The 144,179-nt window shown below is 38.7% G+C and overlaps 9 protein-coding genes and 1 long non-coding RNA gene across 15 annotated transcripts; 5 read left to right on the top strand and 5 right to left on the bottom strand.

Moving 5' to 3' along the window:
• The first annotated feature begins 4,308 nt into the window (after positions 1–4,308).
• Positions 4,309–20,918, top strand: LOC134789886 (serrate RNA effector molecule homolog). Its single transcript, XM_063760560.1, has 17 exons — positions 4,309–4,548; positions 6,227–6,481; positions 6,973–7,158; positions 8,042–8,108; positions 8,301–8,499; positions 8,921–9,009; positions 9,322–9,481; positions 11,528–11,874; positions 12,237–12,377; positions 12,794–12,997; positions 14,781–14,924; positions 15,437–15,580; positions 16,246–16,359; positions 16,463–16,606; positions 16,877–17,004; positions 17,586–17,687; positions 20,633–20,918. Exons 1-17 carry the CDS (start codon positions 4,409–4,411, stop codon positions 20,709–20,711), a joined length of 2,643 nt encoding a protein of 880 aa, XP_063616630.1. The 5' UTR covers positions 4,309–4,408; the 3' UTR covers positions 20,712–20,918.
• Positions 20,919–30,907: 9,989 nt separating this feature from the next.
• On the top strand, positions 30,908–108,520 carry LOC134789917 (uncharacterized transmembrane protein DDB_G0289901-like). 2 transcript variants are annotated; one of them, XM_063760610.1, is made up of 4 exons: positions 30,908–31,060; positions 31,324–34,713; positions 35,223–35,242; positions 108,511–108,520. In XM_063760610.1, the coding sequence occupies exons 1-3, from the start codon at positions 30,964–30,966 to the stop codon at positions 35,237–35,239; spliced, it is 3,504 nt and encodes a 1,167-aa protein (XP_063616680.1). In that variant the 5' UTR covers positions 30,908–30,963; the 3' UTR covers positions 35,240–35,242; positions 108,511–108,520. The 2 variants fall into 2 exon arrangements, with proteins under 2 accessions (XP_063616680.1, XP_063616679.1); XM_063760609.1 differs by lacking the exon at positions 108,511–108,520 and having other exon boundaries at positions 35,223–35,301.
• Positions 52,155–55,279, top strand: LOC134789504 (uncharacterized). Its single transcript, XM_063760083.1, has 2 exons — positions 52,155–52,471; positions 54,615–55,279. The coding sequence occupies exons 1-2, from the start codon at positions 52,432–52,434 to the stop codon at positions 55,199–55,201; spliced, it is 627 nt and encodes a 208-aa protein (XP_063616153.1). The 5' UTR covers positions 52,155–52,431; the 3' UTR covers positions 55,202–55,279.
• On the bottom strand, positions 59,351–75,031 carry LOC134789503 (uncharacterized). 2 transcript variants are annotated; one of them, XM_063760081.1, is made up of 4 exons: positions 74,882–75,031; positions 71,937–72,092; positions 64,877–64,982; positions 59,351–59,495 (listed from the first exon to the last, which is right to left on the bottom strand). In XM_063760081.1, the coding sequence occupies exons 1-4, from the start codon at positions 74,934–74,936 to the stop codon at positions 59,366–59,368; spliced, it is 447 nt and encodes a 148-aa protein (XP_063616151.1). In that variant the 5' UTR covers positions 74,937–75,031; the 3' UTR covers positions 59,351–59,365. The 2 variants fall into 2 exon arrangements, with proteins under 2 accessions (XP_063616151.1, XP_063616152.1); XM_063760082.1 differs by lacking the exon at positions 59,351–59,495 and adding an exon at positions 62,260–62,434.
• LOC134789885 (translocating chain-associated membrane protein 1) lies at positions 78,967–84,385 on the bottom strand. Its single transcript, XM_063760559.1, has 8 exons — positions 84,024–84,385; positions 83,730–83,918; positions 83,497–83,650; positions 82,689–82,866; positions 81,972–82,087; positions 81,377–81,522; positions 80,508–80,622; positions 78,967–79,161 (listed from the first exon to the last, which is right to left on the bottom strand). The coding sequence occupies exons 1-8, from the start codon at positions 84,156–84,158 to the stop codon at positions 79,061–79,063; spliced, it is 1,134 nt and encodes a 377-aa protein (XP_063616629.1). The 5' UTR covers positions 84,159–84,385; the 3' UTR covers positions 78,967–79,060.
• LOC134789922 (ATP-dependent 6-phosphofructokinase) lies at positions 85,361–103,799 on the bottom strand. 2 transcript variants are annotated; one of them, XM_063760617.1, is made up of 15 exons: positions 103,695–103,799; positions 103,250–103,561; positions 102,597–102,801; positions 102,161–102,315; positions 101,043–101,151; positions 98,753–98,941; positions 93,906–94,049; positions 93,128–93,262; positions 92,391–92,554; positions 91,411–91,552; positions 89,869–90,051; positions 89,540–89,609; positions 89,108–89,332; positions 87,306–87,507; positions 85,361–86,413 (listed from the first exon to the last, which is right to left on the bottom strand). In XM_063760617.1, the coding sequence occupies exons 2-15, from the start codon at positions 103,531–103,533 to the stop codon at positions 86,272–86,274; spliced, it is 2,349 nt and encodes a 782-aa protein (XP_063616687.1). In that variant the 5' UTR covers positions 103,534–103,561; positions 103,695–103,799; the 3' UTR covers positions 85,361–86,271. The 2 variants fall into 2 exon arrangements, with proteins under 2 accessions (XP_063616687.1, XP_063616688.1); XM_063760618.1 differs by lacking the exon at positions 101,043–101,151 and adding an exon at positions 100,151–100,259.
• On the bottom strand, positions 106,484–107,478 carry LOC134789960 (uncharacterized). Its single transcript, XR_010144138.1, has 2 exons — positions 107,288–107,478; positions 106,484–107,210 (listed from the first exon to the last, which is right to left on the bottom strand). It is a non-coding gene; the product is annotated as an uncharacterized LOC134789960 (long non-coding RNA).
• A 4,643-nt stretch (positions 108,521–113,163) lies between the features above and the next one.
• On the top strand, positions 113,164–123,016 carry LOC134789883 (potential E3 ubiquitin-protein ligase ariadne-2). 2 transcript variants are annotated; one of them, XM_063760558.1, is made up of 9 exons: positions 113,164–113,184; positions 113,277–113,584; positions 113,697–113,943; positions 116,556–116,731; positions 117,075–117,260; positions 118,852–119,037; positions 119,595–119,711; positions 121,772–121,924; positions 122,681–123,016. In XM_063760558.1, exons 2-9 carry the CDS (start codon positions 113,363–113,365, stop codon positions 122,849–122,851), a joined length of 1,458 nt encoding a protein of 485 aa, XP_063616628.1. In that variant the 5' UTR covers positions 113,164–113,184; positions 113,277–113,362; the 3' UTR covers positions 122,852–123,016. The 2 variants fall into 2 exon arrangements, with proteins under 2 accessions (XP_063616628.1, XP_063616627.1); XM_063760557.1 differs by having other exon boundaries at positions 113,170–113,584.
• A 3,000-nt stretch (positions 123,017–126,016) lies between these two features.
• On the top strand, positions 126,017–134,143 carry LOC134789882 (DNA-directed RNA polymerase II subunit RPB1). Its single transcript, XM_063760556.1, has 7 exons — positions 126,017–126,124; positions 126,399–126,668; positions 126,825–127,131; positions 127,504–127,795; positions 128,100–131,527; positions 131,805–131,996; positions 132,766–134,143. Exons 1-7 carry the CDS (start codon positions 126,044–126,046, stop codon positions 133,902–133,904), a joined length of 5,709 nt encoding a protein of 1,902 aa, XP_063616626.1. The 5' UTR covers positions 126,017–126,043; the 3' UTR covers positions 133,905–134,143.
• A 2,089-nt stretch (positions 134,144–136,232) lies between these two features.
• LOC134789933 (acetylcholine receptor subunit beta-like 1) lies at positions 136,233–140,615 on the bottom strand. 2 transcript variants are annotated; one of them, XM_063760659.1, is made up of 9 exons: positions 140,460–140,615; positions 139,754–139,890; positions 139,310–139,464; positions 138,735–138,825; positions 138,185–138,532; positions 137,429–137,622; positions 137,000–137,158; positions 136,664–136,928; positions 136,233–136,427 (listed from the first exon to the last, which is right to left on the bottom strand). In XM_063760659.1, the coding sequence occupies exons 1-9, from the start codon at positions 140,518–140,520 to the stop codon at positions 136,263–136,265; spliced, it is 1,575 nt and encodes a 524-aa protein (XP_063616729.1). In that variant the 5' UTR covers positions 140,521–140,615; the 3' UTR covers positions 136,233–136,262. The 2 variants fall into 2 exon arrangements, with proteins under 2 accessions (XP_063616729.1, XP_063616730.1); XM_063760660.1 differs by having other exon boundaries at positions 136,664–136,907.
• Positions 140,616–144,179: the final 3,564 nt, after the last annotated feature.

The following is a 144,179-nucleotide window of genomic DNA, read 5'->3' as shown; positions in this document are numbered from 1 at the left end:
GAAGCCTGTGATTTGGAAGGGCATTAACGATACGGGAATCTTTAGATTGATTCATTGACGAAGACGCATGGTTTGGTTCATATTGTCAAATTATATTAGTTAACTGTAGAGTTAAAAGTTTAGTTTTGGCAAATCTGCGCGTCACCGTGAATGACACTCTCTAAAAGTGCCTGTTAAAGCCTGCTTAAAGCCTTTCACCTTGTCGAGCAAGGAACCCGCAACTAAGGGAATATTACCCACAGGGTATTTGATTTGAATGATATTCTTAAACCTACGTCTGTTATGGTTCCACCTGCGTGAGGTGTGCCTAAGAGAATCTTTTATTCGTTCACAAACTAACGTCATGTTATTTGTGATAAAACCAATATATTATGTACCCATCTAAGCCTGCGCAAGGCTGCCATGTTTCCACCTGCGTAAGGTGTGCCAAAGAATCTTTGATTCGTTCACAAACTGACGTCAAGTTATTGATGATGATATTATAACCTATGTAAGCCTGCGCAAGGCATGTCAGACATATTCACAGAAATATAAATGATATGGTTATAACACAAGCGAGCGAGTAGGCCACAATCAGAAAAATATTACAAAGATGAATTTGTAAATATCTCCTCTTAGAGAAAGTAAAAAGGGTTTAAAATAATGTTTTGGGTAAAAATCTGTCGAAATAGGCAAGGCTTCGTTATTAGAGTTTTCATTTCTGTTTACCAATCTATTCTAAGGGTCCCGAACACCCTGTTGGCTAAACCCAAAATTGGGCTAATTAACTGTGGTAAAAGTGAAAACTACTTACTATTTACAATAACATTTCTAAAATCATAAAAGGTAAAAAAAAAATAACCTAAGATTCCAGGCCTATCTCGACTCATTTTTATTTTAAAGATGATAAAATCTTTGCAACCTAATATATAAATAAAATTGTGGTCTGGAGACGCTAAGCCTCATAACTTGGGCGGCATAGATAATACTAAAAAATGTAGTCGCTGAATTTCGACTATAAGCCCAGGCAGAATATTGATAATTAGAATAAGGAGTGCTCAATCCTCCAAGGTCCAGATAATCTGTGGAATCTAATTAAATCAGGCTCGGTAAGCTCACGACACGACAGAGCTTACGATTCCATTCTGAAATAAGCTATGTTTACAATATATATTACTCATAGTGTGAAACAAACAGCCTGCTCAAGGTGTACAAAAGGTCCGTTTAACGGCCCTATGAATATCTAAAAACCTTTGAAGTCTAGGCCTGCTAAGGCAGACTAGAAATAAATACATATGATCCCAACGTAAGAGCAGCTCACAGTTGCATAAATTATGTTTGCCTCGAGAGCACTAGTCTTTCAGTTAACATGTTTACGAGTACCTACCTATGTACACGATATGACCAAGGTTACCTACCTATTAAATTATTATATCCCTGACTGCCATGGTATGGGAAATTATTATGTGCTGGCGGTACTGCACAAGCATGTTTGAAATAAAATATACAAAACTGGCCTAACGGGCGTTTATGAATTATGTATTTTACACCCTTATGTCTGTATTGTGACCCTGGAAGTTTTAAACCACCTGTATCGTAAGTACTCCCATGCACGGATTAAGTTTATTATAAACTACCCATGCCCCAACCTCAAGGGCAAGTGCTTCTATGCACGGACCAGATACTGTTACCACTTAATTCACTTATCATGACTTGTCATAGTTTGATACTACACGTTTAACAAATTTAAGAACGTGGAATGTACCCACTACAAAAGGTTTTTAAAAACAGTGACTGAATGGTTTGCACGAAAGGTTCTAGCACAACTTCTGGGCGGTCACGCCTAGGGCATGACCCTCTAGTTCTCAATTTATACAAAATTATAGCATTGTGATACTGTTCGCTTGCACAATAAAATAGAGAAACAGGAGCACGCCTTGCGAAAAGGCGAAGCTATTTTGAAACGCCAAACTTTCAAAAATGGATATAAATATGTCTTTGGTGTGGAACATGTACACCCAAACAAATGCAGTCATTTATTATATGTTGGCAAAACTCTGCCAAAGTGTTAGTCTGTCTGTACAGCGTAACCTGAAGGCATCAATGCACATGAATCTCTTGAAACATGGTGGATTAATTAATTTACACCCCGCCTGTGTCTTGCTCTTACCAAATCCACAAGTTAAGGACCTCAACCTATCTAGGTACCCTTCTTGCCCGAGACTTGAAAAAATGTTCACTATAATCTCATGCAGTCAAGTGTCGGAAAACTAGGTCCACACACTTAGCGCTACTGTGAATATATATCTAAAAAGTCTGTAGACTGCCTTCCAGGAGGCGGGATGCTAATAGACTAGCCTATATAGTAGGCCAGAGATATAGTATTCAAAAGCACACTGGTCCAAATCCAGTAATATTATATGTATTTCAAAATATAAAATAATTGACAATTCGGCGTATATTTGATATCAAAAAGTTACAATTATCCTTAGTTCATAAGGAGGATAAGTATACATAAATATCAAATAGATTCGACAAAGTGTTGACTCTAGCATTGGATGAAATAGGTCCCTCTTAAAGGGCCTCTGCGCTGTTGGCTTTGGGCCCACGGGTGCCCGGCAAAAGGTCGGGGACCCCATGGTCCGCACAGTTATTGCAAATAATGTATGATCACTAAATAAACACACAAATTAGCATTTTGGTTAAAAACACATATGCGATGAGCTAAGGTTTCGAATTAAGTACCTTATTCTTAATAATTTACACACTGGAAAGAGGAAACTGAATATTCAGAATTAAGCAATGCTATGAATGGTTTACATAAATTAAACCACTTTAGCGTTCAGAACCAATCAAGCTTATGCCTCCTAGTAGGCACCAGATAAGGTAAACTACTCTTACTGCATATATAGAAATTAATGAGTACAATTAAGGTCACTTGATGATAGCTAAACATGAATATAAGCAGAATGAGCCTGCACCTTTACAAATATAATTGATAAGATTCTGTGGCATTTCTATATTAACCATTTGAACACCAAGAGCACCAAAAAGCGTTATAACTAGGCGTGCCCACATGAGTGTTATGTTATGGCTTAAGCTCTCAAAGTAACCTTCACAATTTTAAGTAAGGTTTGTTTAAGTACATTAGCTCGCGTTCGCGTTAGTAAAGCGTACAAAGGATTAAATGCATTTTATAGCTATAACCAAGTATATAGCTCACACTGACTCACAGTCATTAAAGGAATTCAGTAATTCCCTATGACATTTTAGTAAGTAGGTACCCAATATTAACTTTGTGGGTAGTGATAGTGAATTATAACGAATATTTAAAATATTCGTCTACTTAAGCCCGAGGGATTCTGGAAATAAGAAAGGTCTTGTCCTTGTTATATTCCTGCAACTGCTTACTTTACTAGATAATTATTATCAAATTTGTTAATAATTGGGAGTTATAAATAAAAACTACTCGAGTACTTTATGATTTTATTCTTTTCATACTTGAATTACATCACTCCTTATCACAGATGTTGTACGCTCCTTGTAGAGTAGACTGACTTATCTCATCTTCTTTTACCTAGTTTTCACATACATATTATATAATTAAGTATAGCACCATTGTGATGACTCATTTTTTCTCTTTGAACATTTATAAGTACATTAAGTACGTATATGAAATGTAAAGTTAGTAACATAATATAATGGTATGTCAAATTGTATGCTTTACATAATACCTCTCTCCTCACAGGTGTTAAAATAAAGGGTGTACTACATAATTAATTAAACACTCGTAATATTATAATATTACATATACATAATAAGTACATGTATAATCACATTGGCTTGGCGTCTTCCCACCACCAGGCGATAACAAACACGTCTCAATATTATTCTTAGGTTTCGAATATCGGTACAGTTGTTTAATGACAGCGTTTTACACAAAAATAAAACGCTAATTAAATAACTTACCATATTCGAAACCTAAAGTTTTAATCCTGCCTGGTGTAAATATGTATAATTTTGAGACAATGACTTGGAAATTTGTTTTGGCGGTAACTGTCAAACACCTGTCAAAACCAACTGCTCTGTGGTGGGAATGTGTGAGAGAGAGAGGGACGTATATGCTAGAAAAGGACAATACGACCGACAACACAATGTTGCCATTCTCAATATTATTCTTAGGTTTCGAATATGGTAAGTTATTTAATTAGCGTTTTATTTTTGTGTAAAACGCTGTCAATAAAATGCCAGGTTGAGTTAATTCGTTATCTGTGGTTTCTTGCGTGAGATGAGATGCTATTCTATAATCTATGAATGAAGTTTCTCTCTTTACGTTACGTGCCTGCCAATCATTATAATTTTATTAGTTGTTGATTCAGCAAAACTCGTAATTAGTGTATAAAATTAATAGTTGCCATTACGTTGCACTATGGCTGATAGTGATGATGAATACGATCGTAAGCGACGAGACAAATTTCGTGGTGAAAGAGGTACTGCTGAGGGCAGCAGCTACCGGAGCAGCGATCGGCGGGAAGAAAGAGGTCGTGGACGCGAAGAGTGGTCTGAGAGGTACTTACATTATTCTCTACGTAGCGTATGTGGCAGTTATTTTATGTTTACATCACAAACACTGAGCTTTCTTTTCCAGATCCTATCCTCAAAATACCGAGCCTCCTAAGAATCCTATACCTGCCCCTAAATATCCTAAGCGTTGTTTTACCCTAGTAATAAGGTACAAATTAAGATATTGACTGCTACTATGTACACCATCAGCACCATCTGTCTTAGCTTAGTTAGAGATATGACTGTTATGTCTATACTACTATAAATGTAATGTTGATAAACTTCTAACCTATGAAATAAGTATTTGCATTGAATATCTACTGAAAAACTACTAAGGTATATTATATTAGGTTAAATACAATACTTGAGATCGTCGGGTAGCTCCAAAAGTGAACTATGGACTGTAAACTGATGAAATTCTGGGTGATTTTCAAACCAGCCGACATTCTGTAGCATTCAACTTTATTCAAATACACCTTATGTCATTTCCCACTACAAATAAGCAGTAAGTGTGTAGTAGTAGTAATGACCGACTGATTTTTCCTCAATAGAAAGCCTGCTTAAAGTGAACAAACATGTAGTAGCATGTAGTAATTGTAGTAGCATGTGTATAACAGGTAGTATTAAGTGAATGAAACAGAAAATGCACTGACTATTTGTTATTAAAATCAGTTGTAAAAAATCAGCCAATACACCGTGTTTTTATTGAATTCCGTTAACTTCGGGGTATGGTTAAGCACGTTTAAGAAATCTAAATGGCATAGTTGATTTTGAAGAAAAAAAAAATTTTTTTTGCTTTTTTTTTCAGAAAAAATAATATTAAAAAGTAATTAAATGTAGCATATAGCGTTGTTGTAACACGGGCATTACATTTAACTAAACCAAACAATTGAAATCTGTGACATATCAATGTCAATTTGAACATCGATCGACCGAGATTTTACTTAAGTTTAGTAGCAAATGTATGAACTCATTCTAAACACTAATCAATATGTAAACCGGCCTTAAGGCAAGTGTACAAGCTTGTAGAGGCCTTATAGGAAAAAAATAAAATATTGATTATCTTCGAAATGGAGTTAATTAGAATATCGGTGTCTTTGGGAAAGTTACTTGATTTAAGCTCAGGTATGCACCCTTGAAATTAACGGAAATCAAAAAAAAAACGGTGTATACAATATGATAATGGTTCAAAATGGTTGTTTGGGAATCTTAAAAAAATAATTTACTACAAATGCTTCCAGCCAGCTCTATACCTACATACTAGAGTTTGTGCAGAAAGAGAAGAGTTATAGAATGTATTGGATCCTATACATTTCATGATTCATCTCTTTCCACAGACTAATGCATTTCATCCCGATTCCTTAAATTTAAGCATGTCCCAAGCAAATTGAGAGGAAATAGAGCCTATAAAGCTCAATGCAAATGTCAATGGCAACTAGGTATTATATTTGATTATATTCCTGGTAACTGGTTGAAACTAATATAATGATAAATGAAATGTGAATTTATTTAAATGCAATATGTACTAATTCTATTTTGGTCAATAAAGGCTATTCTTATCTTATCTTATATTCCTAGTAAATTTTATTAACCTCCATGCCTTGTTCTGATAACGATATATTGAAATAAAAAAAAAAATTTTGAAGCATTTCCTGGAAACTAATCAATATAATTTTACTTCAAGATCCCGCGGTGGAGGTCGCTCGGGACCTGATTACAGAGACTACCGTGGAGGAGCCAGTGCAAGCCGTGGCTACTCCCCCATCCGGGGTGAGGGGCCACCCAACAAGAGAATCCGGCCTGACTGGCCCATGGAAGACAGGAGATATGGGGGGATGCCTCATGATTCATATGGGTCCTATGGTTGGGCACATGATCATTTTGGGCCTCATCCTGCTCATCAAGGATATGGTCAGCCCATGCCCCCAGTTCCTGCTAGGTAATCAAAGTTCAATTTCAAATTACAAACAATATCTAGGTAGTTAAAACTTGTCATAATGGTATTCAAATACAAATTTAACAAGAAATAGTTTTCATACCTTGTTAATCGCTTTTTTTTGTCTCATCAATTCTGTGTTCTCCGAGTTTCTATTTCATTAGCAAAAATTTTGCTTTTATGGCCATTATTGGGGAACCTTCATATCAGACTTCCATACTGAAAGCTGGATTTCAAGGGCTTAAAGCCATAATAATAAAAAAAAGGGCTTTATGGGCCTGGTAGTTCAGATAACCCTACTTTAAATAAGTGCATTTGGAGTTAAAACATTTCAGATAATATAAAACCATTCATTTGGTGAAATAAAGTGTACTCGTGGTTATGGAAATGGTTTTTTTGTTGCAAATTGTAATGGTAACTATATTCTTTGTTTTCACCCAATGTGCACATATGTGTCTATAGTGTAATATACTAAATTAGGATAATTATTTTAGGGATGCAGTCCTCCCCATTGGTCCATCAGACGGCTCGTCCACCATGATGTCCTTCAAGGCGTTCCTCGCGGCGCAGGACGACTCCATCACCGTCGACGACGCCATTGTCAAGTACAACGAGTACAAACTCGAGTACAAGCGACAACAGCTCAATGAGTTCTTCGTGGCTCATAAAGACGAGGAATGGTATGTAGCATTTTTATATTCATTCTTTTCAAATGTTGGAAAGTCTTATGCTAAAAAACTTAATAATTACATGCATTTCAATTTACTGAAAATTCTTGCTATTTGTTGCAAGCAGACTCATAAAAAAACCATAGAGTCTTATGAAGATTGATTGTAGAATTTTTGAGTAGTAACTTGAAGTTTCAATCACGAGGAAATTTTCTATACTCAGCTGTATATTAATGTTTTTGCTGGTAATTAAAAGATTCTAAGCATTAACAAACGTTGCATGAGATAAAATTATAAACTGTGTTTTTTTAAGATCAGTTAAGGCTTAAAATCTTTTAAAGACCTTATGCAAATTATAATGTAACCTTTTTTCCCTACAGTCAACCGCGTAAACGCGTGGAATTGCTGGACACCGTTGAGAAAAATTTATTGAAACTTTGTACAAATAAAATCGTGTGTGTAGCTAGTTGATCTCGCGTTGACCAGTAGCGCGCAATGCTACCGGTTTCGATACTGTAGGGCTGTTAGGGCTAAATTCCACAAGTGTGGTACAGGTGAGAATGAAGTAATTTTACAAATTATTACTAAACTCTTTAGTTTTCTGAACACCAACAGTGGTTGAGCAAGACTGGTGTGCAACAGAGGTATAATCTGCTGTGACATTCTTTCTAATAAAAGCGAAAGTTCTGTAGTTTTTATGAGCCTTTATTAGTGAGAAAGTCATGTCTATGTTGTTGTATAAGTCTGTTAGAAGTGATTTTTATGATATATTCTCTGGAACAATCGCTTGCGCTTCTAAAAGACTTAGGATTTGAGTGTATGACAAGACTAGACAACTTGTAGTCGTGTTGTGTACTCTACTCTGAAGGCATGATAACAATTGATTTTGATTTAGGTTCAAGATCAAATACCATCCTGAAGAATCGGTTAAAAGGAAAGAGGAGCAACTGAATGCGCTAAAGGTAAATCCTTTTTGATTATTCATATTAATTACGTATTTGCTCTCTCAATTAGCATTGATTGATAGCTTAGTTTGAAGAGGAACTGGTGTTATGATATCTATAGGCAAATATTTTATTTAAATTTTATGTTCAATTTATAAGCATGGGTGTTTTTACCATTGAATAAGAGACTGATGGTAAGTTGTTTTCTAGAACCGCGTCAACATCTTCCTGGAGCTTTTAGAAGGTGGGGAGCTCAACAAAGTATCCGTGGACGTGGACAAGTCCGACCAATTGGTCCGATTGCTGGATACCGTGGTCATAAAACTAGAAGGCGGAACTGAGGAAGATCTGAAAGCGCTCGATCTGCCGCCTGCCCCCGAGAATACTAATTCGATAAGTGAAAAATCAGGTACCTCCTATATACTTATTTATCTAACATGTGTTTGAAACTAGGATCCTATATGAAATCACAAGTTTACAGGTGTAAAACGGCGTTTAGGGCCACCTCACACTAGCGTATAGTCAACTCCACGACTGCTGCTTGAAGCAACGTTAGCGCAACTGCGCAGGGACGCCATTTTCCATAGCGCTGACTAGACGCCGACGCCCAAAAGACGCTTGTGTGGGGTGGTCCTTACACGCTCTTGACCAGTGGCGAAACCGAGGGGCGTTTTAATTATTGATACCGTTTTAAACTTTGTAAAATTGTTACTTATATCTTTATAAAACACTACTTACAGCTTACTCTTCGTAATAAACCCAATGTTGAAACGCTGTTATTAAAGTCTGGTTTTTGTTGATGTAGTTCGTTTATAAGTGGCTTGTTGCAGATAAACGTGACGACCAACCGGTCGTCATTGACGTAGACGCTGTCAAAGTAAAAGAAGAAAAGGACGATTCTGAGAAAACAGAAGAGAAGGTATTTGTTTTAAACATTTAAACGGCTCACTCACTTATTGTTAGTCGAAAATCGTTCGACATGTTTCACTCCGTACCGAGTAGCATCATTGGGATCTCGCATTGCCGGACCGGCGCAGACTGTGGGCTGCAGGTCTCCGCGACCGATGGCAGGAAAATACGTGAGTGACCCGTTTTAATATACTTAATATGTCTGTCTCACGGAAGTTTTGTTATAAGATAGGTATTTGTTTATTGTGAAATGATAGGATACCATTTAGCGCCCAAGTTATTCAATTTGCCGCATTGCTAAATTTAAATTATATTTTAATAGGAAAAGAAACCGGAGTCACCAAAGCCTACGACGCCATTGACTATGGAGATAGACCCTCATCTCAAGCAGTTGCAGGAGCAAGCTAAAATGTTCTCGCGGTTCAACTCCGCGCCGGGAACGGAGCCGGGCGACGATATCGATGTACCGGAGAAAGAACCGCGTAAGTACCTAACTGGTCCTATTTGGGGTAAATAGACAATATGGCGTATATCCTGGATATCCCTTGCTGTATCCCAGGATATCCCTTGCTGTATCCCACACTCTTCGTGCTGGGAATGACAGGGTATAACAGGCTAGAGGTGAGGCGGGGACTTGCCCTTGCTTCATAATTAGTGATGATGCTAAGAGGCGAGTTGTGTAACCCCGGGGTCCTGCACGCCCTGGCGCTGTACGTGCCTGACCAGCACCTGTGGCGCCGCCGCCGGCCGCCGCTGCTGGCCGTACCCGTTGCTCACACAAAACTGCTAAAGGAAACTCCCCTAACGCGGGCTATTCGCACTGTCAATAAAGTTGCGTTGGGGTTAGACATATTTACGTGCTCCCTGAATGATTTCACAAAGGCCACTATGTTAATATTAAGTTGAGTTTTATTTATATTGTCAATAACTCTGATTATTGGCTTGTCGCTTATCTATCGCATTAGGTAAAACCTGTAATGATTTAAGTTTTAATTACTAAATAAAAAAAATAAACAAAAATAAGAGTAATAAATCAAATCAAATAATATATTATCTATTTTCAGGCAACTTAGGCCCTTAGATACCTTACAGACTAATATACCTATGTACCTTAAACTAATAACGCATAGACGGATAGTCTCCATACGGCTAACCTGCCAAAAGTGAAGCCGAAACACGATCGATGTGTGCGTGGAACGCTCGTGTTTTACGCTCAGCAAACACACACATATATACAAAATATGTTGCCAGTATTCATTTACTTCTCTCAAAGTAGGGGAATTTTAACAACATCACACTTGGTTATTAATAATTTGGAAGTGTGTAGATTCGATTTTGTAGCAAAAGCTTTTTGTTTATTTTGGGATTTGTTGCATTTCTGTACTTTGTGAAATAAGGATTAAATAAATAGCTGATAAGTTTTTACTATTTTTATTTATTTAACAAATGTGCATAAAATAATAAGAATAAATTTAAATAGGACAGAGCATATTCGACTGTGTTTAGTCCGTTTCCAATGTTTCCATATTGCGTCATTCCGATTTAGTCTATTTTTTTCCTTCCATCTCGCAGACAGAAGTAGATCAGTCAGAAAACTGAAACGAACATGACACAAAATAAAAATAAGAAAAAAGTAAATACTTACCTAAATAATTAACTTAATTATAATTTTCTATAATTATACCATGAAATTTAATGGAGCGTATTTATTTTAGAATGTAGACGTCATGTCCCATTTGGAGGAAAAAATATTCACTACACTGGCAACATTTAGAAGAAATGGCGGCTGACGAAAATTTGGATTTTTGTATTTACGATTATGTAAAAATATCACATTAAACTCGATACTTACGCGTGAAATGTAATATTAAGCGGTTTGTATTTATTATATGATGTGTTGTGACACCCATTCACTGTACAAACAACCATCTTTCCTGTAGTTTTTGATTTTTAAACGGGAGGTGTACACACACCGATTTGACTTTGAGTACTGCGAGGGCCGTTCGAATACGATGATGCGAGTGTGACGTGACGTCGCACTTGAAATGGCTTCACTGGGGGTGTACGAACTAGGAATCTATGCCTTATAAATCTATGCTACGGACAATAATAATCTTAAAAACAAAGTAAAGCCATATACTGCTATAGACCCACATCTCGGGCAACTGCAGAAGCAACCCTAATTGTTCTCCTGTTGTTGGACTTACATTGTTAGGAAATATGTATATGGATCATGATACAATAAAAGTCTAATAATTTTCTAGTATGGTGACTGCTATACTTCAAACTTCAACATTTATTCAGCAAATAGGCCACAAGGACACTTTTACACGTCAACATTGAATTTACATGCAAGCAAAAATAATAATAATACACAGTTATAATATAGTTATTGGCCACCCTTGGTAATAAGACTTCTATTGCCTTGTTTCTTTCTGTCTTACTATAGAGTGGCCTATTATTATGGAGGGGTTAATAACAATAGCAGTCACCCTATACATTATTTTTTATAATCATTTTTATTTCAGCACCGCCTGGATCTTCATCAAGTTCTTCCTCGTCCAGCTCGTCTTCCTCCAGCTCCGAAGACGAGGGCGAGACGGCGCCGAGACGCAAGTCCAAGTCCAAATCCAAAACGCCGGACAAGTCTCCTAAACGCAAGGAAAAATCCAAATCACCAAGCGCCGAAAAAGACGAGAAGCCCGTCGATATTGTTAAAGAGAACGAAAAGAATGGAGACAAGAGCGGCGACGAAAAGGCGGAGTCAGTTTCTGATGTCGTCGTCGAGAAGAAAGAAACTAGGGCCCTTCATAAAACTACCTCCATATTCTTGAGGAACCTCGCGCCCAGTATTACTAAAGCTGAAGTTGAAGCTGTAAGTCTTATTTAACTGTCTACTTTGTGTAGCTTTTAAACCCCGGCACAGCTTTTTAGCACAGTTTTTAACTCTTCATTGTTATGTTGAACTTGAATTGAATTCGTGAATTAAACGAAACATACACGGTTTAGTAACCCACATATAAGCGACACAGCGCCCCATTTGGTGTCTAAAACAGTCCTTTGTTTCCATGAAGAAACACTTGATTACAGGGATCGTGAACTGACTTAAGGGGCCATATTACCGAGAATTGTCATTGTATCAAAATATTAAGTTATATTTAGACTACAAGGTAACACACCCATCAGACCAATGGTAAAGACTATTGCTTAACATATAGTACTGTTTGCATAATACAGATGTGCAAGCGCTACGGCGGTTTCTTGCGCGTGGCGCTGGCCGACCCGCTGCCCGAGCGGCGCTGGTTCCGCCGCGGCTGGGTCACATTCCGCAGAGAAGTCAACATCAAGGACATCTGCTGGAACCTCAACAACATTCGGGTATGTCATATTTTTCGTTTTTGTTATTAGTTACCTAATTCTAAATGTAAATCTTTCGTTTTCTCCTAGTAGTATGAAACGGGCTACATTGGTAACTTAATCTTTTGAGGCTTGAAATTTGCCAGCCAAAAAACAACCTTGTTTAAAGTTAGATTCGAATTTTGAATCTCTTTGCCGACTCTATATCGCGTCTGTGGAACTCAAGGGGTTATGGCGATGACGTGATGTTCATGGTGAATGGTGAACTCGCTTAAAATTGAATATATTGACTCGTCTGTTGCAATAATTAGTAGGTACAGTTGAATAACGCGAATACGGCAATCGATGAACAGATCGGTGATGTAAATCTACGAGCACTGCTTAGCCTAATCCGGCTCGGTTTAATTTGTTCCTGTTGAATATTTGTATTTGTGTAGTTGCGCGAGTGCGAGCTGGGCGCGATCGTGAACCGCGACCTGGCGCGGCGCGTGCGGCCGGTGACGGGCGTGACGCTGGAGCGGCCCGTGCTGCGCGCCGACGCCCGCCTCGCGGCGCGGCTCGCGCACCTGCTCGACACGCGCACCAAGCTGTGGCACCGCCCCAAGGACGGCGCTGACGAACCCCAGGAACCCAAGCCGGAGGTAGGTTGTAAAGGTTGTCGCAGATCGGTGAAGTTAGATGCATGTCGATGCGCGGCTGTCTTGACGGTCACCTCATTTATCGATGTCGAATAGTCTTAAGCGGAAGACGTGTCTCACGTTTCATACAAACTGCATATGTGATTGTTGCCGATGTCGGAGCGACGGTCGGAGAAGCAAAGCATATTTTTCCGCCTGGCTTAAACAGATTTGGAGACGTAAAATGTGGGTATCTTTATATTACTGCAGACAGATCATTTATATCGATATCATATACATACTCACACCCGCACTTTTTCTCATTTAAACCCTTCTTCCTTACAACTGCCTGCTTTAATAAACAAAACACCTATAGTAAGAGAGCGTCCTACTGCCCCCTGTTTATTAAACACCGAAAAATAGTTCAACCTTTTTGATTTTTTATTATTAGCAAGAAAAAAATATTTTACGCTAGCTACGTAGCTAGTCGGGCCATAATATACTACTACTACTCAATAATAATGAAATCATGTATATTTTATACCAAGTTTCTTTACATAATGTACCACAGAACATATTAAAGAGGTTAGAACGGCTATCGCGCGCAGTTAGTATCGGAACCGGTGTCGCCGCTCGTTCCTCTCCACATTTCCACATTTCTCGCGCAACGGTAGTAAAAACTTGTGTGCCTGGTGAACGGATACGCCTCCTTTAGACAGATTTGATGTCTGGCTTCTTAATCTGAACGTTATTGTGGCGCAAAAGGCATGTTTACGTTTTTCGGTCAGCGCGGGCGAGTACTAGCATGCGAGCGTTTGCTCATAACCGGCGGCGACACGTACCCTGCTCGCATCGCCATTCTACTTGTTCTGTGTAATGTACTCATCCTCATTGCTTTTGTGTGTAGCTAACACCTATTTACTTTTAGGACGCCCATGGTCAAATAGTCAAGAACAGTCGCGATCCCCGTCTCAATAGAACAGTCCCTCACGAGGACTCGGTTAGTAAAACCTTCCTTCATTCCCAAGCACGACAAGCTAGTCTACGGTGCATGTTTATTGAATATTAAGTCGGACGTTTACGTGTAACTCATGTGCAGAGCTTGTGCTGAGCTAAAACGTATCCGCATCCGTCTATCAAGGAAAACCAACTAAGTAACATGGGTTGCACGCAACACTTTTTTACCACAAATACGGGGCTTTATTGCCTCTATGGTCAGCTGCATGATGCATGGGAGCCCAGACGTCTCTGCAGCTGACTGGAAATTTGTTCGGCATGTTTGCTCGTTATGCATAAGTAGGTAGCCCTCATGCATGTTACATAGGTATGTAGTATTACTTAACTATGCATTTATGTCAAACGATTCTGATGATGCAAGAATTAGAGCTTAGGTGATTTTGAAGATTGGGTGTGGTCATCACGTAGCACTTCGAACAATTTTACATTAAGTACCTATCACTTGTAGTTTTCTGTAGCGCATGTTGTGTAATGTACTGTTAGTAATTGCTTTAACAATAGAAGCCTCATATTGTCTTGATCTGTTTATGCCTACTTCTACAAAAGAAACTAATTTATTTCAGAGCGGAACAATCGTAAATACCATTTTTTTTGGAATTTTGATGTTTTTGTGGTTATAAAGATAGGCCTAAAATCCAAAACATAAATCGTAACTTAGGGACCTAGATTAATTCTATTACGTCCTTGCCTTTATCAAGTGCCGGTCAGCATGTAAAAACACAGCGCCTATCATTGGACAAGTAATTGTCTTTCTAGTAAATTCCATCATAGTCGTTTATGTTCGTTTTAGAGCTTCAGCCTGAATGAGTCCCCAAACCCCGTGCTCCACAAGATCACCGAGCATCTGATCGAGGAGGCTTCCACTGAAGAGGAGGAGCTCCTAGGAGTAGAGCCCGACACCGAGGCGCAGACCGAGCAGGCGGATCCCGAACTGGTACTTCAGAATTTATTAATTTCAGAAATGAAATGCGTTCGAAGTTAGTGTGCTTATTCCAGAACTATGACCGTAATATTTATCACTAGAAAAATGTTATTTCTATATATCTGTCCAATAAAAAAAAACAGTTTTTATAAAATCATTCGTCACTAACCGTAATTTTCGTTCAAGATTTCAGACCTTGAAACCTGAAATATATATTTCTTATGTTGTAGTAGAGTTTCAGAAAAATTGAACCCCTGAAGGGGTGAAAATGTGCTTGAAAGCATTGAATTACTTTTACCCGGGGAAGTTTAAAACAACACGATTCTCACAAAATATACCTCCTTCACAAGTTGTCCAAGCTTCCACTCCTCATGGCTACCTGAAAAAACTGGGGGCTGACTTACTTTATGTCGTTGGGTATTCGACCAGGATGCCGCCAAATGACTCGGTCGCCCTAGTCAAGCCATTATGTATGGATTTATAGCAAAGATAATGTTGTATTAAGTACATATTTGTCGTGACAGATGCGCGTACTGGACCGGCTGGTGCTGTACCTGCGCATCGTGCACTCGGTGGACTACTACAACCACTGCGAGTACCCCTACGAGGACGAGATGCCCAACCGCTGCGGCATCATGCACGCGCGCGCCGGCCCTCCTGCCACTAAGGTAACGAAATATGACAGAAAAATATCGCCATTTTTAGGGTTCCGTACCCAAAGGGAAAAACGGAACCCTATTACTAAGACTCCGCTGTCCGTCCGTCCGTCACCAGGCTGTATCTCGTGATCTGTGATAGACAGACTAGACAGCTGAAATTTTCACAGATGATGTATTTCTGTTGCCGCTATAACAACAAATACTAAAAACAGAATAAAATAAAGATTTAAGTGCGGTTCCCATACAACAAACGTGATTTTTGACCGAAGTTAAGCAATGTCGGGCGGGGTCAGTACTTGGATGGGTGACCGTTTTTATAGATAATGGTACGGAACCCTTCGTGTGCGAGTCCGACTCGCACTTGGCCGGTTTTTACCTGTTTCATTTGTCCCCATCTGTTATCCTCAGTGGTGTAAGTTAAAACTACCATTGTAAATATTGCCATGCCAAATGTTAAATTGAAATAACATAAAACATTAAAAATACGCATTAAATATCGAAAAAGAAACTATTCTTTCTTAGATGTCTGTAGTACTAACAGGCAGGACGGCTTATTTATTTCCACCAAGGACTATAACAAGGGGAGACAAATGGGAATAGACTGTAATTTATTATATTTTTTACTGTTGGGTACATGATTCGAGTCCATTATTAATATGCAATTTATTTTGTAGCCCACCCAACAAGAAGTGCAAGATTACATCAAAACATTTGAAGGGAAAATGTCTGCTTTCCTCCAAGACGTCAAACCCCTTACAGAAGAAGAGTTACAAAAGCTTGGAATCAAGGTAATTTTGTAGAATCAAAAATTTTTGGTTGGGACTTAATTCGTATTTAATGTTATTTAGTGTATATACTTACCTCATTGATATTTCTATTTAATTGTACCAGGATCCCGATGCAGAAGTAGAGAAGTTCATCCAAGCTAACACTCAGGAGCTGGCCAAAGACAAATGGTTGTGCCCACTCAGTGGCAAGAAGTTTAAGGGGCCCGACTTTATTAGGAAGCATATCTTCAACAAGCATGGGGAGAAGGTGCGTTTAAAATTATTAATATTGTGCCATAAATAGTAGTAAAATTTTGATGGAGCTAAATGTGTTTTTACATTGTGTCGCCCTATTAGTACGACCTGAATTCGTATCCAATATGCGACCGGTTTAATTTTACCGCTACAGACGTTTGAGATATTTGTATTAACTAACTATTTGTACGGCGTGTACACTGTGTGCATTACATGGCTGAGTTATGTCACCTATACGAGCTCGTCGAGCATGTGTTCCTAAGTTCCGTCGTATGTTGGGTAGGTGGATGAAGTCCGCCGCGAGGTGGCGTACTTCAACGCGTACGTGCGCGACGTGCGGCGGCCGCAGCAGCCCGAGCCGCCGCAGCGCGCGCCGCCGCAGCCGCAAGCGCCGCCGCCGCAGCCCGCGCCGTGAGTATTCTGCGCTGCATTAGGATTAGTGGACAAGCAGTCGCTTTCCATATTTTAACACCGAAAACGAATTTCTAAGAGCGTCCGCTAGCTGGCGCGGTTGCCCGGAACGGGTGAACGGGTTAACGAGAAATAATGTGAACCACGCTAACTGGTGCGGACGTGTGCGTTGGATTTTACCTCCAATGGAACCAGCGTGCGTGCGCCCGCTCCGTGCACTCGCTCTAGCTTGCGGACCCCGTAAATGTTTAGAGATATCGGAAGATAATAATCAGTTTCATAATTTATGATGCCGTGTTATAGACCCAGTATTTATTCAATAAACTTTATATTAAATAAATGAAACTATTTCGAAATACTAAATAGTTAAGCGTTACCAAAGCCTTATTGAGTAGTAGTCGCAAAGGCTCAGATAGACTGTGCGAGACCTAGGGGGAGATTTTCGTTCCATTACCGACTGATTATGATTACTATGGAACAACCTATTCAACCGATCGATATAAATGAAACTAGATATAGTTCTCACACCTAAATGAGTATATGAAGTTAGTTGTGATGATTGAGCCTCGATGTCCGGGCAGGTACGGCGGCGGGCCGCCGGCGGGCGGGCGCGGCTGGGGCTGGGCGGGCTGGGCGCCGCCGCAGCCCTACGCGCCCCGCCACCCGAGGTTCTCCAGGCCGAGGTAAGCTGAACTCTTTATCCTCACAGTTCCAAGTGAAAACAGGACGTATAATATGAATGTAAACCGTTCGTCGTTCAGTCGCAAATTTACATTTCGTTTTCAGGAAAAATAAAATGTTTATCATTATTTTTTATTTACTTCTAAATACTCATTGAATATATTGCACATGTGAGATTTAAATAAAGTTTAACAAAGTGAAGCTAGTTGAGTTAAACTGATGTTTAATATTTTTATTTGGCAAATTTGTTACTGAATGATCGTCCCGAAACGAATGCTTTCCGGGGTTTCGTGCTTTTTAACCAATATTTAAAATAACCTATGATTTTATTTGATTGACAACGATATTGCTTGAATACCATTTATTTTTATTTAACTAACGCTTACTTGTCTTCTTTTGCATTAATCATAGTGCTTTATTTCATTAATCAAGTACGGGCATCGTACATATTTACAATCGATAATGAAACGACTTGCAATTCTGATCTTACCGATAGGTTAATATGGGCCGTGCGGTTTCTAGTTAACACAGTCATTAGCCTGGTATGGCCCTCATGCCGTGCCTTAATTAAACATCATAAAATATTATAAAGTCTATTAAAATTATGATGTTTTAGTTTATTTATAAACTTAACATGCACTTTAATTATTGAGATAAATCGCGTGTCATTTTGAATAATACATAGGTATATGCTGCTGTTTTAATCATTTTGGTAATTTACACGCCGGTATCTAATTTCAATAAAACCTACTATTACTCTAATCTAAAGTCATCATACTGTGCTTAAAATAACCATAAAAAGTATAATATCATTAATAAAAGCCGAATTTAAATTTACATAAACACAAGTGATAAACGATAGAACATTGCGCAACATCGAACCATTATTGTTAACATTTTTTGACATGTTATTTGAAAATATTTCCTATAATAAACATGATTTACATCTAATCATATATTTAAAAGGATGTAATATTGTACTCGTTAAATCGTAGTTAGCATTAATCTGTGTCATCAATGCGGAACCGTCCGATACCTACTCATTTTCTAAACATAAGTGGCGATCATTACTTCATGCTAGTTCAATGACAATGTATGCATGTTTTCCTTTAAAAAACTAGGGATAAATATCTGTGTTTTGGGTTTTGCATGGCATTTGTTTTTTCTTTGGATAAAATATTAATGTTGAATTATATATTTTTATACTCATCAAAAACAATTAGTTAAGTTTAAGGAAATAATTTGCAGGGAAAATGTCGACCGCTCCCGGCCTATTATTGCCTACAACGATCTTGACTTCCCGGATAGTGGCGATATATTTTAACTTTTAAGCATTGACTAAAAATCATGACAGATTATATTTTATATTTGATATTTTTGTATTAATCATTCCGACTTATAAATAATGTTAGCTTATTTCAAACATATTTCCATGTTCCACCAATATATGATGACTCTAGCTTTTTCTAAAGTTGTAAAACGAACTTGGTTTACTGTTAATTATACAATAACCACTTTCTCAATAAATCAAATGCACAGAAATATATTCATCATTATAAGACAAAACTATCCATTAACTGACTATTTGCCAGTCTTATAAACCTGTATGTTGTAGTCTCAATGCTATTTCAATTCCTTATACAATTTTTGGTTGTGTAATGTTACCTTAGACTTTTACATTATACCTAAATGTGTACAGTTGTGCATTCAGTATGAATATAATTATAATTTAAATAGTACATACGAGTATATGCGAGTATTAATTACATTGCAGTAAATATACCTTAACATTATGTTATTACTTAACGCCAGCAAGACACTGTAGTACAATATACATAATAATACAATCACTTGTAAGACTTTTATGAAATAAATTATCTTATAATAATATGAGGTGTTACATCTGTTTTTCCTATACTTCCTATACTTTACAACCACTGTAGCGTATATTATATAATCTCCGGGAAGCCGAGATTATTTTCTTTCCGTTTCTAGAGTGGGAAGTAATATTTATAAATAGCATATTGTATTGATACCATTCTTTGTGGCGTACCTATGATATAGAACAAGCCTTCCACTAAATATGTACGTACATAAACACTTTACATTTAAAATGACATGCCTACACTTTGCATTAAATGTGTGTTTTGCCGTGTGTACGAGTTTTAGTAGAAATCACTTCATTCCGAAAAACATTTTTCCGAAAGCTTTCGTTTTTTTTTTCCGTATACCATTCCACAGTATGGTAGAATATAATTTGAACCTATTATACCGGGTGTGGCCTGTAAAACGAGCAAAAAATTATACTGTATGCTGTACTCCTCATACTGACCAACATTTGTTCAGCAACTTTTAAAAATAACTTGTGTTTTGATTTTTAATACACTTTAAAGTTTATTCTAAGACGCAATGTATTGCGAATTTTGTTATGTTTAACGCGTGACAATCAACGTCAATCACAATGATAATGGCGTACATTGAAGATAATATTTATTTTGTATAAAAAATAGGAAGTCTAAAGACTTCATGATCTTTAAAAGTTATTGAACAAAAGTGTCACCGTTTGAGAAGTACAATCTATGTTTTAATTATTTGCTCGTGTTACAGGCCACACCCGGTATATTAAATCAGTAATGGTAAGGGCCACCCCACACTAGTGTCTTTTGAATATCGGCGTCTAGTCAGCGCTATGGAAAATAGCGTCGATGCGCAGATGCGCCAACGTTGCGTCGAGCAGCAGCCATTTAGTTGACTAGACGGCGACGTTCGAGAGACGCTAGTGTGGGGTGGCCCTAACGTCGACAACTCCTTCAGTTGTAAATGATTTTCAGAATTATTTAATTTTCAAAGTATGATGGTTTCGGACCAATGATTTCGGAATTTGGAGTGATCCCGATTTAGTAAGTTTGAGTAGAGTGGTTCCTAACCGTGTGGTTGCTTGTTAAAGGGGCGGCGGCGGGGACTACCGCCCTGTCATACACTACCGAGACTTGGACGCGCCGCGCGAACCAGACGAGTTCATATAACTTGGACATGCATCACCCAAAGGACGCCCATTACAAACACTCGTAGTATTTGACAATGTTCCGTACACAAATTAACTTATTTAGGATTTTAGTAGGTTTACTAATTTGTTTCCTTCGAAATTGTTCGTAGTTTTAAGGTAAAATTGTCGTAATGGTTCGGCGAAATATGCTATTTTTAAATAAAATACATATTTTATTCTGGTGAAATCGGCTTTAATTCAAGTCAACCGTATTTATAGTACATATTTATTAAATTTGTGTTATGTATCATTCCTTTAAGATATTTTAAAGCAATAATCGGGCGCATTTGCTTTAGTTATTACCACTTCAACTACGTAGAGTCAAATAAGAGCTTGAGAATTGATTTTAATGAGTTCATCGTGCAGACCTTTTAAACAGGAAATTAATTCTAATGCTCTCGAGCAATGCAACCTTGCTTTGTTTCGCGAAATCAAATTTCTAAGTAAAAATCAAAATGCGTATGACCGATACAATTTATTCACTCAAGCTGTAAAATTCACGGCACGTAAAAGCAATGAGTAATTCTTTATTTATACAAAGTAATATAATGTTTGTACTGGCTGTGAAGCCTTGAACTCTGAATCTCTCGTTCCGTCATAGGCACAAACTATTACTTATCAATCTTTTTATAAGGATTATATTTGAATACTACTTTAGCGTATTCACACTATTTTATTAAGTGATTAGGTAAACGAAGATCTAAGAATATACGACTTATTTTCCGAGACAAGTTGGCTCTATTGAGCCATAAATGTGCACATTGTTAGCTACGATATGGATATACCATTTACCATCTAAGTCCATGCCAAGTTCATGGCATGATTTATAGGAGTATGGATGAAACATATATAGTTTGGAATGTATGGAGAATTAGTGGTAAGTATGTGGGCTGTACGTCACCCGGATGTGTGGATGCAACGCACGGCTGCGGTCGCACGACTTAGGTCGTTATTCGTATCGCGTACCGACCGCAAGCGAGCGATCTTGTCAGGCGAACCAAGTTTGACCTCAGATAAACTTTTCAGATTTTTTTTTTTATATTAACTTGAGAAATTTTATTTTTGATTGAGACGCTAAAAGTTTACCGTTTAACTAGGGCGGTTAGCAAGAAGCTATTATGGTCAACTTCGGACTGGTTGAAGGCTAACATATAGAGCTGATTTGTAGTAGGTTCAGTAAAAGTCGAAGTGTAGTACATAAACTATAGTTTTAGTCACATAATTGTGACGTTCCACGGTAAAAGGTACCTTATGGCGGCTGGCCCTTACGTCGCATAGCGCCGCAATAATATTGGAGCGACGTTAATAATAGCGTAAGCGCCATCCGCCATAAGGTACCTTTACCCGTGGGACGTCACAATGAATCTACTTTCTACCTACTAGAAGATTCTCGCACTACTTCTTTACCAACTGCCTGAGATAAGTGGACGACCTGTTCTCCCAGGTCGAGCTTTTTCTTGAATTGAACTTGGTAAGCTATGGTAATAATACTAATAATATAGGGCTAGACGACGCGCGCTCGCTTTGTCACGCTATAAGGCCACGGCCACACGGCGCCTGCGGCTGACACTTGCAACGAAAACCAGGATACATCGGCTTCGTGAACACCACCACAACACCAGGATACACCACAGAGATGAACTGATTTTTCAAATCAAAGGTAACACACACAACATGGTAAGGAATGCAAACTTGACAAGCTTGGATTAGTATCAGGTCATATGCGGCTCTACGTAAAGTAATCTTACGAGTAGCTCCTTTGTAAATTACTATGAATGAAAATTTGCAATTGTATGCCTAAAGTATTGACGACATCGAATTGCCGCTCATGACATGTTGCATTTCTAATACGCCTGGGTGCCTAGCCAAGCTGCTAATCACTCGCTCTGTAGCAAAGGATACGCTAATGTCTCTCTGTCGCACTTAGTAAATAAGAGAGATATCATTTTCCTTATAAGTGCTATCGCACTCTCTATCGAGAGAGACGCGTATCGTTTGCTATATCGTCATCTTGGCCCCCGATATGATCTGACATGAATATGGATTAATATACATATGCAGTAGGTATATATGGTCCGATTACTATTAGAATTACAAAATGTAATGAAAACCATAGGCAATTGCTGTAAGGACCTTTTATTGTATTGATTTAACTCGTCGGTCGTGGCTATAGATAGATACATATCTTTGCCCGTGGCTAAGACTACAATATTCAAGGAATCGAGAATGTAAAGATATTGCATAACTGCCATACATATCTTTGCCCGTGGCTAAGACTACAATATTCAAGGAATCGAGAATGTAAAGATATTGCATAACTGCCATTCATATCTTTGCCCGTGGCTAAGACTACAATATTCAAGGAATCGAGGATGTAAAGATATTGCATAACTGCCATACATATCTTTGCCCGTAGCTAAGACTACAATATTCAAGGAATCGAGAATGTAAAGATATTGCATAACTGCCATACATATCTTTGCCCGTGGCTAAGACTACAATAGGTATTCAAGGAATCGAGAATGTAAAGATATTGCATAACTGCCATACATATCTTTGCCCGTAGCTAAGACTACAATATTCAAGGAATCGAGAATGTAAAGATATTGCATAACTGCCATACATATCTTTGCCCGTGGCTAAGACTACAATAGGTATTCAAGGAATCGAGAATGTAAAGATATTGCATAACTGCCATACATATCTTTGCCCGTAGCTAAGACTACAATATTCAAGGAATCGAGAATGTAAAGATATTGCATAACTGCCATACATATCTTTGCCCGTGGCTAAGACTACAATAGGTATTCAAGGAATCGAGAATGTAAAGATATTGCATAACTGCCATACATATCTTTGCCCGTAGCTAAGACTACAATATTCAAGGAATCGAGAATGTAAAGATATTGCATAACTGCCATACATATCTTTGCCCGTGGCTAAGACTACAATATTCAAGGAATCGAGAATGTAAAGATATTGCATAACTGCAGGACAGGAATAAGGATAACGAAATTTTAACCCCTCATATGTGGCATGTCAAATTTGATCATTGAAAAACTAACTTTGACATTTAAAAAAAATATTTAACCTTTTCACGCGGACGCGACGTCACCGAAGTGTCAAAACTGAAATTGAACTTTATGTATATGCACGTAGATCTATCTTGCTCTGTGGTCTGTGACCGATTAATCAGTCTTTGGCGTTGAACCTGCGGTGCGGATATATCGGTCATTGGCGTCCAAAAGGTTAAATTCCCACACACGGATCCGTGTCTAACCACGAGGGGTAAGAGAATCTAAGGATATACAATGTCTTATATAATGCATACCCTGGCAACTCTGGCAAGCCAACTTTGTTAGAAAAAGGCGCGAAATTTGTATGATGGTCGATCGATCTTTCGCGCCTACATTATTCAAATATGCCGCCTTTTTTTACTGACATAGCAAGCTTAACAGAGTATATAACATGGTGTCGTAGCATTAGGTACCTATAGCTGGGTTTCAGTGCTGGCTTAAAATATTATTATTACCTACTTGGCCAAAAGTTCAAGTTGAACTATGTGTGACTAACCCATGCTGATTCAACTGATCCAGTTTAAGCTCTACTGGTAACAGTAACACTATCACTTGTCCTTGCTCGTATCTGCATAGGAGCAGTATTCGTCTTTGTTTTAGAGCAAATTCGTCATATGTCCTGGGTGCGTAGCCAACGTGCCAATCGTTTACGCTCCGTAGTGAACGAAACGCAACTGTCGCTGTCACACTAATATGAAAGAGTGATAGAGAGACGTGACTACCCTACGGAGCGTAAACGATTGGCACGTTGGCTAGGTTGACCACCTCAACTCAAAAATGTCAATTTTTTTTGAGTTGTTCAAATTAGAAATTCTAGATTCCATACGATAAGAGGGAGAGAGATAAGATTGAGGGTTCCTAACTATGCCTTCCCAAATGCATTAATCCATAACCAAAACCACCACTTCATTTTACAATTTCTGACCAATGGATAGATATTTAATAGCTAAATTAAGTTTACAATACTTACCTACCTATTGAAAACTAATAGTTTGCTAATAGGTACTTATTAGGTACCTATATACCTATTATAGCTAAGACGTTATGTCACCAGCGGTCGTTAAAAAAGCCGAAAACCACCTCCGGTTTCGCAACATAGGCAGGCAGTTATGCAGTCATTTAGTTTTCCCCATTGTCATTGACACCGAGATCACATTTTATAAAGCTCCAGATGACTTGGCGTTGATGTCATATCTTGTTTAATTTTACATTCATTCACATATGGATGTAGTAGGAAGGACCGATTGTTAGTCTGTAATTTATGCCAATGACGTGGCTGTAATACAGTAAAAATTTTAATATATACAGTAGGTACCTACTCGTATCTCGTTTTTTTTAGGTACTAGAAGCTTTTATGTAGGAAACCCTCCCCAATTTAAATTGCCTAACTTGTTGAAAAAATAACTTTAAGATAAACTAACAGTAATACATTTTTTGACATAATTAAAATTCACCATATTTTTTTTAATACCTACTTAATACCTTTAAAACAATATTTAAGGTCACGTAATTCGCTTTTTCACGCCGCGCGCGCATCCCTATTACCTAATGGCTGCTATTTAACTGATCACCAGATTTAGTAAAATTTAATACCAAAAAAATCTATTTTACCACCCTAAAATAATAAATGATCACCAAAATTATAACACCATTTCAATGTGAAATGATTACCAATTTTATTACATTTTACTATCCTATTAAAGGAATTGACACCAAACTAATCATTATTAACCCAAAAATAGAAAATATTTACCAAATTTCTAACCCCATTTTAATGTGAAATGATAACCAAATTTTTAAATCTTGCTATCCTATAGCAAATTACTCCAAAATAATCATTGTAAACCTAAAAATAGTAAATTACCACCAAAACTGTAACCACATTTTATAATTAAAAATGTTCAAATATTTCATATATCGTTATCCTATTAAATTAATTAATCCACTTCGTCACCTTTTTCTAGTAGCATTTCTTGTCTGTAACAGTCGCAGTTCTAACATAACCTACCCCACTTTTCTAGTAGCATTTCGTTTCTGTAAGGGTCGCAGTTCAAACCTAACCTAACCCACTTTTCTAGTAGCATTTCTTTTCTGTAAGGGTCGCAGTTCAAACCTAACCTAACCCACTTTTTTAGTAGCATTTCTTTTCTGTAAGGGTGGCAGTTCAAACCTAACCTAACCCACTTTTCTAGTAGCATTTCTTTTCTGTAAGTGTCGCAGTTCAAACCTAACCTAACCCACTTTTCTAGTAGCATTACTTTTCTGTAAGGGTCGCAGTTCAAACCTAACCTAACCCACTTTTCTAGTAGCATTTCGTTTCTGTAAGGGTCGCAGTTCAAACCTAACCTACCCACTTTTTTAGTAGCATTTCTTTTCTGTAAGAGTCGCAGTTCAAACCTGACCTAACCCACTTTTCTAGTAGCACTTCTTATCTGTAAGTGTCGCAGTTCAAACCTAACCTAACCCACTTTTCTAGTAGCATTACTTTTCTGTAAGGGTCGCAGTTCAAACCTAACCTAACCCACTTTTCTAGTAGCATTTCGTTTCTGTAAGGGTCGCAGTTCTAACCTAACCTAACCTAACCCACTTTTCTAGTAGCATTTCTTTTCTGTAAGGGTCGCAGTTGAAACCTAACCTAACCCACTTTTTTAGTAGCATTTCTTTTCTGTAAGGATGGCAGTTCAAACCTAACCTAACCCACTTTTCTAGTAGCATTTCTTTTCTGTAAGTGTCGCAGTTCAAACCTAACCTAACCCACTTTTCTAGTAGCATTACTTTTCTGTAAGGGTCGCAGTTCAAACCTAACCTAACCCACTTTTCTAGTAGCATTTCGTTTCTGTAAGGGTCGCAGTTCAAACCTAACCTAACCCACTTAACTGATAGCAGTTCAAACTGATAACAGTTTAACCTACTTTTCTAGTATCATAACGAAATGCTACTAGAAAAGTAGGTTAGGTTAGGTTTGAACTGCGACCCTTACAGAAACGAAATGCTACTAGTAAAGTGGGGTAGGTTATGTTAGAACTGCGACTGTTACAGACATGAAATGCTACTAGAAAAAGGTGACGAAGTGGATTAATTAATTTAATAGGATAACGATATATGAAATATTTGCAGGTAGGTAGGTATGCGGTGCGAGGTACGGGGGGTTGAGCGGGAGGGGCTAGTAATTTTGGCATCAGTTTACTTTATTTGGTAATATGTATAAATTTTTTGGTAATCATAGTGGTTTATTTAGGTGAAAATATCGCATTAATTTGGTCTTCTAGATTTGGTGATCATTAATGATTTTTGGTGATCATTCAATATATTTGGTATTTGAATACAATTTGAAGTGCAGTCGTTATTAAAACGGTGGTACTTTTGTATTTTTAGGCCTTATTTTATTGGTGTTCAGTAATTTTTTTTGGTAAGCATGATTTTTTTTATTTAGGGTACCAAAGTATTTTTTGGTGGACATTATATTTGTAGCCTTACCTAATGACGTGCGGAGGGCTATTTTAAAATAAAACTATGATTAATATAGTTTCCGGAGCTTTGCCCGACTTGATATAAATCTTTTGAAGCGGGACGCCGCTTCGGCTGATTGGGCTGCCGCGTTGGGTGCATCAACTGTAGATGAGAAAGTAGCCAATTTTAACTCCTCTCTCTTAAAGTTATTTGATGCACACGCGCCGGTTCGCGCAGTGAGACTGAGGCGACCGCCTGCTCCTTGGATCACAAGGGATGTTCGGATGGCGATGGCTAAACGGGATAAAGCGTTTCGTAAATACAAGAAGGATCGGAGTGAGGGTAACTGGGATCTTTTTAAAGCTGCTAGAAACCGCTGTAACCAAACGGTAAGGGCAGCAAAGCGTCGGCATATCCACGAAAATGTCTTGAACTCATCCCTTGCTGACACCTGGAAATTTTTGAGATCGCTTGGCATTGGTAAAGGTAAACCTGATATAGATTCTTCTTCTTTTACATTAAACCAGTTAAATTCGCATTTTTCTAAAACATCAACTCTCAATCCATTAATTAAATTCAAAACTTTATCTCTCATTGCCTCTTTTACTTCTCCAGATATCGTTCCTTTTACTTTTTCTCCTGTCGCCATTGAAGAAATCCGCAAAATTATAGTATCAATTAAATCTAAGGCTGTTGGCCATGATAATGTCAGTCGTCTTATGATTATTCACATTCTGGACAGCGTCTTGCCAGTTATTGCTCACATAGTCAATACTTCTCTACTCACTGGCGTTTTCCCATCATGCTGGCGTAAGGCGTTTGTCATCCCACTCCCCAAAATTAATAATCCGAGCTCACTTAGCCACTTTCGTCCCATATCTATTCTCCCGTTTCTGTCCAAAATACTGGAGGCCGCGGCCCACAAACAGGTCTCACACTTTGTTCATAGCAACAGTCTCCTTTCACCGCTGCAGTCTGGTTTCCGGTCTGGACACAGCACCACCACCGCTCTACTTAAAGTTACAGAGGACATAAGACTCGGTATGGAATCTTCCAAAGTTACGGTGTTAGTGCTGATAGATTTCTCCAACGCCTTTAATGCGGTAGACCATGACCTACTTTTGGCTACTCTTACTCATTTGCAGGTTTCTTCAGATGCCACAAAGTGGTTCTTTTCATATCTTTCCGATAGAGCCCAGGCAGTCCGTGCCAGCCGCTCGTTATCTGATTGGTCTGAACTGAGTACTGGAGTACCTCAAGGCGGTATTCTCTCTCCTTTTCTCTTTTCAATTTTTATTAATCTTATTACCGCCAAGATTCGATGCTCTTACCATTTGTACGCAGACGATCTTCAGCTGTACGCGCAAGTTGACGTGGAAGATATAAACACGGCTATCTCATCAATAAATGCTGACTTGGATTACATCGCCGAGTGGTCTGCTGCCATAATTTTAGGTAGCCAGTGGCAAATGTCTAGGTTGAGTACAGTACCTGTTGCTCCGATCCTTTTTGAGGATACTGTAATTCCGGTGAGCAGTCGGGTTAAGAATCTCGGATTAGTTTTAGATTCCAACCTTTCCTGGTCTGGTCAGCTCTCGGAGACAAGTCGGAAGGTCACAGGTACACTTAGAACTCTATATAAATTTAAAAACTTTCTGCCTGTAAGCACGAAAAAAATGTTAGTGCAGTCCTTAGTGTTACCAATAATTGATTACGGGGATGTGTGTACTACTAATGCCACTCAGGAATCACTCAATAAACTAGACCGTCTACTCAATAACTGTATTAGGATTTATATTTGGACTTCGTAAATACGATCATGTCTCCTTTTACCACCGGCAACTCAACTGGCTCTCCATCCGTCGTCGTAGGTCCTTTCGGATCCTTTGTATCCTATTTTCGATCCTGTTTGAGCCTTCTGCTCCTGGATATCTCAAAAGTAAATTCGTCTTCGATACTCCTCGTCCAGGATGTGAGCTGCGTACCTCCCGCGTACTCAAACTGACCATACCTTCTCACCGTACTGGTTTTATGACTAATTCTTTCGCCGTCCAGGCTAGTCGTCTTTGGAATTCACTCCCTCTAAATATTAGACAAGCTCCAAGTAAGTTTTCTTTTAAGCGGTTGTTGCGTAAGCATTTGCTAAAACAAGAGTTCGAATAATATCCATCATTATTATATTTATAGTATGTATTGTATAAATATGTAGTAGTTTATATATATTTTATTTATTTATGTAGTTTATATGTATAGTTTGCTTTTTTTATATTCACTGAATAGGTATATTTCTCTCTCTGCACCAATTGTAGATGTCTGTTTGGCCCTATGGTTGACTGGTAGAGAATGCCATTTGGCATTAAGTCCGCCATTTGTACATTTTTGTATATACTTTGTGCAATAAAGTTTAAATAAATAAATAAATATAGTTAGCTAGAGTACCTAGAGAAGTACATATGTATAGAAGTTTGTTTGTGAAATTTACTCTTCTGTAGGAATCGAGAATACGACCGAAGGGAGTTTTTTAAATCGACACGAGTTGCGAATTACCTATTCGCACGCGTATTGTACAACGTTTTACAATATCTATTATTTATATTTTTGACACATTTAGGTAGCACACAAAGTGCTTATTCCCGCACTGGTGCGGAAAAGTGTAGTACCATTTTTACTGTTAACATATTAATTATCATACCCTATGGCAGCGGTCGGCAACCTTTTAGCAGCCAAGGGCCACATAGTAGTTAACGAAGTTGACGCGGGCCGCACTTTGGTAATATTTGTGACTTTAGCGTGCTCTAGCAGACATTGTCGTTTGTCAATATTACATACAAAAGAACCAGGGAGGCTCACGGGCCGCAACCGAGAGGTTCGCGGGCCGCATGCGGCCCGCGGGCCGCTTGTTGCCGACCGCTGCCCTATGGTAATAATATGTATTCAAATAATTGCAAATTCTCTAATTATCTTCTATAAAAACATTATGTAATAAATGTTGAGTACCTAGCTCGATTTCCATGTTTTTAGGTTTTTTCGAATAAAGATGTGACCGTTAGTTTTAATTATGGTCCTTTATTTATGGGTGATGAATTGTTTACTTACAACCTAGGCAAGTATTATATGTATAGGTTCAATTCAGCATGTAGGTAAAATTGTTTTTGTATATATACCTACACCGATACTGTTTATAATTCAAATGACTAAGCGATTATTGGAATTGATTTGTAAAAGTTATTGGTAAATACCGGTTCTTAAAAAACATACCTATGGAGGCCGTTACCTTGTAAACAATATCAAAATCATCTCAAACTATAACCCAACTAACAACGTCAATGTAGGTACCCACTCGTATTTTCCTGTAAACACTTGCCTAAAAGGTTATAAAAAACTAGCGGATACAAGGATGGCACTCACTGGTAAATTCCTGAATAGATCCGCGGATGGTATCAAGTTCATATGTTAATAAGCGTAAGTTAAGGACGTTACTTACGTAATAAAATCTGAAATGGAGTACCCCGGCACCCAATTACCATGCACTGCGGAGCGGTGCTTCTAATGAATGCGGGAAACAAACGTGAAGTCAACATTTTGATTCGCGGTAAACGCCGACTGGTTTTTTGCTATACTTTATGAACTGGCTATTTGTGTATCGCTTTATAAAGGCAAGGCACCCGTGGCTGTGCTACATTGTAATCGCGAGGCTTCACTGAGATGGAGCTCAAGTGCGCCTTAGTGTTGACCCTCGTGGGTGTAGTGGCATCCAGTCCTTATAATAGCTATGGCGTTAAGGGCGGCGCGGGGGCTAAAGGTAAGTGTTTATTTGTAAGGTTTATTTGTTATTAGGAAAATAACAGTTTAGTTTAAACTTTGGTTTGGTTGTTCGGTAATTAAACTATTAAGCCGTCTGCAGTTTATACCTAATTGTTAAGAGTTAGTAATAAACCGGCTTCTAATTTGAATAACTGGAAACTAGACGTAAATAATTAAAATAGTAATGTTATCATCAATCATAATTTAGGCTTCGATTGTAAATAGCTATCAAAGTATTAAAAGTGTTTATATTTGTTTTAGCCGATGCAGCAGCGCTAGCCGGTGCTTTTAGTGGCGCTGGAAACATCCCCGCTGGTGCCGGATTTTCGGGCAGTTTTTCGAAATCCTCTGCCTCCAGCTTTGCCTCATCGAGTGCTAGTTCCAGTTCAGGTTCATTCAGCTACAGCGGTAGTGGTTCCATTGGCCCAGGAGGTGCGGGTTGCACTTCCGGAGGGTGTCAAAAGAGCACAGACGGTCAACCTGGAAACGGTTTTCCAGCGTTCAGTGGTGCGAACGCGGGGGCTATAGCATCAGCAGGCGCAATCGCTGGGGCGTATTCACCTAATGGTGCTCCTTGCACTAGTGGTGCGTGTTCTGGCCAGAAACCCTCAGGCTGTCAAGGATCTAACTGCGGTGACGCTACCAAATGTACTTCAGGAAAATGTGACACGCCATCATCAAACGATGGACCAGAAGATGACGGAAATGACATTCATGTAAATGTTGCTGGCACGGCAGCTTCGAAAACTACTGAAAATGCTCAAGGATCTCAGTACGACAAATCTTCCGATAGCTATCAACCTTTCGGTTGTTCCAATGGAAACTGTGGATCGCCGTCCTCTACAAAGCCATCATACCCGCAAACGAACCCTGGTGCAGGACCCGATTATTCCAAGCCTGAGAGTGGAGCACAGGGTAATGCAGAGGTACCTGTACCTGCTAAAGATCTGACGGCTCCGAAAGAATACCCCAATCCAGGAACTGGGCGATTGCCTTTAAATAGCAATGCTTACCAAAACGCCCCTTCAGCGAATGGTAAAGTTAGTCAGTGCTCTTCCGGAAAGTGCGATAATAAACATCCGGATAGTGTATACAATCCCGGGAATGGTGATTCTTATTCAACTAATTACTTAGGCCCCAATTTCCCTACGCAAGCGACGGATAGCAACAAAGGAAACTGTGCATCCGGAAATTGTGGCACGTATCCCTCTTCTGGCTCTAGTCCGTCAGCCCCTGGCTATACCCCGACATCGGCTGGCCCCAATCGAAACTGTGTTGGTGGAAATTGTGGTAGCTTTCCGTCAATCGCTCCTGCTCCTACAGGACCATATCCCGGACCCAAAGCCCCTGGCTATTCACAATCGCCTTCTACTAATGGTGGTTGCACTAGCGGGAATTGCGGTACCTACCCTTCCTCTGCACCTAGCCCTACCGGATCTTATTCACAAACGCCATCGGGCCCTAATAGCAACTGTGCCAACGGTAATTGTCGCAATTATCCTACATCTGCCTCAAGCTCTGCGGATTCTTATGCAGGTTCCAAAGCTCCCGGCTATTCATCTGCACCATCAGCTCCTAGTGGGAACTGTGCTAATGGAAATTGTGGCAATTATCCTTCTTCAGCCCCCAGTGCTACAGGATCTTACCCAGGCTCCACAGCCCCAGGCCTTTCGCCTACGCCGACATCTCCTAACGCCAACTGTGCCAACGGGAACTGCGGCAGTTATCCTTCACCTGCCCCAAGCGCTACGGGATCTTATGCCGGTTCCAAACCCACAAGTTATTCACCTTCTGCCCCCAGTAGCAACTGCGCCAACGGAAACTGCGGCTCCTACCCTTCATCTGCTCCAAGCGCTGCGGGTTCGTATGCAGGTTCCAAACCTACAAGCTATTCACCTACGCCATCTACCCTCGGTAGCAACTGTGCCAATGGAAACTGTGCCACCTATCCTTCATCGGCCACAAGTGTTGCGGCATCTTATGCAGGTTCCAAACCCACAAGCTATTCACCTACGTCTTCTGCTCCCGGTAGCAGCTGTACCAATGGAAACTGCGGCACCTATCCTTCACTTGCCCCAAGCGCTGCGGGATCTTATGCAGGTTCCAAACCCACAAGCTATTCACCCACGCCTTCTGCTCCCGGTAGCAGCTGTGCCAATGGAAACTGCGGCACCTATCCTTCACCTGCCCCAAGCGCTGCGGGATCGTATTCAGGTTCTAATCCCACAAGCTATTCACCCACGCCTTCTGCTCCCGGTAGCAGCTGTGCCAATGGAAACTGCGGCACCTATCCTTCACTTGCCCCAAGCGCTGCGGGATCTTACTCAGGTTCTAAACCCACAAGCTATTCACCTACGCCTTCAGCTCCCGGTAGCAATTGTGCCAACGGAAACTGCGGCACCTATCCTTCGTCTGCCCCTAGTGCTGCGGGAGCTTATCCAGGTTCAAAAGCTCCTGGTTATTCATCTTTGCCGTCAGGTCCTAGCGGCACCTGTGTTAACGGCAATTGTGGCATTTTCCCCTCGTCAGCATCCAGTCCCACAGGAGCTAGCACTTATCCAGGATCAAAATTCCCAAGTTATTCGCTAGGAACATCATCTACAATCCCATCCGCGAGTGCAACTGCTCCCACCAATTGTGGCACTCCTAACTGTGTCGGTTCTTCCGCACAGCCTAGCCCAGGAGCGATTGCTGCCAAACCAAGTATTACATATACTCCTCCATTTACTTTACCTTCTAACTCTGGCCAGTACGGTGCGGCGGCTGGTGCCAATGCTGGAGCGGGACCTTTGGGAGTTCCTAAACCAGCTAGCGGAACATATCCATCTTCCCAAGAAAAATTACCTTCTTATACCGGTGGCTTCGGCGCCCCACCCGGAATTTTAAAACCTAACGATTTTTCACTACCTTCTAAACCTACATTCCCAACAGGTCAAAATCCTACAAGTCAACCCGCGCACCCTAGCACAAGCGCAATCCCGTCCACTACACATGGAGTAGCTCCAACCTCTCCCACTTCCAATGTTTACAATAAACCTTCTTGCACATCTGGGAATTGCGGAGCTCAACCAAGTCAGTTATCCCCTTCATATGGTGTTGGCAACTCGAACAAGGGTATAGCCGGGGCTGCCGCCGGTGCAAGTGCGTCAGCCAGTGCCAATGCTGTTGCATACTCAGGAGGGTTTGGCGGTCCACCGGGGCTTCTGAAACCTTACGATGAGGGGAAACTGGGAAGCAAGCCAGGCGCTTCTCAAAACGGCCTTGAGGCTGGTAGTTTCGGCAATAACGGAAACAGCAATAACCTGAATGCAGGAACAGCAGGAACTGGAAATCATTCGCCTTATAATTCCCCGAATGGAGGTGGAAGCGGAACGCAGGCTAGTGCTGGAGCACACGCAGCTGCCGGGGCTGCTGCAGGCGCATTTGGCTCTGGAAGTAACCAAGGTGGTCATAGTGGATGTGGTGGTGGTTGTGGCGGAAGTGGAGGCAGTGGCGGCAGCCCGTATGGAAACTTCGCGCTGAGTAACAGTGGTGCGATTGCATCCGCGAAGAGTCTCGCGGGAGCCACCAGCGGAGCGTACGGCCAAGCCGGCAGCTTTGCGAGCAGTTCCGCTAACGCGCATGCTTCTGCCGGATTCCCTACTAAAGGAGGTTAGTATTTATTTGTATCAATCGAATTTAAATGAATAGGTACCTATCCGTTGTATTTCATTCCCATGTTTGTTTAGTAATTTCGTATTGTTTCGCGAGTAACTAGTGAGGTAGGTACAGGTACCTATCACTGACATTGAAAGTGTTTCTTTCCATGCCTAATTGTTCACAGTTACTTATCAAAAATTTTAACCAACTATTACTTGGTTACCTTTAACCTTCCCCGAATAATTTATATGTGTAGGTATACATTAATTAGGTTACTTATCCAGTTTATGGTACCTAGTGTAATTTAAAGTCCATATTACCCAAATAACATGCCTTAATGCATAGTTCGTTTCACCTCCCACTACAACATGCAGAACTCCACCGTATCATATTGACAGACTACATGTTTCAAATTTTGAGCCAGTTTTTAGATAGTATATGAATCGATCTGTAGGTGTACAAGTGTACAAGACTTACATGTTGATATTAGTAGGTACTAATCACCACTTATCTTGTTCCAGGTTACGGAAGAAGATAACTTTAATTACTTCACGACAAGACTCGACTCAATACATGGGCAAGCTGTTAATAAGGACCCAAGGCCTATGTGACGACCTGATTTAATTTAATTCATTAAGTAACTATAATAATTGTTTAATCATTAGGAGATCTGAATACGGACTTATTGTGATATTTAAGATATAGACTAACCAATTGAGATTGTTGTAAGTAACAACCAATTTGACATCGATTTAGGATTTTTAAATTATCAATTTAATAACTATTTACGCGCACATTTTTGTCGATACTGAAGCTAAATTTTCTACATACTGTGTCGTCGCTTTAGCGAAGTACAGTGTCTATAAAAATAGGTACATATCTTTGGTTCCTCTACTTAGAATAGAAGTGGTAAAAGCAAGTACTTTCCAACAAACATAACAATTTTGTATATAGGTACTTAAGTACAAAGTATTTACTTATAGGAATATAGGTACTTATTACCTACCGACATATTCAAGAATTGTTAACGATTTAGCCATATAGTATTTTAAGTATAAACGTAGTATAAACGTGAGTGGTAGTTCAAAACTACTTATTAGGACATTATTATTTAATTAAAGGATATTTTTAATACACTGTTTTATTATACTTCCTTTATTGCCTCTTTCCTTCTTCCTTCTTTATTAAGTTTTATAATAAATGTAACCTTTTATAGAACCTTCAAGTAAAGTGACCTTAGTTTTCCCTACGCAACACTGGCTCTTATTTAATAAGATTTGTGACTAGGGCTAGTCGCTTTATATCCGTGTAAATCATCTCATAGAGTTCAACGAGCTTATGGTGCGATATTTATTTATATCACACAATGTCACTTAAAATTATACATGGTAATTTCTTAGGAATGTATATTGTGATTGTCATTCAAGATCAGTTTTTCAATAGGTACTACATACATACCTACCTAAGTATGTGAGAGATCTTTTTGTGGGGGTTGTACTCGTAGTGAGAAGAAAAAAATCAGGTTACTTACAAAAAGCAAACGAGATAGTTGAAAGACACCGCACTAGAGCCAAAGAATATGTACTGCAGATTTAATAAATGTTATAGTTAGCACTTAGTTCCTCAAGATCTCATATAAAATAATTAAAAAACACAAAGTCGGACATAAACTGAAGCGTAGGTACTTACAGGTACCCAGACTGTAATCCGACCAGCCGTATCTCACAGAAACTGTATGAGCACTCCACATACACTAAGTTTCATTTTTTACTTCAGGGTTTATCATCTCATCCCAAAGAAAAGGATAAGAGAATAACTAAGGTAGTCAGTGATTAGGTACTTACCTACTGTGTTAAACTTTTCAGTTCCTTAGCACTTGCAGTCTTGCACATGGTTCGGTATCGAAACTTTCGGCGCGATTCGGTAAATGAATTAGAGATTAAATAGATATGAAATAGTAAAGATATTGTGACGTTCCACGCAAAAGGTACCTTATGGCGGTTGGCGCTTACGCTATTATTAACGCCGCTCCAATATTATTGCGGCGCTATACGACGTAAGCGCCAGCCGCCATCAGGTAGGTACCTTTTGCCGTGGAACGTCAAATAACTTTACTATTTCATATCTAGTGAATCTCTAATTCGTTTTCCGAATCGCGCCATGTCGATTGTTTAGTTTTGCTGGTACTTGCCTACATACTTATGTTACATATAGAACTTGCCAAACCATTCATAGACCAGCTGTCATTTGTTTTAACAATTGCAAAGCAAAAAAATAAAAGGTCACTTCTTGCCTCGCAAATATTATACACGACGGGCACACCAAAAAACGACAAGTTTACTTGAGGGGTTTTTCAATTGAGCGAATTTCTGACGTCATAAGAGCACACATCTATTAGAGTTCAACGACTACTGACTTCCTGCGTAAGAACTTCCGTGGAATTATCTCGTTAAATACTTTTTTTTACCGTGATGGTCGACCATAATTGATAAATAAAAAAATCTAAAAGTGGAATAAATCCAGTGGTAATTTTTTGCAAAATTAATAAGATTATACCGCGTAGGTTATTATACCTAATACCAGATGACTAAACTATAGAGACTGTTAATCTCAATACAAAATCGCATTCCTCGTCACTGATTTTAACATGACATCCCTTAAACTTGACCTCCTTCCTAGGGAGTTAGGTATTTTAGAGAGATAATTAAAATAGATGTCGTTATGGGTAACTTGTGAACCAAGGGCCAAAGGACTTACAACGTGTAGGGTCAAGGCGGAAACAGTGGCTCAGCTCGATCAGTGACTCAGTCGCTCAAATATCGCTTTATACTGTAGCATAGCACCCTCGCGTGTTAGAACAACCATTTGAATTTCCCCATTTGAAAGTCCCTCTCGTGTTGAAATTAGTTTGAGTGAGCCACTGTTTAAGCTAAGCCACTATTCCCGCCTTGATCTTAACCTACGTCTGCTATGTAATGTACCTAACAATTTACAACAATATGACGTTGACGAGGAAAGTCCCTTCTAAAGGAGATTGTAAGTCTCCATCATTTTCTTGTCTCTGACACAACTATGTCGACTAATTAAAAATATGTATATGTAAAAAATGCCGAAATGCCGAACTGCTTATAAGAAATTTTTGACTTATACCTACCTTGTAACAGGATGCTATGGATCGGCGACTATTAACGACTAAATATTATAATTAATGTGTGTGACTAACGCCTTAACAGGTAAAACTGGAATTATTAAGTAGAAGCAAATATTATATATTAATTTATCATATAAATCTGTCATAACTAGGTTCAATCAAAGTTATTTTCAAAGCTAGCGTAAATTATATCTCTGAAAAGTATTTTTACTCATTAGAGTATTAACTTCTGCAGGCGACTTCAGTGTGCGTAGGCCTTAGATATAGTAATTATAAATACTGATTATGCAATTATGCACAGAAAGTGACAGAAACTATTAGGTACTCTACCTTAAGTAGTACCTTATTATCGTATTTCGTGGTAAATGCCATGCCATTGTATGTGAAAGTAGGTAATTGTGTGAGGTCATGAGGTGTTAATACATAATAGTTATTTACGATACAAGTGCGGAAAAGAGGAAATTCGAAACGAGTTGCGATAAATTAAAACATGACCGAAGGGAGTGTTTTAAATCGACTCGAGTTGCGAATTACCTATTCGCACGTGTATCGTACAACTTTTTTACAGTACATAGGTACATATGGCCCTTTAAACTGTCGACATACGATTACGCACGGAAAGTGCTAGCACCATAGAGTAAAGAGTTTTGTATTGTACTGTATCGTAACCCTGTATGTCTGTTACCTCTCCACGCTTAAAAACACCTGAGGGCCTAGCCAAGATGACAATCGTTTCGTACCTACATATTTTAAAACTTATACGGCTCTCTTTTTCATCGATGGTTAAAAAAAAGGTTTCAATACGGCATTTTCTATTATATTTGTTGTGGTGTCTTCTATTAACCTATGCGCCTCAAGTTATACATTTGTTTTGTAATAGATCCTTTTACCTTCATTACGTCTTTATCCCAGCTTGACGGTATAACAGTGATTGCTTGCATCAGTCCTAATCGTCTGCAGATTCTCAGCATCGATCGTAAATCTCGGCAACCGTCACATATATCAGCGCTTAATACTGTTACCACCACATGCCTGACACATAGTTGTTAGCAAACCAGTATTAATAGTGTTTGCGATTCATATTATTATCACGGATCTTCAGATCATAGTTGTACTGGTTAGCTTGATTTGAATGCTAGCTGAGCGATGGGAATGCAGGTTTGTTGATACAATCATGCACTTCTCTCCATTGTTCACGACTCGTACGAACATCACGGATGCTGATCAATAAATATTCATTGTGGGAGTCGCCCATCTCTACATTGGCACCCAGGTAAATAATAATAGGTACCTACTCGGTACTATGACACGGGTGCAGATTAACCCCCATATTCATAAACGCGCTATAAACCTCAATTAGCTTCTGTTTTATGTTGTATCTGAAGTGTTCCTATAGACTTTCTATATTTAAAGGATGAAGTGGCAAGAAGTGATCCAAATGTCCCAATACTATTACCGATACCGAAAGAGTTGTTTTTTATGGAAGAGATATACAACCTAAGATATATATCTAGCTCCCATGTCTGACAGCTGAACTAGATGGCGCGATATAGTTTGTGGTAACTGAATTCTAACGACAACTTTTGGCAGCCAGAATTACCGCACTTATACGGAGCCGTGCAGCTATATTAGGTACTTGAGCTAATTAATTCGAGACACGAGTATTTCTTAGACTTTATACGTTTTATGTGACTACTTTGCCAACTTGCTAGCACAGCACTTATACTGAAGGATAGAATTTGGTGTACTATGGTGGAGTAATTTCCTCGGATTGAAATCAAATTCAAGCGAGATTAAATTCCGCTGTATCCGAACAGGCGAACACGGCGTATCGAGACTAAATCCATTTTGTTTGTTTGAACTTAGTTTGCACACTGTCTTCATAACTTCTTTCCTCTATCGACAAACTATGACACTGTACTTGTGTAGGCAGTCGACATTGTTTACATCGTTTCCGTCGCGGTAACGCCTTAGATTATGTTTGCTGGAAGGGCTGACTAATAAACGTCGTCACTACCTTCACCCACTCACAATATCCACAAAGGCTCGTCATGGACACAGCACTCTGTTTACTTAGCCTATATTAAACTATGATACCTAGAATTACTAATACAACCTACCATAACTCACTCTGACTAAATTCGGTAAAAATATGTACCTATAGATTCTATGTATGGGTTAAGTACAAAGCCAATTCTTATTTAACCCGGCTATTTAGCTTACCTACATCAACCTAATTGATTTGATCTAGCCACAAACACATAAGAGTGAAAAATAATTCTAGAGCTATCCGTACCTATGTAAGTTTTCTTTTTTCGCGGTAGGCCCAAAGATTTCAGTCCTGACAAGAAAAGAACTAATGCTACCTGTTCAGCATTCTGAGAAAAAGCATAGAACAGACGAATTAAGTCGATCGTACCATTCGTACCCCTTATTCAGTTCCATAACATGAATCCGAGCCACCCGGGCAGAAAGTAGTACCTATTTAAATGATAAGTTTTAAGATGTATTCTAAATAAGATTACAATTTTACATTTCTATTTGTATTAGGTATAAGTTAGGTTAAGTAATAATGCTATGCCCTTGCAGGGCTCATGTTTGAAACAACTAATTTGTTATTTAATACCCATATGTGCAACGTGAATGAACTTGAAACTTAATAGGTGCCTGTATTGAACAGATGTGGTAGTTTAAAATAGTGTCTATAATGTCTCTGGTATATATACAGTGAAACCTGGTTAAGTGGGACCTGGATAAGTGAGAAACCTCTATAGCTGGGACTCATGGTGCGGTCCCGACACTTTAGCACTGAATTACCTCTATTAGTGAGATAAGACGAACCTCTATAACTGGGATTAGTTGTTGTGATTTTATAGTCACATTTACCTCTATAATTGAGACAGAGAGTGTATTTTACCTCTTTTACTGAGACTATATTTATAAGATTACATTTTCCTAATTTCTTTTTAAGAAGTTTATAGGAATTGACCTCTGTATCTGAGATAACGTGAATCTATGACCTCTCTAACTTGGACTTTATTGATCAATTTCCGTCTTCTTACTAACTCTTGGTCTATCCACAAATTCTGCATTTGCTTAATTGTGTCTAAACGACTTCAAGTTTCATTTAGTAACTTAGTTAAAACTATCGAAACGAAAGCTGAAATCTTGATAAGTAACACGAATAAACAAATTTTCATTTAATAAATGTCTAAGACGCAACGAAGTCCGTATCAAACTTAATTGAAAAAATCTATCCTTTGGAGAATCATTCAAAATAAATTCCAAGAAATATTTAAACAGACTTAAAAAATGTTTAGGGACAAGGATTATTTTACCTTATTTATTTTTGAAGATAATTACAAAATACCTTATTAACCGCCTCTATAACTGAAATATCGTCTATTTTCACCTCTATTAATGGGACCCTCTATAAATGAGACAGAAATTTATTTGTACCTGGCTAACTGAGAGCCTGGGTAAGTGGAATACCTCTTTAAGTGAGACAAATCTGCTCGTCCCTTGAAGTCTCACTTATCCAGGTTTCACTGTAATTTATTAGGAAAAATATTTACTTAGATAAAAAAATGCAATCTACCAGGAAACGACGGAATTAAGATAATTAAAATATCTTGCATTAAAATATATGGCAGTAACAATATTCAATGAAAATATCGAATAAAGTGAAAAATTTAAGTAATTAGACCTATCGTGACCTACGCCTTGGCTGTAGGCTCTGATGAAGTCTTCTACGCTAAGCTCTTTCACTTCTTTATATATATTGCCCCCTCTTTTTCTTGCATCTGATTCAAAATCCATAATACTCATCTCCTCAACTTTTTTGACTTTCATTAATTATTTTTGACAACTATAGCAACGTTACCTACTGCTATTCATTGAATGAATTTAATTAAATGATCAATATTTACCTACTTCACTATCTGCAATGTATGAACCTTGCCCAACCGTTATGCCCATGATTGATACCCCGTGGACAATGGCATTAATCAATTAATTTATGCGCATATAATTACTTATATGTATATAGTAGGCCTTCGAAATTAAATAAAACCAATTGGTAAAGGCGTCCGAATTTTTCGTGATATTATAACAATATTTATACTATACGAGCACCTATGTAGTTGATATATATTATGCATCTATAAAATAATACCTACTGTATAATCTCACATACACAACGAAGTGTAAATCGGACATGAAAAAAAAGAAAAAACTATTTAATCAATAAAAGCTAAGGGTCATCGTAAATCCCATTGAAAATAAAGCAATAAATAACAAAAGGTTGGAGCCAACAGGAGTGGTCATTCCTCCATACAAACGTAGTCCTCGTTTTCCTCCGTGGTTTTTGAAGCTAGAGCAATGATTTTTTCAACACAGATTAATATTGTCAATATCTGTGTCGGACCGTTTTGCTTTTTTTGATATTTTTGTTTTTTAAGGCGCTAGAGCCCTTCAAAAACGGCCAAAATGGCCTAATAGACTATGCCGCAATGAGAGGCGTGGTATTCAAAACTGATATCAATTAGCTAAAAAAGCAAAACGGTCCGACACAGATAATTTCATAATCATTTAGATTTCCAAATTTGGTTACGATTGGTTAAGTTTTGGGGGAGGAAAAAGAGGACTACGAAACCTCGATTTTTGTCATTTTTACGCAGGATTTTTCGCCTCAGCTGCAGTTGTCCCTATCGCACTAATTTTAGGGGCGGAGTCAAGTTTCTAAATACGTACACAGCCAGAAAAGTGATGGGCAATAGTCGATATTTAATGCCGATAATCTAGTGATGTAAGAAGTTATCGATAAACCGTCTTGTGTGAAAATATCTAGATCCTAAGATACAAGGGGTTTTGGGTTGAGAGTAGGGAACACATTTTTGTAGTTATGATAAACAATCTATTATGAACTTTTTGATTCTAATATTTCAAATTAGAAATCAAAATCAAAAATATTTTATTGCATGGTTAAAATGGGTTAACAAAATTTTTAGGTACCTACAGGCACGCTTCGTAATTGTCGAGCAATTTAGGGTCCTAGCTGAATTGGTTGTTCCATACTTACTCGTGCTCTATGGAATGTCCAATTTAGCTAGAACCCTAAATGGCTCAACAATCACGGAGCGTGACAGTACAAATGATTCATGTTCTGTATATCCTGCCCTACAATGGCGTTAATATTTGGTTGTCATGTCTATACTTCCGTTTTTAAGCATTATTGAAAAAAAAATAGTACATACTAATATTAACCACTAAGTACATAACTATTACAAAAAAAGCTAATAAATAATTATACGATTGCATGCTTAAAAAAGACACGTCACCTTCACTCTAATGCTAAACAAACGAAGAATAAGAACTAACAGCGATAAGACCGCCTGTTGCTACCTTTATCTACATTGTAAATCGGTTTTAGGGTTCCGTACCCAAAGGGTAAAACACGGGACCCTATTACTAAGATTCCGCTGTCCGTCCGTCCGTCTGTATCTCTGTATCTCACGAACCGTGATAGCTAGACAGTTGACATTTTCACAGATGATTTATTTCTGTTGTCGCTATAACAACAAATACTAAAAAAAGGATAAAATAAAAATTTTAGTGGGGCCTCCCATACAACAAACGTGATTTTTGACCGAAGTTAAGCAACGTCGGGCGGGGTCAGTACTTGGATGGGTGACCGTTTTTATAAATAATGGTACGGAACCCTTCGTGTGCGAGTCCGACTTGCACTTCGCCGGTTTTTTTTAAATTTGTTTTTATGTTTGTGGTGTAATAAAGAATATTTTAGAGTCAGACCAAGAAAAGTCTACAGCAATTTTGATAGCACACGCAGTGCAAGTGTTATTTATATGTCATAATTTCATAGAAGCGACGTTTGAAATAATACTTGCACTGCGTGTTCTATCAAAATCGCTATAGATTTTTCTTGGCCTAACTCTACTTTAAATTACAAAGTAAGGCCTAAATTATAAAATAAGGCCCATCAAATGTTTTTTTTTTGTATTTATTAAACTTGATATTTTGTCTATAGTATTAGCGGACATGGCCTCAAAATTTAAACCCGCTTAAGAATCGGGCCTTATTTCGTGCATTATATACAATACTACCCATTTTTGTGTAGTCATTATTTATACTATAGAAGCATTGTTTGAGTAGCCAATTATTTAAACAGTATTTTTTTAAAGGGCAACGGTGGCAATATTTTAAGGTCTGGACAATAAGATACAGATCTTAATAAGGATATCAATGTAAGTGAATGTGACCATGACTACCAAACAAACAAATGTGATAGAATTTGCCAGCTGGCATTGTAACATTCAGACAGTTACCTATGTACCTAATCTGAAATATGAATAAATTAGTAATATTTTAAACAGGAAAGTAAACCGAATTTTGGCCTTTTGCTGGACACAATCACAATAGTAATTTGTTTTACAAGAGGGCAAAGTTTATCGCCACCGGTTGATGCATTTGCAGCACCAATGGTAGAAAATGCAAGCTCATCATCAACTGCATAATCGACGTTTGATATGACTATTGAATCCGAGCTTTTTGATCATGATTTATGATAAAACAAAATTTTAGAAGGTCGCAGAATAGTGGATTTAAAATATTTATTTTCTGTGATCTCAAATATCAGGCACGATCATACAAATTGTACATTTGCTGATCTTGCCTTTGTCATTGAAAGACGTAAGGGTTTACACAGAGAATATATATTTAAGTGTAATATGTGCAAAAAAAAGGAAACGATACACTCTGAAGACCCAAAAAGAAAATGTTAGTAAATACTGCTCCTCCCCATGGTTACTTGGTTCCTTATTCAACCTACCTGAAATTAAACGAGTAGGTTAGTAAATTATATCATTTTACATTATAAAGTTAAATGTTTAGGTATCTCAATCACTTACTCACTGGTGGACATGGACGCAAAATTTTTGCCCATCTACTTATGCTATCTTATAAAAAATGAAATTTTGAAAGTTAGCACGCTTAAAGTTCGTTTTTTTTGCATTAAGGTAACAGATTTTGACATGTCTTATTAAAAATTACCATTGAAAAATAAGTCATAGCAAATATGTTAGAATTATAAATCATATTAATCATATTAATGAGCAAGAGAACCCTAAACCGGCGAGCGTGTATGAGGAATGTTATGAATGTGAAGGAAGCGAAAGTGGTATGTCAGGATCGTAGCAAGTGGAAATCCGTGGTCTCTGCCTACCCCTCCGGGAAATAGGCGTGATTGTATGTATGTATGTATGTATGTATTAATCATATACTTTTTTATATTCTTTTGCTTTCATAAGTAATATAAACTAATTTTTGAAAGCGTTTTTCAATAATTATTAATAAAAAGACACGTCATGATTGTTTACCTTCTTTCTAATGCTAAAAAATAACGAACTATAATAACCGGGCCTTATTTGGTACAGAACCTTGATTTGATAGGTACATCGGATATTCTGGGCCCCTGAGTTTGTTACGTAAAGGACAAAATGGTGACATGTGGTTAGAGCTGATACTGTTAAACTAGTGGTTCTGTGCGCTAAGTATAAAAAATAAGCTTCAGCGAACTCATTAAGCCTAGAAAAAACCCTACACCCTACTGCCACTTAAGTCATAGAGATGTGCGCCGATGGCAAAATCATCGGCGGCGGCGTCCGATGATTTTTTGACCGGCGGCGGCGGCGTGATCGGCGTGAAATCGGCGTGGCATAATTTTTGATACTGCATGAGAACGTGGCCGTAGAAACTCTACATTAAAGCTTTCTGAGTATTTACTAGGCTATCTAAAACATATTATGAGTGTTTTCTAAATTATTGTCGAAAATTATATCCCATCACGTCACTTGGCATTTAGCAACCATTTCTTACTAACCTGACGGTTACCAACGGCATGTTTAAATATTAACATAAAAATAATATACATATATAGGTACTTTAAAACGCTACATTCTATGCAATACCTATAATGACTTTGTAAGCGGAATACAAATAAAACACATAAATCATTATAAAATATTTTTTACGAAATAATGATGAACTACTTTAGTGTTTTTTTAGTGTTGAGTGTTGCAAAGACCCAATTCATGTCCCTGAACGAGCCAGATCCAAGCGACAATAGCCCAATTTCCATCGATGGGCAACTAGTCACCATGTGCGATCAGTACAAGTATCTGGGTAGTATGATGCACCATTCTGGGAATGTGGAATGCAACATTCAACACCGAATAGCCGCTGCTTGGCTAAAATGGCGAGAAGTGACTGGTGTTACGTGTGACAGGAGAATGCCGGTCAAACTCAAGGGTCTGGTATACAAAAGTATAATAAGGCCGGTTCTTATGTATGGCAGCGAGACGTGGGCAACGACTCAAAGACACGTGCATACCATCCAAGTTGCCGAGATGAAGATGCTGAGGTGGATGTGCGGCGTTACCAGGCTCGACATAATCCATAACGATACGTACGAGGAAGCCTGGGCGTGCGCGACATTGCCGATAAAATGCAGGAGAGCAGGCTGCGATGGTATGATCACGTAAAATGAAGGCCTTCTGACTACGTAGGAAATTTGGCGCTACAACTTTCCATCCCAGGTCGAAGATCTAGGGCCAGACCCAGAACAAGATGGAAGGATGTAGTGCTAAAGGACATGAGTGAGTGCAAGTTATCCGAGGACGATGTCGTGGACAGGGCGAAGTGGAGAAGGTTAAGCGGGAAAGCTGACCCCGCCACCATGTGGGATGAATAGCTAGGGAGAGAGAGAGAGAGAGAATGATGAACTACTTTAAATTTGTCTGAACTGAATTATCAGAAATGTATGTTAGAATAAAGATGTCATCGTTTTCGAAAGTAAACGCCAGGTTGATTCGCTCAACAGAATGTCTTTGAAGTGTCCCGTGTCGCATGGCACTTGCAGGGGAAAACCCGCGTGTCTTCAGACCTACATACTGCGAGCGACTACTCAAAGATTTGAAAGACGAGCCCTCTAACGTAAAATCGCTTGAAAAACTTTTTATGAGATAATACATTGTATTTCATAAAAGAGTTTTATGGAATATTAAGGTCTACTTTGTTTTCTTTACTGGTAGCTTATGATGACCCTTGGTGATTTAAGTTCCTATAAGTGTAATTGCTTAACCTGACTTTTATAACTTTGATTGAAATATATATTGTTAAGTAAAGAAGCCGATAATCACGATAAAATGACTACCTATATTATATGATAAATAAATCAAACCATATCTATCATATGATGACCCTTATGCGCGTCACCAGGATCACACGAGATATCATAAAATACGCAATTATAATCGTAGTGAATGCTGGCTGGAGATTCTAAGAAGAAAATAGCATTTTTATGTCCTAGGATATGCATACTTGCAATTTTCTTGACTTTAGTTCACTGATTAAATTGACAATCAAGAGACTAAAACAAAATGCGTTTTACAAAAAAGCTGTGCGATAAAATATTAAATAATAACCTGTGATCCAGAAACTAGATCTTGTTTAAATTAACGCTAAATCGTTATCACAGCTAACACCGCAACGACAAAAATGATGCTAATTTGGTTCACTGGCAAATAATAAGCGAAAAAGCATAAGGATCTTCAAATTATATGTCTGATACTATCTACTCACTACGCAAAATGCAATAAGATACGTTAGGTATCAAAATTTCCCACGCCGATTATACGCCGGTCAAATTTATCGGCGGCGGCGGCGTGGAAAAATCGTCGGCGGCGGCGGCGCGGCGGCGCGGCGCACATGTCTAAAGTCAGTCTTGAGTCTTTGAATCAATTTCCGTAGTAGTACTACTACTACTAAGGTACTAGGAGGTAATAAGGCCTATAGTAGGTATAATAAGGCCTACCTGAAAAATAATGTTCTTACAACAGTGTAACCGTGTTAGTTATTTGAGTAACATATATGTAAAGTGATACAATTAAAAGCTAACAGCAAACCAGTACATAAATTATATCTTATGTACTTCTTATGAATTACACTCTTATAAAGGTTTCGGCTAATTACGCTTAATTACTTGAATAAAGGTAGATGAATTGCGTGCGGTCCAATAGGTAACCATAACTCACGGAGTCCAAAACAATAAGCTGATCAGCAAAGTCAAGTAAACAAAGCCAAGTCACAGTAGTAGAAAGATTATCGAGTTCCGTAAACGTAAGCCGGGTCAAAAAATTCAATCGCAACACAGTAAGTAATAAGTGAACGCCTCGTGGCAGTAACGCACGAAAAATAACATTGCAAATTGTCGGCAATGAGGCGCGCGCGGGTGCAAGCGTACGCATCTGTGTGCGTGCATTACACACACAAATACAGTCTCTCACGCCCCGTCAGAGCGACGGGTATATTCAGCTTGAAATCTCAAAATTGACTTTTAGCTCAGCTCCCGTTTCGTCTTAAGCTTCTCGGCTTATTTGTGGTTTAATCAAAAATGTGAATAAATTTATTCAAAAAAGGAATATATTGTTAAAAGTAAATAAACAAGTCGGGATTGCGTGGCAAGAGCCTCGTGATGTTGATATCCGGGTCACCGAGCCTCGGGCGTTCATATAATATGCAGTAAACGCTATAATTTCTGTCGTCTCATCCGTAATTCATCTTTTAGAACAATGACCGTTTAGAGTAGCACAGAGGCAAGCCATGGATAACGAGTTCGACATTATGCTGAACAAAGCTCCATCATCAAACCTCCGCCAAAACATGGACCGTGCAATAAATACCTATCCGTACTTATAAAATTACAGATTGTCAAATGTATTGTGTGCTCTCTATGGGGCTGTCCATAAATTACTTCATCGTTTTTGACCTTCCCCCCCCCCCTCTAAATCAACCAAAAATCATGCTTCAAATGACCCCGTTTCCTCCTGCGTCATGCTACCCTGCGATCATAATATATATGCTACCAATGCTACCATCATCCGATGTCCAGCCCCCCCCCCCCCCCCCCCACTACTTTGAAATGACGTAATTTATGAATAGCCCTTATTTAAAAAAAAAACTTGTGTTAATTAAGAGAGACTACAGCGTCTCCCGAGCGTCGGCGTCTAGTCAACTCTATGGCTGCTGCTCGACACAACGTTGGCGCAACTAGCTGCGCAGCGACGCCATTTTCCATAGCGCTAATAAGACGTCGACGCTCAAAAGATGCGCTACGCTCGTGGTTCAATTTTGGAATCTTTTGTTTGCTCGGGTATCAATGAAGAGGACAAACAAAAACTTGGGCCCCTTGTAAAACAAATAACTACTAGCGGTGACTGTACCTACGTCACCCTTTAACCTTTGTTCACTAACCGAACGCTACCTGCGGCGAAAAATGGAAGTAGGTACACCGCAAGTGTACTCGTAAATATAGCGATTTATCATCGATACATGTTTACAATTCGCCGTATAAAAAGTTCATGATTTTATTCATACATCATAAATTACCTTTTCTTCTTAAAGAATCGTAGATTCGTATGTCGCCATATACTTAGCTCGCATCGCTGGCAAGCCGAGTGGCTTTAAGACTTGACTTGACCCATTGCAGCTAACCACTTTCCCTATTGGCATAATCAACTTTAAACTTAAGCTGGTCAGATTAAGAGATAAGTTAGGGATTAAGACAATAGCTACTGAATCTCTTAGACGTGACTGTGCAATTAGTGCGAAAAGTATGAAATTCGCAACGAGTGGCGATAAATTGAAACAAACGAAGGGGGTGTTTTAAATCGACACGAGTTGCGTAGGTACTACCTTTTCGCACGTGTATTGTACAAAGTTTTACAGTACATATGGCTCATTAAATTTTACGTATTTCACGTAGTATTGTCAGGCGTGGCTCACTCGGCGATTTCGTCGCTTTGCTACAGGTAGCTAAAAGTACATCCGTTCCACACCAATTTTGGTGGCTAGCCATAAGCGGCGCGTGGCGCTGTCGCCACCTAGCGGCCATATCTGTCCTGATCGTAAAAGATGCGTTTTGTTAGAGAGTGAGTCTTCTGTACCTAGTACTATTATTTATTCTGTGGTATTGTGCTAGTTACCGCACTAGGGCGGTAATTTAGCACCGTATGTACTGTAAAAATAATTTAACTATTACGAATCCAATATAAATAGGTAAGTTATTATTTAGATTTACCTATATCACCCTTTTTGCTGTCGATAATCGAACATTAAACCAAAATATAACTTAATGCAACAGATAGCTAATGTGATGAGCGACTAGAAGGCCTACCGCAAACCACGTTCGACGTATTGCCTCTCTGTCGCACTCGTAAATTCGTACGTAAGTGTGACAGGGAGGCAACACGTCGAACGTGGTTTGCGGTAAGCCCTCAGAGCTTAGACAAGAAGGGCCGGATCTTGATGGATTTTGATTTTGCGTGCGGTGAAAAAAGAAGAGAAAGCCGAAAATTCATGAACCTATAAAGTTACCTTTACCTTTTCGTTGATTGCAATATTTGGGTTATTCCCACTTTAGTGTTACCACAAGTTACCACCAAGTTCTTACCAGTGGTAACTACTGGGAATTTTTTTCCCACCTTTTACCACTGGTAACTACTGGGAAAAAAAAATCTTACTAGTTACCACCAACTCGGCTTGGTGGTAACTACTGGGAATTTTTATTTTTATATTTAGTAGCTGTAAATAATAAAACGAAATCAGTTCTGTCGGTTTTTAACTGATTTGTTTGTTCGTTTGTATAAATATGTAATTAAATTTACAGTTAATAAGATAAATTTAATCCGGATAATGAGTTAACTTCTGCTGAACTAGAATGAGACTCTTCTATTTTAGCTTTTACACTTATACCGGAAAACTGTTTTAATATTTTTGATCACTTTTAAAGCAGTTTACTGAATCACTAACTGACACATAATTATTTATTACAGCACGCTATATTTATACCTGTGATTTATACTATACTATTTATACTGTTTTTATTAGTATTGAATTCTAACAATATTTTGGTGGTAACTACTGGAAAAAAAATCCCACCTTTTACCAGTGGTTACTTGGGAAAAAAATTCCCAGTAGTTGCCACCAAGCCGAATTGGTGGTAACTACTGGGATTTTTTTTCCCAGTAGTAGTAATAGTAGTTACCAGTGGTAAAAGGAGGGAAAAAAATTCCCAGTGGTTACCACTGGTAAGAACTTGGTGGTAACTAGTGGGAATAATCCCAATATTTGAATGCCCTATCTATTCCATCGTCGGTCTACGATTCCGTGACCATCGTGTAGGCTCGCTTGAGTAAAGGTTTCGCAAAACGCTTCTTCGGACAATGCCGCGACAACCGGCGAAGACAAATACTTGTTATCTTATGAATAATGCCGATTATGTTGGGTAAATACATGCGTGCGAGTGAATTTTTCACCAAAAAATTGTCATATACAGGCTGTAGATTTTTTAGATAGTCTTACTTTTCATATGTATGTAATAGTTTTATACATGACGATACCACAGAATAATTAATAGTACTACCGTACAGAAAAGAAACTTCCTACAAAAACGAAGTTTGACAGCGGTTCAGGGTCGAATCATGCTGTCCCTTTCTAATATATGGCACTATCCCTTTCGGCTATTTAGGGTTGTCAAAAATCAAGTGATTATCTTATCTGTGGTCGTGCACGCAAAAGGAAGTCAAGTGATGCCAACCCTAATAATTGCTCGGAGCAATGCTGAGCCGAGCGGAGCCGAGTTTGACCGAAGTCAGGAGTTTCGCACCCCTGACGATACATCAGGTACGTGCCTTGTTTGCTAAATGGTAGGTATGGTATTTTATTACTGAAGTTTTTTTTAATAACAAGATTTTCAAATTTAATTTTGGTAGAGTCTGTGGTAGAGTACTATAAAGTTGAAACGAACCGATCATTATTATTTACCTACCTAAATAAAATAAATAAATAAATAAGCACACTGTGATCTGACAGTGACACTTGTGGGACCGCGTCCCCTACTCTCCTAATACATTAGATATAGATAAATACATACTCAAATACATATAAAACATCCATAACTCAGGACTCTCAGGAACAAATATGTGTGTTGAGCACACAAATAAATGCCCTTACCAGGATTTGAATCCGGGACCTCCTGCTTCGTAGGCAGGGTCACTAACCGACGTACCGACTAGGCTAGATGGCCGTTAAATATTCCTTACCTATCACTATCAGTAAATAACTAGGTTAAGTTTGCAATGCAACCAGGAGTTAGGAGGTGCCTAAATAAGAACCACGCAATCCAAATCTTGCAAGTCTGGTACGTTTTCTCTCCGCTTTCACGAGCTGATTATGTATTCTGCCTTCAGCATACGCCATAATTACACGACCATTCCGAGGAAAACTTAGGAGTTTAGCATACGACATGCAGATTCGGCACGGCCTGTGCATCGCACGAGTCACCTAGTTGTCGCGCCTATTGTCCGCTGGGTGAGCCACCATTACCTCACACTATCAATATTGGGCTACAATGAACCTCAAGGTCCCCTTTTGGGGAATAGAGGGGGTATAAATACAAGAAGAGGCAACAATGATATGCAGTCGACGCCGATACTCGTGCCAAAATGAATGCGCCCCTTGCACTCTTGTTGTGTTGTGTTGTTGGTACGTGATGTGAACTTTTTCAAGTGATGCGTAAAGTGGTTGTAATGGTTTCAGTTTGAAAAAACTGAACTTTTTTATCTGAACTTTTCAATAGTTCAGATAAAAAAATGTGAATGTCAACAATGGATACATACCTAGTGAAATTTAATAGTAATATGCTTACTCGTATGGAGCAAAGTCGTTTGTTAAAAAGGGGAGCTAATTAATTACATACAAGCCGTATATTTATCATAATTGTAATACTCTTATCTTCATAGTATTGCGACTATTGCGATACTTCCCCAATACTTCTAAAAGCAACTTTGAGCAAAATTTTGGCAAAAATGGAATGAGACCTTCATTTCGGCCCTAAAAAACTAGTTTTAATTGATTACGGTATCTACCTGTAATTTTTGTAATCGTAAATTTTTAGTTGTAATGGAGTATTATCCTGATATATTTGAAGTAATTTTAAATACCATGCGAATACGACTTTGATCGAAGCATATGAACAATTTTAAGAATCGTAGACAACTTTCAAGTATCAGCAGTACCGTAAACCGGGGATACTTTGATCAATTTTAGAGTTTGGGACCATTTTTTGACGATCCTAATATACGTAAAAATATGAAATAAAAATATAATAATCGGTTTTTTCTCTTCTTTTAGCCTGCCAAATAAAAAAAATTAGGACTTATAATTTTTTCAGAAAAAAATAAAAACAACGTGATCAAAGTTATATTGAGAATGGGGTTACTTTGAAACCACAACTTTTTTGCTGACAATATAAAGTATACCCGCTAATAAGCCCGTAAAAATAAAAAAATAAAAATTTGTTAAGTACTTTTTAAGTTATATATATTTTTAAGTTGTGGGGTTACTTTGATAACATACCAAATGATACAAATTAATAACTTTAAGCGCTTATTAGATCATTTACTATAAATAACGTAGGGGTTTAACTTATCATCGCACTTAGCAACAGATTTTTGAATTGCAAGCTTTTCCGTTTCAGTAAATATGGTCTGTGCCTTTGATATGTTGCCTTTATACTTATTGTATAAAGTTCTATATAAAATATTGTATGCTTTCCATGGCGCACGAATAGATTTTAAGCCCGCCACTATTTTTTCAAGTGCATCATTGAGTTGTTCTTCTTGGTATTTTTTGTAGTTTCGTTACTCGATTTTTTTTTGGTAATCTCTGGCATTGGTTCTATAAAAGAATATGCATTATTATTTATTGTAGAATTAATACCCTGGTGGTCTGGTGGCATCACGCACGTATGATAATAAACCTAAATCAAAGCCGCAGGATAAAATATAGCCAATTTCCACCCAGAAAGTTAATTCCATACAATAAAAAAGGGTAAAAGAATGTTTTAAATCAGATAAGCAGTTCCGGAGATCAACTCCTACATACAAACTTATAATTTTACATCCTCTTCCTCTTGCACTGACTCGAACGATACTTATTTATTATATAACTATTGAAAAATATACATTAAAAAATCGTAAGCTGCCAAAATAATTCATGGTGTTACTTTAATATTTTGATCAATTTCACCACGTATAAGTGACCAAAGACACCCCGACCCATGGATTCCCCGGCTACGTGCGCATGTGTAGGTTGTCGAATTCGGGTATTTTTTTATAAAGTCACGAATAAACACTGATTAACCTAAGACACTATAAAATTACATGTTTAATACATTTGGCACAAATACAGTCAAAGTTTTTCAACCAAGAAAACCAGGAAGAAAAGCGTACCCGCCATTAATTTTTTTTTCTACACGATATATTAATAATTACACTCGCATCCGATTACTACGTGGTTAAGCAACTATCAGTGTTGCCAATAAAGAAAAAATAACTGCGAAGATATTTTTCAATTCGTTAAAACAAGCACTTTAGTAGCGGAGGGAAGTTGTTATCAAAGTCGACCCGCAAATCAAAGTAACCCCGGTTTACGGTACCTACCTAATATACCTTTCATATTTCAAATAAAATTAATAGTACCTAGTACATAAATCACACTATAAACCTACCTTTTACATAAACTTATTTTAGAATACCTATTTGATTTTGGTCTAAATGCACAACTTACATTTTTTACACTCATATTCCACAATTAGGTATGACAGTGTTAAATATTTGTGTTTTAGGAAGTGCCGTAGGGTACTACGCGCAGCCAAACGCGCCCTACAACATCGGGCCGAACGATCCGTTCGCGGTTGACGTCAACCCTAACTTCCTCGAACAACCTTCGCAACGGCTGTTCTGGGGCAGCGGGCAAGGCAGCAACCAGGTCGGCGGCACCGGCCTCTGGAACCACCTCACCAACAAGTTCCCGTTCCTAGGAAACATGTTCGGTCGGATGGAGCTGCCCACGCAGTACGGTCCTCCTTCAGTCAATAACTATGACTACCAGCAGTACAGCGCGCCTGGCTACCAATCGTACAACCTATACCACCAAGCGCAGCCGCAATTCAACCAGGCGCAACCACAGTTCAACCATTTGCAGCCTCAATTCAACCAAGTACCGCCCCAGTACCCCCAGCAGTTCTCCCGTCAGTACCCTCGGAACTTCGCAACGGGCCGCGATGTGGCTATAACTGATGACGCTGTGATAGTGACTCCTCCGCACGTGCCGATAGGGCCTCCTGCGCCTGTGCCGGCCCCGGCGGAGCCCGCTGAGGGCGGCTACCAGTATAACAAGCCGCAGTACAGACTCGAATTACCCCATAAGTAAAGTTCACATTGCCAAATTCCTAGGAAACCATTGATAAGACTTTAATTTAATATTATTGCAAATTTCCTTCGAGGCCTGCCAGGCATAATAGCATAATTTTACGGGTATCACGTATTGAGTTTAGAAGTGGCTCTCTTCAGTATTAAGCAAAACAAATGCGCATTCGGAGAATGATTTACTAATTTTAAGTCGGTAACTCTAGACCAATAAACTAATAAAAAAGTAATGAAACATAAAATGCATTTATTTATTTGTGACCCATCCTGAACAATGTACCTAACTATAATAAATTAAACTACTTATATCACATGAAAGTAAAATATTACTAAAAGCTACAACAGTAATACAAATCTACACAATTGTAGAGTGCGAACCACGTCACATAATGTTGCAATTAATTTTAATTAACACGCATAATTGCGTGTGTATGTGCGTGTACTTGCATATAATTTTTGAGATATTAATTCAATTGTTCAATGATCAATTAGATTTTTCATGGTTTTTTTACACAATTACATTGACACTAATCTAACTAAGTAATATACATAATTCGCTCCTTGAGAAACATAACGTCATTATCCAAAAAATGGGGTTTTTGAGTTAATAACGCCATCTAGCTCGTATGATCGTAACGCACGCAATACGAAGACACGTATCGCCCTAGCTCTATTAGAACCGCCAGAGGGCGCTAATGTCGTTATGGCGAATAGAGGGAATAGGTGCCTGTCTCATAGGAACAATGTCATTAAAGGGAAGTAAATTGTATTTTTTTGCTTAGTGACGGTTTTCTATGAGATTCAATGGTAAGTACGTCAATTTACATAAGAAATAGTGTATCTATACGTACTATGTCACTTTAAACTTATAATATGGTATCAAAATCAAAACTCAATTTAAAGCAATATCGTACTTTTCCCTTTAAGGACACTTGTATTTTTGAATTTAATAGAATAGAATAACGTTTTGAAATAAGTAAAGTGACATTATACCTATAATGACGGTTTTGCTTAAAACTTAAAGCCATAATGCTGACTAAAAATAAAAACGTACTGTTCTTTTACTTTAAGTGACATTGTGATTTTAAGAAGCTGACAGAAGTTTTAGCAGGTCGATCGTCATTATCTGTGTAGTGTCAATATGCTAGCTTAGTTTACCATAGCGACAGTTGGCATGCTTAAGTGAAAAATGTCGTTTTAAGCTTAAAGCCACTACAACTGGTACAGAACGCTTATAACGGTGTGGTTAATGAATGTCACTCGTTGTTTAATGTCACTGTGTTGTATTTTTTCTATAAGGTTCATAATAGAGTTGTATTATGGGTACCTACTAGACGATTATTTATAATTAGATAGATATAGCCACATTACGAGCCCTATTGATCTAACTGTGGAACTAGGTTGGTATGTGTAAGATTCCCATATTTATTAATTATAATATAATATTATTTATGTGTTGTGTGATACTTTTTCATTCATCAAAATTAGCAAGTTATTTTTGTGATGTCTGTTATGTTCCAATTTTATTTCTGACAAGGTGACACAAAACACACATTAATTATTATTATCACTAGGTAGGTACTTACCTATTAATTACCCATAAAACTATTGTTCTCTTACAGTAGAAAATGTCTCAATGTGTCTTGAATGACAAAAAAGTTTAAAGCTATTTTAATAAAGTTAATACTACTGTTTTAGTTGAAACTGTTAATAAAGTTAATACTTATGATGATGAAGAATTCGTACCTCCTTCAGAAGAGCTAGTTCTAATAACGTAATGTGTCGCTTGTGAGTTTTTTGTTGTTTTTCCGGGTTGGTTTAATTTTGCTACTGGCTGTTTCTAAAGTATTTATAATGTTGTTATTTTGAATTTGAACTTCTGAATGTGTATTTGTGGTATCTCTTCTTGTAAGGTGTCAAAATTACTTCGTAATTCTAAGTTAAACTGATCGTGGTTACAAATAAGAGTGTGTTTCTGTTTAGGTGTTTTGCCTATTTATGAATTAATTGCTTGCGGTGGATTTAAGTCTTAAACTTTATTTTTGCTCTCACGGGTCTGTGATCGGAACTAAATTTAAACCTATTGATGTACCTAATACCTACATAAATAAATATCTAATTAAACTTTTGTCAGATGAAAATATTATTATATAAGTAGTCAATTTCGTGTGTGATATTCCGCCAGGCGAAGTCCAGGTCCAGCGACTTTGAAGTTTTTTTGAGAAAGAAGGAATTACTTATCTACGTTCATGTTTCGACCAAAGGCAAATGGAATAGACCTAGAACTACGGTCATTTCTGCTGCCAAGGCCATATGTGGTCCAACTATGTATGTGTGCTTGATCTGACTTCACCAAGGACAATGGTCCATGTTTTCTGCTTTTCATCAGTAGATTTATTTAGAGGGTCATAATCTCGTAATACTCTTCAATCTTATCATCGCAATGTATAGATGTTGATGCGTAGGCTTTGATTGCGGTTAAGGTAGGATATAGCTTTGGGATTTGGGATATGCTTAACGTCAACACAGCCACCTTGTCGGAGTAATTTGATAATCCGACAATGTTGTCCTGCCACTTCTTTTTGACGACAAATCGTGTGGGTATCTTCCGCCGGGTAGTTTCAAAGGAGCGCCAATAACAGAAAAGCTAACGGAAAAACGTCTGAGGTGGTACGGTCATGTACAGAGGCGTCCTGTAGACTACATGGTTAAGGTAGCGCTCGATATTTCAACGACGAAGCGAGGACGTCGAAGACCACCTGCCACCTGGCTGACGATGGTTCAGCGAAGCCTGAAAGACCTCAATATAGACGCCGACGTTGCACTCAATCGTGCAGAATGGAGGAAAAGAACAGGGAAGGCCGACCCCAAGTAAATGAGAACAAGGCCTAGCAGGATGATGATGACGTGGGTATCTTCCGCCCGGGGATTCTTAGCACCACTTTTACAGGGTACTTAGCGCCGTAACGAGGAGTCGTACATGTCAAATGAGATTGGGCCATAAGCCCACCATGCTGGTTCAGTGCGGGTTGGTGGATCGCCAGAGGCTTGTTTGGTATTCCACAGGGTGACCACGTGCAGGAGAGGCTGGTCTGGGGTCCGTTACATGACATTCGGGCCCCTTACATCGCATCCCCCAATTATTATCCTCCCCTTTGTTTATTTACTTTGGTAATTTTTGATCGTAAAAATATAGCCAAACAAAACAAGCTAAGAATACTCTAGTTTTAAAGAAAAACTAGTCTTATTTGCTAATTTTTTAAGACTGAAAGCCGCTTACTTTAGTAAATATTAATTAACATCCATGTAAAATGATTCTATTTGCGCTTTTTCTTTGAAATAAACGTTAAGTTATATCAAATAACTGGATATAGTGTCACTGTTCCATAAATTGAATCAATATTGCGAAGTCGTCATGTGACATTAAGCAAAACTAAACGGAATAGTGACATTACAATTTTCTTTTAATTGAATTATCTTAGAAATTAAACAAAAAAAACACAGTTTACTCAAATGACTCACAAGATTAGTTTAAAATCTAACAAAATATAGCAAAAAACTCGTTCTTTTATCTCTAGTACGGCAGTTTTAGACGTTTGAAGATTTCGAAAATTTTAAAGCTCTGTACCCAAAAAACACGTTTTTCGCTTAATGACACTGTGTTTCTCAAGGAGCGATATAATCTATTCACACAAGTTCACACATTAAATTGTGGATTAAGTTTTCATTAGGAACCAAAAATTATATTCGCATTAGGAACGAAAGCAAGTTACTTTAGCTACACGTTTTGTTTAGGTATGTACGAAATAGTAAATTAATTATGTCAAGAGTGGACTTTTCACTCAGTAATTGGTAAGATTAATAAAACTTAAATATTAAACTAGGTAACGAATAATTAGGATTAAGACAGAAAAACAATTCTGAAGCCATTTGTCGTTGTAATTGTAAGTAGGTATCCACATTATAGGGCTGACGGCACCTGATTAACTTAAGGAATTGAAGCTGCAGTCAGCCCTACTTATACGGTAGATACAGTCGGCTTTGATGGAGGCACTTTTATCTTCTATCGTAGGTATCTTGCATCCCTCTCGTATTTATTACGAATAATTATTAAAACACGTCGGATAAAAGCTCAACCATCATGCACTCGCTGTTCATAGGATTCAGTTTAGTAATAGCCAACTGAAGAGGAAACGTCGTAGGACCCGTTGCCTTCCCCGTCGACATCCACCGAGGAGCTGGCAGAGACCGAGTTGGCGCCGTTCACTGCACCGAACATACGTCGGGTCATACCGGGGCTGTTGAAAATACTCTATTACTTAGTATATTTATATATACCTATACAAGAATTGCTAGTGTAAGATATTGACATACATACTTAATAGAAACGTTGCCAATTTCATTCGTGCCGACTATACATAGTACATACCAAAACCAACTCAATACCAAGTCAAGTCCACGTTTTGTTAATGTGATTACGGAACAAAAGGTGACTTGAGCAATAGTTATTCAATTTGTAATATCCATTCAATTAATAGTGTAGTAAATGAAGCAAGTTGTTGTATGGAGACCCATGCATTAATTTCTCAGTCGATGAAATTTAGCTTGGTTATTGTATAGTATGAGACGAGACTAACATAAATATCCAAAAAAAAAACACTCCTAAGTTAGGTAAAAACACAAATCTGATTATATATTGAACCGAGTAATTCCTCAGTCCAAAATTATTTTACAAAATAAGTTATTTGTATCAGTATGTGATACTAGAAAAAAATCTAAAACTTTTGTCAAACATGAGAATATTTTTTTATGAGAATTCCTTTTTTTGACGCTCATTTTCATCGGAAAATTGCTCTGTCATTTTTTTCTTCTTATATGATCTTAGAATATAATTTAGCGCAGTGGGTAAAAAAATCCAAAAAAAAATGCGTACCCATATGTATGTATTATAGAACTATTAAAAACTGAGAGTGGAATTTTTTAGATTTTCATTTTGTAGGTATAAAACGGCAATTAAATGGCATTCCAGTGTAAAAATTAGGTTGAGCAATTTTCCGGTCCAGGACACGCCAAAAAATTATATTTTATTAATACTGGTATTTCTGCTGGGATATTTTTTTTGATATTTCATATATTGTTGCAATACGTTACATGAATATGTCTGGTGAAGAAAGTTTGAACGGAGCATTTTTCTGTAAAAAGATATTAACGATTTAAGACTTTAGGTATTTACTTTAATTCTATTATTATTATTCTTTGGAAATTTATACAATACTTTTTATTTATTGATACTTTATCATACTGTAAAGTTTTTTCTGGCTGAGGAATTACTGCGGGGTCCACTACCTTTATTTACTACACTATAAGGTGTATTCGGGTATTACCGAATGTCGGATAATTCCGAAATTCTGATGAAAATCACCCTTAATTCCATCATAATAAAAGTCTCTTTCGGAATTATCCGACAGTTTTCGACATTCGGAATTACCCGAGTAAACCTTACCCTTTTATTTATAAAGATGGAATATGAAGTTCATTCGTAAAATTACCTACGACGCTATTATGTAAGTCGTACGTATTTAAGCATACATAGGTACTATAGGTAATAGGTACTTACTCACTGTGCAGGTGCACACAAAAAAATGTTTCAATTTCTTATTTAATAATACAATTAATTAAGTATGCTTCGAGTGGTATTTTAAAAGTAAATTCGGTACGGTGTATAAAAACATAAGGCTATCCTTATTTCTATAGACATGGCTAAGTTCATTAAGTAATTAAATATGAATGTTAATTGAAAAATATGAATTTATCAGAATCTACCAAGGTTGTTGCCTATTCCGACAATTACCTATATCGAAGTATTTCCTAAACTTGTATTACTAGTAGGTAACTGTTGTAAAAACCGGCAACATGATTATTTTTTGTTTATTTTTTTGCACCTCCGTTTTTACGTGAGTAATGTGTGCCATCAACTTATTAGTTTTGCGTTTTGCGGTTATTGCTAACATCCGTTAGTTATTTAGTTAGTTCAGTAGGACAGTAGACATTTTAGACCCTGTGATAGGATTGACCGAAGCATATTAGGTAGGTAAATAGTACCTTCATTGATATGGGGACACAAATCAATTCGCATTTAGTCTTGTTTAGTATACGAATTGAAAGCGCTATGTGATGTAAGATGTAGTTCCGTATAGTAGAACCCCTGAATCACGCTATTAAGATTTTTCTTGGGAAAATGACTTCTGTACTTTGTTATACAGTTATTGTTTTTTTTTTCAGATTACTTGTTTATTGTTTATTTACCAAACTAATGTTCTGACATAAGACATTGACGCCTCGAATAGTTTGAGGTTCAAGTGGCGTTAGCGAAATCGCGAAAAGTAGTCAAGTGGCGACGCGGATTTCCGCAGAAACAGTCAAGTGGCGGGGCCCCGAATGGTCAGCGCAGTTATCTTTGTATGAATCATAATATCGTTGGAATCCGCTTTATGTAAATAAGCTATTGGTATGTAACAATTATTTAAATAATTCCAATGTTTATGCTTTTGGTCATATCTAATAAAAGTAATAAAATTCAGGACTAGGGTTACTCTCTAGGACTAAACTTAGGAGTAGGTAGGTACTCTACGTTTTCCAGTTTCCTTGTTACAAAGATCGCTCCCAGAAAAAAACAGTGTGATTGGAGGTAATTGCTATTTAATTTACAAAGTAAGACTTGCTTCTTTGAAGGTATGACGATCGGAGTCAGTGTCGCGCGTGCGGTTCGTTCATGAACAGTTAACTGAATATCCCATCCAGTTTACGATGACCAGGGGGCCGATTTTTGAAATTCGACCGCTCGATTTCGTGCATTTCGTTCAATAATATCTCCGCTACTAGGCATTTAAATTCTACTAATAGAATTGAAAACGAGTGGGCAATACTCAATACCACTCGATTCCAAATTTCTATCGCTCGTATTTCAAAAATTAGCATTTCGCCGTTTTCCACCGATTTCCGAGTGACGAAATCGAGCGATCGAATTTCAAAAATCGCCCCCTTGGAGAAAAAGCGAAGTAATTAAACATTTCAAAATGCATTTTTTATTAGTAACAACTTAGATACAATAAAGTGGTCTTCCGGCAGCTGCACGGTAGGCCGCGGGGCGCGGGCGGCGGCGCGCGGCGCGTGCAGCTGGTGGAAAAGTTCAGGATGGCCCACACCGGAGTTAGTTATGTCGCTCGCCCGCTAGGCCCTATGGACAAAAAGGGCAAATTAGTCACTGATGTTCTTTTGATGGTGAAGATGATTAATGTACTTATCGGTTCTATTCTTATCGATTGCAGGTTGCAACTAGATACAAGGCCTAACAATGATAAACATGAGATTAAAGGCCAGTTGCACCAACCACAGTTGATGGGCTGACTAACATCACTCAGCAGTAAACTATGAGACTTAACTTGTACATATTACAATAAAATTTAGCGAATTCTTTCGATGACAGACGGTTTTATGCAACCAACCCTTTAATCTTAATGAATAATTATATTATAATGATGTACTCGTTGGCATAGTTAGTTGACGAATCCTATAGGTAAGTATATCCCATGCCCCATGCGTGTGACCTTTCATAACCACAACGTGTAAATCAATGAGATTTGAGGCCGTTAATCCCTACGTACGAGTATTATTCATGTATTATTGGCAAACCATAACTGTGACATTAACAATCTGTCAGTGTCAAAACATCTTAATATCGATTCTCACCACCACGCATAAGGTCCGTAACGCTAAATTGGAAAACCTACTCTTCGCGGCGAATACTGCCGGCCTAGCCAAGGTGACAATCGATATTGCTACGCCAACTAAACGCTTTGTGTCTCTCTATCACTTCCATATTAGTGGCACAGTGACAGATGCGCTTCGATCGCTATACGGAGCGTAAGCGATTGGCATGTTGGCTACGCGGACTGATCCCTGTGACATTTTCAATCACTCAGCAGCTGTTTGTTTGTACATAATTTTTGGATGGAATAGTGCCATTGTCACTTAAGTCTTAAATGGTCCTAACTCCTAACCCGCCGGGAGAGGTCCAAAACAATATAAATATTCTGTTATTCATCCACACACACATTCACAGGATGGATAGCCACATATAAACCATTTTCTGTTTATTTCAGATAGGTTTCTTGGTAACATTTATTCAATTATTCCTTATCTTTTATATTATCAATTATCGAAATGAAAAGGACTTCTGGTCGATGATGATGATGAAAAGGACAAAATTATTTAATACAAGGGTTTGAAAATTTTTCAACGCAGTGATTATTAAGAGCCCATCAACGTGCACACTAGCGCCACTGCGAAATAATCGTGATTATTTAAATTTAACGATAGATATAAAAAAAAGGAGGCCGCTACGTACTGTATTGTGTATTTATTTAAGTACCTTTTGAATATTGTCTCCAAAGTTAAACGGCCGTTTTTGTTTTGAGTTCCTAGATCGACGAATCCAGCTACATAAAAACTATTTTGATGTATTCAAAAGGTACTTAAATACACAATATAGTACGTAGCGGTCCCCTTTTTTAAATACCTATCGTTAAATTTAAATAGTCAAGATTATTTAGCAGTGGCGCTAGTGTGCACGTTGATGGTAGCTCTTAATAGATTTAGGTACCTATTTGTCATATATAGTTTCAGGATTTCCCATGTTAATCTATCTTTCAGGCTTACCTTGTATATGGTTCGGCGGGCTAAGAACTTTAAGACTTATGTTTTATGAATTATGATCTACGCATAGTGCTCTACAGCACTATGGAAGCCAATCCAAAGGTTTCTACTTCGACATGCTTTGACCTACCTATAGGTAGAGTCTGTGCGGAAAGTCAAGAGTCGTTAAATGTATGGGATCCAAATGATCCAATACATTCTACAACTCTTCTCTTTCCGCACAGACTCTATAATAGGCAGTTTTTTGGTGCCATCGCTTAATTGACGACAAATGGCCACGTTTTTGTAAAATTCGCGTAATATCCCTGGGATAAACAGGTAGAAGTATACAGGAGCAAATAAGTACCTAGGGAATCCGTGCACACTGAAGGAGGCAGTTAGCAACCTGAAGTCCTTGCTAGATTTGCTAGGTTTCGTGGAGGAGCTGGGGTGGTTAAGAGTAGGACTACCTCGTTTCACGCAAAATAGGCAAAGTGGATGCCGTTTGTGGAAAATGCCCAGTAAAACTAACTAACTAACTATACCTGGAAACTCATTCTACTTGTCAATGTGATAGGTATGTTGTGGCTACTGTTCGAGCCCATATGTAACCTATCCTTTGTTTAATAAATGATTGGTATTGGTAACGTAGCAAATAAGTATTTAAACAAAGTGGTCCTTCGAGCCGTATCTTTGTTGATACTTTACTTTTCTTCTCGTGGGTAGAAGATTGCTTCTTTCTTTCTTCTTCTGTATAAGGAAATGCAACGGGTAAATTTCTCGTAAGGTAAAATAGGTTAAGAAGAACAGTTTTTATACTCGGGTCAAGACGAACAACACGACGATTCCACAAAGTCTTCTTATTGTCCCGGTGTTCGTCGTACCTCATCTCACCTTATGAAAAATTACTTACCGGTAATTTCTACACAGTTTTTACCGGTTTAATAATCATGTCGTCATGAGATAATGATAATCAGTTACCTACCCCATTGGCTTCGCAGCTCCGTATGCTCCGGGGACGCCCCAGCTGCCGCCGGGGAATTCACGCCCGGCGCCGGCATTGGCGTTCGCGTTCGCGTTAGCGTTGCCACCTGAAATCAATGTCACCATACTTTACTTCTGAATAAATATTTATTGTAACTAGCTCATCAGCTTGCGACATCCCTGGTGCACGTTTTAAGGCGACGGTAGCGGTGGGTAAAATTTCAGATTCTGTCAATTTACCCCATTTCACACACAAGCTCACTTCACGCACACTACCTCACTTTACTGGGACAGGTCAGTGACCCATCATGTTTTTTTAAGATTGGACTTTTAGTTTAGTATTGACCACTAGCCTCCTTTGAGGGTAAAAGCGTTCCATTGAAAGATGAAAGAGAAACAATGCATTTAATCTTGCTTTCCTTGTCTGTTCATGTCACACGTGACCTTAGAGGATATAACCAACGGAGACGCCATGTCTAAAATTTTCGGTACAAAATAGTCTGCCGTTTTTTGCGGGGGAGGGGCACATCAAATGTATAGGTACGTCATGTCAGATAAACGTCAGTCCATACATATGGTTGACAAGTTGTTGACCATTGGCCGCCTATTTTCGACAGAGGGGAACGCCTGTTAATGGCGGCTCCATTGTTAATTACTCCGAGCACGTGACGTACCTATTTAATTCATTTGATTGTTGACTGTTTTACTCTCGGAGTAATTAACAATGGAGCCGCCATTAACAGGCGTTCCCCTCTGTCGAAAAAAGGCGGCCAATGGTCAACCACATGTCAACCATATGTATGGACTGACGTTTATCTGACATGACGTACCTATACATTTGATGTGCCCCTCCCCCGCAAAAAACGGCAGACTATTTTGTACCGAAAATTTTAGACATGGCGGCTCCATTGTTAATTACTCCGAGGTTTTACTACCTAATATTGCTTTGTCGAGATACGCGTTTTGTACAATTAAAGCGAATAAAACAAGATGTCATTAAGTCAGATGTAAAATGTTATTTACTACTCTATACGGTTTTTCATAAGGTGCAAAATCCATTCAATAGGAATTTAAATAAATAAAGTTTCAGCAGGTGGCAATTCCATTTTGGCGGATAAAGCGAAACAGAATAGTTCTATCGAACCTGCTTACAAATTTTCACGAGAATCAGTTGAGAAATGTGATCTGCAAAGGAGAACATACAAAAGCATTTTTGCCCAAGCTGAAACGGAGACCTTTGCTAACGCTCGGCCAATGATGGTTTAGGTACACCTATAAAAAATGGTTGTCCCTGCTGTAATTTTAATATCTTTATATTTCAACCGGTATAGTTTTACCTTCAAAAATAATCGGTATCCCTAAACAATAGCGGTACCTTACTACTTATACGTTCACGAAATCGGTATCTGCATAACTTGATTGTTAGTAAACTAACCTGAAAAATAATCTCAAAATCACCGAAACATTTATGTACAGTCACCTGCAATAATATGTTACGTCATTAGCGCCAACTTTGCCTCCAGGGAAACTTTGCCCAAAACGACAATTTTAAACAAATTCGTTAATGTAGAAAAAATATAATAGTTATGGCCACCCTGCTATTTTTAGTAGAATATAGGTTATATTTCTGACAAAACTATATACCAAACTTGTGCATAACTTGACTTGGGAATTTTGATTTGAGCGAGTTGTCTAATATAGGGTATATTTCAGCGGGCAAAAAATTTATAAATAATAAATGCAAGTAGAAAAAATTGAGAACCCTTTGACAAATATTTCCGGGTTTGAGTTATAACACATGAAGCATAGATTATGTCTATTGAGATTTAAACTAAAAAGGCCTAAATACACAAAAGTTTTAGCGGTGGGCAAAGTAATCCGGTAATTTGGCATCCATACCAACATTGCCCACCACCAAAAACGGATTAGGGTTGTCACTTTCATCTAATTTACCCAACTTCGCAAGTAAAAGAAGGTTATGTTTGTACACTAAAATAAGTTTATAAATATATACTGTATTTAATTTGTCTTATTATCCTTTATTTAGATGTTTTATCCCGTTAACGAATGAAAAACACAACAAAAATCATATTTTTGGCCATTAAACTATTGTAACAGATTTTCTCAAAAGTGACAACCCTAGCCTTTGTAAAATGCTTAGGCGAGCCTTATTTGGAAATGGGCAAAAACGGGTAGGCAACATTGCCCAGCAAATTTATTTTAAAGTTTTTACACTTATCGCTAAGTTATTAACAGGGAATGGTAGGATTGCCCAAAACCTTTAAGTGATCCTTAGACATCATCATCATACGAGCTGTATTTGAATACCAAATTGACGTGGGCAATGTTGGCGAAAACCCCGGATATCTTTGCCCGCCCTCTAAAACGCAAAAAAATGGGTAAAAAATATATTTTTTTCAAATAAACTGATGCGTTTGATCACAATGGACGTGCTGAGCAAAAAAAGTCATATGTGATGTTTTTTGAGAAATTCGTTTTAAAAAAAAAGCGGGCAAAGTTGGTGATAATGACGGTACCTACTCTTCGAACGCCGCAAAAATATGTGACATGTTCTTATGGTTCTACAAATAAGATCGTGTCAGATATTTTTGCGGCCTTCGTTGTGTAACATAAATTGCAGGCGACTGTACATTTGGAATAATTATTTTATTTAGTTTCAACGAAAGTTTCAAGTTTAGTACGAAAATACTTCAGATATGCAATATGCACAAAATGTAGACCTAATCGAAATAAAACATTGCTTTTTATAGGTAATTTATAAAACATTCGATACATAGGTATACATAACAATAACTAGAGCGCCATTGGCCTGTAAGCTTCATCTCGGTCTCCAAAGCCGCAAAAACTCGCTAGTACTTTCAGAGAACAGCACGTACACGCATTATACATATAGACGGAACGAACGGCATAATCATTATCATTTATTCGTCGCAATCCATGGTATTACAGATCTAGGTACAAGACTTTCAGGTATTACTTATACGAATTACATAACTCTTCCTGTTAATAGGCAATATTTTAAGATAAAACTTGTATAATATAATACAAGATTACAATTGTCATCAAAATTCATTGACGTACAGAAGTCAAATACGTTTTTAAACTGACGCAAAATGATACCAGCATAATAAAAATTTATCCCAATCAGTAAAGATGAGTCTTTAAACTTTTTTCATTTTAAGCGTTTTGAAGGAACATAATACTTAAATTCGACTGTAATCGTATTGTTTTAAGATAGTTTACTGCGGTTTTCAACCATTATAACAGCAAATCAAATTTAAATGAGACGAAGGCAGATATTTATGTACCCTATTTTTTGAAATACAATTTATCTACTGGTATACTTTCTCGTGTGCGTATATGATTTAATGTCAATATAATTGTCAAAAGCAAGAAAATCAAGCTGTCATTTTCATTTGAAGAAGTACACGTGTGCTCCGGTGTAGCCCCAACGGGCATCTGACTTGAAGAAGAATTTTGAGTGATGTCGTCAATGTATGGAAATTGTTCGAAAGTTTACATTTGAGATTGAATTTCTGTGTTGTCTTTGTGAGTAAAAATATAAATCGATAATAAATTGGTAGCTGAATTATCTAGCTTTCAGAATCATACAATAATTCAATTACTGTCAAAGACAAAATTGTTTTGCTTCTGTCTCAAACGGAACTCCATATTTTGATTTTTTGATACTTTTAGTGTCGATTTGTAGAGAATAACAGCAAATTAAAAATATAATGGCACAAAGAGTCGGTACACGGTTTCTTCGTGAACAAATTTACGTGTAATTTAATGCAATTATTAAACACTTATTGAACAAATTATGGTTACAAAGTGAGGTCTAAATCGAAAACGTCATATACCGGCCCCTTTGTGTGGGGCAATATGTGACGAGAAAATGTATACCTATTATGTATTTAAGTATGCTAAGCTAAGGTAACTGGAATAGTACCGGTAGAGATTTTGATTGCAAAAAGAGCCATGATGATGATATCCTGTTATCCCTCATCAGGGACATAGATAGGGCTCTCAGAACGGATTTCCATTCTTCGCGGTCCAGCGTGGCCTCCTCCAGCTCCGCCCAGCCGAGGCAAAATGAGCCATCCTAGGTATATATTATCTAGGAAAGTCGTAGAAAGCACTTTTCGTCAATAATTTATTATGGAATTAATACCTACTTTCCTAAAGAAAGCGTCGTCAAAAAGTTGCAATTATACAGGTGAAACAAAAATTGATGCACTTTTGAAACATTTACAGAAATAAAACTATACAAAGGTATTATATGTATTATTTATTCTATATTTCATTTATTCAACCAAACAACAGCTTAATGCAATTTATTTTTTAAAAATTACATCATCCATTTGGCCTCCGTCCCTGGCTCTACATTAGTAATTAATATGCAAAATGTTAGCCCCCTAAACGTTGGTTATAGTTCTTTGTAGAAAAAAACGAAATAGGTAGGCAGGTACAGTCGACGTCAAAGATATGTTTACATTTTTCGCCTTATTACAAAGGAGTAAGATACAAAAGTGTAAACATATTTTTGACGTCGACTGTACTTACCTATAATTTTTCTTTAATCTTTTTTTCTAGCAATTTTAGCGTTAGTCACATATATGGTAGGTACATTTAGATACTAAAAATATGATTAAACGACATAAATCACATTTTCATTATATCATAGAAAAAAAAATAATAAAATGCTGACTAAACATTTCAGTTTTTTTATTCATTTAGACCCAAATACTTTATTTTCTTCCGGAGGCTTTTACCCGAAAGGGGCCCACATTTTTAAGTTATCTTTTACTTTAATGTTATATACATGGTGTTTGGTATATCGTTTGCCAAATTAAAACGGCAGATAGGTTGACGAGTCATTTGTTTTTAATTTGGCAAACGATGTACCAAACACCCTGTATTTATTTTGTTTGAAGTATGTGTGGAAGGAATAAAGCTTTTTTATTTATTTATTTACCTATTACTTTATTTTCTTATTAAACCTAATGAAATGTACATGGACAGTATTTACGCACCACACATGCACACACACACACGCGTCACGTTTCTCCACATGCACGTTTCTTTAAAAAGGTATGTATTAGGTCTTGTTTGATTACATAAGGTATGTATTATAATCAAGCCATTTCCGTCAGTAGAGAAAAGCGGTAAATTTTAAAATATGTAGGTACGAAGAGTTATCGTCCCATAGAAAATTTTATTTAATACTGCATTTAAATTGTATTTATAAGCATTGTCATGGATATTTTAATATAAGTAGCTGTGTACCTTTTTGTGTGTACTTTATATTAGGCAGCATATATTTGGGTAGTTGGTCTACCATCCACCTGTCGTTCTAGGTATTATTGTTATAGTTCGCTGAACTTACATATTAATAATACCATAGAATGGGGTTACTTTGTTTCGCGGGGTAACATTGATCATCGATTTTTGAGGAATAGGGAGTTGATTTTTGAACGCGAACTTAAACATTTTATGATGTGGTTGGCATGCTTAACAAAAATAGATGATGAAAGGGTTCAGAAACGTATTCGCTATAGTTTAAAAATCGATGATCAATGTTACCCCACGAATCAAAGTAACCCCAGTTTACGGTACCACGAATTGAGCCATTCTAAACTTAATGACAATGTGGTAGAGTCACGAAATCTATTTAAGTTAGCATACCTACTTTGGGTGTCTACTGAAAAGCAGGTTCCTCACGTTTCGTCACGGATGATTGATCTTCAAGTAGCTGACACTAGTTTTTATGACAAACTTTTTAGGAAAGTAGTTAATGATTTCATTGGTCGTTTTTTTTTTTTCTATTTGCGCATTGGCGGGTGATGGGTGATTTAGGACCGTTATTCGAACGGCGCCAGCGGCGATACACCTTGGTCGTGTCACAGAATAATGGCCGTGTTGCGATCGCATAGAATAGAGTCGAGAATTCATATCATTAGAACAGTACAAACTGTACCCTTCAATCGCGCATATTTGATTCGGGCTCAAGTTCACACTTATACTGGTTTACCTGAGACAGATGTGAGGCAAGTAGGTACTCGAAAAGCGATTAGAATATGGTGGTTGTCCCGCACGTCGATGATGCTCTACTTACTACTTAAGTACTACTTACTACTTGTGCATATAAATTACCATTCCGTTTCCATTCCATTTGGACGTGCTCCGTTGTTTAAGGCAAGACGAGTATACTTCAAACAGTTATGTTTGTGGTATTTATTTAGAGCAAGCACGTGATGATCAAACAATTGTGATTGCAAAATTAAATGATAACTTTATCTAGGCTTAAAATGATTTCTATGGGACAGCCAAATTTCTTTTTCGAGATTTCGGCATTAGGCTCATGATAAAAGTTTTACTACTTTACTATGCAGAGTATGGCTGGTGAAAAAAATTCACCATGTCTTATCATTACCTCCAATTAAGAAAATGTCAGTAGGTTACGAGTATGTAACTACCGCGACAGGTGATACATAAATAAAACGGCATTTTAATTAATAGGAAAGTCGTGGTTAAGATTAGCTTCGAATCATCAAGGATTTCCTCGACCGGTCAGTGAATGAATGTTATTGCGATGTCATGATTCTCAGTCATCTTGATTGAATCACCCATCGCGTTTTAGCGGTGATTAGTAAAGTTCCGGCTTCAATAAAGTTGAGCTAATAATATTTTTATGCGTTAAAACTTTGACTTTAAAATACGTAAGTAAATACGACTGATATTAAAACTTTATTTTTGTAAAACGAAAAAACGTTCCTTTTTAACAGCTAGTATCTATGTAGTAGATTGGGCAGTTATTGTGCTAAAAACCTTACAGACTACAGTTAGGTATCTATTAATACCTATAGAACAACAATACTTGCCTACCTTGCATTCGCATTAGTTAGCATTGCTAAAGCAGGACTTTTTAATGCTATTGTTACGTACCTAATACATATGTATATGCGAAATAGTAGAGTGTCCGTAGATGTAGAGTTACGTATTATGGTGGTCGTAAAGCATCAGTTACTGTGTGTACGTACCTCCCCATGCGTTGGCGTTAGCGTTGGCATTGGCATCAGATCCAGGGCCGGGATAAGGGTAGAAGGACCGACGCAGGCGCTGCAGGGGCACGGGCACCGACGCGTGCCCTGTTTGGTCGATTGTGTAGTACGCGCGGGGCACGTAGTACTGGCCCTCTGGAATTTACATCAGTACATAATTTTATATAGACTACAATTGTACAATTTAATTTAAGTAATCTATTGTGAACGAAGTAACGAATACTTACTTATAAAAATGTAGGCGGTTTTAAGACAGTGGATTAAATTGTGGATAAATTAAAGCCTTTTAATTCATCAAGCAGAGATTTCAAAATGGATCGGATCTCAATTTGTGGCTGAACAATACTTTGGGTATATTATTTCTTTAAAAGGTATGTCTTACAACTGGTTCCTTTTGTCGTTACGTCAGGATCTGGTCATGGGATTCTAAAGGCACAGCTTTGCCTAGAAACTGATAGCACACTGTTTTGTGAAGTCAGTCAGTTTTTGAATGTAGGTACCGTCGGGTTGTTGGTGTTCATATGACTTTGTGTTGAGCTGGGTCAAGTCAACAGTGTAGTAAGCACGCGCACAGTCCTACGTAGGTACCTATTGTTGGTTCCACTGCCAGGAATGCACACCCGTAGTAACAGTACATGCATTGTTTCACTGCGCTCCGAGTGCAGTATGCCGTTCAACGTCGTTCTTAAGAAAGTACGTTACGGGTAGGTACTGTTAGTTAAAAGGGGGCATTTCAATTCTGGTCTTTGGGACCATTGTTTTTTCTTCCAAACATCAGTAGATTGTACATTCTGGCGGCAACTCGGTCGGCTTATGTAGGTGTAGGTTTGATTTGAACCATGTGCATCCATTATTTATATTTTAATATTGATCTCAGCAAGGTAGGTAGGTTTACTAGTACTATATACCTACATACATTAAGTCCGCCGTTTCTATTTTCTTGTAATGTGCCATAAAGAAGTAAATAAATACTTAGCCATTGGCCAAACCCTGAAATCCCACGTAGGGTTACTTCTCAGAAATGCTCTAACGGTATAATATTTTTTTAATAAGAACAAAAGATAAAAAAATAAATTATCAAACAAAAGTTATATCTAATAATCGACAACAAAAAGAAACATACTGTATTAATCATTGGCAGTGCTTTTGACAATTTGTTTGAAAATGTGCGGAAATGATGACATTTGTCAAAAGTCAGAATCTTATTAATGTCATAAATAAAAAAGATAATCAAAACGGTCGAAGAAGGTTTCATACTATTTATTATAATTATTATACCTCAGGAGCTACTAACACATACAGGTTGCTCCAAAGTAAAAAAATCGTAATTTGTTAATATCTTCGTAACTGCTACACCGATTGTTATGATACTTTGTATACTGGTTCTAAATAGGTACCCTAATGCACATGTACATTTCGGCTTTGTCCAATGGCTAGGGACACCCTGTATACCTACCACACCCTTGATAAATCCCTGGTTAATTCCGCATAACGAATCTTAAAGAGCCTCCAATTAAACCAAAGTATGTAATCATATATGGATATAGAAAATCAACAACCAATTTGTTGATTATCGAAAATAAAGTTAGTCACGATCGGGTAAGGTCGTCGCATCAACTTAAACATAAAAGATGAATTACGTACTGTGATGATCTCAACCTTGTGAGTGCCTCGATCCTATCTATTCACAAATCTGATTTTCTACAAATTCTTGTATAATTTGATCTCGGTATGGCAGACCAGTCTGTGTGATCGGAGGTCAAGCTTGCATTGGTACAACTATAGCTAATCTCTTTGTAAGCTTTGTCAATTGTCGTGATGCTTGTTAAAGCGTTTTCGTTTTTTACTCGATGAAATAAAGCTGTGTAACCACAATACTTTTAATAAATATTAATCGGCAAGAAGGCGACAGCATGAATTCATCAAAGTGGTACAGTCAGCGACGGCTTTTAATGAGACCACAATAAATGAGAAAAAGGGAATGTTAAGAAAGCTCTTTTAATAATGGGTAGAATTTTTGAATTCTATTTGTGTAAACATTTCTGCTATTTTGTCAATTAAAATGTTATTAGCAGTTGTTTGTTAGTTTTTATTTAGTTTTCTGGCCCAGTTATATATTTTAAATTGTTTTTCAGATATTTTTAGGAATATGTACCTACGTACACTGCTAACATTTGGTACCTATGAAAAGTTTCCTCATGTTTAGATGGTAGAATTTACTTTTAAGTGATAATTTTGAATGATAAATATTTAGTAGCGTTCATTTGGACTTAATTTGTAACATTTTATTACAGTTAGTATTTTCCTCTTGTTGGTGTGTTGTGTTTCACTCGGTAGCAAAGTTTGTTTTACCCTCGTGCGTGCCTTTTGAAAATATCGCAATGCTCAAGATTCCACTTTTGTAACCACACGCTACGCTCGTGGTCAATTTTGGCATCTTTCGCTTATAACCCCTCGCCCCTGTAAAAAATAACTACTACTAGAAGTTCCTCGGTACACAGCAACTCCAACGTAAATAAAATAGTTGGGTGCTCAAGAAGGGTACTACTTAAGTACCTACTAGCATAATTTCGAAAACTTCTTATCAATTGTCGTCAGAACAGTGGTCTGATAATGAATATCCACGAGGAAACGACTGAGACGAAGAGTTTTTCTAAAGTGAGTCATCCATTTGATATCGGAAATTATAGTATTTGATTCGTGAAAGTTCACGCCTAATATTCAGACATATTATTGCAGACCCAGGTTTCCAAAAGTATGAAAATCAACGACATTCACGCGAGTTCCCTTGTTAGTCGTCCCTATTGTTTGGCAAATAAGGACAAGTTGCTAAAAAAACTCGATCGTATCGGATGTTACCAATGTAAAAAAAAAAGTGACAGTCGCATCGAACGGCGGCAAAAACTAAACGAAAGGGCACTAACCTGCCAGAGCGACAGCCAACACCGCCGAGAGTAAAAACAAGGTTAGCCGCTGCATGGTGAAGGTTGATACGTCGGACTCGGACAGATTCTGTGGAGGAACTGCCGGGCGCTCCGCTGCCTCACTTTTATATAGCTACCTAGATATAACTCAGTCCAAAGCTTTGAAAGCGCATCATGCTCGGCACGCCCGCTACTTACCTACAGTAACGGTTACCAGCGAAAAGATATCGTAAAATTGAATAGGCAGCAATGAAGCTTGATGGAGTCATCTCCACGGCTGTGATTTTTAGAGTGCGTGCCTATAAACCCACTTCGTGCCTACTAGGTTACTGTGTAATTATAATTAGGTACAGCGGGTCATCTTGTAACGATACAATTTTTTGATAATGGTTCAACTGTAATTTATGGACCCGAATAGTTAGAAATCGACGCTTACTTGTAAGTTAGCTCAATATGGGTTCAGTTCAGCGACCATGATGTATCATGGTCGTAACTGAACCCATATTAGACCGTTGTCACAGAATAAATAATAGTACTAGGTACAGAAGACTCACTCTCTAACAAAACGCGTCTGTTACGATGGACAGATATGGCCGCTAGGTGGCGACAGCGCCACGCGCGGCTTATGGCTAGCCACCAAAATTGGTGTGGAACGGATGTACTTTTAGCTACCTGTAGCAAATTAAGCGACGAAATCGCGGAGTGAGCCACGCCTGCCGTTGGTTCCAATTTTACACAATGCATGTACTTACCTACATCAAGTCTGCAGGTCTAACTATCTAGTAACCGGCGCAAGTGCCTAATAAGAAAATACGCAATCTATTATTAGGCACTTTGAAATTGCGTGTGAAGTGCCACTAGAGTCTGTTCGGAAAAAGGAGAGTCGTGTAATGTATTCAATGTATTGCGCCCCATTACATTTCAAAGACTCTTCTCTTTCCGCACAGACTATTTTAGGAACTAGGTATTCGAACATAAAAACACATGACTTTCCACCCCCATTAGTGTGGCACGAGATAATTCAGTAGGTTACTTACCTAAAGTTTTACGGTGCTACATACATATATATATCTAAATAAATATGTAGGTACAAATACCTAACCGTGGAACCCGGAAAATAATCCAAATACATAAAAACGTATATTTACCTATGTTTAACTAAAATAGGTGGTTAAGATTAATTTATCTAGTTGCGTACCTAGTAAACTACCTATTTAAAAATGTATGTCCCATTGTTTCACCCAACGTAAGTTATTAGTAGGTACTAGGAAATCATCAGTAGTCAAATGACTTATCACAAATTATTTGCTATGATTATAGATTTTTATAGTTGGTAGATACTTCCATGGTCGGTTGTTGCTTTTAATTTATTATTAACGTAAGCAAACGTAAGTAAATAAAGATACAAAGAACAAATGATATGGACATACTAAACTGCATAAGTTAATAGCGCGGGAAGTCACAGATTACTTTTATAGTGCACATAATAGGTACAGGTACCTATTTGTTGTATTACAAATTTAATAATTGTTGTATTACTAACTAAAACTCTGTCTGTCTAAAATTAACTATGTAAATTGTATTGTATTGTATTTATTGTACTTAATTCGTACATGTACAGGGTGTTTGGTACATCGTTTTCCAAATTAAAACGGCAGATAGGTTGAGTCATTTGCTATCTACTCATGCCTAGAAAAAAAAAACAACGGGTTGCAGTGCCGGCAGAAGTGAAAACTTAACGACATTGTAACTCAAAATATTAATAACAGGGCCATATAGTGCAAAATGTCTGCACTATGTATAATTGAGGTTAACGCCATCTAGCGTTGTATCGTCGCATTACTTGAAACCCCTAAGCACATCACTGTGGGTACTACTGGTACTACCGTTATATTAATACCAGTTTGAGGGAAACTCACTAGATGACATTTAAATAAAATAAAAATGACATTGTCCGTCACACATAACATAAGTCACGCAAGCGCCCTGCGCCGCCTACATGAAACAGCAGGCTCAGGCATACATTTTCACCGTGCGGTAGAAAGAGAGGAGAGACGTCGCCTTACGCTGTCTCGAGTTCATCATTTTTTCCCCACCTCAAAAAGTGCACAGCGCCGCTAAAGAAGTATTCACTTCAAAAATTGGCCATGGTTTTTTTTACTACTGTGCAAGTAAAAATTTGAAATTTACGAAAAACTGGCATAGAGCTGAAAAAAAAACGTGCTCAAAATTAAAAATGTCTAGGCCTGGGAAGATAGCAATTGACTCAACCTATCTGCCGTTTTAATTTGGCAAACGATGTACCAAACACCTTGTATAAGTCTATACTATAGCATACGCTAACACACTTTCATGCATCTAACTTAAATAGAAATGGCTTAACTGTGGTAACACAATGGAATGAATTAACTTTAGACTACAGGTGCTTAACTATGTACAATTTTTTTGCAATTCACTCATACGGTGATGGATAGGTACCTACATGTAATAGGACATATATGTTACACTATTTTTTGTGCAGCCAACTTTGATTTCCTACGCTGGGCAAAGGCCTCCCCTTTCTTCCGCCACTCTTCACGATTTGGTGCATGCTCCCGCCAGTCGCTACAAAATGCAATCTATTTTTATGTCTTGCCTCTGCCCCGGCTTAAATGCTGACGCAAGAGACCATTATCTGTGGCTTTTACACCTCTACAGAATTTTTGTATTTGTTTGAGTAGCGTATATACTGGGAAATTCGACAAAACCCGTCAGATAGGGGCACAAAAAACTCTTACATTATTGTTACAAAATTTATTCTGAAATAAAAATAACATCAAGCTTTTTAAAATTGACAATTCATGTTAAAATAATAACTATAAATTGTGAGCACAAATTTCACATTAGGAAGAATAATTTCATTTATGCTTTAGTTCACAATGTTCACATACATAACAACAAACATGGATCCAATCTCTGGCGTAGCAGAATGCTGCCCAGCGAGCTCGCGGTCGGCAACAGAGCAATCTACTACAAAGGCTAAAACCTTTCATAAATTAAAATCTCAAGAGCACCAAAACAATTTCCACTTCGAATGTTACAGAATAAATAGTCACAAAAATAAAAGAACTTATGTAATAAAAAGTAATCCGCATTACAAAAATAATTACGAATATATTTAAAACAACTCAGTATTGGAATTCTTGAAAATATATATTAAAAATGCAAATTAATTATGCAGTTCCTCCGTTTAAAGTGTTGAACACACAGTACCTCGTAATCCTTATCAATATATTCATATAAACAACATTTTAACCTATTACATTTATTTTTACACTTTAGGAGATATTTTACAACCCTGTATCCACTATACTTTTATATGACAGTACGTTCTGCTATCCAAATCATGACTTGAGAAAATTAACGCCACATTTACGTAGAATATACCTACCTAACAACTCAACAGAACATATTTCTTGACGAGTAAATCTTGATTTATTATTATCACGACTGGGGTAAAATTTTCTGTTAATGGTTGGTGATACATTTTAAAAAATCAGTAGGTACAGCCAGGTATAGTTGAACAAATATCGATATACTTTGTGCTCTAACTTGTTAACACAACATTGTTTATTAATTACATGAATATAGGAAGATTAAAAAAGAAAGACTCGTTATGTAGTGGAAAGACAGATACGACAGGATGAGGACAACCTTCATTGAACTAGATCAAGCCCAGACGTGCACTTCAGATGGTCGTCACTTCTCAAAACCTTTAAAAAATATCTCCCACAAATGGTTTGCGACGTTTAATTATGTCATGGTATAACTTTACAGAGATAACCGTTGGGTCGCGTAGGAACAGTCAATACAATACACTGATTTAAACTTTCACGATTTTTACACTTTATTAAATTGTACAACGGGACTTAATGGCGTATTTGTTTTAAGATTTACCTCCGACCACCGACTTAAGTCTTCTCCGAGACCACGGGGACAACGCCGTCATCGAAACATCAGAGGTAAATCTTAAAACTTAATACGCGATTAAGTCCCGTCGTGCAATTTAATAATCAGTCAATACAATGTTTTCTACTACAACAAATATTTTGTCATGTCAGTGTCGAATTGTCAATGCTGAGTGATGGCCGTTCGGCGTATCGGTTCGGAAGTGCAGGTCTATGGGCTACCAGGAGGGCTTCACTTGGCCTTGGCGGCGGCGGCTTGTCGCTGCCTTAGAGTTTTGTTCGTGTTCTGATCAACCTCTGGCAGATCGGATTCTTCGACGGGCGCTTTCTTTACTGTTGACAATAGAATAGTATATTTAATATTATACTAAGTATACCTATTTTATTTAGCAACTGGCAGGGCAGACCGTTAGCTCAATTTTAGCATTATTTTTTCTATAGGTTGAGTTAATTTTAATATTTGTCTCGTGGTCCATGTTGCACTTAATATAATGTTAAATATTAACACCTTGTAATACCATGGTTGACATTTAAGAAACGATATGAAAATAGTTATTTACGATACAAGTGCGGAAAAGAGGAAATGTTTGGGACCGACCGACACCGACCGAAGGGAGTGTTTTAAATCGACACAAGTTGCGAATTACCTGTTCGCACGTGTATCGTACAACGTTTTACAGTACATATGGCCCTTTAATCAACATGAGAGCAACATTCGATTTGCATTCATGTTGATATCGAGAGGGAGCGGAGGGCCTTGGCCGTGCGGGCCAATATGATAGCTCGCAGGTTCAGCCGGTGTACAGCGCAAGTAAAAATAACATTATTTCGAGCGTTCTGTACATCGCTGTACACCTGCAGCCTGTGGACTCGATATACGCAAAGGGCTTTTAACGCCATGCGCGTACAATATAATGACGCGTTCAGGGTACTGTTGCGGCTGCCTCGGTACTGCAGTGCGTCCGGCATGTTCGCTGATGCTCATGTGGACGGATTCCACGCGACACTGCGCAAGCGCTGCGCCGCGACGCTCCGCAGGGTGCGCGACAGCCGCCACAGTCTCCTGGCCGTTGTTGCTGACAGATGGGACAGTGGCCTGATAAGGCACTGGTCCTCTCTGCATTTGTCATTAGTACCTAAGTTAGTCATTTAAGTTTATTTTTAAGTTAACCTTAGCTATAAGTTTTTTAAATTGTTAAGATGTACTAACAAAATATGGACCATGTTTGTCTGAAATAAATGCATTTTATTTTTATTTATTTTTTTTTTTTTTTTTAAACTTTTGACATCGCACGAAAAGTGCTATTTTACGCACTAGAGCGGGAAAATAGGACCATATGTACTGTAAAACGTACATATGGTCCTATTTTCGTGCGTATGTCAAAAACCGTTGTACGATACACGTGCGAAAAGGTAATTCGCACCTCATGTCGATTTAGAACACTCCCTTCGGTCGTGTTTTAATTTATCGCCACTCGTTTCGAATTCCTCTTTTCCGCACTTGTATTCTAAATAACTATTATAGGCATATCGATACCTTTGGGTTCAATTGGCGTAAAGGACATTTTGGCGAAAATTAGTTATATACCATATATATACATTATATGGTATATAATTAATTTTCGCCAAAATGTCCTTTACGCCAATTGAACCCAAAGGTATCGATATAATAATCTTACCCTTTTCCTTTTTAGGTTTGTCTTTCTTTTCCTTTTTGGGCCTGTTCAGGGCCAGCTGGCGGGACTCTTGCCTCTGCTTCATGGCTTCAGAGATGAAGTTGAACATGAGGTAAACCTTAAAAGTAAAAATACATTATTCATGTTTAATTTTTATTATATGTCAAATGAATTTTTACCCACGGCAATATAAATTATCACTCCTACTTTTAAAACTGTTAAAAAAACATAATTTAGGTACATATTAGCTTAGCGTTTCTCTTCTCGTCAAAAAGTACTAACAGCAGCCCTCATGGTCAAATTTTCGAATGTAATTAGATAAGATAGAATAAAATTTACAAATGTGTGCTACGTCCTAGTGTTAGGACAGTGGGTCGTTATTATATACTATACAGGGTGTTTTTGTTTGTAATTTTATCATGCGTTTTTGTTGTCACCTGCTTTTATAACAGGCCCAACCTCGAAATAAAAATTGGCTGTTTCATAGATTTTGGCTGGTCTGATGTAGACCGAAAAAAGTGTACTGTAAATAAGTTTTTGGCAAAAATTTCATTTTTGGTACAAGCTTTTATCGCTGACTGTACTTTTCTTACGACAGACAACTAATACTCATCGAGACAATTCTAAAAACCCCTAACACAATTAGGTTGCGTTGTTTCATCACGGAGTTCCTATGGCCACCTCCTGTCTCCATCATCAGATCAGTTCGACAGTACCAGAACTACATACAGCTGCCAATTTTCATGACGCTACGATCCTTGGAAGATGGTTAAATTAGTTACCTTAGATTCCATTACATAGTTAGTTACATATGGGTCGACCTAATAAAAGCTTGTTAAAAACACCCTGTGGTAGGCGGTGCAGTTTAATACCTGGAAGGACACGAGCAGCGAGAGCGCGCCGACGCGGAGCAGCAGCGGCGCGGCGCCGGCCAGACCGAAGTAGAACGTGAGCACGCCCAGCACCAGCGACGCCAGCCGCACCAGCACGAACACCGAGCCATTCACCAGCCGCCCGACTGCACGACATTACACAACTTAGGGTCAGTTGCACAAACAACCAACGCTCGGAACCGGTTTTTTCTTCATAAAAAAAATACCGGTATTATTACATTCTTTCGCTTATTTTTATTATTTCATGTTTGATGGGTCAATCTAATAATACGAAGTTGTTACCTAATTTCATGATTCAGTCCTACGGAAAGAGCATAAAATAATTAAAAATATTGGACTATTTTGGGATTTAAAAAAACCGGTTCTGAGCCCTCCCAACAACAATAAGAGGACTGAACAGCGATATATATGCAAGATTGACAGTTGAGCGACAGCAACACCGGCAGTATTTGATCTATTTTGAAGGACATCCTCTAGAGAGTCTAGAGTTCCAAATCTGACTCAAATTTTAATATGCTCGAGTCTCACGGGAGTTTTTCAGTTACAGTATTGTGCAAACATGTGTAAAACTTACATTTCTCGATGAAGTCCTCTCGCTCGCCCCTCAGGATGACGTTAAGGCGGTAGGCGTGTGACACGAACTCGGCCAGGGAGTGCAGGACAACCAAACTGACGCCAACACGCTGGAATCTACGTAACAATACCACAGAATAAATAATAGTACATACTACCGTACAGAAAGGACACAAAATTTAATCCTCATAAAGTCCAAGCAAATTTTATATAGTTGTAAGAAGTTTGCTCTTACAGCTCAATGTCCTAACAGTATTAGGATTGAAAAGTTATATCAGATAATATGATACTGGGTAGTTATGAATTGATTCTTGTGCAGTGTGCACTGTTTTAAAAAAAACCGGCCAAGTGCGTGTCGGACTCGCGTACAAAGGGTTCCGTACCATTACGCACAAAACCGGCCAAGTGCGAGTCGGACTCGCGCACGAAGGGCTCCGTACCTTTACGCATAAAACGACAAAAAAATCACGTTTGTTGTATCCCGTTTTACCCTTTGGGTACGGAACCCTAAAACAGCAGTAAGTCATCAATTATAATGTTAAATTTGTCCAGTTCAACAACAACATGAACCGAAAGTAACATAGCTTATTTACAAATTCAATTTAGTAACAGTACACATTTGTAAATGTGCACTGTAATTAATTACACAAGACAATTAGAGATATGGTTTAACTGATTACATTAATTAACTTAGTTAGGAATCTGATATGAAACTTACTTGAAGCCATAAGCCAGAGCTACAAAAGTGAACGCGATGAGAGCTTGTCGGATACGGCCGGCCCACTCATCCTTCTTGATGCGTTGGAAGTACAGTTCGGGGAGAGTGTGGATCCAGTATGCAGCCTGGACAATCCACCACAGTTTCAGCAGGAAGCTCATTGGGTGGTTCGGGTAGCCTGAACATGAAAAAAAATATAACACAAATATTAATTATCAGCTGTTTTTTGTGGAGCTAGCATGCCTGATCATGAAAGTCTTTATCTTAGAAAAATATTATCCTCTTCCTAAATAGAACAGAAAAATGAGAGAAGATTGTTACATAATTGGGGCAGATGTATTAGCTTCTTCATTTAAGTATTTGTGTTTATGTTAAGAACCAGAAAAAGATAATGTTTCTAAACATTTAACTAATCTCAGCCAAAAATGTATCCCTGATCTGTCCAGTTTATTGAAAAAATGATTAACAAAATCTTTTTAAAAATCTGTTTGTTTTTAATTCTGATATTTAACTATTTCTAAAATCTTGCAAAATAGGATTGAAGAAAAAATGGTACAGATAATGAATGCAGTGTTGCAACTATAATTGCCAGCTGTGTTAGTTTGGTATAGTTGAATCATCGAGAGTGTGGAATTGCATATGTAGTAGTATTGTTTGTTTACAGGCATTCTATATTTGAATTTTCTATTTTCTTGTACTATCAGCATACAACCACTACAAATGCAATTCCATCTTCTCGATAATTCAACTATATTTTGTCACATTGCAGGGTTATGTAGTAGTAAATTTAACATGAAGTAAAACTTACCATCCCACAGCTGTGAAATATTGAATGCAAATCCTTCTCGAAGAATAGCATCACCTCCCCATAGCAAGGTCACCAAATGGAACACAACCAGCTGACCAGACTCATTCAGCGAACTCAATCTTGATTTTGACAAGTGGAACTTCTTTGATATTTTCTACAACAAGATAAAAAGTTGGTACACATTGAACAATGCACAAGGTAACTAGAATATAAATGTATAGGTGGCAACTTACGTCCAAGAAGTATTCCTGAAGGATTGCATGCATCACGATGCACACGAGCGAGTAGAAGAACACCGCGCAGGAATCTTTCCAACCAGCTTCGTACGAGAAAGGCTCACCCTTAGGGTTTTCTCTCGTAGGCTCTACGCCACTAACATTATGGTGCAGACTGATGAATAAACTGGCGATGGGACTCGTCGACTGTAACAAAAACCACAAAGATAACGACCATAACACCACAAAATGCTACAATATTTCAAGAAACATCGAAAAGCTCGGCTTACGTGGCAACTGCTTTGAACGTACCTGAACCATCAGTCCAACCAGGAAAACCATAACCACACATGATACTATATCTGCGTGATTCTGGATCACAAATTCATGGCTAAATATGGGTGGGCTTTTGTTAGATTTTCTTCCAATTGCAGGCTTAACACCCATTTTTCCCGGCAATAACCTAGATCAGAGATATCTTGTCCTTAACTACTGTTTTACACACGTAAGATGATTTTCATAAAACAAGTAACAATTATTATTTTTCTCTTTTTCAAAACTAGCGTTATTTCCGTACCAATAAGCAGCCAATAAGAAATTATATCGGAACAAAAATATTACTGACAGCGAATTGGCCGACGTGACACTTTCACTTTACGCACGTCAACAGCGCTGTCGTTTGTTGATTGTTGTGTTGGCACCTAATACGGTCAAGTAACGATTTATTTAACGTAAACTTAATTTTACTAATATAAATTATAGATATTTTAGACTTAAAAATCAATATATAAATATTCATATATTTAACAACAATTTCTGTCGTAAATTTATAGTATAAGCAATTTTTTAATATATTCTCGGAAGGAAACGAAGTCTAGGTTGGTTCGTTCCACTCACGATCGAATATTCCATTGCAAGAATCCGAATCCTAAACGCATTTAATATTTACTTTAAATTATAATACATTAGCTAATTTTGTTTTAATATAGGATGCCGAATTTTTTTTTACTTTACTTATAAGCATAAACTTCTATGTGGCATTTGGGATATCTAGAAGAACGATGTGAAACGACGAAGAAAAGAAGAACGATGTGAAGCAAATTATAGCGCTTGTGAGCGCTATATAGCGAGATAAACTTCATACAATAGCTGGCTGGCTCGTGTATACATTTGACAACTTTATTTTGTGAGAAAGAGAGGCCTTTTTTTGATTATTGCCGGCTATAAGTGCAATGAGTTTAATCGATCGATCAACTGCCGCAATGTAACGCAAATTGCATGCAGTTTTCGGCAAGACGTGTAGGTAGATAGATGCCCTTATGAAACGGGACCCTGGACGGTTGTCGAGGATATTGAATACATGCCATATCCAAGTATCAGTCCAAATCCAGTCTGATCCTGCAGATTATTCCGGCAGGGTATAGCTGCCGTTACTTACCCATTAAAATATGGTATACAGTAATTATCGTTACTATAATAGGAACAGAAGGTATTCTACCTGTCCAATTTCTTGGTCCAATGTGCATTGCATCTCACTCTCTTATTAAGCAAAACGTTAGAGGCAAATACGTATTTAAACATTTTATACATATATTTAAGTTGATGTAGGATTATTGAGTATAATTAGTTGAGGAAAGGAATAAGAAGAATGAGAGCTAAATACATTTATTATAAAATGTAACATGATTTAACAACATTTATATTCGTTTGCCACGAATTTGCTGTTTTTCTGATTTTATAAGCTGCTATAATAAATAATCTCTAACAATAGTAACGATTCATCGACGAACATACATTGTCTCACAATTTCAAAAAATACTGTTAGCAAACTTAATTTCAATATATATTTTCTATTACACATTAAAACCTTACGTTACTACGCTCGATTAAACATCGATATTATATAATAATAGATTAGTAGTGATTTATCAATATTAAAAATTACAAAATTGATTCTTATATTAAAATGGTTTGATAACTTTGATAGATTCACATGCAAAGTTGATGTAAGAATAATGCTTATTACATTTTACATAATATTGTACTATCAAAAATAAAGTTTAAAAATAAATAAATTGCGCTAGTAATAAATAGTCAACAAAATGAACGGCAAAATACGCGGTCCCTCCACAGCCCTCATATTTGTAAAGTTTGAATTCACAGCTCAAAATTGTCTAGGTCACATCTCGTTAACTATTTTAATAATTAACTATTACACCGTGTTTACTGATTAATGTGTAATAAAAGTTAACATTTGTACTTAGACTTAAAATAAAATTGATATACCATTTTTTTTGGTAAAAAGCATCTCAATGAAAGTCAACCCGTTTAATGCGTAATTTTATACTTCACCCATTATTAACTAGTGTCTTCTGTAAAATGTATCTATTAACTGCTAGTGAATCTCATTTAAATAAATAAATAATAATCACAAACTAATCACTGTGTGTCTACAGTTTAACATCTACCTACATGTAAAGCTGTTAGTATTGGTGTAGCAATGGTAGCTAAGTTCTAACTTTAAAATTCGAATAACGAATCTCACCGAGATAAAATTAAATTAAATGACACATTCTGAGTCAATCTCTCCTTGTTCAACGGTCATATACATTCCTTCTTCTTCGTAAGTGGAGTCGTGCTTCGCCAGGATACGAAGCAGGGGACGCAGTTTCATCCACCATTGCTGCTTTGGTATTCTTTGGCTGAAAACGAAGAAATAATTCACATCGCCTCTCAATAACCAAATAGTGTTAAACAAACATTCGGCCAAAATGGAAACAACTATAGTGCGACATAGAATAGTAGAAATTAAATAAAATGTAACTAAGAAAAATCTATACTAAATTGTTGCCGTGTGTAAGCATTTTACGTCAAAAATGTGACAGTTACGTAGGAAGTGGCGCCCTCAATAGTTTTCTATAATTTCTTGTCGGACCATACCTACTTCTTTTCTTTATGACAATGACATAAGAAGGCAAAGGCTACAGTGATCATTAGTGAACCTTATCTAATTCCAACAAGGTTTACAATCAGTTGCAAATAGTTATATCTAGTTGGGGTTCACATGGCAGCATAAATAGGTAAAATTTGCCAGAATAGGAAAGTTGATTCCCGGTAGTACTACAACCAGGCTCTTGTTTCACCACGGTGATAATTGCCACATGACAGCGACACTTCGCCGTACATTGCTGGTTTAGCTAGTAAATATATTGGCGCTAGGTATTGTCGTTACGTATCGACCCGAAAATGTACAGGAAACTGTGAAATAGACCCAATGCCCATGGGTGAATCAACTTTTAGAACACTTGGTCGAACAAAAATCGATTTTTCAAAAACCATGTTGAATTTTTTACTTTTTTGTTTACACGGACATTATCAGATCCATAAGTATTTAATTAACACATTAAAATTAACAACTTGATCAGATAAAAGTTACATTTTGTACAGTAACGCAGCAGAAAAAAGTTTTCTCCCATACAAACATCAGAGACACACCATTTTTGCCTATTTTCTGCTGCGGAGTTTTTTTTGGTAGGGAGTCTAGACACGAAATCAGTGTTCTAAAAGTTGATTCACCCCCATTTCAACACTTACGCAAAGTTGGTCTGAGCCTTAAGATCCTCTAGTGGCGTGAACTTGTACTGTCGCTTGACGATGCCGAGCAGGCAGGCCGTGTCGGCGCCGGTGGTGGGCCCGCGCTGCAGCGTCTCAACCAGCCAGTGGAGGCACTTGGCGGCCATCTTGGTGCCCATGTTGCGGTCGAACGGGGTCGGGGAGCCGCCTTGTTGCATGTGACCTGGTTATACAAAAGTTTGTTTACAGTACCACAGAATAAATAATAGTACTAGGTACAGAAGGCTCACTCTCTAACACAACGAGTCTGTTACGATCAGGACAGATAGGGCCGCTAGGTGGCATCGGAGTTTTTGCCACCAAAATTGGTGTGGAACGGATTTACTTTTAGCTACCTCTAGCAAAGCGATGAAATCGCGGAGTAAGCCACGCCTGACAGTACATAATATGGTGCTGGTGCTACTTTATCGCACTAGTGCGATAATTAGCACTTTACGTGCCTATGTCGAAAATTTCAAGGGTATGACCCGTTCGAATTATTGAGGGTATGAGCCATAAAATGTTGTACGATACACGTGCGAATAGGTAATTCGCAATCCGTGTTGATTTAAAAACTTCCATTGGGCGTGATTTAATTTATCACCACTCGTTGCGACCTTCTGGGCACCTTGCACGTTGCGCGTGATTTATTAATTAAAAATTATTGACAACCGAATAAAATGTGACATTAAACGCTATAAATGAATCGCTAACTTTGAGTAGCAGTAGGGACAAGCAATCATTTGTATCCCGGATTTTAACATCGAACTTGACATTACCCATAATAATTCCTTAGCTATCAGAGATACTTACTGTCATTTATCACAATACTGTGGACTTCTCTAAGCTTAAACTAATTAGTTTCAACTGTAATTTATCTTACCCAGCACATTGCTCCTTGCTGTGAACAGTCCCTTGCCCTCCTCCGAGTAGAGCCGGTAGATAAAGCCAGTGTTGTAGTTGTCGTTAGCTTTCTCGTTACGCAGGATGAGACCGCGCTGAATGCCGCTCGTCATTTTCAAATTTCTACCTTGTTACCGTGCCAATAACAACCAACCAGACGTCCAAAATATAGCAGGATGCGAAGTCGTTAGTAGCTACGTATACCTAGGCTCCACGATCACCAACACCGGAGGTTGCGAAGATGAGATTCGGAGACGTTGCGCCGTGACTAGATCCTCGGTCGAAAAACTCACAAAGATTTGGAAGGACCGCAGAATAACCAGAAACACAAAGGTTCGGCTGATGAGATGCCTGGTATTTCCAATCTTTCTATACGGAGCTGAGACGTGGACGCTGAGGATGCAAGACCGTCGCAAGATTGACGCGCTGGAAATGTGGTGTTGGAGACGCTTGCTCAGAATCCCATGGACTGCACACCGCACCAACGCTTCGATTCTGAAAGAGCTTAATATCAAAGAGAGATTGTCGTCGACTGTGCAATTGCGAATCCTCAAATTCTTTGGACACATCACTCGTAACGAGGACTCCATGGAACGCTTGGTGGTGCAAGGGAGAGTCGAAGGCAAAAGATCTCGTGGCCGCTCCCCAACACGATGGACAGACCTCATTAAGTCCATCACAGGAAATTCAGTCAACGATTGCTCCCACTCCACCAAAAACAGAGCCACATGGCGACGGATCGCAAGAGCTGCGGTGGCGCAGAAATCGACCGTGACATGACCACGACCACTCTGTCAAGAGTGCACGACTAAGAAGAGAGACCTTGTTATAGATGAAATACTGTCACTTTTTGGATGAGAAACAATCAGTACAGGTCTTACCCAGCACATTGCTCCTGGCTGTGAACAGTCCCTTGCCCTCCTCCGAGTAGAGCCGGTAGATAAAGTCAGTGTTGTAGTTGTCGTTAGCCTTCTCGTTACGGAGGATGAGACCGCGCTGAATGCCGCCCGTCATTTTAGACGCCATGTGGTACACGTCTTGTTGCAAGTCCTTGATGGAGAACTTCTCTTCGTAGATGTAGGCAGCGTCGGCGCCACCAGCGAGGCCTAAAAGAATCGTAATGATGATTAACCCCCATTATTTATAAAACTTAACAAACTTTGTTGAATTTTATCCCTTTCTAACAAACTCAAATCTCAAAATGATGGACAAACGATTATCAAGGACTTGATAGGCATTTATGAATAACGCCATAGTTACGGATATTATTCGAAGTTTGTTTGAATTTATTATAACTTGAGGTAGTGCTTTACCTGCTAAGGTAGCTAAATAGCCGCAATATCCGCCCATGGTTTCAATGACGAACACTCGACGTTTTGTACCCTGTAAATAAATAAACAAAGTCAAATACTTAATAAACCTTATGCTAGTATAAATAAGGTTCAGTGCCACTTGCGCGGACTGACGTATGCGGTCGCAGATCTCAGTGATTTCGTTAATCAGCTCCTAGAGAGAAGTCTGTGCCGGGTACGCTGTTGCTGATGGTTGATGGGATCACCACTAGTTATATGTCGAATTGGCATAAGCTAACTAGTCCAATAAACCTTATGTTACTATAAACAAGGTTCAAAATGAATTATACCTGCGCAGACTGACGGATGCGGTCGCAGATCTCAGTGATCTCGTTGAGGGCTGTGTCAGCTCCTAGCGAGAAGTCAGTGCCGGGCACGTTGTTGCTGATGGTGGATGGGATCACCACTAGGGGAATGTTGAATTCGGCGAATTGGTGACGGGATTCGTATAGCTCCAAGCCTGCTTGGTAGGCCTGTAAGCAATCATAAATTTAGATTAATGTACATACATTCAAATACTTTTGCTGACTGTACGTAAAAAAATACGACACAAGGTAAAATTAAACCTAAGTAGGCACTCCAAAAATTATGATACTGGAAAACTTTTATCACTAGGTATTTTTAATTATAAAGATAGCTTTGTTTAAAACAAACCTGTAATAAACAGATTACCAGGACCTAATTACTTACCAGCAATGGTTATATTTAAACATTTTTACACTAACTTCAATAGTTAATTACAGTGATATAATCTTGGAGATACAAGTTTAATAAGAAATATGCATTTGCATCTTTTAGACAACAATATATATAAGACATGAAATTGAATAATTCATATACTGAGTCCCTCCTAAATCTACAAAGACATGCATATAAAGTCAGTAAAGCTTAGCATCCCAGCATACATACTTATATATGTATGAATCTTTGATCTTTGACTGTGTATATGTCGCAGTCGGATCGTATAATCCGCCGTATTACATTACGGCTAGCCGTTTTCAAAAACAGGGGCGTTTTGAAATGCGGCGGTTTAACGATTAGCCGGATTGAATGCGGCTGAATGAAAATCCGCCGGAATGTATTCGGCGCCATACGTTCTTCAACACGGCTAGCCGTAATGTAATACAGCGAGTCATTAGCCGCCGCTTTGACAGTTTTTAGTTCCCATTTTTAACACCCGTGGCGCTGCCTGACAAACGCTGGGGTGTCCATCAAAAATGGAGTTCGTCGGACTGTTTCTTTTCAAAAAACATTTCTTTCGCAACTTAACTAGACGGAGCCCCGCTTCGCGGGGCTCCTATTTCTGAGCGGTTTGCCCTTCGGGCATCTGAAGCTACCTAACGAACCTAACCTACCTACCTATTGATTTAGTGAGACGTCCGTGAAAACATTACACTTTGGGGAAAAAAGCGTAGGTAGGTAAGTAGGTTAGGTTCGTTAGGTAGCTTCAGATGCCCGAAGGGCAAACCGCCCAGAAATAGGAGCCCCGCTTGCGGGGCTCCGTCTATTTAAGTTGTGAAGGAAATGTTTTGGAAAAGAAACACATGTAGTGCGGTGGGACCATGGTAAAAATAAATTAAATTGCAAACATTGTCAAACTCCGGTTACGTGGGCGACCGAAAGAACTGGTCACTCTACAATCTAAAATAGTAGTACGATGCGGCTAAACGTTGGCCGCCTTATTGAAGAACGTATCACAATGACAATCCGGCTAATCGTCGAACCGCCGCATTTCAAAACGCCCCTGTTTTTGATAACGGCTAGCCGTAATGTAATACGGCGGATTATACGATCTGACTACGACATATATATAAATCTTTGGTCGTTCGTACCTCAAATCCACCGATGATCAACAAGCCCTGGATGTTGAACTGCTTAATACGAGCGGCCATCTCTGCCTTCTTGTCCCCGGGGAGCGTGCGTTTAGTGCCCAGGAACGCGCCGCCCTGCCCCACCCAGCCCGTTACGTCCGACCTGAGTAAGTGAGGGAGTAAAACAAAGAGTTTTCATACAAGGGGAGCAAATACCTAACTGTCAAAAAAGTCAGTAAAATGTATTAGGCTAAAGTTCAATTTCGCTTGGTAAGGACTGGAAATAAACGTGCCGAGCGAGAGGTACGTGGGAGACCTCTGTCCCTTTCTAAATGTTGCCATTCAGGAAAAGTTAAGCTTCTTTGGGAGTTGAGTATTGTGGACGAAATTTGATTTTTTGGAGGCAAAAGCGCAGTCTACTTTAATATGACAATTCTCTTGGATTAGAACGACTTGTTAAATCGTGTTTAGTGTTGTAATATAATCAGACCAACAGACGGTCTGACTGATTGATACAGACGCAACTTTTAGACCGCAATAGTAAAAATAGGGGATCATACCATCGCCCACACTGTTAACTGTACATCGGTTTATGCCTTTTGTAATAAGACTAATAAGGTCCACCGATGTACAGTTAGGATAGTTGCTGTTTGTACCACATGCGGGCGCGCCGACGTGCATGACTGCCAGTGTGTAGCCCTCCTTCTTCTTCAACCTAGCGTTTTCCCGGCCTAGCGCCAGGGTCCGCTTTTCTGCTCAATCTCCACTTTGCCCGGTCTTCGGCATCCTCAGGTGTGATTGTTCTCTTCCATGTCCGCTGTCACGACGTCCAGCCAGCGCTTCTTAGGCCTTGAGGAATCTATTTCCGACGTAGTCTATCGGTCTGCGGCGTATATGGCCATACCACCGGAGGCGACTTTCCTGCAGCTTATCGGCTACGCTTAGTGTGTAGCCCTCCTTAACAATGAATATAAGTTACGTTATATGTAGTTACCACTTACCAGTCCATCTTGACAATGTTGCCGCTGATGAAGCCCTCGACGCCGTCGTGTATGCCGAGCACGGTGTCGCCGCGGTAGATGCAGTTGCGCACGAAGGAGCGCACGGCCGCGTTCATACCGCACGCGGGCGCGCCGACGTGCATCACTGCCAGTGTGTACCCCTCCTTAACAATTAACATATCGCTTTAAAAAAAATTACCTACTAAACTTACTACACAATACATAGCCGCGCCATACTTTACGTAAATCTTGGCATGCGATAACGTGGTTGAACTCTATTTAAGACTTAAGTTTGGTACAGCATTGAACTACGAAGTCAATTTTTAAATATGGTTGATTATTATGAATTATTATAATTATTATGAAAATTCCAATATTTGTCACTGAAATGTGAACCTATAGTGTAGGAAATAGAGTCGATTTTGCGTTGTTGGAAAATTGAACGGAGCAAAGGACTCTGTTCCAATTGAATTGGATTTAAATTTCATCGAACTGAAGAGGTCCTATAGGTAGGACGTTGTGGGGCTTAGGAGGATATGTCTTCTATCTCTATGAGTAAATAAGAACCCAAAAAATCCCTATTACGACTTCATTAGTAAAGTGACGCCAAAGTATGAAGTGCTTCTATAAGTACTTTATTTTGACATAAGCGATTTTGAAACTACCCCGCATCCGAAGTTACCCCAATACATCTTACCGAGTTTTGTTATTGTGTCGTGGTATAAAATATCACCTACGGAAGGTTTCCCTTCGGCATCGAAGGCCTCCTTGGGAGGCTTCAGACGCGTCAGCATCTTGTACGTCTCCAGATTGCGAGCGAAGCTGCGACCACGCAGCTGAACCGCTAGGTCCCAGTTCTTGTCTGCCATGGCCTGCAAGATACCATTATTATTAAAGTGCCTAACTAAACTAATAAGAGTGTTACCCCCTTATTCATTAAACGTTACAAGCCTCAATTATTTAATTTATGTTTAATCTCTTACTTACAAATACATAAGTCAAAATGACAGATAACGTTCTCCCCAGATATATCGACGCGCATTCGGCAAAAGCCGATAGGAAAAAGCTTTATGTCCGCGCAATAAGAGCGAAGAAGTCGTTTTGCTCGGCTCGCATCGGCCGGCGCCTGCCGACGCGTCGACGGCTTTTTCGCTCTTATTGCGCGGACATAAAGCTTTTTCCTATCGGCTTTTGCCGAATGCGCGTCGATATATCTGGGGAGACCCTAAGACAACGATTATGAATAACCCCATTATTTTTTTAATAAATTGATAAGATATGATATAGAGGTAACTTTTCTGCGGTCACGATATCGTGTCCGCGGTCGAGGGTGTGAATTCCATAAAACTATAGTCTGTCAAACAACTTTATCAGAAGAAAAGGCACGAAATTCAAATTTTCTATGGGACGACAACCGCTCGCGCCTAATTTTTTAAAAAAATCCGCTTTTTTCCACTAACGGAAATGGCTTGACAGACTATAGGTGCCAATGACTGGTATTTTCATTCTGGTTACCTGAGCGACCGCTTTAGTGCGTCGCACGCACTCCATGAGGGGGAGGCGCACAGCCTGGTTGCCGTCCAGGGTCACCACGCACGGCTCGGTGTCCGGGGTGGCCTCCATGAGCGCCATCACCGCCTCTGCTCCCATGCGGCAGCCCTAAAGCGTTAAAAAATGTGTTTAAAAAAATGGTACTCGTAGCCTTGAGGTGAATTATTTATTAACGAATAGTTCGTGAAGTAATAAAATAAATAGGTAAGTAATTAAGTGCTGGCGTAGTAAAATTATTTACGGTCAATATTAAACCTACCTATTTACGTTTTACATATTTACATTTATAAATGTAACGTGGCTCAGACACTGCAGTCATAAAAAATGTTAATAAAACTTTAATAGTATATAGTGCCTATACGGTTCCTCCCGCGTGGGATACAGGATGGGTCAAATCACCCCAGGGGGTAGATTTCCAAAATAATGAAGCCTCTATGTTCATTCATAGGGCCTAACTTTTTTCCATGCATATCTTCATCAAAATCAGTTTAAGTACTACTTAGTAGACACATAGTTGTTCGACTTGTTCGTATAATGTATTAGACATACGGAGTTACTTTCGCATAGTAATAATCAATATGATTATAGTACCTAATAATATTAATAGGTATCTATGGATCAGTGAAACCTGGATAAGTGAGACTTCAAGGGACGAGCAGATTTGTCTCACTTAAAGAGGTATTCCACTTACCCAGGCTCTCAGTTAGCCAGGTACAAATAAATTTCTGTCTCATTTACAGAGGGTCCCATTAATAGAGGTGAGAATAGAGGATATATCTCAGTTATAGAGGTGGTTAATAAGGTATTTTGTAATTATCTTTAAATGTTTAGGTAAAATAATCCTTGTCCCTAAATATTTTTTAAGTCTGTTTAAGTATTCCTTTGAATTTATTTTTGAATGATTTTCCAAAGGATAGATTTTTCGAATTTTTGATACGGACTTCATTGCATCTTAGAAATTTATTAAGTGAAAATTTGTTTATTCTTGTTACTTATAACACTTTAAACTCTCGCGTTTTGTACACATATTTAATTACACAAACGGGTCTAGGGTAAACCCTCCAGTGAATGAACACCCCCCAGTGAATGAACAAAATCACGTTTTTTGTCTAAAATAAGAAATATAGCAATTTCTACCACTTGTCGTATTTTTTTTCTTATTAACAACTCTATTTCCTATGCAATTTCAACCCCTGCTAAATTTATTTTCGACCAGTTTGAATGTGACTGGCGTTTGAAGTTTACGTATTTCTGGTTTTGAAGTTTTGTATGCAAAAATTATATCCCAGATAAGAACAGTGTAAGTTTGGAGCAACATATGAAGTGCTTATTTAATGTTTACCTGTACAAAGTTTGGTTATTTGGTTAGATTAAGAGTTAAACCTTCTATAAATGTACACTTTGTCGGCGTATTATGCGATTAAGTCTTTATTTTTCGTAGTTCCAATACTGGCTTATCAAATGTTCTGAAACCAGTAAATGAACGGTGTGTTCATTTACTGGTGTCGTCTAGATTTAATTTTTTTTCTAAATGTATGTGTAAACGAATTTGTATTGAGCTTGTTTTTTGTGATCCTGCATAGAAAACGATTCTGATTCTTTCAGCCAGTATTGGAACAAACAAAATTTCTATAGTCCATTTACTGGATCTTTCATGCCTATGTATGAACAATACAACACTTGGGGTGTTCATTTATTAGATTTCTACTAATTCTATATATGAACAATGTAACCACGAACAATGCAATGACAAGTTTATTATTTTAAGCATTATTTGCTGATCCTAACTTTTTTTCATCAGAATATGCTCGTTGTTTCTTGTTTTAAAGATTCTCTTTTTCTTATTAATATGTAATAGGTTCTGGTGAATAACCATCATTTTATTACATTCTAATCTATTTGAAATCAATATGGAGGGGATAAAAATATATTAACGCTTTCGCTATACCTACTTAAATAGAGCTGGAAACGTTTACCTACTTAAAAAGATCTAAATGATGTTCATTCACTGGGGTTTGCGGTGTTCATTCACTAGTTTTTATGTTCATTCATTAGGTTTTTGGGTAGTTTTTGATAAATTCTGCTATAACTCAAAAACTATGAAAGTAATAAAAAATCGCAGAAATTACTTTCTGATTTATTAAATGAGGATTCATTAAATAGCAGATAATTATTAAAATTATTAATGAATGCTGAGAAATGATTTTTCAAACTTGGATAATTCCTTAAGTGTTCATTCACTGGAGGTCTTACCCTACCGCGATATAATTTCATTGTTTTTACCTTTAATTCTTGTTACTTATCAAGATTTCAGCTTTCGTTTCGATAGTTTTAACTACATAAAGTAACTAAATGAATCTTTAAGTCGTTTAGACACAATTAAGCAAATGCGGAATTTGTGGATAGAGTAAGAGTTAGTAAGAATACGGAAATATCAATAAAGTCCAAGTTAGAGAGGTCATAGATAGACGTTCTCTCAGATACAGAGGTAATTCGTATAAAATTCTAAAAAAACAATTAGGAAAAAGTAATCTTATAAATATAGTCTCAGTAAAATAGGTAAAATACACTCTCTGTCTCAATTATAGAGGTAAATGTGACTATAAAATCACAACAACTAATCCCAGTTATAGAGGTTCGTTTTATCTCACTAACAGAGGTAATTCAGTGCTAAAGTGTCGGGACCGCACCATGAGTCCCAGCTATAGAGGTTTCTCACTTATCCAGGTCCCACTTAACCAGGTTTCACTGTAATACTACGATGTGGGAAGGTACAGTCAGCAGCAATAGTTGCTAAGCGGGCGAGATGTTCAAAATGATCTTGACGCGACTTTATTGTTAAGACAATAAAAGCGCGTCAAGGTAATTTTGAACACCTCACCCGCTTAGCAACTTCTGCTGCTGACTGTACCATAAGTATTGTCCGTTCCAACAGAATTATCAGGCTATTAAATTACAACAAAATCTGCAAAATCTGCTTTCACTTGTAAAGCCAATCCCGGCTAAATTAGTTGCGCGCCATTTCATGAAAGTGCGTCCAATTATCGTATCTACGCGGGCCAATTGCGCTGTCCGCATTCCGACACTCAATTTAAACAAGAGAAGTGCCATTCGATATTTTAACATTATCTTCGTAAGCTGAGCGCTTCTTGGACGGGATATAGTGCGAGCGTATTTACCTACGTCACGCGAAGATTTGTGAAACTAAAAACGCATGATCTTTCGTAGAAGACGTAGGCGACTATAGAATCAGAGTTCAACAGACTTAATTTAAATACCTAGTTTTGAGACACTTCTATAAAAAATATATGCGACTAGTAACGTAAACGCATATTTTGAGTCACAATCGGGGATTACCCCGAACCCGTTATCTATCAAATACCTAATAGGTATCAATTTTCAAGATAATTTGACTTGTGGAACATCGCTTGTGTAGTTTAAAAAGATAATGATACTTATTCACTCTTAATTTGTGTTTTATCTAATAAGTACGACTTTAATGACACATAATACTATAAGTACCTATAATATATGCAATCGAAAAATTGTCCAATATGTGAAATTGTGAATGCCATTATTAGGCTCTGTTAGAAAATACGTAGGAATCAGAAATGCCGTTGTATTTCTATGTTGTAGGTCGTCGTTTTGTCGCGTACAAACTACCGTTAGCGACTTAAGCAAAGACTATCGTACATTTCCCTATCATGTTTAGAAGACAAAGCGAGGGTTATCATGTGACCAGAGAATAAAAATATAATGTCTGATGATATTTGATGATCAATCATTGACCGAACAATTCGGATGCAAACTGAAATACCAGAACTATACGAATAGGACGTCTCCTTTACCTAAGTCGATAGAAGTTTGGAAACTTTTAAGGCCGATAGGAACACCCATCAACTAAATTTTCGAATTAAACTTCTAGGTCCTAACACATTCTAAATAAACGATGTTACTCAACTTGACTTTTCCCGCCATTTTTACTAGTCGGTGGACGTTAGGTACTTAATTTACTAGTATATTAGGTACATACTTTGATAAAAGAAAACAATGCCTATTATTTTTATCAAAACAATGATAATATCAGAGGTAAATAAACGGCGGGTGGCAAATGTGTAAGAATTTTTATACTATACATATGTAATACAACAGAGACATATGTTTTAGCATTCACGTGGTTTTCGGAAGAGTCACTAGATATAGGTATCAGAGAATGTGTATAGGTATCGTAATTGGTGTGCTCATAACGTAATGGTATGAAACCTCCTATCCTATAAGTATCGTATCAAAAGCTGACGATGTGTCTCCACCCTGTAAGTGGCCGGGAACTTCTGGTCTTTAGTTGATTAGGTATCTAAGCTGCGTCTAGCACCATATCGTCATAATGATGACAGCAAAACTTCTGTAGAAACTGTGCGTACCGTACCTCGTAATTTATTGGGAAGGTGCGAAGTCGGTGGAGGGGGAAGTGGCGCTGATCGTCACAAACACAGGTAATCTTATGGAATGTCCGAGATTAGTACTAGCGGCAGCCGCTTGAACTATACTCCATAAGATTTAACGTAGAAAGTCCGACAAAATGAGGGCAGCTCCAGTCGTGCACATAGCGAATAGTTTAAATCAGCGGTCGGCAACCTTTTAGCAGCCAAACGCCACATAGTAGCTAACGAAGTTGACGCGGGCCGCACTTTGGTAATATTTGTGACTTTAGCAGACATTTGTCGTTTGTCAATATTACACACAAAATAGCCAGGGAGGCTCGCGGGCCGCTTATTGCCGACCGCTGGTTTAAATGAAGAATTTGTTCCTACCAGAATCCTGTCGAAAGCCGAAGGCGAGCCTCCGCGCTGCACGTGACCCAGCACGGTGATGCGCGTGTCTTGCTGCAGGTTGTCCACAACCACTTTCTTCACGAGCTCGGCGGTGATGGGCTTGCCCTCGCGGTCGATGGCTCCCTCCGCCACTATGATGATGTTTAGCCGCTGGCCCGATTTCCTTTCCTATTTCACAGGCGTTGTGTTAGAGATTGAAATGGTGAAAGTAGGAGTGTCATTCGACCAATCATCTATAAATAAACAAAGTAATTTCAACTAAGAAGGTACCTACATAAATTCGGCTCAATCGTACTAAATTAGCTACACTTTAATTTAAGTATAAAATTCCTTGCATTTCTAAGCAGATCCATAGTTTATCAATTAGATTACGACACGCTAATTTTAGGGGAAAAAATGCAGCAGCTATAAGACATGCCATCCCAGTGGATAATATTAACCCACATCAGTAGGTACATCACATTAAATTTATACTAAGCGCATTCAATGCATTGGATACAAGACAAATGAAGGTCTTAGGAACTTTTTATGGCAAAGTCTGCATTCTAGGGAAATACATGGTAGAGGTCACGTAGCGCTAAGCGTACAAATCAATTCAACTATCTGACTCTTTCTGTATTCTTGCAATGCTATGAGGGCTGTAAAGGTTATCTAAATATATTATTAAGTATAGTTTTGTAAGTGAACATGCTATTTAAAGTCATTCCAGTATTTAGGGTGGATTGCAAATGCAAATGCCATTTCAAGTAGGACGACAATCGATCCTTTGTGATGCAAGGCAACATGTGAAAAATTACATAGGTGTGCCACTGTGAAATGTAATGGTAAGTAGTAAGTACCTACACCTTTCGATAAGACATGCTACAAGTGATTGAGACGTTAAGGAACTAACTAGGTTCACAAAAACATAAGAGGTTGACAAACAACACACAATCAAAACGGGGTAAAAGTCATCGAACTTTATTACTGGTCGCAGTCAAATTGCATAAACGAATTCAGCAAATTTGCAAGTCGTCGTAGCAAGACAGTCAAATGGGGCAACTGAAAATATCTCCTTTCAATTGGCTAAATTGGATCGATTAATAATGATATCACCGAGTCAAGTGAGTTGGTAGGTATTAAAATAACTGTACCTATTGAATTGCGTGATTCGCAGCGTCTTATAAAGCAAAAATAAGTAAAAATCCTAGTGCTTGAAAGCCTAATACCAACAGTTGACAGTCTGCGAAATGTTCTGTTAGGAGTTAAGATTGAAGATGCCAACTATTGGGGCAGCGTCAGACACTGGGACATTTACGTTATATTATTTGCATACCTACAGTCGCTACAGTGATTGCGTGTTATATGTGCACAGAGTCACTCAATTAAGCTGCGTACCTCAGACAATCGTTTGCAAAGCTTTTCAACCCAATTATTGGGAACAGGGTCCTCAGGAATGAATACTTGATCTGCCTCACTCGCCAGTGCGGCCACGAGGGCCAGGTAACTGTAACAAGCGGCCCGGGGGTTGGTCATGCAAGCGGTACCCATCTTGCACATAAAATGATCAGTATAGGTACAGTCAGAGTTACACACCACCATAGGTTGGGTCAAAACATAACGCCAGTGAAGCCTGCCAACTGAATTAAGACCTCTAGCACACTTACGCTACGGATCGTGAAGCCGTGGCCAAATTCTTTAAAAGAAATTAGCGTCGTTACGCCTGGTTTTCGCGGTCCGTAATGTCAGTATACTATGGTCTGTATCTTTAGGTATTTCAATAAAAGTAAACAAAATCTATCCTCAAATGGCTCCTTAAGCCAGTTGAGGGTAGATGAAAACATTACATGATCAAATAATGTAGGTTAAAGTCAGGTCGTTCAGTGACAGATCCAGGCGGTTTTGTATTTGGTTGGTTAACCAGTAAATGATATAACTACCCGAAAATGTACAAATTGTTTGTTTACTTTTATTTAAATACCTTAAGATACAGATAGCAGCCTCAATGAAGTGAATTAATAGAGGAAATGGATAGTGATCCTGCTCCCACATAAATAACAGATTAAATCCTTGCCTGGACAATCTTTTCACATAACTTTTTATGCCAATTGAGCGGCGCTGGTTCCTCGCATATAAAGGTATAAGTAGCGTCCGTACATAGGCTGGTGTAAACTGCAAGAAAACTAAACAAGTACCAGTTATGGAATGGCATTAATATGTTTCATCCATGAATGCTGATGGAAAAACAACGGGTGCAGGGGGCAAGGCGCATATAAATGTAGAAGCTTGCCTGTTCTAACTTATCACATAGTTTAGCGCTCCAGTCAACTGATGGAGGCGACTCGGGGATAAACACAAAGTCCGCTTCAGATGCTAATCCCGTTACCACAGCAAGATATCTGGACGAACAATTGTTTTTTTTGGTTCCATTTCCTTTTCTGATGCAAGCTTACTTAGCGTTGTGTGGTGATCTATGACTATTTATGGTTAATAAAGTAGAGTTAAGAAATCGTAAAAGTACATCCACATTATACGCAGCAAACTCTTGAATATTGAGTTGTACGGCAATATAGACTCGACGTGTCTACTACGTGGAGCAGTAAGAACTTGGAATCAGAGCATGGTATAATAATATACTCCGCCTGGTACTCTCTTCCCGTCTTTTCGTGGTCACGTGACTGACACAAGCCGTCATCATGCGACAGCGCTATATGATAATATGCGATAGCGCTATATAAAGCGGCAATGTTATTGTGACGTAGGCTTGTGTCACTCTGGGAAGAGAAGACCATGTTTTATTAGACTATGGCAGCGGTCGGCAACCTGCGGCCCGCGGGCCGCATGCGGCTCGCGAATCTGTCACTTGCGGCCCGAGAGGCGCCTTGGCTATTTTGTATGTAATAGTGACAAACGACAATGTCTCATAAAGTCATAAATATTAACAAAGTACGGCCCGCGTCACCTCCGTTAACTACTATGTGGCCCTCGGCTGCTAAAAGGTTGCCGACCATCAGAGGGCCTACCACGAACGACGTTCGACGTGTTGCGTCTCTGTCGCACTTGTAACTTCGTACGTAAGTGTGACAGGGAGGCAATACGTCGAACATGGTTCGTGATAGGCCCTCAGTGTTCGAAATGCCGAGCGCAACAGAGAAATCTCGGCAAGGCAATCTGGAACATCGTTCACGGCTGTCGCGTGAATTACTTTTTGACGCACTTAATGTGAATGTATCTTAATAGTTTTTTTATATAGTTTTTTAATTTAAAAATGAAGATAATATGTCTCCGTATTAGGAACACAACCTGTAATACATACAAAACAGATAACATAGACATCAATAAAATTACACATAAATATGTACAATGTACCTACAAATGAGCATTCAAATTAAAACTATTGTTACCTACCCGCAGTGTCTACCCATGACCTCCATGATGAAAGTTCTTTGATGGGAGTATGCCGTGCTCACGATGGCGTCAATGGCCTCGATGATTCGGTGCAGAGCTGAGTCCGTGCCTATTGTCATGTCCGTACCACAGAAATCATTGTCAATGGAACCAACCTAAAAAAGAATACCGGTATACATTCACACTTCTCTGTACAAATGATTTGGAATTTTCTCCTCATCTGGTAATAGTTTTGAACTCAAAGCTTTGGGAGCAATTTTTGTAAGGCTATCTGCTACACCCTTTAAATGACTTAATGTTTGTCAAATTACAAAAGTTTTACCCAAGCTTTAAATTTTTTTCAAAATTACAGATTGGTTGGAAGAATTAAGGCAAACAAACTGTCATTGGGATGTGTAATTGGGGCCATAAAACCAAGGATTACACAATAACTTACCATTCCCGCTATGTGCAAGAATTTGTATTTCTCTCTTTGATCTTTGGTGATCTTATTATTTTCCAGCAGTTCATCAAGAAGGCTCGACCACTCCTGGCGGAAGAGATTAGCTCCAGTCAGAGATCCGTCTCCTCCAATGACCACCACATTTGTAATGCCTCGAGTAACAAGGTTGTATGCCGCTTTCAGACGACCCTCTCTTTTGCTAAAATTAGATATCTTTATAAATTATTTTGCTGGAGGAGGCCTTTGCCAAGCGTCACAATGAGCTAAGAGACATACTCTAACTTAGAATAAAAGAATCAAATCTATTTAAGACATTAAATAGATTTGATAAGATGATGGTTACCAGGATAAATTGAATTAATTCCTTAAAATAATTATTGAATTTCTTAAATTTCATAGTCGAATTGAAAATGTATTACAACACGGTATTTTATAATAACAATTAAGTGCATATAACTATTTATGATTACATCTTCCTGAAATAAGATGTAATCATGATGAAACATACTGACATAATATAAAATTTATTAAGTATTGTGAAATAACAGTAACTAAAAAACTGCAATTAAGTATATTATCGGATTCATTAGTTGTTAGTAAATAAATAGGAATGATTCATCAATTTTTCTAACAATAACAACACTTACATGAAATCCATGCATCGGGCTGAACCAATAATGGTGCCTCCTTTATGAATAATGGAGCTCACAGAAGACCAGTTAGCTTCCTCAATGTTGTCTCCTCCGTCCACCATGCCCTGGTAACCTTCGCGAATGAAGTATACTTTGCATCCCAAGTAAATACCCATTCGAACCACTGAACGCACCGCAGCATTCATGCCCTGGGAGTCACCTCCGCTCGTAAATACTGCGAGCCCCTTCCCTTTATGGGACCCCCTCTCAATAAATCTTTGCGTTGCCGTCACATCCATCCTGAAGGGTTAAAATATCCCCCGACACCTAAAATACACACATACTCAATTATCACTGAAAATACACAAGTTAGTCTAAAATTTTCACTATATGAATTAAACAATGCACATGTCAATGTTCTCTAAAGTTTTAAGCTCTTATTTATTTGATAATTACGCACCAAACCTGAATTAAAAAATCTTTTTGAATTTGAATCTGTCAGAGATGAACTTCACCAAGGTGACCTTTGAATGACAATGACAAGTTTGAAGTTTGACAACTCAATGCTAGTGGTGCCACTCATGTGCCACTGTCGATATTATCGATAAGGTTTTTCAGAAACTCCTTACAACCAATTTCATTAGAAATACATCAACATCAACAAACATGTATATATTGCCAGGGGTGCGAAACTCCTGACTTCGGCCAAACTCGGCTCCGCTCGGCTCAGCATTGCTCCGAGCAATTATTAGGGTTGGCACCACTTGACTTCCTTTTGCGTGCACGACCACAGATAAGATAATCACTTGAATTTTGACAACCCTAAGTAGCCGAAAGGGATAGTGCCATATATTAGAAAGGGATAGCATGATTAGACCCTGAACCGCTGTCAAACTTCGGTTTTGTAGGAAGTTTCCTTTCTGTACGGCAGTACTATTATTTATTCTGTGATATTGTTCAAACATTAAGTAGCTAACACACTACCGCACCGCACCAAGGTCATTGTGGGATGCACCCATAAGTAAGAGGGAGAAAGCGATATCTCTTTCTCCCTCTTACTTATGGGTGCGTCTCACAATGACCTTGGTGCGGTGCGATAGTGTGTTAGCTACTTTACTTTGTACACCAAATTGATTTCAATGTTACGCCCGCTCCACACTCACGAGCACGAGTGTAGAGGGCTTTAAGTTGATACTACCGTTTACAAGCTCCGTTTAATCTAGTTCTGAATTTTACCCTGCAACAAGAACATTTTTTTAACTTAGTATCATTATTAGTGTCATAGATATAATATACTTAAAGATCGACGTCTAAGCGAGACCACTGTCACTGGGACCACTTTTGTTTAGGCCCCGTTCGCACGGCAGCTTTTTCAACGCGCGTTAAAAAAGCGTTTGAATGACACAAATGGATAACCATATATGTATTCACACGAAGGCGGTTTTTAAGCGCGGCGCTTTTTTATCGAGCACTGTTCGATTTTCGGCGTTGAGCGTTGTCGTCAAATTGAATAGATCATACGGAACTCCGTGTATCTGTAGGCCTACCGCGAACCACGTTCGACGTGTTACCTCACTGTCACACTTTCGTACGTATTTACAAGTGCGACAGAGAGGCAACACGTCGAACGTGGTTCGCGGTAAGCCCTCTGTTCTCACAAGCGTTAAAAAAGCGCCGGCGCTGCTGTCAGTTGGCTGTCAAGTGTCAATTTTTTCTGTCAATCGTCAAGTTTATTATTAGTTTCACCTTAAAAATGTCAACTTATGCTTACAAATTCCTGAAATATTCAAGTTATATTCAAATAATACGTCGTAATAGCAAATAAAGTATGGCTTTGCTGAGATGCGTACGTGGCAGTACGACTAACAAGTGATTTTTAAGCGTTCATATGAACACAAATATTGAAAACGGTAAAAAAGCGCCAACGTCGGGTTTTAACGCAACGCTTTTTAACCCTTAGAGGATATAACCAACGGAGACGCCATGTCTAAAATTTTCGGTACAAAATAGTCTGCCGTTTTTTGCGGGGGAGGGGCACATCAAATGTATAGGTACGTCATGTCAGATAAACGTCAGTCCATACATATGGTTGACATGTGGTTGACCATTGGCCGCTTATTTTCGACAGAGGGGAACGCCTGTTAATGGTGGCTCCATTGTTAATTACTCCGAGTTTTAACCTGTCGTGCTAATGGGGCCTTAGTGTACTAAAGTGGTAACAGACTATCGCACCGGACCGCGACCTTGGAGCGGTTCTAGGAATTGCTTTACTGGCGTGGGCTTCCACACTATCGCACCGGACCGTCAAAACGGTGCGATCCTAGCTTACAGACTGCCGCACACGTGCGCCAGTGTTGCCAAGTGTCCCATATTTCCGTGTTTTTCATCAAATTTTTGCAATGGAATCCTTTATAATTTTAAATTAAATCTTAAGGGCTTCAATGCGGCTTTGCTTTTTAGAGGTAGGTAGAGAGCCTAAGACAACACAATCCATAGTTTTGCATGAAAATCTTTGCAAATCAGTTTCTTTGAAGCATTGTACCTGCATATTTTTATTTCGTCAACTGGCTACATTGCCGTCCAGTTGCTATGACACCACGAAAATGTATGTTTTCAAAAAAGAATGCCTCCAGTGTTATCTAAACAAACTAAAATCGCCTTGGTAGTGGCTACAATCGCCACTAATTTTAGGCGACGTTAAAATATCTAGCGTCTGGCAGAGACCTAAGAGAACTGAAATTCTGCATGACCATATCGTCCCAACTGCTCTCAGAAATAATACCAGAGACCTGCCAAGCTATCTTTGAAGCTCTCAAAGACTATATAGAGGTGAAACAATTGTATCTTTTGTCATACCTATGTAGTTAACTTTGTGTATAACAAATGAAACAATTCATTTCCCTTGTCATCACCCAAGTAAATGGCGGTACCAGGATTTGAACCTGGTACCATCAGCTTAATATGCAGGGTCACTAACCACTAGGCCAGACAGATTGCTATATATTTAGGTAATGTGTACATATTTTCCCAGTACATGTCATCTTGAAACTTAAGTCATTGACTCATTGTCAATAGCGATGACAGCAAGGTGTCATCTATTGGGCAATAGCATGTGGAGTACTAGTATGTTTACCTTACTTTTACTTTAGAAAACCTTTTAGTATCTGGAATAAAAAAATAAAACAGCAACTTTTGTGTCAACAACAAACATGTGTAGGTACCTAATGTGAGAAATAAAACAATATGCTGTTAATAATCTAATTATTATTATTTATGAATCACAGCTTTTATGGCACCTAATTAGAATGATCATACTAAATACCTAATAATAATTAACAATAATTTTATTATCAGTCACCTCTCTGTCACACCAATTTTGGCAGTATTAAAGGGAAGAAATATATGTTACTTATACTTATTTATAACAATAATATTAGTGTCAGAAAAATACATACTCCCCATGACTCACTAAACTGGCTAACATTTGTAGGATCACTAGACCCTTTCCAAATAATAGTTACAAAATGTGAAAACTGTGCAGTCAACCAATTTGGTTTCGGGGCCACTTCATAACTTGCCACATTATGAAGGGGTACCGAAATCAAATAGGTTGACTGGACTTGAAAATTAAAAGTGTAAATAGTACAGTAAGCTGCAGAGAAAAGGTAGCCTCTGCAGCTTACTGTCCCATATACCTAATATAATATATCATCTCAAGGGGCTATTTTATAAAAAACAGATCTTTAATTGACTTTTTTTTTATTTGCCTCTGAATAGACTCTGACCACACTAACTATGCACAAACATTGCAATAAGAATGCATACACATCCCTATAAGCTATCCATACTTGATAAGTACTTGGAATGAAAACTTAGGATGGTCAGAATATACTCATACATTTAAATATGGGTAGTACCAGAGATTCGGTTGGTATATTTCCGTTGAGCCAGCTCCTGTAGTCTTGCTGGACTCCACCTGAAGTTAGCAAGATTTGTTTTTATTTGGTACATTATTGAATACAATTAAAAAAAAATCTTGATTTATTTACCAACCTTTTTTCGCTCCCGCCGGTAACATGATCTTAAGTATTCAATTTTTTTCCTGATATCCTGGTGACCGTTGCATTGGGAAAGTATTTTTGGTAGCACTCTAAAAGGACTTCGAATGATTGCGAGCGAGCGTCCTTATCAAAATATTTGGCGTGGATTAAGTCCCATAACCACGGGAAATCTTTATACAATTCCAAGATTACAATGATGGATTGTCTTTCCGCGTCACCTATGATCTCGGGCTCCATGTTGATCACATGATATATATATAGTATATTAGAGAAATGGCAGCCTTTAGGGCCTTTGCCAGAGTCAGTGAGAATGGTGACAGGTAGAGAATATCAACAAAATTAATTATAAACTTAGCAAGAAAAATCGCTGTACTCCCGTCATAGTAGTAATTGACGTTTAACATTCCACTGAAAATGAAAGCCGAGGGTCTACCGCGAACCACTTTCGACGTATTGTCTCTCTGTCACACTTACGTACGAATTTATAAGTGCGACAGAGAGGTTACACGTCGAATGTAGTTTGCGGTAGCCCCGCTGTCAAACGGTGCGACGCAGCTTACACACTATGGAAATTGGTGCGGAGCGCACCAGTATTATTATTACCTGTCAGTTGGTGCGACGTGCATGCCCACCGCACCGCTATTAATAATAATTATGTGCGATGGAAGCTTACAGACTATCGATAAATGCTCCGCACCGCACCAAGGTCGCGGTCCGGTGCGATAGTCTGTTACCACTCAATGTGGAACCACGTTGCTGTAGCCATGTCGATAAAGTCATATCGATAAACTATCGACATTTCTTGCAATTTTAATTTTACTTCAAAGGTTTAACGATACCTAAGGCCAAGCGCGCACCACAACTTTTTGTCGCGCGATAAAGTCGCAGAAATGTAACGTATGTGTTTATATGGCAGTGCGCGCATATGCGACAAAAAAATCGCAGCGATTTTAAAATTGTGATTTGTCACATTTTTCCGCGACTGCTCGCGACGCGATTGTCGCACAGTGAATTGCAGCATACGGAGCTGTATGGCCCCGCGCGCACTGCGATAATAAAATCGCACCCCGGACCTCAGTCGGCATTTGGCTCTCCAAGCGTCAACATATCGGAACCTGCTTCTCCAATGGAACCACAAGATGAGACGCTTGGTGTTGACCGTTTAATTATGGAAATAGAAGGAGATCACCTTTGTGTCTATAAGAAGACACGTTTCACGACAAGCGACTAGTACGAAATCCATGTTGAGAATGAACAAATCGTCGACTTTTTCATCGCAGTGCGCGCAGTGGATTTTCTGCGATATATTACAGCGCGATTCTAAAATCGTGTCGCAAAAATTAAAATCGTGGTGCGCGCTTGGCCTTATTGTGGTTATCAGATCACCATTGTATCATCACGCTCCAGCAGGGAACCAAGGGAAAGTTCAGATATTTAATTAAAATACATAAATACCTACTAAAATATGTGTTCCACAATAATTAAATTATTTTATTATATTATAATATATTCATTATCCATTAGCATTTCAATTATGTTTATGTTTAACGAAGATATTGAAGCTTCAATTAAATTTAATCACCATTTCGTTCAGCTGTGTAGCGTTTATCGATATATAACATGAATAAACTAGGTGAGAGTATACAAAAATTGCAAGCCGCGCTTGATATTTTTCATGATTTATTAACATGTATAGGGTTGGACATTTCGGCATCAAAGAGTAAAGTTTGTGTGTTTAAAAGAGGTTTCTTAAAGGATCCAATTCGTCTTAAAATAAATGTTACACTTTTAGAGCTTGTAGACGATATAAAATATTTGGGCCTTTGGCTAGACCGGAATTTAAATTGGAACAAACACATAAAGGTTATTGTAGAAAAAGCTTTCCGATATTTAAATGTTTTTAAAGTTTTAGCTGGTCCTGGATGGGGTATGCATCAGACTTATTTAAGGAGACTATATATCGCATCTATTCGTAGCCGAATGGACTATGCCAGTTTTTTATATGATACTAGTGCCAAAAAAAGTTTAAGCAAGTTAGATAAATTGCAGAATCAGTGCATGCGTACAATAGGGGGATTTATTAAGAGTACAGCAATACATGTTATGGAAAGTGAACTTCTCCTCCCACCGCTTTATATCCGTAGATTCTATTTGGCGAGTAAATACTGGCTCAAAACGAAATCATTCGATCCCACTGAAAATATTGGTATAGTAGACCACCTTGCCGCGAGCACTCAAAATCGGTTCTGGAGGCGGAAAAGGAAGCCATTATTAGTCGAAATTCATGAGTATCTCAAATCGGAACAAATGTATACAACTAGTCAATTGGAGATATTTTCCTTAAACACGTGGATCAGCGATGTGGATTTAACCGGGGTTTTAAAGTATAACATTAGTAACATGAATGTACCTAAACGCCAATGTAACCGAGTCAATTTACGAAAAACGTGTACTGACTTTATTACATCGACCTACTCAAATTACTATCACATTTATACGGACGGTTCTAGGGATACCAGTGACTCCGGTCTGGCTGTGTTTGATCCTCAGATAAATAGTAGTATTAAGTTACAGTTGAAGGTCACGACGTCGTCTATGAATATTGAATTGCTGGCAATCGCTGAAGCCCTGTCTTACATTGAATCGTTCAATACTGGTAGGTTTGTGGTGTTTACAGACTCAAGAAGCGGTTTACAACACCTGGCTCGTTGCACCTCGAACTATCGAGGCGCACCGATAGCCTATAGCATATTAAGGTCAATTCGTAACTTGCAAGCAAATAAAATTGCCATAGTTTTGCAGTGGGTACCATCACATATTGGGATACTGGGTAATGAGGAGGCAGACCGACTCGCTAAAGAGGCGGTAACGGACGGACTTGTTACTAAGTGGTTGCAATGCCATAGTGATTTTTTGTATGCAGTGAAACAGAGATGTTTTGATATGTGGAAAGAATATTTTAATGAAAGATCACTGAGCAAAGGTATCTGGTATCGGACTATACAGCCTAACCTGCTACGTATCCCATGGTTTGTGGGATTGAACATGGCCAGATCAAATATTGTTACTGCTCTCAGACTGCGAACCGGACACATTCCACTAAATAGTTTCGGATCCCTTATGGGTAAGGTCCTGTCCCCCAACTGTTCCGAATGTGGAGTACGGGAAGATGTGTTCCATATCTTGGTGGAATGTGTCCGTAACGAGCCTGAGAGGGTACAATTCATGCAGAAATACAATTGTAATTTTTATGACTTAGGCGAAGTCAACTCAATCTTAGCCTTCCCACATTCAAAAAAGGCAATGAAAATTTTCGAAATGGTCAATATAGGTATTGGACGTAGGTAAACATTTTATGTATGTTACTCTATGGTAGATAATAAGAGTTGATTTGTTTTGCTTTGTCACAATAAGGGTGACATTTTCACATGTGAAAAAACCCTTCTTTTTTCAATAAAGATTAAAAAAAAAAAAATGATTAAAATCGACTTTTGACATCCCTAAAAGAGCACACATATACGTTTTTACGCACACATACACAAGTTTGTTCCACCTAAAGGCCGTAATACACTATCGCACCGCACCAAGGTCATTGTTCGACGCACCGATAAGTAAGAGCGAGAAAGAGATATCGCTTTCTCGCTCTTACTTATAGGTGCGTCGCACAATGACCTTGGTGCGGTGCGATAGTGTGTTACCACTATAAAAAGGGTTCCTTGAGTTCCGTAAGTTCCTTGAAGTTCATCTTGTCAACAGTATGGTTGTCCGTTTTTGACAAACGGCATTTTTAAAAGAGCAAGGAGAGAGAAATGATACTAGTTGCTGCGCCGTCAAAGAGAACAGACAACGTTGGGGCCTTGATTAGTGTTGCATGTAATGAAGCTGTTACATTTTGGAAGTTTTCGGTATTTTTTTGTATTATTATTTAGTTTAGTAATTTACTTTTGTATTACATCCTGAAATATAAGAAAAACTAGCTCAGAGAATGTTTAGAAAAAGGAATAATCGGATTAATCGGAAGATTATTATGTGTAAAAAAATGCAGTTAAAGCATTATATTTTTTTATCGTAGATAGTTTCGTTTTGCTATGGAAACACTGCTTAAGTTTTTAGTAGAAAACAGTAGTAAATAAACGAAAGATTTTTCCCACTGAAATATGAAACCTATGGAAGTGAAACGTCAACGAATAATGCGTGCCACTGTGACGTCATCTTAGGACTAAACATGGCGGTTTTAGTGCTGCCCAGAAGATTTTTACTGTTACTAGGTTTTATCGATACATCGATACCTTTTTAACGTTCTCGGCTCATTTTATTTAAAATACTAAGTATGTATTATTTGTGCAGTTTATGTTTTAATAGGAAGTAAGTAAATAAATAAAAATTCTTTATTAGTATATTGTTATGTGAAACGATACTTTGATTGAGTAAGATGTGTGGAGTCTAGGACAATTTCGTGCTTCAAATTTGACAGGTAAACGAGTTGACGCTGTACTACTCAATACATATTGCGATTTTTGCGGTAACACTGATTTTCAAAAGTTGACGTTTGACAACTTAGTGACTGCAAAACACATGGCGCAGTACAGCGCCATCTGTTTTGGATGTCAGAATAAGTGTACGTGTTTTTCTTGGACTTTACCTCTCTATTACAATCAATTTTGTTGTGTTGCTAACCCTGAAGTCTGTAACACACTACCGCACTGCACCTCGACCTTGGTGCGCCGTATCTATAAGTGAGAGCGATACAAAATTCAAGCTTATTAAGCGACGGGTGAAAAAAAACAAAACACCTTCAGAACATTTTTTTATTACAAAAATAAGGAATGACTTCCGCTCTTCAACTTCTTCAACATTTATTCAGCAAATAGGCCACAAGGGCATTTTTATACGTCAACATTGAATTTACATACAAGCAAAAATAATAACAATACATTAACCATTTTATAAATTACAACTATATGTATATGGTCTCTTAATGTCGAATTATATAAAAAAACTTTAATAATGATATAAAAAAGCCCGCAGGGCAGCTTGTGGAGTAACGACCCCACGGACCCGAGTGCTCCTGAGAGTCGGTCAGGGTCTCCATCTCCAGCTCTTTCTTTTTATGTTCATTTCTTGGTAAGCTATAAAAATGATTTAATTATTAAATTAAGATAATTTAGTTGGTTTGAAGCGGGGTAGCATGATAAAATAAGAAAATATAAATAGGCAATCATAATATGTCGATATCAAAGTCGATAAATAAAGTACAACCCTAGCTGAAATGTTTACATTATTTAAGCGTAAAAATATAGTTAAATAAATCCAATCACTTCATGATCTATAACTGCACAGAAGAACCTTGCTATTTATAATGTGAAACATCCTTAAATTTCCCAGGAACATTAACAATAACCAATATTTTTCATGTAAATTATAGCGTACCTGTGTATGGTTAAAGATGGCTGATTTGGTGGTTTTCTTATGCCGCACCCTAATACACTACACACTGGCATATTCGCGACGTAATTATTCACATTTGGCTTCAATTATTTTCAATCACAAGCAAAATATTGAAAGATAATTAATAATTTTAATTTTCACCACGACTTTTTGACAGGACAAGTACCGGCTGAACTGACAGACAATGACATTTGCGTGACTAAACATGGCGGATTTTCGGCCGCATTAGGTATTTACGTATTTTCATGGAACACTTTATGTCCGTACTGAAATACTGTCACCTTTTTTTGCTATGGGTTACAGTACTGAGTAAAAACGAGATAGATATATATTTATGTGTGTGCCGTCAAAATGGGTGCTATTTCTATAAGCAATTGTACGTATAGAACAATATGTCTTGTCCCTATTATATAGGTCTATGATTTTTCCTGAAATAAACAAGTAAGGCCAACTTAAATGTCGCAATCTAGTCATTTACACTGACATAATTTGGTGTGTAGGATATAATTTATTTAAAATGTTAAAAATTTCAGTGTATCACAATATGTTAATATCGTCTTGATACCCACCCAACCTATTATCCATCCGTTTCGTCCCATCCTTTCTACATTTCTCCAAAATGTCTGCGGAATCTGACATGGAATACTCGGATAACGATGGGGACGACTACGATTACTACGGAGGACAAGATGATTGTGATATGGAAGCGGTGGACCGTAGTAAGGCTGATCCCGAATATTTTTTATACTCCTGTCACAAGGTAGAAGAAGTAGAAAAATTGTTAAACGAATCGATTGAATTGCTCAGCAACAGCCTACAAATAACACCTTCCCTGGCAAAGGTTTGTATCACTGTTTCCTATAAACTGCAACTTAAATTTTAAACCATTTACTAAAAAATTACAAAGTACAAACTTTCATAATCAAGTTCAAGTTTATGTGATTGTTTTTCAGGTTATGTTACATGCATATGAATGGAATGCTCAAGAGATTATAGCTAAGTATAAAAATAATGCGAATGAAGTGCTAGTATACAGCCGGGTGAAGCCTCGGGTCCCCTCCGCCCAAGCAGGCTCCAGCAGGATGTCCTGTGCAGTCTGTGCCAACACTCCAGCATTGACCAAGTACAGTGCTCTTGCTTGCGGACATTACTTCTGCAATGAATGCTGGGCTATGCACTTTGAAGTACAAATTATGCAAGGCAAGCCTATTTTTTTATACCTATATTCTTAGCTAAAACAGTTGTAATATTATCTATGAAAAACAACCTTATTGTCTTTATGATAGTAAATGATAGAGAGTAATAGTTTTTACGACACATTGTAACTGATAAGAGTGACAAGTATTATTAGCATTGTTTAGGTAGAGAGACCCCCCACCTTGAGCAAACTGTGTTGAAATCCGAGGGGGTTTTTTGGTCTATAAATAAAATACACAGGATGTTAATTTAACTATGACATCATCATGTCAAATTTATTTACATGTCATAGAGTAATATTAAATGCATCTTACATTATGGTTTAATCAGAGTGTAAGTAAACAGTGATAGAATGACACCTGTGACCTGGACATCGTCAGCAAACAATGACCCCTTGTTCAAAAATGAAGTGCATAATTTATTGTGAAGTGTAAGTAAGTAAGATGTCTAGGGTATACTTACATCAATTTAATAATTAGGTATATTATTTAATACTTAAATGTACAGTGATTATGTCCATGCAATTTTGCAGCTTGTTGTACATGTTCTATAAGGGGTAAGCAGTAATATGGAGCTGAGTTGTCCGATATTGTGATGTAATAAAACCAACAAGAACAAATTCTGGCATTGATCTAACACTTTCAATCACTAACTAATCTTCTTCTAACCAAGCTTTCCTAGATTAATTTGTTACTCTTCCACCAGATGCTATCCCAGGGGTTGGCAAACTTTTGAAGAGAAGAGCCAACCACAGTAAAAATAATAATTATCAGGAATCTCAAAAAGCCACATAAACTGATTTCAGAGGTCTATGTCCTCTAATAGTAGAAGAGCCGGCCGCAAATTTTCTAACCGACTTGATACCACGATGAAATGCACAATGGTTTCTCATAAAAGTGATGCTAAGTCCGAATTCGATAGTCTGCCACGGCGGAACTTGCCGAAAGTACGAAAAAAAAGGCCACTTCCGGTGCGAAAAAAGGGGGCTGATTTAACCCATCTGATACCGAAATAATAGTTATGGCAGCAGTTAGAAATTTACATGTAGACACAGAAAAACGAAGTCTGCCAGTATTTTTTTTGCCGTAAGTGCTTGGCAGACGCTCTCAAAGGTGGCCACCGGGACCCCTAATTTAACCCATCTGATACCACCATGAAACCAATTCCAGTCGGTAGGTATGAACCCTCATGTCAGGAATATATAAGTCTGCCAAGGCTTTTCCTGCCGAAACACCTTGGCAGACGAGATTATGTGAGCAAGGTAACCATCGGTTACCCTACACTAACCCATCTGATACCACCATGAAACCAATTCCAGTCGGTAGGTATGAACCCCCATTTTAGGAATATATAAGTCTGCCAAGGTTTCTCCTGCCGAAACACCTTGGCAGACGAGATTATAAGCAAGATGACCATCGGTTACCGCGCGTACACTAACCCATCTGATACCCCCATGAAACCAATTCCAGTCGGTAGGTATGAACCCTCATTTCAGGAATATATAAGTCTGCCAAGGCCTTTCCTGCCGAAACACCTTGGCAGACGAGATTATGTTAGTAAGATGTACATCAGTTACATGAAACCAATTCCAGTCAGTAGATATGAACCCTCATGTCAGGAATATATAAGTCTGCCAAGGCTTTTCCTGCCGAAACACCTTGGCAGACGAGATTATATTCCTGAAATGGGGGTTCATACCTACTGACTGGAATTGGTTTCATGGTGGTATCAGATGGGTTGAAGTAGGGTAACTGATATACACCTTGCTAACATAATCTCGTCTACCAAGGTGTTTCGGCAGGAAAAGCCCTGGCAGACATATATTCCTGAAATGAGGGTTCATACCTACCGACTGGAATTGGTTTCATCGTGGTATCAGATAGGTTAGTGTACGGTAACCGATGGTCGTCTTGCTTATAATCTCGTCTGCCAACGTGTTTCGGCAGGAGAAACCTTGGCAGACTTATATATTCCTAAAATGGGGGTTCATACCTACCGACTGGAATTGGTTTCATGGTGGTATCAGATGGGTTAGTGTAGGGTAACCGATGGTTACCTTGCTCACATAATCTCGTCTGCCAAGGTGTTTCGGCAGGAAAAGCCTTGGCAGACTTATATATTCCTGACATGAGGGTTCATACCTACCGACTGGAATTGGTTTCATGGTGGTATCAGATGGGTTAAATTAGGGGTCCCGGTGGCCAGCTTTGAGAGCGTCTGCCAAGCACTTTCGGCAAAAAAAAATCTGGCAGACTTCGCTTTTCTGTGTCTACATGACAATTTCTAACTGCTGCCATAACTATTATTTCGGTATCAGATGGGTTAAATCAGCCCCCTTTTTTCGCACCGGAAGTGGCCTTCTTTTTCGTACTTTCAGCAAGTTCCGCCGTGGCAGACTATCGAATTCGGACTTAGCATCACTTTTATGGGAAACCATTGTGCATTTCATCGTGGTATCAAGTCGGTTAGAAAATTTGCGGCCGGCTCTTCTACTATAAGTGTTATTTTTTAGGTTTCTTGAACCACAATTGCAGATTCTAAGACCCATTAGCCAATCCCTATGCAATACTATTATTGATCTTACCTATGCAATACTATTAATGTTAATGTTACAGGTGTGTCAAACACTATTCAGTGCATGGCCCAGGACTGTGAAGTGCGAGCTCCAGAGGACTTTGTGTTGTCGCATGTGGCTAAACCGGCGCTACGAGAACGCTACCAGCAGTTTATGTTCAAAGATCACGTTACATCACATCCACAACTTAGATTTTGCCCAGGTCCAAATTGTCAGGTAAGCACATCATGCAAATTGCTTCTGCGGTTCAATCTAATATCATATATAGGGTTTTGTTTTGACTAGAGCCCTGTTATTTTTAGCACATTTGACTTTAGCTTTTAATGTAAATACTATATTAAGTGCTATACAGAACTACATAGACAAAGGGTTGGAAAAATCCTGTTATTTCTTAGTTTTGTATATACTAATACAATAAAACTCTGTTTACCCAGTTAATACTATTGATCATCCCAAAGACGCGTTATAAACTTTAAACGCCTATTAAAAATGTACTTTAAAAAGTTGCAGAGACCAGAAGGGCGTATTACGTGAAAATTGCATTGAAATATGTTTGTAGTGGATATTCCAAGCGTGGGTGCGGACGGGCGCGCGCCGGGTGGAGTGCTCGGGCTGCGAGCTGCTCACGTGCTTCTCGTGCGGCGCGCCCCACCACGCGCCCACCGACTGCGCCACCATCCGCCGCTGGCTCACCAAGTGCGCGGACGACTCCGAGACGGCCAACTACATCAGTGCGCACACTAAGGTATTTATGCCAACATTGCTTATAGTTTCGGCTGTAACTTTTTTATTTTTGAAACACAGTCAAATACTTTACAGTAACAGTTTCTGAAACAAGTCATACTTATCTGCTTACAATATGTTTACAAGCCATGGCGCGTTTAGGTTAGGAGCGCCGAGCGTGCGCTGCGTTTGGCAGGGCGCAATGTATGAACGGCTTTGATTTTGCGCGATTGACGTGCGTCCAGTCCGCGTTCTTTCACTGGTTTACGGCATACGGCAGGCAAAAGCTCTAAACTGTCATTTAACAGGTACCAATGGGTCTATAGACCAAGAAATGTGATGCAGTAGTTTACTTCTAGCTAGAACCTTATATTTGGCCAAGTTTATGAAATGATTTTTTTTTTATTTCAGGCAACTAGTGGCCCATACATAAATACCTTAAAACTAGCAAACATATTATAAAAATATATTTTAAAACTAAACACTAGGGATGTACCGACTAGTCGCCGACTAGTCGGGAAAGCCGACTATCCGGCCACATTTGTAGTCGGCGATTAGTCGGCAAAAATGGCCGATTAGTCGGCACTTTATTAGTGAAAGAAAAACAGAAAAAAAAATAAATCAACTGTCAATATTTACCATATGTTTTATGTTTATTTTACTAAAATACCTATTCAGGGTGCATGCGAAAACTTTTGTTCATATAATTGACCGTTTGATCGTTATCGTATGTTGGTGGGCTGGTGTTTTCCTCTACAGGTCGATCTCAACTGATTCTCGTGTAATTTCATAATCAAGTTCGATAGTTTTTTTTATTATTATTCAGTTTTTGTTTTTTTTTTAATGGTGGAGCCATGAGGAACTACTAATGTTATTGCAAAATTTAGAGACTTAGTCAGGGCACGTTGCTCGTAAAGACGCTGACCACAGGGGATAGGTTCTTATCTGGCGACTACGTACGGGAAATAGAGCCTTGGAAATACCTCCTACAAGCTGTACTGGCGGTCTGCTCAGGATCGCAAAATAAAAGAATTAAAGACAGAAATTGAACGAGGATTCTTGTGATAGGTCTTTGAACCTGTAGAGAACACCTTTTAGCCAAGCTAAATTATGATGAATAGCGCAACCAAAGGAGCAAAACTATTGTTTTTCACCTGAACTTATACGAAACTAATGATCTGGCCGACTAGCCGACTAGTCGGCCGACTAATCGGCCATTCGAGCGCCGATTAGTCGGCTAGTCGGCCAAATCAATAGTCGGTACATCACTACTAAACACTACAAATCACATTATGGCTGCGATGCATTACGCAACCCCGCAGTGTCAGGGAGCCGGCCGCGGAACTACAACGCGGATACTAAATATGCATTATTAATTACTATAAACGACTAGATGTTGTATACTAAAGTAAAATTGACCAAGCCCTCCAGTAGCCAATGTTAAAATAACACAAATGAAAATATTTATTTATATATTGTAATTTGAATTATTGTAATTTTGACAAATTTAAGAATAAATTATAATTGAATATTTAGTAGAATAATTTTATTTATTTGTTGTGGCACAACTTATATTATAACGGCCATTGTTAAAACGTTATCTCTTGTTCCAGGATTGCCCTAAATGCCAAATATGCATAGAGAAAAACGGAGGTTGCAATCATATGCAGTGCGGAGCTTGTAGACACGATTTTTGTTGGGTGTGCCTGGGCGACTGGAAGACGCACGGCTCTGAATACTATGAGTGCAGTCGTTATAAGGAAGACCCTAATTTGACAAATGACAATCAACATGCACAGGTAAAAATACTAATAGTTAATATAGAAAAATCTATTGATGACTACTTCAAGGCTCGTCCACACAATTGGCCACGATGAGCGTCTGTGGTTGGCCATTGTCTCCTATAATCTCGAATAATCGATGAATCGTCGGTACATCAAAGGAATGCGTGCCGATGATCGTGATTGTGTCGACACATTCGCCAATATTCAGGCGAGGCGTTTTAATCGCCCATCATGGTCCATTTTTGTAGACGTCTATCAAATTTAGAGTGAGGCAAATAAAAGTAATGACGAATTAATAGAATCACACTCACATAAAACTAAACGAATACTAACAGCACGACGGAATGATGATTATATGAGTGATATAGAATAAAACATGATCATTCCTTCTGCATTTACGCCCTTTGCTTTATTGCACTAGTCTAGTGGCTAATGAAATAATATTGATATATTATCCATATTTTTAACACCAAAGAACTAAAAACATCACTTTTTTTGTCATTAATTTTTCTGCGGGTATAATAACTGCGGGTAGCAGTATTACTTATCTGATTTTATTTTCCTTATTTTAGGCACGCGAGGCTCTCAAAAAATATTTGCATTATTATGAAAGATGGGAAAATCACGCACGATCTCTGAAACTGGAGGAGCAGACCTTGGCAAGTCTCAAAAGCCGTATTAATCAAAAGGTAACGCTTAGAAAAAGAAAACCGTCTGTGTCCTTATCAAGTAATTGCGTACTGAACACGCGCTGAACAACGAAACTACCAAAAATTCATGGATTGTTTTAGATGTGTAAAGTAGAAGTAAATTTAAGTAAATTTGACACCTAATGTAGATGGTGCTGTAGGGCTCCGTACGTTATACGGCAACTCTGAGGACCTACCGTGAACACAGAAAAGCGAAATTTCGTTATCTTTCTCTCTATCGCTCGAATATTCGATAAGCGATTCGACAAATAGTCGAAGTGGTGTTCGCGGTAGGTCTTTTGTCGTCAAAAGTTGACGTTTGACAGACAACTAGTGTCCGACCGAAACATGTTTTTTTGCCGAAACCGAAACCGCTAGTTCGGCTTTGGTTCTAGTTTCGGCCGAAACCGAAACTTTTGTAGACTTGTTAAAATCGTTGAAAAAATGTCATAAAACCGCTTTTACACACATATTATGGGGCTGTCAACACCCAATGTCCTTGAAATTGATGTTACTTAAGCAGTTTTTTAAGAAAATTACTAGAGTTAGACCAAGATAATTCTGCAACGATTTTGATAACACATGCAGTGCAAGTGTTACTTTAAACGTCAAAACTTCTATGAAATTATGACGTATAAATAACATTTGCACTAGTAGCACTGCGTATATGCTATCAAAATCATTGCGGAATTTTCTTGGGCTAACTCTATTCATTCACCAGTCAAGCTAACATGTAGATACAGGGTCAAGCAAAAAACCAACCAAAAACGCGAGCGCAGCGAGCGCGAAATTTTTTGTTAACAATATCGCAAGGCCGGGTACCGGTCTTCACCTGGGCCTAAAAGTCCGAAGTGCCCCAGTGAAGCGAACTTTCATGTGAAGTCAAAGCCGTGCTTCAGGCTTCAGGATAAGTAGTTAAGCACAGACTCCAACCAATGTCCATTGTATTAAAAAGCGAGACCGCAGGCCGAGCATGGCGCAGCGAGGCCAAAGGTTAAGCTGAAGTAGAGGACATGTGGAACACAAACCAATGGTAAATTGAGGTAAAAAGTGAGGCTAAGGTCGAGCATTTGTATGAAAAACTGTACTGGGGACACTTTTAAGGGTTTTTTCTTCGTTTTAATCAATAGTCAGCTGTTCAGCTTCGCAAAATATTAACTATTGAGAAAATCAACTTTGCGGCACTAGTTGAGCATAGCCTTTAGCCTCGCTTAAAATTTGCCATTAGAGGTAGATAGAAAAATGAGTGAATAAGAGCGAAAAAGACATCGTTCGACTCGGGCCGAGCTGATACTCGGCCAACGGCTACGTGGGGCAGTGCTATCTCATTCACTCCGATACAATTAGAAAGTGTGCGCGTTATAGGTATTGACAGCCTCTTAAGACTGCGTCGACCGTCCAGTGGCGCTCTCATTAGTCGAATTGTGTTTTATAATAAACCAATTAATTTCTGTACCTATACATGAATCAGTATATGTAGGTATGTATTAATATTGTTGTCCTACTTATTCCCCAACTTTTGGTCTTTGTCCGAAGTGCCATTTCGTAAGTTTCGGCCCGGCCGAAAGGTTCGGCCGTATTTTGGCCGAAACCGAAACTACAGCCGAAACATGATTTTTTGGCCGAAACTGGCCGAAACCGAAACCGAACCTTCGGTCGGACACTACAGACAACCCCTTGACTAAAATGGCGCCATACAGCACCGTCTTCAGAGATGCTGTCGAAATCGTGGCTACGATTTTTCGTTGACCTTAGGGCCACCACACACTAGCGTCTCCCGAGCGTCGGCGTCAGCTATGGCTGCTGCTCGACGCAACGTTGGCGCGCCTGCACAGCGACGCCATTTTCCATACCATTGACTAGAAGCCGACGCTCAAAAGCCGCTATAGTGTGGGGTGGCCTTTTAAGGCTACACATGTTATACTAATTAATCAATGTTTGGTGCTATCAAATGCAAGCAATCGCGAAAGTCGCATTGGCGGCGCAAGCCTGACAGATTAGCCAGATCTAGACGCACCATAACTAGATTTTTAAGTACACAAATATTTTAATTTATTTAGGTGATGGCCGGGGAGGGTACTTGGATTGACTGGCAGTACCTGTGGGATTCTGCGAGACTACTGAAGCGCTGCCGATATACCTTGCAGTATACATACCCTTATGCTTATTATATGGAAGTTGGACCTCGAAAAGAACTATTTGAGTACCAGCAGGTAAGCTAAAGTTTGTTACATTCTTATCCCCTTATTCATAAACGTTTACTAAAGTTGACAAGCCGATAATAATCGTTTGTCCCTTTCCATCATACCAATACGTCGGTAAGGGACAAACGATTATTATCGGGTTGTCAACTTTAGTAAACGTTTATGAATAAGGGGGTAAGACTATTGACAAGGTGTAAAATTAATATATTTTGTTACAATTTGCTTGCAGTTTTACAATTCTTTAAGAAATGACGGCCTGTAGCGCCATATGAATGAATTGCAAAAAAATTGTACGTAATTAAGCGCAGTTAAGAAGCTGTGATTAGTCTTAACTTAATTGATTAATTTTTGTTACGAAAATTAACTATGTAAATTATATTGTATTTTATTTATTGTACTTAATTCGTACACAGTCGTATAAGTCTATAGCATATGCTAACACACTTTCATGCATCTAACTTAAATAGAAATGGCTTAACTGTGGTAACACAATGGAATCAATTAACAGACTAATTACAGGTGCTTAACTATGTACAATTTTTTTGCAAGTCACTCATATTTAAAGTTAACAACACACCCTAAAGCTCTTTACACACCTTGCTCAATTCAGTAACTGACGACAGGAATGAAGTAATACGTAGAAGTGAAGCGGAAACGCGCGCAATCCGCGTCGGTCCCGCTACCGCGTCAATGTGACGGAGCCTTTAGTCCCGCAAACGACGGTTTACGGGTTGATGTTGATGATGATTTGTTTGTTTCTTGCAGGCCCAGCTGGAAGCAGAGATTGAAAACCTATCATGGAAGGTAGAACGGGCAGAGACAACAGATCGCGGCGATTTAGAGAATCAAATGGACATAGCAGAGAAAAGGCGCACTACATTACTCAAAGATTTCCTAGAATTTAATACAAATAGTGCTTCCAGCAGTAAAGCATAACTAAACCTCAAGTATGAAGATACGCATTTTTTAAAAGTTAGTAGTTAACTATGTAACAGCACTTTTGTATATTAATTATGAGAGCTAGATTTTTTGTTCTGCCAAAGTATATTTATAAACAAGAATTGCAATAATATTTAAGTAATAATAAAAAATGGCAACATCTGTTTTTTTTATTGTTACTCCATCAATCATTCGACCTAGCCCCAACCAACCCCCCCTACACTAGCGTTTCCCGAGCGTCGGCGTCTAGTAAATTCTATGGCCGCTGCTGGACGCAACGTTGGCGCAAACTGCGCAGCGACGCCATTTTCCGTAGCGCTGACAAGACGTCGACGCTCAAAAGAACAAGCGTCTAGCCTTTATTTAAAGGCAGCAGTAACAGTGGTATTTCACCTTATTTTTCGGACGCGTTCGGCTCACTTCTGCTCCGAGCAGGTAGTCATTAAAGGCACTGCAGTCTAGTGAACCAGAAAGAGACTGGCAAAAAACCATGACCTTTCTATGAAAACTTCGACCACTGTGACTGTGACCTATCTATTAGTATCCAACCGGTTTGCTACAAACTACAGACACAGGTGTAATAAATATTGAACTCGTATACAAAAAATATTCCAAAATCCAGAGGAAACGACCGAACGAACGTTGAGGTTGAGAACGTTTGTATGGAAAAATGACCTATTATGTTTCGGAACTAAGTACGGAACACACATAATGGCTCCTCTTCACGTTGGGCCAACGCCAACGAGGGACGCAGCCATGCGGTAGAATGAGATAGCAATATCACTTGCTCCCTCTAACGCATAAATGCGGCCCAACGTGAAGAGGAGCCATAACAAGAATACAACCCTTGTGACCTCTACGTAGTGTACTCCGGTAGAAAGCAGGGTTTCGTATGTTTAAATGGAAACGTGAGGATAGTGAGTGACTGTGGTCCGAGGTAGTTCAAAAACCGGACAAGTACGAGTCAGACTCGCCCACGTTCCCGTACTTTTTAGTATTTGTTGTCATAGCGGCAACAGAAATACATTATCTGTGAAAATTTCAATTGCTATCATGGTTCATGAGATACAGCCTGGGGGCCGATTTTTTAATTTCGACCGCTCGATTTCGTGTATTTCGTTCAATAATATCTCCAGTACCCGGCATTTAAATTCTACTAATAGAATTGAAAACGAGTGGTCAATACCACTCGATTCCCAATTTCTATCGCTCGTATTTCAAAAATTTGCATTTCGCTGTTCTCCACCGATTTTCGAGTGACGAAATCGAACGCTCGAAATTCATAAATCGGCCCCCCGGTGACAGACGGACAGAGGAGTCTTAGTAATAGGGTCCCGTTTTTACCCTTTGGGTACGGAACCCTAAAAATAGAGTGTACAGGTTTTTGAATGGTCGGCACCACGGGCGTAGCCAGGTTTTAGTATCGGGGGGGGGGGGTTCAAGAAAATAAAACGACTAAAAGTACATAAAATAACCCTTACACAAGAAAAATATTAGAGACTAGCTGTGCCCGCGGTTCCGCCCGCGTGGAATTCTGTCTGTGTCAGTAAGCGGCTAATTTCTAATCCTAATTTCTCTCCCTCTCCCCTGGAGGCGGAACTTGAAGTAAAGTTGACAGATGGATATGCTAGAGGACAGTAGACCAGATAAAATATTTTAGGTACCACTAAATAAAACTACATTCCAAAATCAATAGTTTATTTACCCTTATTATAATTTTACACGTGATTTTAACGACAGAGTAGGTGTATATCGGACGATACAGTAAGGTATACGCACGCGAGCGAAAGCGAAGCGGCCTGCCTGGCTAGAGCGCCACTCACCGTGGTCTTCTTCAGACTCCTGAGGAAGAGCGCGTGCCGTTTGTAACCTCAATGCGTTGCGAGACTTTCGCGAATAATTCGATTTTTTTCGGGAAGGCATGGAAATGTGTATAAAATGCGAGTCCCAAATCGTTTGACTCCGCAAACGACCAGTGCCGGATTAAGATATTTTGATGCCCTAAGCATTTCTAGACCATGGTGCCCCCTCTCCCTAGGGTTATCAAGATTACATTGAATTTTTTTGGTAAATTGAGTGACGTTCATTGCCGCATTACAGCTGAGAATGGAAATCAGTCATATCATTTTATCACGAAAATTGACAGTGCCGTAGCAGTAACTTTGCAACAGAGTACCTAATGCTGCTGTAGTCGCCATATCTTAGAATGTAATTGAAAACGCGAGCGGAGCGAGCGCGAAAATTTTTCGATATAAAAACGCAATTTGATAGACAGTTGTACATTTTTACTTTTTAGTATGGAAATCAGTCACATAATTTTATCACGAAAATTGACAGTGCTGCAGCAGTAACGTAGCAACAGAGTAATGCTGCGGCAGTCGCCACCCGAAAGTCACCTTTGTTATATCCTAGAAAGTAATTGAAAACGCGAGCGAAGCGAGCGCGATAATTTATCGATATAAAAAACGCAATTTGATAGACAGTTGTACATTTTTAATTTTAGTATGGAAATCAGTCACATAATTTTATCACGAAAATTGACAGTGCTGCAGCAGTAACGTAGCAACAGAGTAATGCTGCTGCAGTCGCCACCCGAAAGTCACCTTTGTCATATCTTAGAAAGTAATTGAAAACACGAGCGAAGCGAGCGCGAATATCGATATAAAAAACGCAATTTGATAGACAGTTTTACATTTTTACTTTTAGTATGGAAATCAGACACATCATTTTATCACGAAAATTGACAGCGCTGCAGCAGTAACATTGCAACAGAATAATGCTGCTGCAGTCGCCACCCGAATGTCACCTTTATCATATCTTAGAAAGTAATTGATGCGATCCGATAATCGACGATGGCGGAGAAATCGAAAATCCAAACCACCGTATACTATAAGGTAATAGTTACTAATCAATGAAATATGCCGCACGCCTGTTCTTATTTTAATTCTATGAATGTTAATATTCTGAACTTTTCGGGGGGGTTTGAACCCCCCCCCCCCCCCCCCCCCCCCCCCGGCTACGCCCGTGCACCATGTACCCACCACACTCTTAACCAAAGAGCTTAGTATTAGTAGTATAATTTAACTACCAACTAATACCACCATACTGGGATATTTTTTTTTGACTGTGGCAACATCTGTGAAAATCGTACCAAAAAAACAAAATTGCCATAAGTCAGAGCCATTCAAAATGGCTACCACGAATGACTCTAAGGCGCCCGTGCGCCAAGTAAAAAGGGTACAGTTTGGTATAATTTCACCAGATGAAATAGTAAGTTATGAATACAGTGTTATTTTAAGTTCCCTTTCAAATAACAATAAAATAAAGTTACGGTGTAGTGGCTGGATTTGTATATTAGACACATGTCTTCACGGGTCACGCAGTTGTGCTTGTATTGTGGTGTTATCTGTTTTCCTTGTTCAAGACAAGTCTATTTGTTTATCACGGTCATAATTTTAGTGACCTTTCATTTTTGTGATATCTATTGTGAAATACGTGTAATGCTGTGCTATGTATATCAACTACACTGTAAACACTTTTTTAGCGACGTATGTCAGTCACGGAAGGGGGTATCCGCTTCCCCGAAACCATGGAAGGCGGAAGGCCCAAGCTTGGGGGCCTTATGGATCCTCGACAAGGGGTGATCGACAGAAGCTCTCGATGCCAGACGTGTGCTGGCAACATGACAGAATGCCCTGGACACTTTGGCCATATTGATCTAGCCAAACCAGTATTTCATATTGGATTCATAACAAAAACTATAAAAATATTAAGATGTGTTTGTTTTTATTGTTCAAAACTGCTTGTCAGTCCGGTAAGTTATCCATTTTATGTTGATTTAAACAACCACTATTTTCACTCATAATTTTCATTTCAATTTTATAAAAAAAATATACATTTTATGTAACTATGTAACATTTTGTAAGTTTAGTGCTAGGTATGAATAATCAAAGTTATTTTTTTATTCCAGACAAATCCAAAGATAAAAGAAGTTGTAATGAAGTCAAAAGGACAACCCCGTAAAAGATTAACATATGTGTACGACTTATGTAAGGGCAAAAATATTTGTGAGGGTGGAGAAGACATGGATTTGGGGAAAGAAGGAGAGGAGGCTAAAAAAGGCTCGGGCCACGGAGGTTGTGGTCATTACCAGCCTTCAATCAGGAGACAGGGACTTGACCTTTCTGCTGAATGGAAACATGTCAATGAAGACTCGCAAGAGAAAAAGATCATAATTACGGCAGAAAGAGTTTGGGAAATTTTAAAACACATTACTGGTGAGGATTGAGTTAGTTATGCCACTTGGTGGACAGTTTTTTTTTATAATTATACTCCATGCACTTTATTAATAATGAATGAGTAGATAAAAGGGTTTTGATCTTATCTTTGTCTACTAACTTTCATCATCAAGACTGATTTATTTTCCTGTTTGATCCTTTTGCAAGACAGAGAAGATAATATATGTTTGTCAGTTTTGCATTTTCACATTTCGCTACAATTTTCAATGTAATTTTTATTATATTTTGATATAATGGAAAATTTTAAAGCAATGAAATGTGATAAAAGATACCTTTACAGAAAACAAGTTATTGATCCATTTATACACAAACATAAGTACATTGTTTTGGTAATGACTGTTTTATTTCCAGACGAGGAGTCCTTTATTCTGGGAATGGATCCTAAATTCGCCAGACCAGATTGGATGATTGTCACAGTTCTACCTGTACCACCATTGTCAGTGCGGCCCGCTGTGGTCATGTTTGGGGCTGCCAAGAATCAGGATGATTTGACACACAAACTTGCTGACATCATCAAAGCAAACAATGAATTACAAAGGAATGAACAGTCGGGTGCTGCAGCTCATGTTCTCGCTGACAACATTAGAATGCTTCAGTTCCATGTAGCCACTTTTGTTGATAATGACATGCCTGGTATGCCAAAGTAAGTTAGTCATCTTGTTCAGTTTTGTAATTTTAGTGAACTGAGTGTTGACCCTCTTAAGTAAGGACTTAAATTATCTCTAATGCTATCAATACATTAATTGGTAATAAACATATGTATGAAGGCTGGAAGTTGTAGTGGTAAATTTAAACTCATTCATATGGTATAGTAAAATAAACTGGTCATTTCTTATTACATCATGAAAAGTTCTTGATGTTTTGTTACTTTCTCTATATTTCTGCATTTCTCTGACCTCATTAATATTTCATAGTATCTCTTATGTATTGGTTTGCTTCCTTTTCAGAGCCATGCAAAAATCGGGAAAACCACTCAAAGCAATCAAAGCGCGACTGAAGGGCAAAGAAGGAAGGATCCGAGGAAATCTCATGGGAAAACGTGTTGATTTCTCAGCACGTACTGTCATTACGCCAGATCCGAACTTGCGTATTGATCAAGTAGGAGTACCCAGATCTATTGCCCAAAACTTGACATTCCCAGAGTTAGTAACACCATTCAATATAGATAGAATGCAGGAGCTTGTACGGCGAGGCAATGCTCAATACCCAGGGGCTAAGTATATTGTTCGCGACAATGGAGAGAGGATAGACTTGAGATTCCACCCAAAACCATCAGATTTGCATTTACAATATGGATACAAAGTCGAACGCCATCTGAGAGATGATGACTTGGTTATCTTCAATCGTCAGCCAACACTACACAAAATGAGTATGATGGGTCACAGAGTAAAAGTACTGCCATGGTCAACATTTCGTATGAATTTGAGTTGTACTTCTCCTTACAACGCCGATTTTGACGGAGATGAAATGAACTTGCACGTGCCTCAGTCAATGGAGACTCGTGCCGAGGTAGAAAATATTCACATAACACCCCGACAAATTATTACTCCACAAGCTAACAAACCCGTCATGGGTATTGTGCAGGACACTCTTACTGCGGTTCGAAAAATGACTAAGAGAGATGTGTTCTTGACCAAAGAACAGGTCATGAACCTTCTGATGTTCTTGCCCACTTGGGATGGTAAAATTCCTCAGCCTTGCATTTTGAAACCCCAGCCACTGTGGACTGGAAAGCAAATATTTACCCTGATCATCCCAGGCAATGTAAACATGATTCGCACACATTCCACACATCCTGATGAAGAAGATGATGGGCCTTACAAATGGATTTCTCCCGGAGACACAAAAGTAGTAGTAGAGCATGGAGAGCTCCTCATGGGAATATTGTGTAAAAAGTCACTTGGTGCCTCTGCTGGTTCTCTTCTTCACATTTGCATGTTGGAGCTGGGCCATGAGACTGCTGGCCGATTTTATGGTAATATTCAAACTGTGATTAACAACTGGTTGTTGCTGGAAGGCCATTCCATTGGTATTGGAGACACTATTGCCGATCCGCAAACATATCAAGAAATTCAGAGAGCTATAGTTAAAGCCAAGGATGATGTCATAGAGGTCATACAAAAAGCTCACAATATGGAGTTGGAGCCTACGCCTGGTAATACTCTCAGGCAGACATTCGAAAATCAAGTGAATCGTATTCTTAACGATGCTCGTGACAAGACTGGTGGATCAGCTAAGAAATCACTGACTGAGTACAATAACCTCAAAGCTATGGTGGTATCAGGTTCCAAGGGTTCCAACATTAACATTTCCCAGGTTATTGCTTGCGTGGGGCAACAAAACGTTGAGGGTAAACGTATTCCATTCGGTTTTCGAAAGAGAACTCTACCACACTTCATCAAAGACGATTATGGTCCTGAGTCCAGAGGTTTTGTAGAAAATTCATACCTTGCCGGCCTGACTCCTTCAGAGTTCTACTTCCACGCCATGGGAGGTCGTGAAGGTCTTATCGATACTGCCGTAAAGACTGCTGAAACCGGCTATATCCAACGTCGTCTCATAAAGGCTATGGAGTCTGTAATGGTTCACTATGATGGAACCGTGCGTAACTCTGTCGGACAGCTTATCCAGTTGAGATACGGCGAGGACGGCCTGGCTGGAGAGACTGTAGAGTTCCAAAATCTACCAACTGTGAAACTGTCAAACAAGGCATTTGAAAAGAAATTCAAATTTGACCCTTCAAATGAACGTTACCTTAAGAGGATATTCAATGAAGAAATTATTAAAGAGCTCACGGAATCCGGTTATGTAATTGCCGATCTTGAAAGCGAATGGGAACAACTGAACAAGGACAGAGAAGTGTTGCGTCAAATCTTCCCCAGTGGAGAATCTAAAGTTGTACTCCCATGCAACTTTAAGAGAATGATCTGGAATGTTCAAAAGATTTTCCATATAAACAAACGAATGCCGACAGACCTAAGCCCCATCAAAGTTATACAGGGAGTCAAGGACCTTTTGAAAAAGTGTGTCATTGTAGCTGGCGATGATCGCTTATCCGTTCAAGCTAATGAAAATGCCACTTTGTTGTTCCAATGTCTAGTGAGATCTACACTTTGCACTAAGTTTGTTGCCGAAGAATACAGATTGTCAAGTGAAGCGTTCGAATGGTTGATTGGAGAAATTGAAACTCGCTTCCAACAGGCTCAAGTGAACCCTGGAGAAATGGTGGGCGCCCTGGCCGCGCAATCTCTCGGAGAACCTGCCACGCAGATGACACTGAACACTTTCCATTTTGCTGGTGTGTCGTCCAAAAACGTAACCCTTGGTGTGCCGCGTCTGAAGGAAATTATTAACATTTCAAAGAAACCAAAGGCGCCTTCTCTAACCGTGTTTCTAACAGGCGGTGCGGCTCGAGATGCTGAAAAAGCTAAGAATGTGCTTTGCAGGCTGGAACACACGACGTTGCGTAAAGTGACCGCTAATACAGCTATTTATTATGATCCTGATCCTCAAAATACAGTTATTGCTGAAGATCAAGAATTCGTAAACGTCTACTATGAAATGCCTGACTTCGATCCTACAAAGATTTCGCCCTGGCTTCTGCGTATAGAGTTGGATCGTAAGAGGATGACAGACAAGAAACTTACCATGGAACAAATCGCAGAGAAAATTAACGCCGGATTTGGAGATGACTTGAACTGTATCTTCAACGACGACAACGCGGAAAAACTTGTATTGCGTATCAGAATCATGAATAACGAAGAAAGCAAATTCCAAGACAATGACGAAGAGACGGTAGATAAAATGGAAGACGATATGTTCTTGCGCTGTATCGAAGCCAATATGTTGTCAGACATGACTCTACAGGGTATAGAAGCTATCGCTAAAGTATACATGCACTTGCCTCAAACGGAGGCGAAGAAACGGATCATTATCACTGAACAGGGAGAGTTCAAGGCTATTGCCGAATGGTTATTGGAAACTGACGGTACTTCTCTTATGAAAGTATTGTCCGAGAGAGACGTCGATCCGATCAGGACGTTCAGTAACGACATTTGTGAAATATTCCAAGTGTTGGGTATCGAGGCTGTGCGTAAATCAGTAGAAAAGGAAATGAACGCTGTGCTGCAGTTCTATGGTCTGTACGTGAACTACCGACATCTTGCGTTGCTTTGTGACGTGATGACGGCTAAAGGTCACCTTATGGCTATCACCCGTCACGGTATCAACAGACAGGACACTGGCGCGCTCATGAGATGCTCCTTCGAGGAAACAGTGGACGTGCTGCTGGACGCGGCCAGTCATGCTGAAGTGGATCCTATGAGAGGCGTGTCGGAAAATATTATCATGGGACAGTTGCCAAGAATGGGCACAGGTAAGTTTCAAATAACACATTGCTATTTCAATAACCACAGAGTTCAAATGAAAAGAAATTCATGAAAACATATTATAAATTACTACTGTTTTTCGTAAATTCTTGTTTGTAACTTGTATCTTCATTATAGTTTTTGCCTTTATTATTTTGTATCTCTTATATTTATAAACATAACAGTCTTGATTTTTTTTATACTGAAGATTAATGTGAAATAATTATTTCCAAACAGTCTTGATTTTTTTTATACTTAAGATTAATGTGAAATCATTATTTCCAGGTTGCTTCGATTTACTCCTCGACGCCGAAAAATGCAAGCACGGCATGGAAATGGGAGGTCTCGGCGTCGGCATGGGCGTCGGCGGCGGCATGTACTTCGGCGTGGGCACGCCGTCCATGACGCCGCTCATGACGCCTTGGTCCACACAGAACACGCCGGGCTATGGCAGCAGCGTCTGGTCTCCTGGTCAAGGTATGTGTTGTAGATAGAGAAAGTTGCTTCGATTTACTCCTTGACGTCGAGAAATGCAAGTACGGCGGCATCTGTGCGTTGGCATGGGCATAGGCGGCGCCATGTATTTCGGCGTAGGCCGCCCATGATGCTACTCATGGTGCCCTGGTCCACTCAGTCTGGTCTTCTGGTCAAAGTATGTGTTGTAGCTATGGAAAATATTTACACGGAATTTCGGGAGTGAAGGTAGATTTCAATCTCTCAGATCTCAATCTTTTTTAACGCAACGCAGAACGCAGAAGTTATATCAGAAACGCATTTAAAGCGGGTAAGTTTTTAACCATGATAAAATTGATGAAAACAACAGTTGCAGGGATAGGCGGGAAATTAGAATAAACGTGATCTTATTAGGCGGGCTCTACTGTATTTCAATATGATTTTTTCCATAATTATTTGAAACTATTTGCTTTAACCTTTTAGCCGTCATTGACTTGATATAAAGTCAGTACATTTCGTGTCTCACACGCCACGACTTCATATCAAGTCGTGGTCTTGGTCAGGTTTGTTTACATGCAATTTTTACATGGCGTTGTTGACACTTTATTACTTCATTGACGTGGCGGCGAAAAGGTTAAGTAAGATTTGAACCCGCAATCTTAACCACACTGCCACTGTATGTAGATATGAGTTAAATTACTTAAGTACAGACGATTCTTTTTGCTGATGTTTAACTTAAGTAGGATCATTAACTTACTGCGTGATTTTATTGATTATTGAAATTGTATTCCAGTTGGAAGCATCATGACCCCCGGCGGCCCATCGTTCTCACCGTCCGGCGCGTCGGACGCGTCCGGGCTGTCGCCCGCCTACAGCGCGTGGTCGCCGCAGCCCGGATCCCCCGGCTCGCCCGGCCCGCCGCTCTCCCCGTACGCGTCCCCGGCCGGCGCCTCCCCGTCCTACTCCCCCACCAGCCCCGTGTACGCTGCCGCTTCTCCGAGCCTCACCCCCGCGTCCCCGCACTACTCTCCCACCAGCCCGTCCTACTCGCCGACCTCACCCAATTACTCCCCCACGTCACCGATGTACTCGCCGGCCTCGCCGAGCTACTCCCCCACATCGCCTGGCTACTCGCCGACCTCGCCGTCGTATTCGCCCACGTCGCCCAGCTACTCGCCGACGTCGCCGAGCTATTCTCCGACCAGCCCGGCTTATTCTCCCACGTCCCCGAGTTACTCGCCCACTTCGCCCAGTTACTCGCCGACGAGTCCTTCCTATTCGCCTACGAGTCCGTCGTACTCGCCGACGAGTCCCGCGTATTCGCCCGCATCACCGGGATACTCGCCGTCGTCGCCGAGCTACTCGCCGACCAGCCCCGTTTACAGTCCCGCGTCACCGAGCTATTCTCCATCGTCGCCGAATTACACGCCGACTTCCCCCGCTTATTCTCCGACGAGTCCGTCGTACTCTCCCACGTCTCCGGCGTATTCACCTACTTCGCCCAGCTACTCGCCGTCGTCGCCAAAATATTCTCCGACTTCGCCAAATTACTCGCCGACATCCCCGTCGGTTGCGGGCGGCAGTCCGACATATTCGCCGACCAGCCCGCAATACTCGCCGACGAGTCCTCAGTACTCGCCGGCCAGCCCGGCTTACTCGCCTTCATCGCCCCAACACCCGGGCAGCACGCGTTACTCGCCGTCCTCCCCGAACTATTCCCCATCTTCACCGAACTACTCGCCGTCGTCGCCGGGCTACTCGCCCTCGTCGACCAAGTACTCGCCGACGTCGCCAACGTATACCCCTACGTCGCCGAATTACTCCCCCTCGTCCCCTGCCTACTCTCCTTCTTCCGCCGGTCCGACCTCCTACTCCCCGACTTCACCAAACTACTCGCCGACTTCACCGTCGTATAACGAAGATGACGATTAGGTTATAAGTACTCAAAATTATTGTTATTGATTTATAATTCATATTCGGTAAAACGAATTTCCTATCTTAAAAATACAAATTTTAATTCATACATTGTATTTGAAATCTGCATCGCTTAAAAGCTTTGCTGAAAAGTATTTAAGAAATATTAAATTAGGATAAGAAAGAATGACTGTTTTCGGTGTAAGGAATAATAAAGTTTGTGTTACATAATGTTAGTGTAAATAAAATGTCAAAAATGATACTGAGTTTTATTTGGGAGTGGAAAAGGAAGCAAAATAGTGTCAGTTTTTCGCACGTAAAAATTTATTAAAACGACATGGATATAAAAGTAATGAGTGGACAAGATATTTTACAGTAAATGCGTAAGTATAGTTAGTGCTATAGGCCGAGTTACAAATAACTTACTTATGCCATAGATTCCAACTAAAACCAGGATCTTTCAAGCCCATATAGAGATTTTGATTTAACGATGATACTTGCTCATTTCTCAGCTTTAACAGTATTCTAATTAAGTATCTCTAATGATAAAAACAAAAAACTTCTTCAGAAACATCTATTATAACGCTAATATGATTGTCTTACTCTATAGGAGACCCCAGTCGATATACATTTTTACTCAACTCGTCAACTACATTTACGTTTACTTGCTTGAACATTATTTCTAATATGATTTATAATTATATTCAGAAATTATAACCAGTGATCGTAAATTTTCCAGCATTTTTGGTGCAGCAGAGTGGTTTTAACGGAATTGGTATAGATAATTTCAACTGAAATGGTAAATTAAGGTTAATATTAACGTAATTAACGCTAATTTAATCATTAGGGTTGAAATTATTTATACCAATTCCGTTAACACCACTCCGCTGCACCAAAAATGCTGGAAAATGTACGATCACTGATTATAACAGTAAATACATGGCTTTTCATCTCGGGAAGCTCTTAACTAAATAGATTAGCAACAAAATATATCTTCGTTTTCAACAATATTTTTGTTAGCCTAATAAGTAGTAATAAATGTAATAATCTCCAGAATTAACTCGTAAAATAATGAGCATAGAAATTAACGAAAGGAAATAGAGTCAGACCAAGAAGAGTGCAGCGGATTTGATAGCCCACGCAGTGCAAGTATTATTATAAACGTCAAACTTCTATGAAATTATGACTTATAAATAACACTGGCACTGCGTGGGCTATCAAAATCGCTGCAGACTTTTCGTGACTTAACTCTAGTACATTTAATGATAAAATTTCTTAAGACTATGATTTAAATTACCGCGCTATTACCTCGTCCCTAATTACATGTCAAAATACAAACTTATGTCGAAACAGTATTGTGCTTTTACGCTAGGTAAACTTCGAACACAGCCATTTTAATTTCTATTAATTTATTGTAATACCCTATTATAATCTTATTTGAACTAATAACTAAGTCAATATGAACTAAGTGCTTTATTGTTTAATACCTAAACTTCCGGCTCCTAATTCGTTTTGAAGCTCTAGATTGACATTGCTGGACTAGCTCGCAAGTAGGTATAGTATAAAACCATGTGAGTTCAGTTATTAGTTGGTTATTAGATATACGCAGCGTAGGTAACGTGTCGCTGATTACCCACCTTTTCATACTAAGGCTTATCATTATCCACAGAAAAGCGCCTAGGGGTTAGGGGTTGGTCTGTGTCATTATCAAAGTCATGTAGCTACATGCCCATCATATGCCGCAGAGAGCTTTTGCGGCTTTAGGTCTCTACTCTTTCGCACATTGCGGCCAAGTAATTTTTCAAGCTTGTTTTTTCCATGGATACTTAAGTAGGCAGGACGAAAACTTACTCGTAAGAGAACGGGCAGTGTTGTCCACAACAATTATAATACATTGTTAAGAAATATTATGTAAGACATACTGTCAGAGCAATACATACACAATATTTAGCTTTCTGTCTAAGTGATTAAGCTTGCTAATTAATTAACCAAATTGTTTGACTGCCAATAACCGTGGCCAATTTAATGATAAGTAGTCGTTAGGTATGCAGATTACGTATTGGAAGCATGTGTAAGTACAAATATATATGTTTTATTACCTACTGTCAATTATAATATAAAGCTGGAGCGCCTTAAATATAATTAAGTATCTTTAGGCAATACTTAATAATTTATTTGAATAAAACTGAGCATTGTTTGGACTTAATTTGCAAATCAACAATATACTATACTGTTATAGATACTGGTATCATTACATTATTATTTTAAAGGAAGAAGTAAGTTGCTCTGGAAGTTTTTTAACTGGGTTGACTAATAAACAGTAAGCAACTCTAAAAAAGATTGTATAAATAGTTAGCTGTTTCTTGCAGTTTGCATTTACTTCCCCCGGTATATTTCGATAATACGGTCTTGGTCAACGTATTCAAAGATGTGTGGGGCATCCATCAAGATGCCGACAGTTCCAGCAGTGGTCACGATGAAGAAGATGTACAGCTGCAATCTATCGATCACCATGGCGACGTACTTCCAATCCTCGCGCGTCTGCAGAGATTTATAACATGATGTTACAAAAGATGTCTATAAACCGATTAGGTAGGTACCGAATATAATGGTAATTAGATAATGTAAGCGTGTATTCCCATTTGTCCCCGCCCCACGTGACCGCCGCTATACATGAGGCGGAGACAGATGGGAATGATTCATATGAATGCACCTATTCCAATTTGTACCCGGCCGGCACAAGCCGAGTGGGTATACACCATGTAAGATGGGCTTACCTGAATGTAAAGGTCTTCGTTTCTTAAATGCTCTGCGATGAATTCGACCGCTTCAGTTGCTTTGGCGGCTTCAGGAGACAGAAGAAGGGAGTCGGAGCTCTCTGACTCTCGTCTCTCGCCAAGGCCGAGCCCGCCGAGCGCGCCTAAACCGCCCAAAGCGCCCATTTCGCCACCGCCTCCAGCCGCCCGATTGATCTTGCAGTTAGGATGATGCAAGTCAGACAGCTCCATTGCCTCCATTTTGCTTTGGTTTGCACCGATAGCACTGAAAAGATAAATATAGGTTCATTCGTGAAGAGGTTAATGTTTTGATTAGCCCACAATATCGTGCATTACCTGATGTGCTTGGGCAGGTCGTGCGGGGCGGCGGCGTGCGGCGGTGCGCCCATGCCGGGCATCTCCATCATCCAACGTAGGCGGGTTTTGCGTGGACGCCGCATTAGCAGCGCGGCAGGCAGGTAGTGTAAGAACACACTTCGAATCCAAAGGGGCATGCTAAAAATAAAAGTTACAATTAAGCTTTCTATTTATATTTATATAAGGTCAATATGTCCAAGTACTGGGCAAGAAGCATAAGATGTACCGACGATCTCATAAATGATCTGGGTATAGACGAAGGCAGAGCACTACTGGTTATTATGGATATCTTTAGGAGAGACGTTTTTCAGCTGATATGATGACGATGACTTGGAAAGCGCGCGTAGCTTTGTGCCTAATTTATAATAAAGCTAATTGTGTCTAATTTATAGTATTAATGACACTCACCGATGAGTTCTAGGTCCTCTGAAGTTCCAGTTGATGATGATGACCGTGACGAGGATACTGACGGTGTTCATGATGAATGTGAACAGCAGGTACTTGGCGATGAGGGGCAGCACGAGCGAGGTCGGCGGGAGGATTTTCGATACCAAGAGTAGAAACACAACCAGTGACAGCAAAATGCTGATACCCAGTGTGACCTAAAATAATAATTACCATTTATTTATACTTTTAATCTTTTAATTTTAAGCACCACCTTAAATTCTTTTTAAATTTGAACTAAAAAAATAAAATTTGTTTTTATATTGTATATACTTATTGAAATTACACGAAGGTAATCTTGCTCGTAGGTGCTTATTTGGTGATACGAGCTAGATGCATTGCGACTATTGCGAGATACCTAAGGGAGGATCTTATCTCAAATACATTCATAGTTTGTCATATTTCCTACCTACATACGGCTCGATTCGGAAAATGAATTAGATTTCTACTAGACTTCAACAAGTTACGATACCGGATAATTTAAAGATATTTGTAAGATAGATATGTCAAATTTGACGTTTCCGCGATTCTGGAGGTTCTCTTGAACGATTTCGACAAGTTATGACATGACTTAGATATCCAAGTCATATCTAGTCGATATCGAATGTAGATCTAGTTGATCTCTAAATCGTCTCAAGATCTTGTGATTATCTCGAAATCCGAATAGGCCTGTTAGGTCTTTAGAAGTTTAAATATAAAAAGTACTTATGATTGCGTTACCTTTTCCCCAGCTTCCGCAGGCAGATAGAATACCAACACACAAAGGAACGAGATAAGCACGGTCGGCAGAATCAAGTTGACGGTATAGAACAAGGTCTTCCTTCTTATAATAATGTAAAACGTAATGTCCGTCTCAGTAGGATGGTTTCCTTCATAGATGTTCAAATACGCGGGCACTTCTATGATATCCCATGTTCCAGATTTCCAGTAATCAGACAGATCCACGAAATTCTTATTGTTGTATAATGCGAGAGATACTTGATCGCCGTTGAAAGTCCAAGATCCGAATTTCATGATACAGGTTTGTTGATCGAATGGGAAGTATGTTACATCGATAGTGCATGAACTCTGTAAAATTAAAACAAAATGTACTTAGGTTTTCACACTTCCTATTCGGCGGGATGGCTAGTGTCTGTACCACTACTTACGGAAGTAAGTATTAGAGAGTATTGGAAAAGATAATACCAATATGTCTATCATGGTAGAGGCAATTGCCCTTAGAAGGCCTTACCTCCCCCATCTGATCTTACAAATATTTTGGTTTGGTTACCTGGTATATGGCAGGGGGTACCCAAAGGACTTCGCCATTAGGGTAGATGAGAACGTTAGATTTATATCGCACTTCGTAGTTGCCGTCAGCGCTGTAACAATGTGTTTATTTATTATGATTATTATGAACAATGTCATTAAAAGCATCATTCAAGAACGACAACATTGTTGCATTGTCAAACTGGAAAATATTGTTAGAAATGAAATTAATAAATTTTATAGTCTTAAAGTAGACATTAGCAGCTTCCGTAATAATTTTGTCTATTTTAATGCTATTTTATAAATCAATGTTGAATTGCACTCCTGCACTATACAGCTGACCTCGTGTAATGTGTAATCGTGTGCGGTCAAAATTTAGTACATTAAAGCGGGTATCTTGTATGCATATTATGTACCTAGAGTCAGACCAAGAATAGTCTGCAGCGGATTTGGTAGCCCACGCAGTGAAAGTGTTATTTTAAACGTCAAACTTCTATGAAATTATGACGTATAAATGACACTGACAGTGGACTATCAAATCCGCTGCAGACTTTTTTTGGTCCGACTCTAACTATTACTTAAAACTTTGATACTAACTTGTTGAAGAGCACGATATCCGGTTTCCAGACTTTGTCAGGGGGTAGTCGCAGCACACCGATGCCTCCGTAGTCAGCTTCGTCCCACATCAGCTGATAATCCATCCATACTAAACGTAGCCACACATTCGATTTCATAATTTGATTCTTCTCGTTCTGAAATGTTATTTTTTCTAATATAATAAACAGAAATGTTCTTATTGGGTGTTTTAGTAATGATTGCTCAATCACGTCAGAACGGCTAAAAAGACTTAGATGTACGAGTAATTTAGCTCACTTAGAAGTTGTTTGATCTGATATCTACTGTTTATCTACAAGCCGTTTTCGATTTCGAAGTAAATAGAGCTTAATGCGTAGGGCGCCATTGATTACCAAAGTATTTATTAAATCTAAAGGACATTCTAACAGGTCACGGACATTAAGTAAAATGGACAATGTGACATACAACGTTGATAAGCTGGACGAAAGCTAGGCCAAACCGCACGTCGACCTTCTGTGTCATGTTTTGCACCGGCCGTATGAGTTTGTTGTATCCTCGGAATAGATCGCGCACTAGGCGCTCTTCGTCCTCTGAACACCATCCTGTTAAAACATCCACAATGTATATATCAGTATTTAAACGTTTTCTTTCGATTATAATAGCGGAATTCTTAGATTCGCACGTATCTGTCACCCGCTTGGTTCCGTGATGCTGCAGCGCTCGCAGATCAATAAGACACGACCGCGAGATGAATGTGCATATAACTACGTGAAAACTGAACAGGTATTAAAAATATTATGATATTCTTCAAAAAACACTTTAACTGTATTAGAATATATAATCAAATATATATTTGGAAATTGAATCGTTACCTAAGATTCTAGGTAGTTGTTGTGACACTGTTTAGTTTTTACTAATCGGTTCGTCGTTGGTTTGCTTTTGTTAATTATTAATGAGCTTTACACATAACTTGTTTAGTTAAAACTCGAGTCACACAAATAGTTTAATACACGAAAATGCATAAATAAAAATACATATATTAAGTAATTGTTTAGTAAATGTTTCTTAACAAACAATTCCTTTTCATAAACACCGCTGTTACTGTTTGATTAAGCATAGGTATATTTATTTTGTCAATGTTGTTTTGTTTTTTTTGTGTATCGTAACTGACCTGAGTAGAGCACGGCGAGCAGCCCCGCCAGCAGCAGGCAAGCGCGCGTCCCGCCCGACATGGCGGCTCTCTGCCGCGAGTACCGCCGCGCGCCGGGTCCCGACCCACTCCCTATCTATTCACAAACCATTCCTTACACGACCGGGAGCTGTTCTCTTCTTACCCTCTAAATTCAACAACTTAGCGCTAACCAGAGCTCAAATTTATACTGGTCCGCTTGTGGCGATGTCTATGGAAAGGGTTTTGAATAACAGCTCTGCCTTTTAAACAAAAAACGTTATAACGTAGCTCAAGTCAAGACATACATACTGCATTTGTCTTAGTACATCTTGACAGTAACAGAGGTTTTCAGGGAAGTCGCTCTCAGGGAATACACTCTACTTCTTGACGTTTATTGTCTTAGAGTCGATCCATGTTTTTAGATTTACCCTCATCAAAAGTTAAAGGGCAAAGATTGTTTAAAGGGATAAATCTTTCTATTTACTTAAAGCATCTTTTGGATAAGACATACAAGACATTATCAAATCAACTCGACACACTCTAATGTAGGTACACTTCTTGTATCAAGAACATAAGTATCAATATTAAACGAATTTTAAGGTTTAACTCTTGCGTGTTAGTTAGGTACTCACGCAGTGTGTTTCAGACTAAAAATACGTCAATTAAGAATAAAATTACTTTATTTTAGTATAATGACACGACAGTTTAAATTCGAAAATTACTTTCATAAGGTGTCAATCTGAGTGAGTACCTAATTACCTACCTCAGTTTTCTTTTTCATACCCTTAGCATTTGAATTAAATACTTAGCAGAGTACTTAAGCATTTAACGAATTGCTAAATGCAGCGGTTTACTTTGATAACGAGGCGAAGATAGAGCGAATACCGAGCAGTAGGTACCTATAAGAGCGGTTCCAGTGACCTGCAATAACCCTGCACTCTACTAAAGCCGCCCGCCCGCCCAACCACCACTTAGCGCTAAAATGTACAATACAGACAAAACATGCTCAGGAAAGCCTTACGATTTTTGCGATACATGGGTACCTACGATTTTTGCAACACCTGCCTAATGGTACTTTCGGCTTACGTAATACATTTGTACTCATCGTAAACGTCAGCAGTAAATTCGGGGTAGGTACCTATTTTCCGAGAGATAAAGAATAAAGAAAATATACGTCATCATTCCATAATATGCATGAGATTAAAATTTCGTGGATTTAACGAAATGATTACTTACTTTCCTTATCGAACGAGCGAGCGAAGCGAACGAAGTTCTTACATTCGACTTGGGACACGCGGCTGGCTAGGGGCACGTCCCGGCATTTCGATGTTTTTAAGCTGAACTATCAGAGGATAGTTTGATACTCAAGAACTTAAGTAAATTTGTTCTAATTTAAATGAAATTGGGTAAACGTGTAGTTGAGGGCATTATATTTTAGTCATTAAATTATGAGCAGGCTTGATCAAGGGGTTATTGAGCTAGAAGAGCTTAGAAGGCTTAAAAGCTATTTGTGAGGGGTCTTGCTATTCTGGTCATCGTTTTGCAAGAAAGTATGGTCGAGTTTGGTATCAAATGACAGTGCTTGGCTTGCACTTTTATAATAACGTTTTAAATTTACCATTTTGAAATAATTAGGAAGATAAAAATAAACATAATATAGGTATTTGACATTTGATAGGAAATATTTCGGCTTACCACAGATACAGTATCAGTTAAGGGCTCCACAGACCTTGTAATATGTCCACGCGATGTTTGATTCATTGCCGCCTATAGTGGGACATAAAATAGTAGAAATAAAATAAAATGGAACTCTAAAATTTCCGTACTATACTCGGTCAAACAAGTTTGTCAGTAGAAAAAGGCGCGATATTCAAATTTTCTATGGGACGATAACCCTTCGCGCCTACATATTTAGCCGCTTTTTTCTACTGACGGAAATGGCTTGACATTGACAGACTATAAATTGTTGCCATGTGTAAGCATTTTACGTCAAAAATTTGACAGCTACGTAGAAAGTGGCGCCCTCATTTATTAACCGACTTCCAAATCTCAAAAGGAGGAAATTCGATTGTGATTTTTTTATGTTTATTACTCCATATCTCCGTCATTACAGGACCGATTTTAAAAATTATTTTTGATTGTATGTACGAGTATATGCATACAGGTTCGTCCCGTTTTTGTCAAAACCCAGTTCTGATGATGGGATCTATGAGGAATCGAGGAAACTCCTCAAATCTTAAAGGCATACATATAGTGATTTATGTGTTTTATCAACAAATCAAGCATATACATTCAAAAAAGTGACATTTGATGAAGTGCAACTGCTGATGATGATCAGAACGCAACTCTTCAACGAAGCATAGTTCACGTTTGGCGATTTGTCCTCTTCGTTATGTTTGTTAAGCAAGTTAAGTTTTTAAGCCACATTTTTGTCAAGCTCGAGTTCTGATGATAGGATCCACGAGGAATCGAGGGAACTCCTCAAATCTTAAAGGCATGCCTATAGAGATTTTTGTATTTTCATCAGAAAATCAAGTATATTCATTAAAAACTGTCACATTTGATGAAGTGGAACTGCTGATGATGATCAGAACGGAATTCTTCAACGACGCATAGTTCACGTTTGGCGATTTGTCCTCTTCGTTATGTTTGTTAAGCAAGTTAAGTTTTTAAGCCACATTTTTGTCAAGCTCGAGGTCTGACAATGGTATCCATGAGGAATCGAGGGAACTCCTCAAATCTTAAAGGCATGTGTATGCAGGGTTGGGCAGTATTTCAATTACATGTATTTGAAATACGTATTTGAAATACATTTTAGTATTTTGTATTTGTATTTCAAATACTACCTGGAAAAGTATTTTGTATTTGGTATTTCAAATACTGCACTTACGTGTATTTTGTATTTCAAATACTTCAAGCTTCAAAATACATTTCTACAAAATACATTTTATTAAATTCTATGATCGTAAAATGGAACGTTTTTTTAAATATAATGTACGACTTGTACGCGGGCAAATAGTACAATGCGCGAGCTATTCTGCGCGGAACTTTTCGTCAACAGCCAGGGGATAGGGTCATTGCAGTAGTTTCCGTCCATGCTCTAGTTTTAGACCACTTGACAAATTAGCAAATAATATATTTCATTTTTAATTTACTATTTGCGAAATGAAATTTTTATATGTAGACAGATATATTGTTTAGCTAAGGATTGAAATCAGTCCAAATTTGTCCAGCAATGTAGGTTTATATTCAAATTTCATCAAGTGGACGAAAACTAGAGCTGGACGAAAACAAGCGCAATGACCCTATAAGTTTTTAGGAAAGGATATTCGTTAAAAAAACAAAATGATTAAACAAAAAAAATGAAAAGTATTTTGTATTTTGTATTTGAAATACATTATTTTAAACACTGTAATTTGTATTTTGTATTTCAAATACCAGTCACCAAAGTAGTTTGTATTTGGTATTTCAAATACTTTTAAAAATGTATTTTGTAATTTGTATTTGAAATACGTGGAAGCCAGTATTTTGCCCAACCCTGTGTGTATAGAGATTTGTGTATTTTCATCAGAAAATGAAGAATTTACATTAAAAACTGTCGCATTTGATGAAGTGGAACTGCTGATGATGATCAGAACAAAACTCTTCAATGACTACACGTTTGGCGATTTCGAATTTCGATTTTGACGGAGCTGGCCCTGGAGCCAGACCTGACCCGGA

The sequence above is a fragment of the Cydia splendana genome, chromosome 4 (genome assembly GCF_910591565.1).
Source record: "Cydia splendana chromosome 4, ilCydSple1.2, whole genome shotgun sequence".
NCBI classification, from domain to species: Eukaryota; Metazoa; Arthropoda; class Insecta; order Lepidoptera; family Tortricidae; genus Cydia; species Cydia splendana.
The sequence above is the reverse complement of the archived record's forward strand: the minus strand, read 5'-3'. Positions and strand labels throughout refer to the sequence as shown.

What these genes read in the sequence shown, in the direction of transcription:
- LOC134789922 (XM_063760617.1), bottom strand. Translation starts at nt 103,533, where the DNA reads ATGGATGTGACGGCAACGCAAAGATTTATTGAGAGGGGGTCCCATAAA. An exon ending in TCTTGCACATAGCGGGAATG is followed by an intron (nt 102,316 to 102,596) that starts GTAAGTTATTGT and finishes ATTCTTTTTTAG; the next exon opens with GTTGGTTCCATTGACAATGA. An exon ending in AACATTGTCAAGATGGACTG is followed by an intron (nt 91,553 to 92,390) that starts GTAAGTGGTAAC and finishes TCACTTACTCAG; the next exon opens with GTCGGACGTAACGGGCTGGG.
- LOC134789882 (XM_063760556.1), top strand. Translation starts at nt 126,044, where the DNA reads ATGGCTACCACGAATGACTCTAAGGCGCCCGTGCGCCAAGTAAAAAGG. An exon ending in AATTTTAAAACACATTACTG is followed by an intron (nt 127,132 to 127,503) that starts GTGAGGATTGAG and finishes TTTTATTTCCAG; the next exon opens with ACGAGGAGTCCTTTATTCTG. An exon ending in GACATGCCTGGTATGCCAAA is followed by an intron (nt 127,796 to 128,099) that starts GTAAGTTAGTCA and finishes CTTCCTTTTCAG; the next exon opens with AGCCATGCAAAAATCGGGAA.
- LOC134789883 (XM_063760558.1), top strand. Translation starts at nt 113,363, where the DNA reads ATGTCTGCGGAATCTGACATGGAATACTCGGATAACGATGGGGACGAC. An exon ending in TAACACCTTCCCTGGCAAAG is followed by an intron (nt 113,585 to 113,696) that starts GTTTGTATCACT and finishes ATTGTTTTTCAG; the next exon opens with GTTATGTTACATGCATATGA. An exon ending in GCCCAGGTCCAAATTGTCAG is followed by an intron (nt 116,732 to 117,074) that starts GTAAGCACATCA and finishes ATATGTTTGTAG; the next exon opens with TGGATATTCCAAGCGTGGGT.
- LOC134789933 (XM_063760659.1), bottom strand. Translation starts at nt 140,520, where the DNA reads ATGTCGGGCGGGACGCGCGCTTGCCTGCTGCTGGCGGGGCTGCTCGCC. An exon ending in TCGTCCAGCTTATCAACGTT is followed by an intron (nt 139,465 to 139,753) that starts GTATGTCACATT and finishes ATAACATTTCAG; the next exon opens with AACGAGAAGAATCAAATTAT. An exon ending in AGAGGACCTAGAACTCATCG is followed by an intron (nt 137,159 to 137,428) that starts GTGAGTGTCATT and finishes TTTTATTTTTAG; the next exon opens with CATGCCCCTTTGGATTCGAA.
- LOC134789885 (XM_063760559.1), bottom strand. Translation starts at nt 84,158, where the DNA reads ATGGGTGTTAAGCCTGCAATTGGAAGAAAATCTAACAAAAGCCCACCC. An exon ending in TATTTCACAGCTGTGGGATG is followed by an intron (nt 82,867 to 83,496) that starts GTAAGTTTTACT and finishes TTTCATGTTCAG; the next exon opens with GCTACCCGAACCACCCAATG. An exon ending in GCTCTGGCTTATGGCTTCAA is followed by an intron (nt 82,088 to 82,688) that starts GTAAGTTTCATA and finishes ATTGTTACGTAG; the next exon opens with ATTCCAGCGTGTTGGCGTCA.
- LOC134789886 (XM_063760560.1), top strand. Translation starts at nt 4,409, where the DNA reads ATGGCTGATAGTGATGATGAATACGATCGTAAGCGACGAGACAAATTT. An exon ending in AGCAACTGAATGCGCTAAAG is followed by an intron (nt 8,109 to 8,300) that starts GTAAATCCTTTT and finishes GTTGTTTTCTAG; the next exon opens with AACCGCGTCAACATCTTCCT. An exon ending in TACAAAAGCTTGGAATCAAG is followed by an intron (nt 16,360 to 16,462) that starts GTAATTTTGTAG and finishes TAATTGTACCAG; the next exon opens with GATCCCGATGCAGAAGTAGA.
- LOC134789504 (XM_063760083.1), top strand. Translation starts at nt 52,432, where the DNA reads ATGAATGCGCCCCTTGCACTCTTGTTGTGTTGTGTTGTTG. An exon ending in CTTGTTGTGTTGTGTTGTTG is followed by an intron (nt 52,472 to 54,614) that starts GTACGTGATGTG and finishes TTTGTGTTTTAG; the next exon opens with GAAGTGCCGTAGGGTACTAC.
- LOC134789917 (XM_063760610.1), top strand. Translation starts at nt 30,964, where the DNA reads ATGGAGCTCAAGTGCGCCTTAGTGTTGACCCTCGTGGGTGTAGTGGCA. An exon ending in GGGCGGCGCGGGGGCTAAAG is followed by an intron (nt 31,061 to 31,323) that starts GTAAGTGTTTAT and finishes TATTTGTTTTAG; the next exon opens with CCGATGCAGCAGCGCTAGCC.
- LOC134789503 (XM_063760081.1), bottom strand. Translation starts at nt 74,936, where the DNA reads ATGCAGCGGCTAACCTTGTTTTTACTCTCGGCGGTGTTGGCTGTCGCT. An exon ending in GTTGGCTGTCGCTCTGGCAG is followed by an intron (nt 72,093 to 74,881) that starts GTTAGTGCCCTT and finishes TGTAAATTCCAG; the next exon opens with AGGGCCAGTACTACGTGCCC. An exon ending in GGAGCTGCGAAGCCAATGGG is followed by an intron (nt 59,496 to 64,876) that starts GTAGGTAACTGA and finishes TATTTTCAACAG; the next exon opens with CCCCGGTATGACCCGACGTA.